The sequence below is a fragment of the Sapajus apella genome, unplaced genomic scaffold, assembly GCF_009761245.1.
Source record: "Sapajus apella isolate SASKATOON/1434 unplaced genomic scaffold, GSC_monkey_1.0 scaffold11, whole genome shotgun sequence".
NCBI classification, from domain to species: Eukaryota; Metazoa; Chordata; class Mammalia; order Primates; family Cebidae; genus Sapajus; species Sapajus apella.
The window spans coordinates 10,029,253-10,154,665 of record NW_022436951.1 but is presented as its reverse complement, the minus strand read 5'-3'; the positions used below and the strand labels follow the sequence as shown (position 1 = coordinate 10,154,665).

Below are 125,413 nucleotides of genomic sequence, written 5' to 3'. Positions count from 1 at the left end.
AATTTTTTTTCCTACCAATAGGATAAGAAGAGGATGCAACAAAGTTATTCTAACAGATGGCATGGCTATATACATAATAATTGTAATTACAATATCTTATTTTATTCAAAATCCCAGTAAAATTTTACCTTGGACCACTTAATAAATAAATAGGATGGTGGGATATAATTAACTCTCTTTCCCTCTCTTATGAAAGAGAAGGTTTAAATAAGTCAAAATGTCAAATAAGTAATAAATAACCTTAACTTGACATTGAATTGGGTTGGTTTTTTGAAGAGTTTCTTCTTGATTGGTTAAAAAAAACTTTGTTGTTTTTTGCATTTACTTTTGAAGGCAAGTATTTCTGGGTTTCAGGAAATTCATTTTTAACCAAACTATAGAAGATCTGACTGAAGAAAAGCTGGGAATGTAAGTTTCTCAGTCTTTCTATTTGCTCAAGTACCGAAGTGTTTGCTTAAATACTGAAGTACTCCAGATCAGATCCCATAACCAATTCTGTCTATGTCATCTCTCAAAACCATGGTATGGCACCTACTCTTTTAGAACCTTGCCACCATACCACCCACCACCATCACCACTCTGTGCCCAATCAAAAGGTAGAGACTATATCCCCTCCTTTTGAGCCTTAGCTGGCCTCGAGACTGTCTCAACAAATTGGGTATGGTGGAATTAACGTGAGCTAACTCCTGAGGCTAGGTCATAAAAATATCATGCATGTCTGCTTTGTTCTTCTGGGATGCTTGCTTTTGGAATCCAGCCACCATGTTGTGAGGAAGTCCAAGCATCCTGCGGAAAGGCCCACACAGAAAGAACTGAGGCCCCTGGCCCATAGCCCTGGCTCAGCTCCCAGTTGACAGTCAGCATCAATTTGCCAGGCATGTGAGTGAGGGATCTTGACAGTGACTCTTTCAGCTTCTAATTGCGTTAACCCAGCTGATGCCATATGAAGCAGATATGAGCCATTGACTCATAAGAAGTAGAAAACTGAAATAGTCATGAGAAATAGATACCTAAAACACAGGGTAAGAAGAGTTTACTTGGTTCAAGCTTCTCTAGAAGGGTCTGGTAATATTTAGGTTCAAAAGATTTCCCTCTTCTTGAAATACGTCAACCAAGTCAGTAATTAAGAAGAATTGTTGTTAATTGCCAGAGGGACTCTGAGCTCTTCATCAGCATCCTTCATCCAAACGAGTAATTTAGTGAGAGCTGACCCTATATTCATTTTACAGGCTGCAGACTTTATAATTTTTTAATTTTAATTTATTTATTTGTTGAGATGGTGTTTTGCTCTTGTTGCCCAGGCTGGAGTGTAGTGGTGTGATCTTGGCTCACTGCAACCTCCACCTCCTGGGTTCAAGCAATTCTCCTGCCTCAGCGTCCCAAGTAGCTTGAATTACAGGCACCCACCACCTTGCCCTGCTAATTTTTGTATTTGGGGCTCAGATGGGGTTTCGCCATGTTAGCTAGGTTGGTCTTGAACTCCTGGCCTGAAGCGATCTGCCCACCCAGCCTCCCAACGTGCTGGGATTATAGGCATGAGCCACCACACCCAGCCACAGGCTGCAGACTTTAGGAAAAATTAAGTCACTAATGGATACAAGGGCCAGGAGCAGTCTGGCTAAGAAAAATAATCAGGTGAACACAGCAGAAATGAAAAGGAGACAATATATCTGCTCTTAAGAGCCAGGGAAATAAAGAAAAGACAGAAAGAAAGAAAAAAAAAGAGCCAGGGAGAGAACCCTCCTATTGTTAAGTTAGGGGAAAAAAAAAAGTCAAACTAGTTAAGTGACCTGAGTGGGAATTTGAGGATTTGTCACGGAAATCATCTCTTCGTTTCTTAGCTCTTGAAGGAGGATGGGATGGAGTCAGATGCCAAGGAGCTATTCACACAAGGAGGTAAGCAAATCGTCGTAAATTCAGTTCTTGTCTTCAAGAGGGATTGAATGCATCAAATGATCTCTCAAAAACTACTCAAGTATACAACCACAGAGACTGAAGTAAATTTTAAAAATTACTCAGGTAACATGAGCACACTCTTATAAAAAGTTCAGACAAGAATCAATTCTAGGCCAGGCACAGTGGCTCACACCTGCAATCCCAGCACTTTGGGAGGCTGAGGTGGGTGGATCACCTGAGGTCAAGAGTTCAAGACCAGCCTGGCCAACATGGTGAAACGCTGTCTCTCATAAAAATACAAAAATTAGCCAGGCATGGTGGCACTTGCCTGTAATCCCAGCTACTTGGGAGGCTGAGGCAGGAGAATCACTTGAACTCAGGAGGCGGAAGTTGTACTGAGCCAAGATCATGTCACTGCAGTCCAGCCTGGGTAACAGAGTGAGCTTTCATCTCAAAAAATAAACAAATAAAAATAATGACTTCTGGAGAGGAAAATATATATCACCTTTATTCTCACTGCCCTGTTCACTCCTTCCACCAAAGTAACCAGGACTGGAGTTTGGCGCCCAGTCCTCCCACCTCTGTTCTGGACATTTCCATGCGTACGCCTGAACATACATCATACAGATTTTTAATGTAAAAGAATCGTGCCATATACATTGTTCTGGAAGTTGCTTTTTCCACTTAACTATGTGCTGGGGCTCTCCTCCTAGAGCAATTACAAAGAAGTTTAGGTTGGCCAGTCACCAGTTCATTTACCTCTACATCAGTCTTTTTTGGCATAAATTGAAGGAGTATAAATACCATTCTGTTACATGGATATATGGCATATACCTCATTCTTTTTAATGGCTGAAATGTACTCCACAGAAGAGATAATCAGTTCTGTAGCAATGGACATTTAACTTATGTCTGAATGTTCACTATTCCAATGGTGCTGTCATAAACTCCCTTTTACAAACAACTGCATGCCAAGTGTTTCTCTAAAACAGATTCCATGTCATTAATTAAATATGGATTGATGAACAAAGCAGCTTATGTTGTGTTTGTTGTTGTTGTTATTGTTTTTATTTGTTTTGAGGCAGGGTCTCACTCTGTTGCCCAGGCTGGAGTACAATGGTGTGATCTTGGCTCTCACAGCAACCTCCACCTCCTGGGCTCTAACGATCCTCTTGCTTCATCCTCCTGAGTAGGGAGGTATGCACCACCATGCCTGGCTCATCTTTGCATTTTTTTGTAGCAATGGAGTTTCACCATCTTGCCCAGGCTGGTCTCAAACTCCTGGACTCAAGCAATCCACCTGCCTTGGCCTCTTAAAGTGCTGGGATTACAGGTGTGAGCCACTGTGCTCAGCCACGGCTTATGTCTTGATTTCCCCAACTGACATGAAACACACTCTCTAACATCCCTTTTTCCTTTGCCTTTAACTGTTTTTGTTTGTTTGTTTGTTTTTGAGATGGATCTTCACTCGTGTCGCCCAGGCTGGAGTGCAATGGTGTGATCTCGGCTCACTGTGACCTTCACCTCCCAGGTTCAAGCAATTCTCTTGCTTCAGCTTCCCGAGTAGCTGGGATTACAGGCATGTGCCATTACGCTCAGCTAATTTTTGTATTTTTAGTAGAGACGGGGTTTCTCCATGTTTCTCCAGGTCCCAAACTCCTGACCTCACTTGATCTGCCCTCCTTGACCTCCCAAAGTGCTGGGATTATGGACATAAGCCACCGCACCCAGCCTTTAACTGTTTCTTTAGTGACTTCTCCCAAGGAACTTTAGAATGGCTACTCACTAAGGAAGCAGAATATCCTAGTGGCAGGAAAATTAAGATTCTGAAGCTGACGTTAACTAAGACCTAGAATTTGAGATGAGCAATTGGAAAGCAATTTCAGTCTCCCAAAGAGTTTCCTTTTTTTTTTTTTTGAGACAGAGTCTCGCTCTTGTTGCCCAGGCTGTAGTGGTGTGATCGCAGCTCACCACAACCTCCGCCTCCCGGGTTCAAGCCATTCTCCTGCCTCAGCCTCCCAAGTAGCTGGGATTACAGGCATGTGCCACCCTGCCTGGCTAATTTTGTATTTTTTGTAGAGATGGGGTTTCTCCGTGTTGGTCAGGCTGGTCTCAAACACCCAACCCCAGGTGATCCGCCTGCCTCAGCCTCCCAAAGTGCTGGGATTACAGGCAAGAGCCACCGTGCCCGGCCAAGAGTTTCTTAATGAAAAGTGGCATTGAAATAGGTTTACTATTCTTGGCAACTCTACAATTTTTAGTTCCTTGGGCAAAGTTAATACCTGGTTATATTACAGGCTTTTAAAATAAAAGAAGACCGGGTGCAGTGGCTCACACCTGTAACCCCAGCACTTTGGGAGGTTGAGGCGGGCAGATCACCTGAGGTCACGAGCTTGAGATCAGCCTGGACAACACAGCAAAACTCCACCTCTACTAAAAATACAAAAATTAGCCAGGTATCTTGGCAGGCACCTGTAATCCCAGCTGCTTGGAGGCTGAGGCAGGCTAATTGCTTGAACCTGCAAGGCAGAGGTTGCAGTGAACTGAGATCGTGCCACTGCACTCCAGCTTGGGTGACAGAGCAAGACTCCGTCTCAAAAAAATAAAAAATAAATTAAAAAAATGAAAGACAGGAAGGCTTATAACACAAATGTAGAAAGTTTCCATTAGATTAGTCATCTTCAGCTGGGCACGGTGGCTCACGCCTGTAATCCCAGCACTTTGGGAGACTGAGGTGAGCGGATCACCTGAGGTAGGGAGTTTGAGACGAGCCTGGCCAACACGGAGAAAACCCATCTCTGCTAAAAATACAAAAAATCAGCCGGGCGTGGTGCGCATGCCTGTAATCCCAGCTACTCCGGCGGCTGAGGCAGGAGAATAGCCTGAACCCGGGAGACGGAGGTTGCAGTGAGCCTAGACCACGCCGCTGCACTCTAGAGTGGGAGACAGAGTGAGACTCTGTCTCAAAAAAAATAAAAAGTCATCTTCTCCCACTGTAGACAGCCACCCTGGAGACAACAGCACTTACCTTTGGAAGCATCACTGATCCTTTTAATTGTCGTGGTTGCCAGGCTGGAGTGCAGTGACATGATCTCAGCTTACTGTAACCTCCGCCTCCCAGGTTCAAGTGATTTTCCTGCCTCAGCCTCCTGAGTAGCTGGCATTACAGGCACTGGCCACCACAACTGGCTAATTTTCATAATTTTTTTTTTTTTTGAGATGGAGTCTGGCTCTGTTGCCCAGGATTGAGTGCAATGGCATGATCTCAGCTCACTACAACCTCTGCCTCCCAGGTTCAAGCAATTCTCCTGCCTCAGCCTCCTGAGTAGTTGGGATTACAGGCGTGTGCCACCAGGCCTGGCTAATTTTTTGTAATTTTAGTAAAGATGGGGTTTCACCATGTCGACCAGGCTGGTCTCGAACTCCTGACCCCAGGTGATCCACCCGCCTTGGCATCCCAAAATGCTGGGATTGCAGGCATGAGCCACAGCCCCCCGGCTCATCAGTGATTCTTTTATCCTATTAGCCTCTTCTAATGTATTTGCCTGATTGTACTAATGGGTGCCTCATGACCTGGAAACTCTCTCCCAAGGGTCATTACCTATTTTGATTTGGCCTTAGCTAAGTCTGAAATCATAACTCTATTCAGCCTTCTGATCTGTCCTACCAGTTTTATTTTTATGTATTGATTTGTCTCAGTAAAAGGGGAGAGGGGAGAAATGAGTAGGTTTGCTTTCCGCAAAGGCCAGACCGCTGAGAGATTACAAAGGCCAAGAGAAACATGAATGAACCCTGTCAGACGGGCCTTACACGCTAAATTGTATCGCACCTGACATCTTAGTAAAACAATGGCAATTTTTCCAGCTACGTCAAAGACACAGCCACCATTCTGAGGTGTGCTCCTATCATTAACCAAGCTCCTAAGGGGCCGGGGTGGCAATCTTGTTGCAGTTGCCACTGACATTGCCCCCTTCTTCCTCATGAGAAAAGTTTCTTTTCAATGGGGGTTTGTTTGTTCATTGACAGGCATCTTTCAGATTGTCTCACTTCAAAAATAAAGGAATGTTTTTTGTTGACAATAGAAAAATAAGCCTATAAAGGTCATTAGAGTTTGAAGTAAGAGTTGAACCTTAAAATAGGAACTAATGATATGAAATTAAGATGTGGAAAGATGAGATTAAAGAGATTAGTTCTTTGGCTGATAGGATTCTTTTTTTTTTTTTGAGGCAGAGTTTCGCTCTTGTTGCCCAGGCTGGAGTGCAATGGTGTGATCTCAGCTCACCACAGCCTCTACCTCCTGGGTTCAAGCGATTCTCTTGCCTCAACCTCCCAAATAGCTGGAATTACAGGTATGTGTCACCATGCCTGGCTAATTTTGTATTTTTACTAAAGGTGGGGTTTCACCATGTTGGTCAGGCTGGTCTCCAACTCTTAATCTTAGGTGATCTGCCTGCCTTAGCCTCCCAAAGTGCTGGGATTACAGGCGTGAGCCATGTGCCCAGCCATGGTTGATGGGATTTAAATGACTGAAATAGATGATGAAGTACCAGTGTCCAGCCCCTGTGGACTCTCCACTGTGCTGACTACCTCATCAGGAGTAAAGTAGGGAGAGTAACAAAGTGGCGTGCTGGAAGCAAGGAGGTCCTGCCATCTTTCATTTCTGAAACGTATTATCGTCCTTCACTTCCTCCCTGTCCCCTTGCATGAAATATGCTCATAACACTCCACAATTATCACTTTTGTTTTTCTCCTACCCCAGGTAAATTATTCCATGGGAGTATCTCAGTTACGTGTGTGTGTGTGTGTGTGTGTGTGTGTGTGTGTGTGTGTGTTCCTGTGTTCCTGGCTAATCTTGGGCTTTTCCTGTCCCAGCCCCATATCCAGCCATTCTTCCAAGGAGTTCCAATTCTTTTTAAAGACGGAATAGGGCTTAGAAAGACATAGGGGCACTGCTTGATTTTAAATGAGAAACCCATTGACCCCAAAAATCAGTGCTCATGATTGAATTATTGGTATTCTGTCTGGTTGAGGTGGTATTTTTTGTTTGTTCCAAAATAAAATAGAAGTATCCCTTGCCATTTCTTCTGAATATAAAAGCAGTATATATGCACTGTGAAAAACTCAAAGTAAAAGCTAAGAACATATTAAAAATCAGCTGTTGTTCTATTACTTAGAGTTGACCACCACGAGATATCAATGATGGTGATTACTAGGCAACTATAATACTTCCCGGTATGAATGCACCAAAAATAACCTCTTTCACCAAAATACAATTGTTGGACCTTCCCAATTTCCATGTGTATGTGTGTGTGTGTTTTCCTGGTAAAGTTCTAAAAATGTAATTGCTGGGTTAAAAATGTTTGCATATTTATAAGCAAAGAAAACGTGTTCAACATTATTAATCATCAAGGAAATGCAAATTAAAACCACAATGAGATAGTAGCTTATAACTACCAAATATGTAAAACATACTAAGCCGACAGTACCAGTTGCTGGCAAGAATGGGGAACAACTAGAACTCTCTACGTCACTGGTAGAATTGTAAGTCGTAATAACCACTTTGGAAAACTGGCAGTATTAAGTAAAGCTGAACAACCACAAAGGCTGAGCCTTTCCTGTCACATTTAGAGAAGTCTCCCATCCCATGATTATCAAAATTCACTTGCGTTTTCTTCTAGTTCTTCTGTGATTTACATCTTCCATTAAATTCTTACACAGAAATTTAACTACAAGATAGAAATCTCACTTTTATTTTTCATAAATGGTTGGCCAGTAGCTCTAATTGTGTATATTGAACAATCAGTCACTACTGGCTGGTTATCAATCCATTGATTGGAAAGGCAAAGTAACGATATTCTAAATTCTTATATCTACTTGAATCCTTTTTTTTTTTCCCCCTTGAGAAGTAGTTTCACTCTGTCGCCCAGGCTGGAGTGCAATGGAGTGATCTCGGCTCACTGCAGCCTCCGCCTTCCAGGTTCCAGCAATTTTCCTGCCTCAGCCTCCCAGGTAGCTTGGCTTACAGGTACATGCCACCATTCCTGGCTGATTTTTGTGTTTTTAGTAGAGATGGGGTTTCACCATGTTGGCCAGGCTGGTCTAGAACTCCCAACCTCAGGTGATCCACCCGCCTCGGCCTCCCAAAGTGCTGGGATTACAGGCAAGAGCCACCGCACCTGGTCCAAGTCTTCTTTTATGTCTGATGGAATTTGTTTAGAGGCTTACTTGACTTAGAGTTCTTGAAGGCAATGTTCATGTTTTATTCATTTCTGGACCTCCAGTAGGGCATAGTGCCTAGACATAGTAGGTGCATTAAGTGTCAATTAGTTGTCTTGATGAAGGGCTGCTTTGAGCTCTCAAACTACCCCAAATAAAAACAACCCCCCTGCTCTGTCTCCAATGGAGCCCCTGTGCTGTATTTTAAGATCAATGAGGATACGGAAAGTGATGGTAGAGATAAAAATCGTCCTCAATTACTATGTAAAATAATTCTGCCATGAGGAGTAAAAATGAAATAACTCGTGCCTTAAGTAAAAACTTTATTTTATTTTGAGATGGAGTTTCACTCTTGTTGCCCAGACTAGAGTGCAATGGCGCAATCTCAGCTCACTGCAACCTCCACCTCTCGAGTTCAAGCAATTCTCCTCCCTCAGGCTCCCAAGTGGCTGGAATTATGGTCATGCACCACCACACCCTGCTAATTTTGTATTTTTAGTTGAGACGGGGTTTCACTATGTTGGTTAGGCTGGTCTCGAACTCCTGACCTCAGGTGATCTGCTTGCCTCGGCCTCCCAAAGTACTGTGATTACAGGCATGAGCCACTGCGCCTGGACTAAAATTTAATTTTTATTTGCACACAACCACTTGATTTTGCCCTCCAAGGAGCAGCTACACTTATGACTGAGACTTTTTGTTTTATTTCATGAATACAAATGTTAGTTCAAGAAAAATCATTCCAGTAGATGAGATCAGTTGTTGGGTGGAAACACGTGTTTAGAAATGCTGATGGTACTTCAGGGAAATATCCACCCAGCATTGCACCAACTCCACACATGGTTCAAATAGAACTAGTGAAGAAATGCTAAACTGAATTTTTTAACCTCTTATATAAGGAACATTTCATGGTATAATTTATGGTTTTTCCAACCATATTTCAACTTGTATGACTAAGGAAAGCCTTCCAGTTTATTATTCAGAATACAAAATAGGTGTGCAAAAACATAATCTTATCTGTCTATAACTAGACCTCATTTTTTTTTTTTTTTTGAGACAGAGTCTCACTCTGTCACCCAGTCTCCCAGGCTGGAATGCAGTGGCACTATCTTGTCTCATTGCAACCTCCACCTCCTGTGTCCATCATGCCTGGCTAAGTTTTGTATTTTTAGTAGAGATGGGGTTTCTCCATGTTGGCCAGGCTGATCTCAAACTCCTGACCTCAGGTGATCCACCTGTCTCCACCTCCCAAAACATCTGCGTTAGCTGAAAATGGAGGAAATCCATTTTTCCAAAACAATTATAGATATAGGCTCATAAGTTTTTTTGGGGGGGCAGAGTCGCACTCTGTCACCCTCACTGAGTTGCAGGGTGCGATCGTGGCTCACTGCAAACTCGACCTCCCTGGGCTGAAGCAATTGTCTCATTCAGCCTCCCAAGTAGCTAGAAATAGCTACAGGCATGTGGTAGCATTGCCCAGCTAATTATTTATTTTTTTGTACAGATGGGTCTCACTATGTTGCCTAGGCTGGTCTTGAACTCCTGGACTCAAATGTTCCTCCCGCCTCAGCCTCCCAAAGTGCTGGGATTATAGGTGGGAGCCTCTATGCCTAGTGACTCATAAATATTTTATTTAACAATTCTGTTAACAAAACAAAAATCATTTTCAATGCACAGCCATTCCTTAAAAAGAACCACGTTTCCAAAAGAATCATGAAAATAAAAATAAAAATACATAACATTTTTTATTAGGAAATCCTTGGTGATCTGCTCAGGACTGTAGCAAAATTACTTACCTCCAGATGTGCAGGCACAGCTCTGATAGATCTGTTGGCTCTTGCAAGATCTTTCCACTTTAAATTTCACTTTCAGCTTAGTCTCCAGCTCAGCAAGAAGTAACCTTCGCTCATGAAATTTATGACGTGTTCTCAACATGAGTTAGCTGCTGGCTGGGTGTTTTAGCCAACTGCTCTACATCACAAATTGGCCCCCAAATTTAGTAGTTTAAAACAACCAAACCATTTTGTCGTTGTTTTTTTAGGTGGAGTCTCACTTGTTGCCCAGGCTGGAGTGCGGTGGCGCGATCTCAGCTCACTGCAACCTCTGCTTCCCTGGTTCAAGTGATTCTCCTACCTCAGCCTTCTGAGTAGCCGGGATTACAGGTACCCACCACCACGCCTGGTTAATTTTTTGTATTTTTAGTAGAGACGGGGTTTCACTGTGTGAGCCATCACGGTCTTGATCTCCTGACCTCGTGATCTACCTGCGTGACCTCCCAAAGTGCTGGGATTACAGGGGTGAGCCATCGCGCCAGGCCACAACCAAACAATTTTTATGATCTCACAGTTTCTGAGGGGCAGGATCTAAGCATAGCTTAGCCAGATCCTCTGGCTCCAGGTCTCTTACAAAACAGCAATCAAGCTTTGGTGTGGAGCAGTAGACGACAAGGTTTCTGGCTCCCTGTTGAAATGGGGGAGGGGTCATTTCTGAGCTCAGGCGACCATTGGGAGGCCTGAGGTCCCCGATGGCTGTCAGCCGGAGACATCACTTTCATGCCACATTGACCGCTCCATAGGGCAACTCACAAAATGGCAGCTTCCCTTTCTCAAACCAAGGGCTCCACAAAAGGGAGACAGGTGTCACAGTCTTCTGTGATCTAATCACTTTTGCCATGTCCTATTGGTTAGAAGCAGGTGACTAGGTTCACCCATACACAAGGAGTGAAGATAAAGAAAATTATACAGGCATGAACCCTGGGAGCCATGTTAGAGGCTGTCTGCCCTACTGAGTAATTTTTTTTTTCTGTTTGTTAGTATTCTTACTATCCTGGTTTGTTTCTTCTTTGATACAGGGTCTTGCTCTGTCGCCCAGCTGGAGTACAGTGGCGTGATCACAGCTCAGTGCAGCCTTGATCTCCTGGGTGCAAGAAATCTTCCTACCTCAGCCTCCTAAGTAGCTGGTTCTTTTTTATTTTCTGTAGAGCTGGGTTCTCCCTATGTTGACCAGACTAATCTCAAACTCCTGGGTCAAGTGCCCCTTCATTGGCCTCTCAAAGTTCTGGGATTACAGATGTGAGCCACCACCATGTCTGACCTCCATCCTGTTGTAATAACATGGAGTATGTGTGCAGGCATTTGGACTCCCAGATGAACAATCTGTAATATTTGGAGGTAGGAGGCTCCCTTAGTTTGGAACAGGCCTACCCACCTCCAGTATATCTTTGCCTTGCCTCTGATCTGTGAGTTAGAGTTAATTATGCAGGCAAAGAGACCAAAGATACCCCAGTGGGAGTCCGGGTCTAGGAAATGCAGCTGAAGACAGCAGCAGTGCTTTGGGACCACCATGTCCACTGTGCTTCCAAGACTTTGGTCTGAAGAGTCTTGGGACCCAGGCTCAGTGTGGAGAGGGCGAATGAGGGATGAGTGGTTTGGGCAGGGAAGATGGACTGCACTAGGTGACAAAGCAGCTGAGGGGACATTCTGAGAATCCCTGAGGGACTTGGCAAGTCATTTCTGGGCTTGAGTTTATCCGCTCTAAAATGACACGGTCGAAGAAGATGCTCTCTACATTTTGTGACTAGTAAAGGGAATTTGTGAGACCACTAATTAATAACGTGTGTATTCCCCAAAACCTAAAATGCAACTAAAAAAAAAAAAAAGATTTTCATGCTGAAAACTACAAAACGTTGATGAGAGAAATGAAATAAAGCCTTAATTATGGAGAAAAAAAAAGATGAAAGTATTAGAAAGTAGGCCTTTTGGGAAAGTAATTCTCTTATGAGGTCAGATCCCTCATGAAAGGAATTAATACCCTTATGAAAGAGGCCCCAGAGAGCTAGCTGCCTCACCCCTTCTACCATGTGAGGACACAGCAAGAAGTCATGTTCTTTAAATGAGGAAGAGATTCCTAATCATCCCCTGTATCTGCTAGTGCCTTGATCTTGGACTTCCAGCCTCCAATATTATGAGAAATAAATTTCTGCTGTTTATTAGCCATCTAATCTATGGTGCTTTGTTATAGCAGCCTGAGTGGACTAAGATAGAAATATAACATAGAATTCCACTTATAAAAGGCTTAAAACCAGAAGGAACAAATTTATGGAGTTAAACATCAGGACAGTGGCTATTTTTGAAGAACGTGAATGGGTAGGAATCAGGAGGGGTTATGAAAGAACATCTGGATCCTTGTTATTTTATTTCTAGATGTGGGTGAGGTTATATGAATATGTTCATTTACTGATAATTCACCAAGCACATTTCTCTATAATAAAACGTGTTTAAAATAAAAAGTAAAAAAGAAAGAAAGAAAAAAAAAAGAATGTATATATTGCCCAGGGCGTATATTGCAGGTTCACACCTGTAATCCCAGTACTTTGGGAGGCCAAGGCGGGCAGATCAACTGAGGTCAGGAGTTCAAGACCAGCCTGGCCAACATGGTGAAAACTCATCTCTATTAAAAATACAAAAATTTGCCGGGCGTGGTGGTGCACACCAGTAATCCCAGCTCCTTGGGAGACTGAGGCACAAGAATTGCTTGAACCCAGGAGGCGGAGGTTGTGGTGAGCTGAGATTGAGCCATTGCACTCTAGCCTGGGTGACAGAGCGAGACTCCATCTCAAAAAAAAAAAAAAAAAAAAAAAAAAAGAGTATATCATCCATCCTGGCTAACATGGTAAACCCTCATCTCTTAAAAATAGAAAAATTAGCTGGGTGTGGTGGCACGCACCTGTAATCCCAGCTACTCAGGAGGCTGAGGCAAGAGGATTGCTTGAACCTGGGAGGTGGATGTTGCAGTGAGCTGAGATCAAGCCACTATACTCCAGCCTGGGTGACAGAGCAAGACTCTATATTAAAAAAAAAAAAAAAATGAGTTTAGGCGTTTGAATGTGAGAGGCAGAAATAAAAGCTGATTTACAATGTTACCATAAACAAATTACCAGATTTTTAAAATAACATATTTTTTTCTAATTTTAATAAAGTTTCATGTTGTTCTGAAGACTATTGCTTTGTAAATGGCATGAGGGGTACGTGTGTGTGTGAACAGTAGATGTATGTGTGTATACAGAAGAGTACACACACATGCACACACGTACACCACATTTGATCACCATGGAAAATGCCATGTCGATGAGCCATGATTCTGCCCATCCGCAGGTGACTGGCTCAGGGCGATGTGCTTGTCCCAGCTGAGACGCTCTCAATCCTTACTGCGGGGATTTAGATGGTAAAGTCCCAGGGTTATAAATTGTTAATTCAGGGGCTTTTGGACGCAAATGTTCCCTCACTTGGACCAGAGAAAACTGGTCCAGAGAGAAAGTGGGGAGGAAACAGAGTAAACCACCTGAGAGAAGCCCCCAAGATGAGAAAGAACTCAGCAGCATTTGCATTTCTGGTTCCAGTAACGGGAGGCCCTACTGCTTCCTGTCACTGAGTTTCTGAGCTAGAACAGGATCCTTATAACTTCTCCCTTTGGTTAAAGCATAATCAATTTGGGTTTCTCTCTTTTGCAACCAAAGGGGAAAAAACTGATAGGTAATTCACACTTTCATTGTAGGGGAAATGTTCAATTAAAAAATATATAGAGAGGCCAGGTGGCTCATACCTGTAATCCCAGCACTTTGGGAGGCTGAGGCAAGTGGATCACTTGAGGTCAGGAGTTCGAGACCATTTTGGACAACATGGTGAAACCCCGTCTCTACTAAAAATACAAAAAAATTAGCTGGGTGTGGTGGCACATGCCTGTAGTCCCAGCTACTTGGGAGGCAGAGGCAGAAGAATTGCTTGAACCTGGAGGCAGAGGTTGCAATGAGCCAAGATTGTGCCATTGCACTCCAGCCTGGGTAACACGAGTGAAACTCTATCTCAAAAAAAAAGAATAAAGTATTTGCATAATGTAATTTCCTTGGAAAACTGATCATTGGTAAAAGCCACTATTTCTTTCTTCTTCATCATTTACCCAAACACAAGGAAGTAGTTCTAGAAATAAAAATAGTTTTTAGAAAAAAAAAGTCAACATTTACTAAGCACTCCTTATGACCGGCATTGTACTATGCACTTTTCATGGTCTACTTTCTTAAATGCTCAAGTATTTATATGTACTACCTAGTCAACAAATGGGTATTTCAAATTCCCCTCTTGCTACTTACTAAGAGAAATGACATCAATATAAGTTTTGCTGGCCAGGGGCATAGCTAGCCTATTCCTATAGTCTTAGCTACTCAGGAGGCCAAGGTGGGAGGATTGCTTGAGCCCAGGACTTCAAGTCCAGCCTGGGCAACATGACAAGACCCTATCTCTAAAAATAAATAAACAGCCGAGCACAGTGACTCATGCCTGTAATCCCAGCACTTTGGGAGGCTGAGGCAGGTGGATCACGAGGTCAGGAGATTGAGACCATCCTGGCTAACATGGTGAAACTCCATCTCTACTAAAAATACAAAACATTAGTCAGGCATGGTGGCAGGCATCTGTAGTCCCAGCTACTCAGGAGGCCGAGGCAGGAGAATTGCTTGAACCTGGGAAGCGGAGGTTGCGGTGGGCCGAGATCATGCCTCTGCACTCCAGCTTGGGCAACAGAGTGAGACTCCATCTCAATAATAATAACAATAAATAATTTTAAAATAGTACTAATAAATAAATAAAATAGGGGTTCTTGCTCCGCCAGGCGCTGTGGCTCACACCTGTAATCCCAGCACTTTGGGAGGCCAAGGTGGGCGGATCACGAGGTCAGGAGATTGAGACCATCCTGGCCAGCATGGCGAAACCCGTTTCTACTAAAAATTAGCTGGGTGTGGTGGTGCGTGCCTGTAGTCCCAGCTACTCAGGAGACTGAGGCAGGAGAATTGCTTGAACCTCGGGAGGTAGAGGTTTCAGTGAGCTGAGATCGTGCCACTGCACTCCAGCCTGGCAACAGAGCAAGACTCCATCTCAAAAAAAAAGGGGGGGTTCTCAATTGATAAAAGATTATTTATTTATTTATTTGTTTTTGAGATGGAGTTTCACTCTTGTTACCCAGGCTGGAGTGCAATGGTGTAATCTTACCTCACTACAACCTCTGCCTCCCGGGTTCCAGCGATTCTCCTGCCTCCGCCTCCACAGTAGCTGGGATTGCAGGCACACGCCACCACACCCAGCTAATTTTTGTATTTTTAGTAGAGAGATGGGTTTTACCATGTTGGTCAGTCTGGTCTTGAACTCCCGACCTCAGGTGATCCGCCCACCTCGGCCTCCCAAAGTACTGGGATTTCAGGTGTGAGTCATTGTGCCCTGCCTATTTGTTTTTGAATGTTTTAATGATAATCATTGTTTTGCCATAGGGTAACTAGACATGCCAGGCAGTTTATATGAATAACCCATAATTAGTCCACTTCGGTACAAACCGAAGAATCAGTTTCTCACTTTTCTCTTTGTGAATTTTGCTGTGTCATATTGACAATTTTTCCTAATACTACACTCTGTTTCATCTTTGTCTTTTTCATGCATGTTTCATTGGCACATAAAAAATTAAATGTCTGCATCTTGAAGGTCCCAACAGTGAGTTCTTTGGTTCTCCAATTTTTATTTATTTATTTTTTTACTTTAAGTTCCGGGATACGTGTGCGGAACGTGCAGAACGTGCAGGTTTGTTATGTAGGTATACATGTGCCACGGTGGTTTGCTGCACTCATCAACCCGTCATCTAGGTTTTAAGCCCCGCATGCATTAGGTATTTGTCCTAATGCTCTCCTTCCCCTTTCCCCTGCCCCCTGACAGGCCCCAGTGTGTGATGCTCCCTTCCATGCATCTATGTTTTCTCATTGTTCAACTCCCACTTATGAGTGAGAACATGCGGTGTTTGGGTTTCTGTTCCTGTGTTAGTTTTCCAGGAATGATGGCTTCCAGCTCCATGCATGTCGTTGCAAAGGACATGATGTCATTCTGTTTTATTGCTGCATAGTATCCCATAGTGTTTATGTGCCATATTTTCTTTATGCAGTCCCTCATTGATGGGAATTTGGGTTAGTTCCAAATCTTTGCTATTGAAAATAGTGCTGCAATATGGTAGATAAAATCTTTATGCTAAAACTAGTATTATGTTAATATAAAAGTTGAGACGAAGTACAAGGTCAAAGCCAAAGTCCAATTACATTGCTTTACCATGAGACCCCCTTTACTTGCCTGAAAACTGATGCTGAACAATGCACCATAGCTTCTATCCTTGGGTCCTTTCTCAAGCTTTTTCTAATCATTGCTCTTATCATATGGAAGCAAGAAGGGGCCAAGAGATGAAGGGTCCTATCAGGCTGGGACCTGAGGGGCTGAGGATTCATATTTATCCTAAGGGCAACTAGAGGTCTTAAAGAATTATAAGTGTCATGACGTGGCTGGCATTTTAGAAAGATTCTGGCTGCAAAGTGGGGCTCAGATTGGAGAGAAACAGGAAGGATTTGATCAGAGAAGTTGATAGAGGATCCAGGTAGGGTACAGGGTGGTGACAGTGGCGTGGAGAGAGGTGGAAGGACCCAATACAGGCAGCAGCTGGACTCAGTAGACCTTGGGGTTACTTAGGGCTGGGGAGTGAGGGGAAACAAGACCTCTAGAGCAGTTCCCAGAGTTCTAGCTTGGGCAGCTGAGCGAACTGCACACACCTTTAATAAGACACAGGGTTCTGAAGGAGGAGCCAGTTTGGAGAGAATAAAATGAGTTTAGCTTTGGATGTGTTGAGTTTGCACTGCTTTTAGACATTCGAGTCTTGTGATATGGGTTGAAGCAGGAGATAAGATTTGTTGGTCATTTGTGCTTAGTCGGGAGGTAAGGATTTGGAAGTCATTTGTGCACACAAGGTAATGAAGGCCACCTCCCCCAGGAAGAGGGTTAAGAGTGAACAGAGGCCAGGCGCGGTGGCTCACGCCTATAATCCCAGCACTGTGGGAGGTTGAGGCGGGTGGATCACCTGAGATCAGGAGTTCAAGACCAGCCTGACCAACACGACGAAAGCCCATCTCTACTAAAAATACAAAATTAGGTGGGCGTGGTGTCGTGTGCCTGTAATCTCAGCTACTTGGGAGGCTGGGGCTGGAGAATCACCTAGCACCCAGGAGGCAGAGGTTGCGGTGAGCCGATATTGTGCCATTGTACTCCAGCCTGAGTGACAGGAGCAAAACTCCGTCTCAAAAAAAAAAAAAGTGAACAGAGACCGACGGAGGGCAGAGGAACGACCATTCACCCAGGGAGGCCAAGAAGGAGCAGCCAGAGGGACGGAAAGGAAACCAGGAAGTACAGATCATGGAGACCAGGAGAAGAGAGCCGTTCAAGAAGGCAGTGGCCCACAGACCTGGCCACAGGGAGCCGAGCCGGGTCGAACACATGTGGACAGGAGCCTTCCTGTGTCCATCCTCTTCCTGGTTTGTCACACTCAGTTCTAACTGATAGACAGGCTGGGAACTTGTCCTGAACACTGTCCTTTGGGTTTGGTGGCCTGGAGTGGACTGACAACTGAGTGTGACATGGGGCCGTGAAAACCCAAGTGAAGGTGAGTCTTTTTTTTTTTTTAAAGTTGGGGTCTTGCCCTGTCGCCCAGGCTGGAGTGCAATGGCACAATCTCCGCTCACTGCAAACTCCGCCTCCCGAGTTCAAGCGATTCTCCTGCCTCAGCCTCCCAAGTAGCTGAGACTACAGGCATGTGCCACCACGCCTGGCTAATTTTTGTATTTTTAGTACAGACGGGGTTTCATCACATAGGCCAGGCTGGTCTTGAACTCCTGACCTGGTGATCTGCCCACCTCAGCATCCCAAAGTTCTGGGACTTCAGGCATGAGCCCGAGCCTGGCATGAAGGTGACTCTTTGGGGGTCCCCAACCCCCAGGCCACAGACCAGTGCCTGTCGGTGGCCTGTTAGGGACCAGGCTGAGCAGCAGGAGGTGAGGCGTAGGCGATGGAGTATTACAGCCTGAGCTCTACCTCCTGTCAGATCAGTGGTGACATTAGATTTTCATAGGAGCAGGAACCCTATTGTGAACTGTGCGAGTGAGGGATCTAGGTTGCACACCCTTACGAGAATCTAACAAATGCCTGATGATCTGAGGTGGAATCCTTTCATCCCAGAACCAGCCAGTCCCATGCCCCTTCCTCCCTGGTCTGTGGAATTACTATCCTCTGTGAAATTGGTCCCCGGTGCCAAAGAGGCTGGGGACCGCTGCTTTAAGGAGTTTGCCTGGCTAGGCTTGGTGGTGCATGCTGTGTAGTCCCACGTACTCAGGAGGCTGAGGTGGGAGAATCCCTGGATCCCAGGAGTTCAAGTATACAGCCTGGGCAACATAGCAAGACCTCATCGCTAAAAATAAAATTTAGAAATATATATTCTGCCGGGCGCGGTGGCTCAAGCCTGTAATCCCAGCACTTTGGGAGGCCGAGGCGGGTGGATCACGAGGTCAAGAGATCAAGACCATCCTGGTCAACATGGTGAAACCCCGTCTCTACTAAAACTACAAAAAATTAGCTGGGCATGGTGGCCCGTGCCTGTAATCCCAGCTACACAGGAGGCTGAGGCAGGAGAATTGCCTGAACCCAGGAGGCGGAGGTGGGGCAGTGGTGCAATCTCGGCTCACTGTAACCTCAGCCTCCTAGGTTCAAGTGATTTTCCTGCCTCAGCCTCCCAAAGTAGCTGGGATTACAGGCGTGAGCCACCTCGCCTGGCCAGATTATTCATAAAAATAAGTAAATAAATAAAGAAGTTTGGCCGGCTGGTGAAGGACAGGGAGTGGGGGTGGGGAGCGTGGGGTGAAGAGGAAGGTGGGATCCAGGCATGCATTTTGTTTTGGGATAGGCTAGAGCAGGGCAGGGGTCTGGGTGGGGCCTGTGGAGACCAAGGGACTGGGAGGCAGAATATAATAGAGAGGAAAAGGCTCCTGAGGGGGAACAGGGGGTGGAGGCCGGGCACAGTACAGGGCCTGGGCCTGGGGAGAAGGTGGCCGAGACTTCCCCTGGGGAGGTGGGGCTGCAGAATGGTGTGCCGCCGGCCATGGAGCCGCGCTGATGCGGGAGAGAAGCCGGAGCCACAGCCTCCCTTGACAGTGCTCGGTGAGATCACAGCGCTCGGGAGGAGTTTCCTTCCTATCTTCTCTATTAATAAAACTGCCTTTTTGTCTGTTTTGTATTTGTTTTTATTTTGGGAGACAGGGTTTCACTTTGTCCCCGCCGGCTGGAGTGCAGTGGTGAGATCTCTGTGCACTGCAGCCTTGATCTCCCTTGATCTCCCGGCGTCAAGTACCCCCGCCTCACAGTCCCAGAAGGAGCTGGGACTACAGGCCTGTACCACCATGTCCAGCTAATTTTTTTTTTTTTTTTTTTTTTTTTTAGCAATGGGGTCTCACTATGTTGCCCAGGCTGGTCTTAAACTCTTGACCTTCATCAATCCTTCCACCTTGGAGTCTCAAAGTGCTGGAATTACAGGTATGAGCCACCATGCCTGGCCAAGACTGCCCTTTTTAATCTCTGGTAATAACTCTATACACAAATTTTTATTTTTATTTTTATTTTTTGAGACAGAGTTTCACACTTCTTGCCCAGGCTGGAGTGCAATGGAGCGATCGCTGCTCATTGCAACTTCTGCCTCTTGGGTTCAAGTGATTCTCCTGCCTCAGCCTCCCGAGTAGCTGGGATTACAGGCATGCGCCACCACGCCCTACTAATTTTGTAGTTTTAGTCGAGATAGGGTTTCTTCATGTTGGTCAGGCTGCTGTCGAGCTCCTGACCTTGGGTGATCTGCCCACCTCAGCCTCCCAAAGTGCTGGGATTACAGGTGTGAGCCATCATGCCGCACCCTATCCACAAATATTAAAGATGATTTTTTTTTTTTTTTGGGACGGAGTTTCGCTCTTGTTACCCAGGCTGGAGTGCAATGGCGCGATCTCGGCTCACCGCAACTTCCGCCTCCTGGGTTCAGGCAATTCTCCTGCCTCAGCCTCCTGAGTAGCTGGGATTATAGGCACGCGCCACCATGCCCAGCTAATGTTTTGTGTTTTTAGTAGAGACGGGGTTTCACCGTGTTGACCAGGATGGTCTCGATCTCTTGATCTCGTGATCCACCCGCCTCTGCCTCCCAAAGTGCTGGGATTACAGGCTTGAGCCACCGCGCCCGGCCCAAAGATGATTTTTTATAATGATATAATAAATCTCAAACCTAATGGCTTAAATTCACCTCCTCCTGAATCAGCTCCTTCAGCAGGTATTTGCTGAGTGGAAATTAGACAGCAGGGCTACGTGCCAGGCCATGTGTCCTAGGGTAGGCTCCTAGTTAAAATGAACCTCAGTGACCAGCAGCCAGAATGGAAAGCAAAGCCTCAAAGAAACTTGCAGCTGCGGACTACTTCCCTCTCCCCAGGCTGTTCCTTCTGAGAGCCACAAATACCTTCAACCACCTGATTTAAGCAGAGGAGTACCCACAAATGTGAGCCGCTGGGGTCTAATCACAGAACTGCGTCTCTGAACCGAGCAACCATGACTGGTGCGCTGGAATTCACGTGTCTAAGCTGCTCTTTGTCTTGACAGTTTGGTTCCTTTCTGCTTGAGTCAGTCCAGAATAAGTTCTCCTTGTGCCTAGAACACACTGCGCCCTTATTCCCTGGCATGTGCTGTGTTATTACGAAGAAACTCAGCAAACTTTGAATCTGCTTGCACAGTAGAGCTATACATCAAACTGGTTATGCAAAAGGCAGGGAATGGTACATGTTATGTTACGTTTTTCTTACCACCTACTATAAACAGAGCTCTTTAATTTCTTGGCTTTTCATTCTTTTTTTTTTTTTTTTTTTTTAATCTGGGAACATTTCTTTCTTGAATAGCGTTCTGCAGTGTGAACGATTTGGGGGGTGGTGTGGCACATTTGAGAATGTTATTGTGCTTCAAAGGCTTGGCAGGACTTCTTGAACTGGGATGAATGTAGAGGTGCTTTGTATATTCAAGGCAGTGTGCAGGGGTTTTTTTGTTTTATAAAAAATTCAACTCCACATTAAGGATTGAATCACATAATCACCTAGTTAGTTTTGCCATTTCCTGTGAAGCAAGGGGCAGTGTGGGTTAAATCTTCAGGAGTTCTGGGAAATCAGCCCCATGCCCAGAAACCCCAAGTCAGGATGAAACTCGACTCCCTGGTAGAAATAGGAAGGGCATTTTGGACAGGCCTCCAGGCTCTGGGAGTGTAAAAATAATGCCCTTCAAAAAGGGGAGGCACAGGCAGCCCCATGAGGGACTGGGGAGAAATCAGGCAGTTTCTATTGAGGTAGGAGGGAGCAGAAAGTGTGACTGAGGACAGGGCTTGAGAAGAGGCTGTCACAGTGCCCCACCAGTGCCCTCTGAGCAGCTATGGAAACATGCGCTAGAGGCTGGGCGTGGTGGCTCACGCCTGTGATCCCAGCACTTTGGAAGGCCGAGGAGTGGGTATTCCTTGAGCTCAAGAGTTCAAGACCAAGGCCGGGCGCGGTGGCTCAAGCCTGTAATCCCAGCACTTTGGGAGGCCGAGGCGGGTGGATCACGAGGTCAAGAGATCGAGACCATCCTGGTCAACATGGTGAAACCCCGTCTCTACTAAAAATACAAAAAATTAGCTGGGCATGGTGGTGCGTGCCTGTCATCCCAGCTACTCAGGAGGCTGAGGCAGGAGAATTGCCTGAACCCAGGAGGCGGAGGTTGTGGTGAGCCAAGTTCGCGCCATTACACTCCAGCCTGGGTAACATGAGTGAAACTCCGTCTCAAAAAAAAAAAAAAGAAAAGAAAAAAAAGAGTTCAAGACCAGCCTGGGCAACATGGTAAAATTGCATCTCTACCAAAAATATGAAAACGAGCCTGGCGCGTGCCTGTAGCCCCAGCTACTAGTGAGGCTGAGGTAGGAGGATCGCTGGAGCCTGGGAAGTTGAGGCTGCAGTGTGTCCTGATTGCACCACTGTACTCCAGCCTGCATGACAGAGCAAGACCCTGTCTCAATCAACCAATCAATCAATTAATGTATTCGAGTGCCACCTCAATTCAGAGCAATTTCCATGAGACCATGCAGACTGAAAAAGGCAAGATGAAGAGATGCGGCCTAAACAATACCCCTGCCCCACCTCTGGTCCATAGGTTTCATTTGAACCACATGAAGCTGTCATTTTTGTAGTAAAGGGCAGTAAAATGTTAGCAATGTCGTATTGGTTCAAAGTGGTTAAATGTTGGCAATCTAATATTTTATATATTTGGGTTTTTGTTTTTGTTTTGTTTTGAAATGGAGTCTTGTTTCGCTGTGTTGCCCAGGCTGGAGTGCAGCGGCCCAATCTCGGCTCACTGAAACCTCCACCTCCCAAGTTCAAGGGATTCTCCTGCCTCAGCCTCCTGAGTAGCTGGGACCATAGGCATGCACCACCATGCCTGGCTAATTTATGTATTTTTTAGTAGAGATGGAGTTTTGCCATGTTGGCCAGGCTGGTCTTGAACTCCTGACCTCAATTGATCCGCCTGCCTTGGCCTCCCAAAGTGCTGGGATTACAGGCATAAACCACTGTAATCCTTTAAAAATAAACAGGTAAGAAACTGTAGCTGCCTCAGAGGATAGGAGGAGGGAGACTATTACTTGGAATTTGTAGAAACAGAAAATTGTTAATCCCACATTTAAAAATTCTGCCTTGGCTAAAAAAATGATAATCTGTTGACACAACTGCTTTAAAAAGACAAAGCCTGAACTAGCCATTATACTTTTAAAATAAACAGGTAAGGAAAAACGTTAGATTCGCACACCAGTTATCATAAAATCTAGGCTAAATCTGTACTTATCATAAACAAGCCCCTGTGTAAGTCTGTTTACTACATAGGGGAAAGTGCTTTCCGTGACTCTTTAAAGTTTACAAGTTCCAAAGAGGGCTTGACTTGTAACCAACCTAGAGATCAAAAACGTCAGAATGAATAGAGCAAAGTTTCTCTCCCACAGCTCTGCAGACATTTTGGACCAGATATTTCTTTGCTTTTAGGGGGCTGTCCTGGGTATTGTGGGTTATTGAGTAGCATTCCCAGGCCTCTAGCCCTTAGATGCCAGTATCACCCCGCCCCCTCAACAAGTTGTGACAAACAAAAGTGCCTCCAGACATTGCCACGTATCCCCTGGAGTAGGGAGGGAGGGAGAACAACGCCCCTCCTCTCCCCACCCCCCAGAGAAGCCACTGGATTTGTTGAAAGTCATTTGTTAAAATGTTTGTTGTAGAAAACTGTTTAAAGTTATGTTTGTCATACTGGTTGATTTTACCAGCCAACTTTTAAACAATTAACTTACAATCTATGATCTCACTATTTTGTAATGTAACTAAATTACCTTCTTAGATAGCAGCAAGACCTAAGGTCTTAACTTTTTCTCTCTAAGACAGACAAAATTCTGGCTGGGCGCAGTGGCTCATGCCTATAATCCTAACACTTTGGGAGGCCAAGGTGGGCGGCTCACCTGAGGTCAGCAGTTCGAGACCAGCCTAGCCAACATGGTGAAATCCCGTCTCTACTAAAAATACAGAAATTAGCTGGACATGGTGGTAGTCCCAGCTACTCTGGAAGCTTAAGGTGGGAGGATCACTTGAGCCTGGGAGGTAGAGGCTGCAGTAAGCAGTGATTGCGACACCGCACTCCAGCTTGGGGGACAGAACAAGACCCTATCTCAAAAACAAACGAAAAATGAGACAAAACTTCAACACATTTAATTAAATATCTAATTTTTAGTGATTCATGATCAGGGAGCTCACCATCTATAGAAAACAGGCGCTCTGCTGGACAGGGCAGAACAGTAGGTTTTTATAAGGTAGCTTGAGCAGGAACAAGGGAACAGAGTTAACACAAAAGTCAGCTTGATTAACGTCAGGTTACTTCACGCTAGTTTCCTTGTAAAGGTTAAAAAATAGAGGGGACCTCCTTATAGCAGCTCAGGTTGACTGGGCCCTTTTAGACTGGTTGCTGTGAATCTCTCGTGTTTAGATTTTAAAAAAAAGGTCTATTTGGGGATTTTCGTGCTTCCTCGAAGCAAAAGTGACTCCATTTTGGTTAGTAACTCCATTTCTGCTGTGGTCTAGTGCAGGAGCTCAGTCTGAAATAGAGGGCTCCCATCCCTCCCGTAAATTTTATTTAACACTGGTAAGTCTTGTGACTCTAACGAAGTCTAAGAAGCCATAGAAGTGCTAGTTTTTTGCCACTGAGAGAAAAGAGGAGGCACCTGACTCACAGACGCCAGGTGGGTTCCCTGAGACTAGAAGCAGCAGCTCAATATTTTTGTTTGCTTGCTTTTCCTTTTTCTTTTTTTTGAGACGGAGTCTCACTCTGTCGCCCAGGCTGGAGTGCAGCGGCGCAATCTCACTGTAACCTCCGCTTCCTGGGTTGAAGCAATTCTCCGGCCTCAGCCTCCCAAATAGCTGGAATTACAGGTGCCCGCCACTGTGCCCAGCTAATTTTTGTATTTTTTGTGGGTACAGGGTTTCACCTTGTTGGCCAGGCTGGTCTCAAACGCCTGTCCTCAGGTGATGTGCCCGCCTTGGGCTCCCAAAGTGCTGGGATTGCAGGTGTGAGCCACTGAGCCCAGCTGTTTTCTTACTTTGATGTACCACACCACCTTGCTAAATATTTGGGCATCACCTTAAGTTGCAGAGGCCTGGCCCCAGGTCGGGGGTTGCTTCGCAGTGTGCTCGGCTAGGCTAGACCAAGCCAACCAGGGGCCCTGGCTTGGAGGCTTTGTCAGAGGTGCTGTCCCTAGACTTGCTGTGGAGGGAAGGCTGTCTCCCTCCCAGCGGCCCCTATGGACTGCGGTAGGCGGTCCCCTGCCCACATCTCTGGACACATCACCTGCACACACCAACAGATTCGCAGGAGCAGCCCATCCTCAGCCAGTGGGGAGAGGAGTTGCTGTGTCAGTGCCCCAGTTTCCTCACTCTCTCGGGGGACTATTCCAGACACGCTCCACATGGTCTCTCGGGGGACAGAGGGCCCAAGGGGGCTGGCCCCAGTTGCCCGCAGTAATCACTCGCTCCTTACTGTATTTGCTATTTGTTTTCCTTTCCCTGTCTCCCATCATTTCACAGTGGTACCTGGGAACACTGCCCAGATAAACTACTTGCACCCAAACCCTTGGTCCAGAGCCTGCTTCTAGAGGAATCCAAACTAAGACATATAGACCTCAGGCAAAGAACTCCTAGGCAGCAGCCATGGTGCACAGAAGGCCACGAGCAGAATTCATATGCCCTGGGGTAGCGTACAGCTCTCAGAAATGAGCAAAAAGGCCCCCAGATAGAACCGTGATTGAATATCCAGTCAATAAACTATAATGTAATTATGATAAAATTTCCAGTAAATCTGGTAGGGGTCATAGGCTGACCTAAGTCAACTTTGGCAATGGTGATGTCCTTCTGGTGTCAGTAGCTTCTGGCAAATCAAGGTAGGCAGGGCTACAGCTCCCTGCTTCCATCACTACCACTTCCCTGAGCAGTGGTGTTTTACAACGAAAGCAGGCACCGTGGACTTTTGTTAACAGCCCTAAATAATACTACTTCCTGTTCTCAGACTTTGTGGGGGATTCCTGCTCTCTGTCCTCAGGCCTCTACACAATACCTTGCATGAAAATTTTTTTTGGTTTGTTTGCTTTTCGAGATGGAGTCTCTGTCGGCCAGGTCGAGTGCAGTGGCGCGATCTTGGCTCACTGCAACCTCCGCCTCCTGGGTTCAAGCAGTTCTCCTGCCTCACCCTCCTGAGTAGTTGGGATTACAGGTGCATGCCACCACACCTGACTAATTTTTTAATTTTTAGTAGAGATGGAATTTCACCATGTTGATCAGGCTCGTCTTGAACTCCTGACCTCGTGTACCACCCGCCTTGGCCTCCCAAAGTGCTGGGACTATAGGCTGAAAGTTTTACTCTTAAGATAGTAAAGGCTGGGCGCGGCAGCTCATGCCTGTAATCCCAGCACTTTGGAAGGCTAAGGTGGGTGGATCGCTCAGCTCAGGAGTTAGAGACCAGCCTGGCAATATGGCAAAACCCTGTCTCTACTAAAAATACAAAAATTAGCTGGGCATGGTAGCACGCATTGGTAGTCCGAGCTACTAGGAAGGCTGAGGTGGGAGGATCACTTGAACCTGGGAGGCGGAGGATGCAGTGAGCCATTATTGTGCCACTCCACTCCAGCCTGGGTGACAGAGCAAGACTCTGTTTCAAAGCAAAAATGAAAACAAAAAGATGCAATGAGACCGCAGGACCAGCTAACCCTGCAATCTGTCTGGGTTCCCGGGGAGGGATTTTAGACCTCATTCTTGGCTCTGATGCATTTATGCCACTGAGCCTGATGGATTTGTATATCCTGTAGGTGTGACAGTGAGGACTCTGTGATATTTCTAGCCAATAGACCTCAAGTACCTCACATACCTCAAGTACTCACTCATTGCACCTTTGAAAGATGATTTTTAATATTCCCTCTGCTGCTTAAGAAACCTTCTGGGATAGATTTTGGAAACATTTGAAGTGCTTATGTAGCCACCTTTGGAACTTGGGTTCCTGTTTAGGATACTTCAAATGTTCTTTGTTCCTTGTGGAAATGAAGTTTAAACGCACAGACACTCACACACATATACACACACACACCCTCTGTTTACATGATGTATGTAAATGACCACACACATACACAATAACAGCTCCATTTATTGAATATTTACATTATTATAGACTATTATCCTCAACCCTCCAACTCTCCAGTGAGGTGGGTTCCAGGCATGGTGCCATGTTACGGGGTGTAAGCTGCAAAACAGGGGTTCAGACTCAGACAGTCTGGCTTCAGGGAGCCAGAACCCGGCGTGGTGGCTCACACCTCCAATTCCACCACTCTGGGAGGACAAGGCAGGAGAATGGCTTGAGCTCAGAAGTTCAAGACCAGCCTGGGCAACATAGTGAGACTCCATTTCTACAAAATGGAGGTCAAGGCTGTAGTGAGCTGTGGTCGCACCGCTGCACACCAGCCTGGGCAACAGAGTGAGATCCTGTCTCAAAAATATTTTTTTTAATTAAAAAATAGAAAGATTTGGCCGGGCATGATGTCCCATGCTTGTAATCCCAGCTCACTTGGGAGGCTGGGGCAGATAGATCACTTGAGGTCAGAAGTTTGAGACCAGCCTGGCCAACACAGTGAAACCCCATCTCTACTGAAAATACAAAAATTAGCTGGGTGTGGTGGTGGCTGCGTATAATCCCAGCTACTTGGGAGGCTGAGGTGGGAGAATTGCTTGAACCCAGGAGGCAGGGGTTGCAGTGAGCCAAGATCGAGCTACTGCATTCCAGCCCAGGTGACAGAGTGAGACTCTGTCTCAAAAAACAAACAAACAAACAAACAAAAAACCAAAGAAAGAAAAGAAAAAAAAAAGATATACAACGCTACCATCACTCCAGAATATTCACTTGTTCCCCTTCCTAGGAAGTTCACCCCTGCCCCACCCCCACCAATCTCTACTGTTTTCCCCCCACTCGAACCCCATCAGCTGGGGAGAGGAGAGAAGCGTTTTTTTGTTTTTGTTTTTTTTTTTGAGTTGGTGTGTCACTCTGTTGCCCAGGCTGGAGTGCAGCCTGGGTTCAAGCAATTCTCCTGCCTCAGCCTCCCGAATAGCTGGGACTACAAATGCACGCCACCACACCCGGCTAATTTTTGTATTTTTAGTAGAGACGGGGTTTCACCATATTGATCAGGCTGGTCTGGAACTCCTGACCTCAGGAGATCCACCTGTCGAAGCCTCCTAAAGTGTCGGCATGAGCTACGTGCCTTGATCCTCTCCTGGAGGCTACAGCAGTAGCATTCCAAGCAAAGTCCTCAGGGTCAGTCCAGGGATGGAATGTGGTCCGTCTGTATTCTTTTCCTTCCCAGGAATGGCATGCACTTGTGCCCTTTCAGTGCTGGGGAGGAGTAAGCATGACATTCATTAGGCCCCAGACTTCTGCAAGACAGTTTGGAAAGTCCTCCATTCAGGATTTCATAAAAACATTCAGGGCCTGACAGCCCTTTATGAAACTGGCTAGCAAAATGAAAGCTTTTGCAAAACAAGTCCTAAAAGTTTACTGTGTGTGAACCTACAGATTATATACTGAAAAAAGCTTACTCTGTGTATTTCCATATGATGACACATTTCGTATCCTTTAATTGCTAAGGGCAGACAGTGTAATAGGAGATTTAAAAATAAAAGAACCTGGGTCTGAACCACAAAACAGGCTAAGACATTTGCTTTTAGACATAAAATCACTCAAATTACTTTTCAATATATGATATTTAAAACATTGATTTTGCACTACCCACAGCTAGCCTGGTTATCAACAAAGTCAAGTGGAAGCACTTGGACACATCCCTGGTTATATTGGAACCTGCGGTACAGAGAGAATCCTGCCTCTCCCACTCCCATGCTAGTACTTTTCAGGGTGGGGTGTGTGTGTGTATGTGTGTGTGTGTGTGTGTGTGTGTGTGTGTGTGTGTGTGGTGTGGAAGGTGGACCCAATAAGGCCATGCATCTCTATAGATCTTGTCTCTGCAGCAGGGCAGGGGCATCCCGAATGTTCAGCCCCAAGTTGTCCTGCCCCAGGGACACCTTGGGCTGTGCTCACCAGGGCTGAGCATAAGTAATCTAGAGCCATGGTGGGACACAAGCCCAGTACACAGTCACAGGAGGGGCTCGGAAAACAGGCTTTAGTCAGGCGCCCTCAGGCCCCAACTGCCTTAAAGATAGGGGGCATGAAGACACAGGGTCTGGTTCTCCACAGGAGCCAACACCCCACCCTGTTTCACACTGGATGGAGAATGTTCCACTCTTTACACCCCGAGTCCCTCCATGCCCTCACCTGGACATCAAGGAACAAACAAAATCAGGCCGGGCTCAGTGGCTCACACCTGTAATCCCAGCACTTTGGGAGGCTGAGGCAGGTAGATCGTGAGGTCAGGAATTCACAACCAGCCTGGTCAACATGGTGAAACCCTATCTCTATTAAAAATACAAAAAAATTAGCCAAGCATGGTGGCGGGCACCTGTAATCCCAACTACTCGGGAGGCTGAGGCAGAGAATTGCTTGAACCCAGGAGGCGGAGGTTGCAGTGAGCTGATATCGCGCCACTGCACTCCAGCCTGGGTGACAGAGCAAGACTCCATCTCAGGGGTGGTGGGGGGGGGTGGTGGGGAAGGAACAAGCAAAATCCAGAGTGAGAGATAGCTGAGTCCACCCAAAGTACAAGAGCTAAACAAATGTAGAAAACAAGACGAGAAGCTGCTAAACTCTATGGTCATAACTACTACTTGGAAATTTAATACAAACACCAAAGAAGCAAAACATCTGAAAAGCACGTGTTATCAATGAGAGCTTATTAAATTCCAGGGATGTCTCAGAGCTGGCTTTCTGGACACAGTAGGGTGGGCCTGGCCAGACAGGAAAGGGAGATGGGGACAAGCAGCAGGATGAGAAGCCTCCTCTGTGTGTAGGAAAGGTCAGAGAAACATGAGCCTTCTGTCTCAGAACATACACAGGTACTATGTCTCAATCTAGTTAAGTATTAAACAAAACTAATTAGAAACAAATCCTACTCTCAGGAGCCATCTCACACTGTGCTCACTCGCTTATCCTCTCTGGAAACAAAAACAAAGCCTGTTTCTATCTTTCATGGTTTAAATGAAACCAGCAATGGTTTAAATGTACTCAGACCTCTTCCAGCAATTCTTATTCCAGAATAACAGAATTGACAGATCCTCACAAAAAGCAGAGAGGTAATATTTAATTTCAGGGGTTTTAAAAACTTTCTTTTAATCACCCTATCCCCACCCTAATTTTTCTTCAGCATCTTTTTTTTTTTTTTTTTTTTTTTGAGACAGAGTCTTGCTCTGTCGCCCAGGCTGGAGTGCAGTGACGTGATCTTGGCTCATGGAAACCTCCACCTCCAGGTTCAAGAGATTCTCCTGCCTCATCCTCCCAAGTAGCTGGGATCATAGGCATGCACCACCACGCCAGGCTAATTTTGTATTTTCAGAAGAGATGGGGTTTCACCATGTTGGCCAGGCTGGTCTTGAACTCCTGACCTCAGGTGATCTGCCTGCCTTGGCCTCCCAAAATGCTGGGATTATAGGCATGAGCCACCGTGCCTGGCTAGAATTTTTATTATTTTTAAATTTTACTTTAGATTCAGGGGGTACCTGTGCAGGTTTATTACATGGGCATATTTCGTGATGCTGAAGTTTGGGCTTCAAATGAACCCATCAATCAAATGGTGAACATAGTACCCAATAGGTAGTTTTTCAACCCTTCCCTACTCCTTCCCTGCTTTTTGAGTGTCCTGTGTCTATGGTCCGCATCTTTATGTCCAATACCCAATGTTTAGCTCGCATTTAGAAATGAGAACACGCAGTATTTGGTTTTCTGTTTCTGCATGAATTCACTTAGGATAATGGACTCCAGCTGCATCCATGTTGCTGCAAGGGACATGATTCCTGTTTTTTTTTTTTTTTTTGAATGGAGTCTCACTCTGTCACCCAGGCCAGAGTACGGTGGCGGGATCTCAGCTCACTGCAACCTCCACCTCCCGGGTTCAAGGGATTCTCCTGCCTCAGCCTCCCGAGTAGCTGGGACTACAGGCGCACGCCACTACGCCCAGCTAATTTTTGTACCTTTAGTAGGGACAGGATTTCACCATACTGGCCAGGCTGGTCTTGAACTCCTGACCTTGTGATCTGCCTGCCTCAGCCTTCCAAAGTGCTGAGATTACAGGCATGAGCCGCCGCAACTCGCTCCATTCTTTTTAATGGTTTTATAGTATCCCATGGTGTATATGTACCACATTTTCCTGATCCAGTCCATCACTATTGCACCTGGGTTGATTCCATGTCTTTGCTATTGTGAATAGTGCTGTGATATACCTGTGACTGCAAATCACCTGAGATTTTAAGTATTTGTTTGGTTATTTGTTCCCACCACCAAACCTCCCTTGTGCCCCACAAGAATGCAAACTCCACTCTTCACTGCCGTCCCCATTGGCCCTGCCAAGTACCCAGTACATGCTCAATATTTCCTGAATGAAAGGGATTACTCCACATGTTATACCCAACCACACCAAGTACAGAATTACTTGTAAATTGTGCTTTAATTTCTGCAATCAGATTTGATGCAGTGAGATACAAGTATAAACTTTCATTGTGTATCCAGAAAATAGCACATGTATACAGGTTTACCTCAACAGCTTATTCCCTTATAAAGAAAAAAACATTTTGAATTTAATTAAAGCTAGTTTATCTTCAGTGTAAAAACCTGGAGGTATAAACAACTCAAGATATTATATACAGTAAAGTAATGTACATTTCCAAACCTGCACAGTACAGCATTTTAAACAAAGTAAATGGCCTCATTTCAGTTTTCAATGTTAAGCATAATCCACGTCCCAATCTTGGATAAAAATTTCACAATATATAAACCCATTGAGAATTCTGTACACAAATACAAGTTATAGAAATCTGATTTCAAATATAAATACAAAAATTGTCATGACCTTACACGTTACAACAGTTTATTTTTCTATCGTAATTTTAAAAAAATCATAGAAAAATATTTAAATGCACATTCACTGCTATGACAAAGGCCATGACCTTGTGCCTTTAAACCATACTTCGTAGAGTGTAAAGCATCACACCGGGCATTTTTGGAATGAAAATTATGAAGCCTGAAGAGGCTACTGTATAAATATTCATGTTATAATGTGGTAAAAAAATAGCTCCATAGCATATTTGGGAGGCAGTGGGGCAAAGAAGGAAGTGGGGGTTAGTGCTAATTTAAGAAGGCCTATAGACTGTATGTGAAAGTAGCTAAGGAACTAGTTAGTGTATTTTAAAATCCCTATTGCAAGCCTAACACCGACCTTGCTACTAACTCTTAAGGCAATCAAGAGGAAACACGTGTTTGGCCTCCAGATGCATGAATCCTGCCCTCCCCTCAACCTTTGTTCATCTTAATAGACCAGTCTGGCTCCTGCATTCATACGGAGTGGGGAGCACAGCAAAACAATTCATTGTATGTACAAAAGACAATTCAGTGCAAACCTGGAAACTCCTCTTAGTCAACAGTTTCAAATTTCTTTTTTTGAGACAAGTTCTTGCTCTAACACCCAGGCTGGAGTGCGGTGGCATGATCTTGGCTCACTGCAACCTCCACCTCCCAGGCTCAAGGGATCCTCCCACTTCAGCCTCCTGAGTAGCTGGGACTACAGGCATGCATCACCACACCTGGCTAATTTTTGTATTTTTAGTAGAGACAGGGTTTTGCCATCTTGCCCATGCTGGTCTCGAACTCCTGGGCTTAAGTAATTCACCCGCCTCAGTCTCCCCAAGTGCTGGGATTACAGGCATGAGCCACCACACCCAGCCTCGCATTTTCTTATTGCCCTTGAACAAGTGGAAGTTTCTCTATACACATAACATTCAAATTGGGATCCATACTGAAGAGCAAATGCATGTAAAAGGCAAACATTTGATTTAAAACATTCTAACGAGTTTTGTTTTTTTCCTCTCTTTTATGGGATTTGACAGGGTTCCACTGAGAACAAAAAAAACTGCTCCTTACAAAGTATACTTTCCTGCATTAAAATATATATGTATCTCATTTCAACAGCAGATCCAAGAAGGTGACCAGGCATAGTCAAGTTTCTTCTATGGCTTTTAAATCACTGAGGTATCATATGATCATCGCCACTTCTGATATTTATGTTTAAACTGCTTTCCTATGAAAGCCACATTCAAAAGTGACCCAATCCCATCAGTCTGTAAAGGTAAAAGAATGTGAGGAACTCGGCTCAGAGGTTGCTGCAGAAAACCGCAATCACAAGTGCTCAAAGCCTCAGCAGGCAAGTAGAAAAAGGCGAAAAGGCAAAGCAACTTGATCCAAACACCAGGAGACTCCAGAGGAACGGAAGCTCCTCAAGCAAAGAAAGAGATCCCCCAGCGTAACCAACAGGCTTAGCAGTGAGACACTGGGACTACACGCACCAAGGCAGGGAGTGCAGAGGGACAGTGGCGAGTGGCTTGGAGCAGGTGAAGGAAGACCTGGGGCTGGCAGCACAGAGTCGGGGGGGGTGGGTGTCTAGCCCCACCCATAGGCAAAGTGACACAGTCTATGAAGGAGGGAGGACGGCCTGAAGCATCAGGATGGATGATACCAGTGGAACTTCCCAGCTGTTTCACAGGCAAGGGGGCATAGAAAGGAAAAATGTGATGGTCTAAGTAAATGCCACACATCTTAATACCTCTATCTGAATCTTCAATCACCATACAAATACGTAAAGCTGAACTTGCTTCTATAATTGAGATGGGTTACACAGAAACTTACTATTCCCAATGACTGGATAAATTATCTTGGCACAAAGAGGGTCCGAAGAAAGTATCAAGTCCAGGAATATCTTACTGAAGCCCTTTCTGGTAGTAAACTGGCCATTGCGGGCCCTGTATAATACTCAGGCGTCAGAAAACGGCCACAACCTTATTGCAGGTCAAGTAATAATTCCCTCCAATTAATAATACTACAGATGCAGTTTTAATTGCATAGTCTTTTAGAACCATTAAAAATAATGAGAGCCACCCTTTTTCCCGAAGGCCCAGGTTTATTCCAATGGAGTGCCAGGCTAAGGACCCAGCCAGCATTAGCTGCAGCATGACACAAATCCAGGGATCCGCTGTCCCAGTCTCTCACAATCACTCAACAAGTAGGTCATACATCCCCTAGGTCCACGAACTCATCTTCTTGTTTGGCCAAATCGTCTTCATCTCCCAAAGCCTTCCAGCCACTGGTGGGTAAGACTGGCTTAGAGGAATGTCGCTGGAGCAGAGCGAAAGGAAACAAAGAGGACAGGCGGGCAGAGTTCCTCAGCAGGCAGGGGGCCTCGGCCTGGGGGGCCTGCTGGCTGTGGTGTCTCTCGTCGATCTTCTCTTGTAAACTCTGGACTTCCTCCATCATTTCCAAGAGTTTGCTCATAGTGGCCACTCGGCCACCACCTAGGATTTGGGCTTCTGGAATCCAGCGCAGGTAGCGCTGGGCCCAGACTTTGATTTCAGGTCCCTCGATATGCGGTAACAACAAACCATGGTAGTCAGTGGGCTTGCTGTGCCAGGTGTCATAAAACTCCCGAAAGTTGTCTTGGAGCTCATCAGACGAATTAATAAGTTTGCTAATTCTCTTGCCCAGAAGGTTCTTAATTAAATGATCTGTTTCTTCCCTGAAAAATCCTCTTTTGGGAGATGACTTAGATTGTGTAAGTGGCAAGGAAAGTTGTCGCTGATGCTTTGAGACAAAACACAAAAATCACTGGTTAACGTAACAGGCACAGTTAACAGTTGCTGCCATCAAAAAAAGAGCATAACCCTGCTTTAACAAGTTCCAAGAGACATCAGCGTTGCCATGTGAATGCACACTCATTAACATGCCGTAACACCCAGAGGTGGGGGGGTTCCTGTTTAGTCTCATGGTGCACCCTGTACCAGAAACAAATGGGAAACCAGGTGCACATGGTGGCTGTGCAGAAAGGCATGCTGGGACACAGAGAAAGGAACTTCAGCGTTCTCCTCTGTCACAGGGGCACCACGGGACACAAAGTACTTCTGAAAAAGCTGTTTAACTTAAGACAGTTTAATAACTTAGGGGAACTTGTGAGTGAGGCCTATTCATGTTCTGAAGGGAAAAAGGTTTCTTCTTTGAGAACTTTAAGGCTGTTAACCACTAGTCTTCTGAACGCCTGCGCGGAGGCACTGACTACTGGAAGATACTATTGCATGGGTGAAATAGCAGCTTATCAGGCATCCAGCAGGAGTTTAAGCCTAAGTCATAAAGATTCTTTTGGACAAAGGAAAACAGGCAGGTGAGAGCAAAGAAATTTGATGAACCAGCTAAGTTGACCAGGCTTGTCTGACAACCTGCATGAAGTAGAAAATGTGAGAACATTTTCACTTTTTCATTTTTTCCCCCTTGGTAATTCCCTCTGTGGCTAGAGTATCATATTTGGGGGTGCACTGTGAAAGGGTTGTAAGGCTGGGTGCAGTGGCTCACACCTGTAATTCCAGCACTTTGGGAGACCGAGGTGAGCAGGTCACCTGAGGCCAGGAGTTCAAGACCAGCCTGGCCAAAATGGCGAAACCCCATCTCTACTAAAAATATAAGAGATTAGCCAGGTGTGGTGGCGTGTGCCTGTAATTTCAGCTACTCAGGAGGCTGAGGCAGGAGAATCGCTTGAACCTGGGAGGCAGAGGCTGCAGTGAGCCAAGATCGCGCTGTTGCATTCCAGCCTGGGCAACAAGAGCGAAACTCTGTCTCAAAAAAAAAAGAAAGGGTTGTGAAAGATGGATGTGGTCAGAAGGTCATGGGGGTCCCCAGTGCTCAGAGGAGAAGTAAAAAAACATGGGGAGAAGCTGTTTGTTCAGCTCTTTTGCTACTGTTCATTTGAAGTAAGAAGAGATAACTTAATTTTCGGGCTTACTCTAAAACTCTCTAACATATTTCTATCAGTGGTTCTTCCTTGTAAAAAGATATTCTTTATTGTAAAGAAAATTATTTCCATATTATGAAATATGGAATAACAATAAAAATATTAAAAAGAAAGCAAGACCATCCATAAGACCACAACTTGGAAGTGACTAGGATTTCTGACTTTCCATCAGGGACAGAAGAGATGAAGGCGAGGAGTCAGTGGCCTCTCTTTTCTCCATTGTGAAGCTGTGCCAGGCAGGGCAGAGACTAAACTGAACCATCACCCAGTGCTTCCTCCTGCTCGGTTCTGTGCTTAGTACTCACATTCACTGAGCACCTCATTCTCAAAGTCACTATTATTGCCCCATTTTTCAAACGAGGAAACTAAGGCACAGAGGGAAGCAATCTGCCGAAGGCACTCTGCTCAGTGCCAAAGGTGGTTCAAACAGTCTGGCTCCAGAGCCTGAGCTCTCTACTGAGCTCTCCTTGGTACTGGAAGCCCTCTTCTCTCTATCTCCCAAGCGAAGAGAGCACTCAAGACCAGCTGACATGCAAGCAGCTCTACAGGCCAAAGCCTGGCCCGAGCCTGCGGCTGACACTGAGGCTGCACACTGGAGCAGGTCCCTCCCGTGTGGGATTCGCATGGCAGTGCCACATGCTGCTCAGCCCCTGCTTCCTCGGACTCTCGGCAGAACTTCCCCAGGCCACTAGGCCATTCAACACGTCACCCCACCTGATATCTGGTCTTCTTACCCAAGGCTTCAAAGCTTCTTGTTGCCCCGTCCCAACTGTGATTTAGCTAGTGCGACCTGCAATTCTCCACCCCTTCAGCTCAGTGCTTTCCCACCCACCAACTCTTGTTGCTCAGGCTGGCTTTCCCTATCTCCAAGGAAAAGGGACGACTAGAAAAGCTGCGTCTGAGGGCCGCGCACAGTGGCTCACGCCTGTAATCCCAGCACTTTGGGAGGCCGAGGCGGGTGGATCACCAGGTCAGGAGATCAAGACCATGCTGGCCAACATGGTGAAACCCCGTCTCTACTAAAATACAAAAAATTAGCTGGGCATGTTGGCGCACGCCTGTAGTCCCAGCTACTCGGGAGGCTGAGGCAGGGGAACAACTCGAACCTGGAAGTGGAGGTTGCACTGTGCCACTGCACTCCAGCCTGGCAACAGAGTGAGACTTTGTCTCAACAGCAACAAAAAAAGAAAAGCTGAGGAGAGAAATGAAATCCATTATTGGAATGGGGAGCCTAAGGCTCTCCCCTGTAAAACAAGGGGTCGTCCTCGCCATCTCTGAGGTCCCCTGCCACTCTGGCACAGCACAGTTTCAGTGGTCCTAATCCGGCGCTCATGAGAATGTGCATGCAGCCACCAGGGGGCACAACACACTGAAGAAAAACTGATTTCTGGCCAAGCTGTTCTGGGGCTCGGGGAATTCTGGTCAAACTGGCAGGAGACGCTCAACTAGAAAGGGGAAACTCCACCCTGGGCCTATGGTCCCTAAAAGGGCAGAGTGGCCATTCTGAGTGGCTCACCAGCCAACATCGCCAACATGCTGGCTGTGGCTCACCTAGGTCCCCAGTCTCGTTTAGAATGGAACCAAATCTGACACCAGAAAGGGCCAGGCTTTCTGGAGCACCTCCAGATCACGCAGGATGAGGATGGCATGGAGAAAGCAGTGACACACATCGACTTGGACTTACCATCACTGCTCTCTCCTTTGCGGACTCTGTGGGGGAGAAATTCTGGGCCTGGAGACAGAGCTAGGAAATGTCAGTTAAATAATTCATCAATTAGGGAACTTTGGGATTATCAACTAAAATGAGTTTTTGACATTTGTGGTTCATAGCATAGGTCAGCAAACTGGCCACCCCTCAGGCCAAATCTGGCCTGGTACCTGTTCTCATGAACACTGGAACACAGCTATGCCTACTGTTCACCTACTAACTAAGGCTCCTTTTTTTTTTTTAAGTAAAGGAATAAAGAACGGCCATTCCACAGGCAGAGCAGCCTAAGGCTTCTTTTGTACTACAACAGTGGAGAGGTAGTTGTGACAGACTTTGTGGCCCTTGACAGAAAGAGTTTTGTAACCTGTGGTTTACAGGCACAGCTCATTAGGAAAGTCTTACTATTTATTATAATAAATGAACTGGTATCAGCCGAGTAAAACCCATGCAATCAATGTGCCTTTTACTCACACACACACAGGCGGGACGAGAGGAACGATTCCATGGAGTATGACTAGGGTAGCAGCATCCTCAGTGACATTTGGCAAATGGCCCTGTCACACCAGGGTAAAGGTGATTTGCTGAAAGCAAAGGATTCTAATGGGCCTCGACAATTTGACTGTCACAAATCTCGACTCTGCATACTGCTTCGAGGGGTAGGACGTGCTGGCAGACAGCATCCATATGTATCTTGCATCATTACATGCATGGGATCTGGGCAGATGAAGGGAATTTAGACATGTGGACATCTTACTTTGAAGCGCATTCCTTTCCGCTGGCCTTTGTCCAGTTTTGGCTTTTCCACATAAAGAGGGTTTTTGAGCAATGTCTGGGCTTTGGGTTCAAACTGCACAGACCAATCCCACACGGTGAGCAGATTCAAAGGCTTGCTTTGTGTCTCCTGGCCTTCTCTACCCTGCCAAAACAAGCACAGGTCACAACGGCTTCCCGGGAGGGCTGAGGAAGGCAAACACATACTTCTGGAAACAGGCACCAGGAAGTGTGCTCCCACCCTGCCCTGAGAATGAATAATCATGGGCACTTTATTTTTAAAGGCTGAGGCTACCTGCTTTTGGTAGGGGAGGAGGGCAAGAAGGAGGACACTTACTTTCAGGCAGTCTACACGCCAGCTGCTGTGCTGGGTGCTTCCACAGCCTCGCGAGGTAACTGTTGTTTTTCCAATTTTACATCTGAGGAAACCAAGGCTCAGAAAACTGAACTGCCCAAGGTCACAGAAGTGGAAAGTCACTAGGCTGGGCTCTGAAAGCAGGGCTGTTGCTCCTATTGCCCTGGGAGATTTGGTAATCTCCCAGCTCAAGCAAACCCTGCACCCCTCAGGAGGCTGCTCAGAAGCACTGAGATTAGCTGGGAAAGCTATGCCTGTGGACACAGCCTCAGGAGGGACCAAAGGGGATAAGATGAAACGAAAAGCCTAGCTTCCCTGCTCTGCTTGCTCTCCATTCTCTTCACAGAGGAATTCCAGGCATTAAGCAGACGAAAGGGAGGACATCTGGTCTGACTGTCTTTGAAACGGACAGCTTTGAATTCTGCTTAATTTCCCAGCTTCAACACTTGCTTCCAATTCCAATTATTTACCATGTGACCACCGGTGAGTTACTTATCCTTTTTAAGCCTTAGCTTTCTCTGGGATAATAAAAAGCATAAGCCACAGGGTGCTGTGAGGATTAAATATTAATACCTAAAAAGCTCTTAGAACAATGCTTGGTATATAGTGTTAAATATCTTTTTAAAAATGCGGAGTGTCTCATGAGTTTGCATGTCATCCTTGTGCAGGGGCCATGCTAATCTTCTCTATATCATTCCAACTTTTTTTAGTGTATGTGCTGCCAAGGGAGCACCATTTTTAGCTTCAGTATTACTGCATACTTGTGAGAGGGAGCCTCTTCAATACACAGGTTCCTAAGAGGGACTCTTACCATGTTAGTATCTTTTTGATGAGGCGAATTGAAGAAGAAGGTGCTAAAAATAGGTATGTATAGGCTATCTGACAGAACAGTCAGATAAGTCTCTGTGAATTCAAATGCCGGGGGATGCTGATGCACCAGCTGCCAGACACAATCTAGGAAAAGCAGGAACACGGGAACCTGCATGAAAACAAGATACGTTACTTGGTGGGCAGAGCCCAAAGCAAGCCATCCTGAGTTCAGGGGCAGCCACCTCCACAGCTGTGGAATAACCACTTCTGAGGACTTTGTTCTCTGGGAAACTCAGGATTCTCCATTCCATCCCAAGTGAGAAATATGCTAAACTGAAATCACATGCTTGTGGAATCACGTACCTATCTGTGTCAGACATTTCAAAGATGAAGTATGTAAAAATCTCATTATGGATCAGAGTTACAGTGAGCATCTGCAACTGATTCTGATAAAGGAAAACATTAACATAGAACCCCAATTAAGCAAAATTTTACCTCCTCCAAAAAAAAATTCCATTCTTCTCATCAGCAGTACTACACTACCAAAAAATGTACTTAATTATGATTGCTACTTTGAACTTTGTCAATAAAAAGTAATGGGCAGGGGGGAAACTTCCATTCTCTACCTGGCCACACACTGACTAACAGGGTTTGATCCTGGAGACCGACCTGGAAAGAGAGGCCTCCTCTCCACCCCTGCAGTGAGGGCCCAGAAGACAATGGGGATGGGAGACAAGGCAGAAGCAGTGAAAGTGAGTTTCAAAATGTATGTTTACAAATCCACAAGCCTCCTTTATTAGCTCCCAGGGGGGAGCTCTTGATGAGCAGGGAGAGTGGTTTCTAGTGTACTCTGTCATTTATAAAGCGCTTATCCTCCCTGATTCACCAGTGATCCTGCCAGGGGCTAAGATAAGCTATGTTACAGTCTCTCCCTTACAGAGGAGGAAATGGGGAAGATTTGAGATGCTGGAAGGCTGGCCCCAGGGTCTCACACAGGGCTCCTGAGAGAGAAGAGTCGGGATGCAGCTCCTAAAGCCGCTTCAATCAGATCACAAATGTCACCACCCACCTTTCCTTCAAAACTCCAATATGTCCATGTTGAGATGCAAAGAAATATTTGTACAGCAGCTTTATTTCACTTCATTTTATGCATAGTATCATTAAATAGAGTGGAAAATATCCGAACTGCACTGTATAGGCACGGCAATAGGCTCAGAAAATATGAGTGACTTCTCCAAGGGCTGGGTAAACAGCAGATCGGGTCTCTTCTTAGACCTCAGACTCTTTCGCCATTAGACATGGTGCCTGCCAGTCCCCCTTTTCTCAAGATATACAAAAACATACGGCTAGGCATGGTGGCTCATGCCTGTAATTCCAGCATTTTGGGAGGCTGAGGCAGGTGGATCGCCTGAGCCCAGAAGTTTGAGACCAACCTGGGCAACATGGCAAAATCCATCTCTACAAAAAACACAAAAATTAACTAGACATGATAGTACGAGCCTATAGTCCCAGCTACTCAGGAGGCTGAGTCAGGAGGATTGCTTGAGCCCAGGGGGTTGAAACTGCACCAAGCCATGACGGCACAACTGTATTCCAGCCTGGGCAACACAGCAAGACCATGTCTCAAAAACAAAACAAGGCCGGGTGGCGTGGCTCACACCTGTAATCCCAGCACTTTGGGAGGCCGAGGTAGGTGGATCACCTGAGGTCAGGAGTTCGAGACCAGCCTGACCAACATGGAGAAATCCTGTCTCTATTAAAAATACAAAATTAGCCGGGCATGGTAGCATATGCCTGAAATCCCAGCTACTTGGGAGGCTGAGGCAGGAGAATCTCTTGAACCCGGGAGACAGAGGTTGCAGTGAGCCAAGATTGCACCACTGCACTCCAGCCTGGGCAACAAGAGTGAAACTCTAGCTCAAAAAAAAACCCAAAACAACAACAACAACAAAGCTCTTCTCCACACAGTATTGGCTCTCTGCCTACCATGTTATGTAAATGCCATCAACCTTTCAAATTAGTTCCTTAAAGTCCCTTGGACTGAAAGATGTGATTTCTATTCAGCTCAATAGGACACAGACGAGTCCAAGCCAGGCCTGAAAGAAACCATCTAGCTCAGTGAGAGAGACCTGGATCACCCCAGGAACCCACCAAGCCCATGACATCAGGAGCCATGGCTCTGCCCACAGCATTCTGTGTCAAACTGTTCTGCACCACAGAGAGACATGCTGACTACCTGGAGTATGAAAACCACAAGTCACGCTGCTTGGCAGGTGATTTGATTAAAGAAAGTTTGTCTGCTTTCAGTTTTCTTTCTACCAATCATCAAGAAGGCAGCCAAGGGAGTGTGTACAGCTGTCACCTGGACATGTATACCACAATCTGGGGGACTCATTTTCACCAAGTGACCTCAAATGCTAACTCTCCTGTGCCTGAACTTGGAGGCCCAGGCCTGGAGTGATTCATCCAGACAGAAGCAGAAGAGGCTGTGGGCATAGTCCCACACAGGCTACCACTAAGGCCCTGGTAACAGATAGCATTAACATAACCATGTGCTTTATTTCCTTTTTTTTTTTTTTGAGACAGAGTCTCACTCTGTCGCCCAGGCTGGAGTGCAGTACTGTGATCTTGGCTCACTGCAACCTCTGCCTCCTGGGTTCAAGCAATTCTCCTGCCTCAGCCTCCCGAGTAGCTGAGACTACAGGTGTGTGCCCCCACACCCGGCTAAATTTTTGTAATTTTAGTAGAGATGGGGTTTCACCGTGTAAGTCAGGATGGTCTCGATCTCCTGACCTCACAATCCACCCGCCTCGACCTTCCAAAGCGCTGAGATTACAGGCGTGAGCCACCGCACCTGGCCCTTGTGCTTTATTAAAAAAAAAAATTATGTGCAAGGAAAATTTACTAAATGTCTGGGCGTGGTGGCTCACGCCTGTAATCCCAGTACTTTGGGAGGCTGAGGTGGGTGGGACACCTGGTCAGGAGTTCAAGACCAGCCTGGCCAAACATGGTGAAACCCCATCTCTACTAAAAATACAAAAAACTAGCCGGGCATGGTGGCACACACCTGTAATGCCAATTACTCTGGAGGCTGAGGCAGGAGAATAGCTTGAACCCAGGAGGTGGAGGCTGCAGTGAGCTGAGATTGCACCACTGCACTCTAGCCTGTGCAACTGAACAAGACTCTGCCTCAAATAAAACAAAACAAAACAAAAAAATTGACTCTGAAAATCTAAAATCATTCAGCTCCAAAATTCAAAACTTACAAAAAAAAGAACTTCATTTATTTTGAGACAAGGTCTCACTGTCACTCAGGCTGGAATGCAGTGGCACAATTATGGCTCACTGCAGCCTTGACCTCCCAGGCTAAAGCAATCCTCTCACCTCACCCTCCCTAGTAGCCAGGACTGTAGTCAGGCACGACCATGGCCAGTTTATTTTATTTTTTGGTAGAGATGGGGTCTCTCTATGTTGCCTAGGCTGGTTTCAAACTCCTGTTCTCCCAAACTGCTAGGATTACAGGTGCAAACCACCATGTCTGGCCTCTAATTTTTGGATTAAGGATGCTCAACCAGTAATGGAGTGGAAACATTCCAAAATCCAAAACAATTTGAAATCTGAAACACTTCTGGTCCCACGACTTTCAGATAAGGGATATTCAACCTGTATTTTCGGTAGAAAACCTGCACCTTGAATATCTATTCATTGCAAAGACGAATTTAGTAGAAAAGGTAGAAGTCTTCTTCACTGAGTTACTTTATATTTGTTTTATTAGTAAGTATTATTCCCACTATAAAATATGTATACACTTTGGTGTACACAATTTAGAAAACTCTGAACATACTTATTAATATCTCTTTCCTCTGAGAAAGTTTTCACTATTATTTAAAGTATTCAAAGTCATCACAAAATGAAATGATCCCAGTTTTCTTAACAAACCTGTTTGGCTTACATTTTGCAAGCAGTAACCCTACATCTGAAGGCAGGTATTAAGAGACTGCGTAGTTCTCTCCATGACAGAAACAGTCTGCAGTGAGGAAACTTACCTCTTCTTTGTCATTCTGGCGGAGATGGTTGCAGCGATCCAAGAAACAGTGGCCACCCATGACCCACTCCTTTTGGATGAGGCTCTGGAAACCAGTTCTGGTTCTGCAGTGGGGGTCCATCATCAGTTGCACCAGAGAGGAAATGAGACAGCAGAGGTCGGACGCATTCTCCTCTAGGAAGGGCCCCAGCAGCAGTGCAAAGAGGAAGGAGGGCATAAAATGTTAGACAGTTTCAGAATGCTCTCATTTGTACAGTTAAAAGTAGGATTCCCAACACCAAGGTCTACTATTAATGGTCATGCTCTTATTCCCTAAATGCAAAGGCCAATGACAAAGGGTTAGGTTTTCAGACTGAGATGAACTGCTCTAGCATGTCTAGTACAGGTGTCGGCATACACTGGGACTAAGTATGTATTTGCATACTGAATACATAAATGCAGCACTGCAAAGCTATTTTCAGCATGTAGGGGTCTACATGTGCCACACCTACAGAGACAGTAGAATCATTTACATAATGATGACCTGCCAGCTTCCGCAGGCCAAGACTAAAGCCCTTCCTTCCTGGGGTGTGGAAGCCTCCGTCACTGAACTCACTGCTTCACGGCTCAGCTGCTTCTCAAACTCACCTCAGACCTCCCTTCCTCCACTCCGAAGTCCTCCACTAACTCTACTTTGGAGAAGGTTGAATATTTCTTGACTGTAGCAAATTTATTTCTATTTTCAGCTCTAAGGCTCTGTCCTCTTCTGTTTGAGGAGCACAGAGGTGCCTGCTTCTCTGCCTAGCCTAGGAAACTCTAAGGTTCTATCCTTTCCTGTTTGAGGAGCACAGAGGTACCTGTATCTCCGGCCTAGGAAGCTCTAAGGCTCTGTCCTTTCCTGTTTGAGGAGCACAGAGGTGCCTGCTTCTCTGCCTAGCGTAGGAGACAAATTCTCCATGGTCTACTTCCACATGCCCACTTTTCATGCACTTTCCAAACCCATCTGATGAAAAGTCCACTCACATACTTGTTTAACATTCATGAGCTAGAGCAAAGGAACCACACGTCTTTATCTCTTAAGAGTTTTAAGATCCTAAAAGTCAGAGTCTACATCCCCAGTTTCCCTTTTACAAAAGTAGGTGTGACTCAAGTTGTTTTTTTAAAAAATGCCCATGAGGAGGATGGTGCTAGTTATCACTGGCATTAGAGAAACTTAAGAATGAATTGTAACTAAGAGGTGCTCATACTGTGATAACTCTCTCATTTTGACTCCTATAATCACAGAGCACTTTGGGTCCAAGCTTACACTTCTACCTCCAGGAAACAAGCCTCAGCTATGGGATGACATGGGTTACAGACAAATAGATTTTTATTTTTGTCACCTAGTGTTATCAGTTTTCAAAATGAGGTTTTCTTTTTTTTTTGAGACAGAGTCCCACTCTGTCACCCAGGCTGGAGTGTAGTGTCACAATCTCGACTCACTGCAACCTCTGCCTCCCAGGTTAAAGCAATTCTTGTGCCTCAGCCTCCCGAGAAGCCAGGACTATAGGCACACAGCACCACGCCTGGCTAATTTAGTAGAGATGGGGTTTTGTCATGTTGGCTAGGCTGGTCTCGAACTCCTGGCCCCAAGTGATCTGCATGCCTCGGCCTCCCAAAGTTTTGGGATTACAGGCATGAGCCACTGTGCCCAGCCACAAGTTTCATTTTTAAGAAACATTTTCTTCTTGGATCTGAAGGGTGTTAATGATACTCCTAAGGGTAATGGGATGAGGGGCTAAAAGAGATTTCAGAGGTGAGACAATTCAGTAGTTCATCTAGGAGTGAAGGACGTCTCAGTTCCATCAGTCAAACATTCAGGTTTCACTTTATACAACTCTGTGATTAATGCGTTCTGGCCCCGAGTCCTTCTATCCCTTAGACCTCCAATCTTTATCCCTCCTCCTTTTCACAAGTTGCTCAATACTCAAATAATGCTCTGTTCTGTCATTGCTGGTTAGATCTTTTTCAATAGCATACTTAAGGCAACTCTCTCATTAGGTTGTAAATGACTAGAAGGCAGAAGAACAGAGCCCAGCACAAGGCAGGGGCTCAATAAATGTATTCAAATCTAAGTCGGTCAGCCAGTATCAGATGGACAGAAGCCACAGAAAGACACATGTTCCAGGCTGCCCTTAGAACCTAGGGCCAACAGAGAGTTTCAGAGAATGAGAAAAGCTTGGGGGTATCAAGCATAAGACAATCAATACTTAATTTACAGTGTGGGGCCATACGAAACAAAATTATTTCTAAACAGCAGGTAAGGTTTTAGCTTAGATCTAACTAGTTACAGCACCAATCTTCGTTGCGTGGTGGTTTACACTTGCTCTCGCCTGATCTGAATGTTTGCATCATGTACGGCAAGTTAAGCCCACTGAGGAAAAGGAAATCACAGGCCACCAAGTTTCTATGGTAACTGTATAAAGTGGTTAAACACAAAGATATAAAAATAACAAAGTCATCCATGGAGCTCTTTATATAAGAAGGATTATGAAAAGATTTTAACTTTAACCAAGCTCAGTTAATACAAAACAAAATCCAAAACATTAAGAAATGTGAGCTTTGGTAAAGATACCAAACAATTCCTTCTTGGACTGTGAATAGGTCTGCCAAGTTTGAAGTGAAAGAATTTTGTTTTAAACTCTAATACTGAAATCCAAGGCAAATAATTCCAAGGTTAGGGAGAAAGGAATGGGATTTCTACACTATCTCACTCCTTTCGTTTCCAAATACATAAAGCTACATATACAAAAATTGAATCTCAAGTGAAGAAAAGTAGAAATCATCCTTTATGTTTTACATATATTACCTAAAAGAAGAACGTTCATGTTTTGTGCTTCCATACATTCTGTAATCTCTATTGCTTTCTTCAGGCAACGTCTAAATAGGAAAGAGACAAGAAAAAGGGGCATTAGTTCATAGGCTTGGTAACATAAACAGTAAGTAGTTTAGAGATAGTCTGACTTGATCTTCAATCTTCTCTCTTATTTTTTTTTCCCCACAATAAAATCCTCCAGAAAAGAAACTAATTACCATTTACATTATTTAGATACTGGGATAAACTCCTGCCCATTAGAAATTGAAAATTTTCAGAAGGGAATCCTAAACTTGATGTGAAAATACTCCTAGTTGATTTCCTTTTTTTTGAGATGAAGTTTTGCTCTTGTTGCCCAGATTGGAGTGCAATGGTGTGATCTTGGCTCACCTCAACCTCTGCTTCCTGGGTTCAAGCTATTCTCCTGCCTCAGCCTCCCAAGTAGCTGGGATTACAGGCATGTGCCACCACGCCTGGCTAATTTTTTGTATTTTTAGTAGAGACAGAGTTTCACCGTGTTAGCCAAGATGGTCTCGATCTCCCAGGCTCAGGTGATCTGCCCGCCTTGGCCTCCCAAAGTGCTGGGATTAGAGGTGTGGCCACCGCACCTGGCACTAGGTGATTTCTAAACTAGACATTCTTATTAAAAACTCATGCCTGAGTCTGCTGGTGAGCAAGACTCATAAAAATCCATATCTGGAGAATGCGAGACATATCCAGATTGCTTTATTTAAGGTGACCTGCTGAAGGTATCACTGTGGCTAAAAAGCTCCAATATGCTCAGAAATCCTTTTTGTCTCTCTCCACACGTTATTCCCTTTGTGACTGTGCCGCTACTTCCAGCTTTGATTTGTCACTCATGTATAACTGGGAGCCTTCACATACGGTGTCCTCTGCCTCAGAGGTGTCTTCTCCTGCCGCCCAGCCACTCTCCCTTCCCACACCCCGACTCTTCATCTGGCTAGATATGCTCACTCTTCTCTGCCCACCCCACACAAAGAAGGGTTCTTTGCTTTTATAACATTTATCACTGTCTGCCGTTATAAATTCAAATTATGAGACGTGTAGCATGATATCTGAAGCAGTTAAGTGTCTGGAGGACCATGGCTCCTTTCCACAATACTCACTGCAGAATGGAGAGAGAATGCATGTGAGGCAGTAGGAAGCACTGCTCTTCCTCCTGAAATGTAGCCTAGCATGAGTTGTTCTCTCACCCTGATCATCATTTCTGTTTTGTACCTTTCTCTGTTATCTCCTCTATTTAACGGGAACAGAGAAGAGCTACTCAATATAGAAATTAGGAAAGGCAATATATAGCTCTGTTGTCTGGAACTTTCAACCTAACTCCCAAACCAAAAATAACTAACTGACTTTAATCATGTTTTTTTTTTGCTTTTGTTTTTGTTTCTGTTTTGAGATGGAGTCTTGCTCTGTCACCCAGGCTGGAGTGCAGTGGCGCAATCTCAGCTCACTGCAACCTCTGCCTCCCGGGTTCAAGTGATTCTCCTGCCTCAGCCCCCCGAGTAGCTGTGACTACAGGCATGTGCCACGACACCCAGCTAATTTTTTGTATTTTTAGTAGAGACGGGGTTTCACTGTGTTAGCCAGGATGGTCTCGATCTCCTGACTTCGTGATCCACCCGCCTCGGCCTCCCAAAGTGCTGGGATTACAGGCATGAGCCACCACGCCCTGCCTAATCGTGGTTTTTTGTTTTGTTTTTGATATGGAGTTTCACTCTTGTTGCCCAGGCTGGAGTGCAGTGGTGTGATCTTGGCTCACCGCAACCTCCACCTCCCTTAAGCGATTCTCCTGCCTCAGCCTCCTGAGTAGCTGGGATTACAGGCATGCACCTCCATGCCCAGCTAATTTTTTGTATTTTTAATAGAGATGAGGTTTCTCCATGTTAGTCAGGCTGGTCTCGAACTCCCGACCTCAGGTGATCTGCCTGCCTCAGCCACCCAAAGTGCTGGGATTACAGGTGTGTGCCACTGCGCCTGGCCTAATCATCGTTTTTAAAAACACAGGTAATATATGTATAAGACACAAGATTCAAAAAGGTATTCAGCGAAAAGTCAGTATCACTCCTGCTCTCACCCCCGATTTCCTCCCTGGAGGCCAGCACTGCTGCCTCAGAGATAATTCTGGGTTGTCACACTCTTTCTGTGGTATTTCAATGCCTTGTCTGTAGGGTACATCTCCTTGTAACCAGGTGGCATGTTCATAAATTCCTATCAAATGTGCATAGATATAAGTAGCAAATGTAAAATCTAGCTGAGCCCTGAAGAGAACATGTATCTAAGAATATTTAACTGTGAAACATCAAACAATTACATTATTTGTCAGTTTGATCTACTACCCTGAGTTAGACAACTGTAAAATTCATGAGTAAAACAATGGTTTGAAATACCTGATTATGTCAAGCCAGCTGCTACTTTCCAACAGAGAAAACCATTTTATATCTGTGTCCCAAAATTCAGTACTGTTATCTGAAAAAAGAAAAAGGAGTAAAGACATCAGGTCATTGTTCACTGAAATACTTGCCACAGAAATCCTGTGTTACTCAACTGTATCATTCAGATTAACAGTCCAGACTCAAACTGCAGAATGCAGGCACAGGACTTTAGGGCCATTTCAAAACTTTAGCTGAAATGGTTTTTGTGCTGTAGGTCTCTAGAAGGTTGTAGTAATCAAAAAGAGATCTTTATTGCTGAAATAAGAAATTCCTACAATGCATACACAAAGCCATGGTTCATCCTACAAGGCGACAGAGAGTAACATGCTTTAGGGCAGAAATAGTTGACATCCAGGCTGCTATATCCTGATGCCATGAAAGCCTAAGGGTCAGACTTGATTTTCATTAGAATCTCAATGCACAAGTTCCTACACCCAGTATACCATGACATGGCTCCCCGCTACATGCCTTATAAAACAGAGAACCTTAAATCTTACAGAAATCCAACGTATTTAAAAGTTGCAAACTCATGCTGGGTGCTGTGGCTCATGTCTATAATCCCAACACTTGGGGAGGCTGAGGCAGGAAGATCACTTGAGGCCAGGAGTTTGAGGTTGCAGTGAGCAATGATGGTGCCACTGCACCCCATCCTTGGCAACAGAGAAAGACCCTGTTTCTAAAAAATGAAAAAAAAGTTGCAAACTCAAATTAAGAAAAGGCAGATATCCCTGGAAGTCCTGAGTGATTGAAATAAAACTAGAATGAGTGTCCTTTATTAAACAGTAAACATGTATTGTAATGTTTTAGTTTGAGTTAGAGTCATACATTGCTGTTTCCCCTGCAAGGGTATAAGCCCTTGGTGTTACATTCCTCTTTATCACCAATGCCAGCATAGTTAGTATATACAAGGGACTTTAAAAGTATGTGAAAACATGGAATCAAAAGATGAAAATAAAAAATATAAACTTTATTTCTCAACATAAGCTCCATCAAGTTTAAGACACTCTCATAAGAGATGATACCAGCCATTTAGTTCACCCCTAAAGAACTGAGGGTCCTGGGAATTTAACCATGTCATTGCAGTCTATTTTACATTATTAACTGGAAAAAAAAAAAGGGTTCCCTTTAAGGATACACACACACACACACACACACACACACACACACACACACATTTTATTTATTTTTTGAGATGGAGTCTCACTCTTGTCACCCAGGCTGGAGTGCAATGGCATGATCTTGGCTGACTGTAACCCCTGATTCACTGTCCTGCCTCAGCCCCCTGGAGTAGCTGCGATTACAGGCACCTGCCACCATGCCCGGCTAACTTTTGTATTTTTAGTAGAGATAAGGTTTCACCATGTTGGCCAGGCTGGTCTCAAACTCCTGAACTCAAGTGATCCGCCTGTCTCAGCCTACCAAAGTGCTGGAATTGCAGGCATGAGCCACTGTGCCCGGCGAGTAGGTTTGCTCAACTTTAACTCTTCAGTCAGAATTGTGTAAGCTGAACCATCTGAGATGTCTATGGAGTTGACGATTGTTTCTTCTGCTGTCGGTCCTCTTCAATTAAGGCAGAAAAAAGATAAATTTTTTCCTTGCGAACTGATGTGGACAGTTTGCCGCTGCAGGCTTCATCTTTGACATCATCTGCTCCTTCTTAAAAATGAGTTGTCCATTTGTAAACTGCTGATTTCTTTGGGGCATTATCCCCATAAACTCTTGTGAAGCATCAATAATTTCACCATTCCTCCATCCAAGCTTCACCGTAAATTCAATATTTGTTTTTGCTTCAATTTTAGCAGAATTTGTGTTGCTCTGATAGGAACTGTTTTCAAACTAATATCTTACCCTTCTTAGCTCTTTAGACCAGATCCTGCTCAGGCATGTTATAAGTTAATATGAATTATTTTGGGTAAAAAAGTTTTGAAATTCATGCATAGTTTTTGTATAATATACATTTTCCATGAACTTTCTGAAGACCCCTTGTACAATGGAAGCTCAATAAATGTCACTGAACGAATCCTAAAATAGTTAAGAATTTGCTAGGCTAAAAAGTCCAAGTTAGTTCAGGCAGTGACTCACGCCTATAATCCCAGCACTTTGCGAGGCCAAAGTGGGAGGATCGCTTGAGCCTTAGAATTCAAGATCAGTCTGGGCAACATTATGGGACTCTGTCGCTACAAAAAAATACAAAAATTAGCCGGGTGAGGGGGCGTATGCCTGTAATCCCAGCTACTTGGGAGGCAGAGGTGGGAGGATCACTTAAGCCTGCGAGTTTTAAGATTGCATTGAGTTGTGATCATGCCACTGCACTCCAGTCTGGATGACAGAGGTGAGACCCTGTCTCAAAAAAAAAAAAAAAAAAATGTCCAAGTGAGGAAAAGTTACCTACAGGCATGACAAATCTCGGAGCATAAAGACTCATTCCAGAATGAAGAGAATCAATGAGTGACTGGGCAGAGTTAAACATGAACCACCAGTAGGCAGCCTGGGCAGGAACACTGGGGTAGCCGGGACTGGCATGTTTCATTTTCTGCCTTACACATTTCTGATAAAACTTTTAATATTGTTAGAAACTGTATATTCCCAATCATGGGAAAAACAAAGTATTTCCACTTTGGGAAAAAGTCTACTGAAGAAAACGAACATCATTCATGTTATAAATCACTGTAAGTCAACAAATATAAATACTACATAGTTCAAAAACTTTTAAAGGAAGAAATCAAAATGCTCACCACTGGACAACTGGTATGTTGAGGAAAGGGGAGAAGAGAAGGGTGGCTGTGTGATCACTGCCACAATAAGGAGGCGGGGGGAAGCCTGGAGAGAGATGGAGAGGGAAGTGTAGTGATGGCAGCCAGACCCCCGGCTCCATGACATCACAGCCCTGGGCTCTGCGTGCTATGGTAAGGAAGCCAGAAAAAAAGGCAACGACTGTCACCTGATCTGTACGGCATGACTTTCCCCATCTGACACAAAGTTTTTGCTCAGTGTTCTTCTCACCTATCAGAAACAGCTGTTTAAACTTAGAGTATGCAGTCTGGATTTCCTGCAGGGATAGGAAGTTGCTTGACAGGTCTTCAGTTTTAACAATTTCATAGGGTGGCCTGTGGATGGTCTTGTAAATTCTAGGTACCAAAAAGGAATAGAGATTAGAAGAGCAAACACTAATTTTGCCTGAAGATTTACAATTTGCCATGATCTGTGTTAAGGGCTCGGTAGGCATTCTCCAATTTAAACTTCACCTACCAGGCAATTGTCTGGGACTCCTGTTCCCGGTCAACAGGGGTGGAAATGGAGGTGCACAGAGTAAAACTGCCTGACCCAATATCATACAATTTATAAACTGAGAGAGCCATGATTTGGACCAAGGCAATGTGACTCTGAGTCTATTCCTTTTTTTTTTAATTTTAAATTCATCTACTTTTTAAAAAAAATTTGAAACATGCAGAAAGTAGAATAGTACAGTGACATGTACCATGACCTAAATTTGACAACTGTTAACATTACAGACATCATGTCACCTCCCTGCTGAAGACTTTAGCATGCACCTCTAAAAACAATGCAGGTGACATCCATGCAGGTGTTATACTGACTCCTTTCAAATTAACTCAAAACAATCACTATAAATTACATTTCCCTAGCACTAAGCTAAGAGTAGGTAAACAGAAATACACATACTACTAAGAGCTGTTCCCTGCTTCTTGGAAAAAAAAACTGAATAAGAACAAAATATAGAACTACTAGTACTGACCTATCTAAGAAGCTCTTTTGGATTTGTAAAATGCCATCATCCTGTTCTTTGGGTAGTGCTGACATTTTCAAAAGGGCACTTCCATTGTGGCAGGACCAACACCATATCTGCAGAAAGAAATAAAGATTTACCAGATATAATAAACACAACCCAACAGGGGACACACACGCTTAGCATTTAAATGCATACATGGAAATTTGTAACTTCAGTATGAAATGGCTGGACATACTCAACTTTATTAAGCCTGGGAGTATTTAGTCACAATGGAAAAACATGATTTAGTTTTAAAAAATAAACAGGTCTAGGTAGTCAGACACAGACTTACGGTCTAACATATACCTTTTGACTTATCATCTGCATTTGATAACCAGATGATAACAATAGTATTATTTTATTATTATTTATTTATTTATTTGAGACAGAGTCTCACTCTTTCACCCAGGCTGGAGTGCAGTGGTGTGATCTCTGCTGACTGCAACCTCTGCTTCCTGGGTTCAAGCAATTCTCCTGCCTCAGCCTCCTGAGCAGCTGCAACTACAGGCACATGCTGCCATGCCCAGCTAATTTTTTGCATTTTAGTAGAGATAGGGTTTCACCGTGTTGCCCAGGCTGGTTGCAAACTCCTGAACTCAGGCAATCCGCCCACCATGGCCTCCCAAAGTGCTGGGATTACAGGCGTGAGCCACTGTGCCCAGCCAACAACATTATTATTATTAGGATAGTAGCTATCATTCAAGTGCAGTGTATTACATGTCAGGAATTAACTCATTTAATTGTTATGGTAACTCCCTGTGATAGGTATGATTCTTTATTCCCCTTAACAGCAAGAAACTGAGGCTTGAAGAGACTGAAGGACTTTCCCAAGTTGTACAGAAAGTAGCAGCAGTGTGACTCTAAAGGCTGTGTTGTATATGGATGGCAAAAAGTGGGCAAGTCTCATGAGAGAAAATCCACACTCGGAAGAAAGGTATGTCACCTATTTGACATAACTGAATGCAAGGCTTGTGACATGGAACGTACCTCGTTAGGTTGTGAGAGGGCAAAAAGATACTAAGATACTGTGTCTACCTTCAGAGGTTCAAGTTTCAAAAGGGAAATAAGCTTAGGAATATAAAAGAAGGTAGAATGTATTATATAACAGAAGAAAGAAATTTCAAGGAACAACAAAAAAAGGGGAAGCAGAAAGAAGTCACATGAGTGACATAAGTGGCGAGCCAGGCTGTTTATGCTTTTTTCTGCCTTGGCAACAGGTTAAGGAGTTCAGGCTTTTTTTGGGATACGGTGGGGGGTTTTGTTTATTTGTTTTTCAGGAACAAAGGTAGATTAGAACTGACCTTGGGGCCAAGTAACCTGCCAGTGGAGCCTAGAATGGAGGAGAGAGACAGACTGGTTGGACGGTGAGTACAGCTGTGGACTTTGAGCCCTGCATAAGTGCTTGAGGCTGGCTAAGGTCCAGACCTTGCTGTGCTGGCCAAGCCATTGGCCTGGGATCAAAGATAAACCTGGAGGAAAGAAAGACCTTTTATACTTCAGCTGCCGAGAGGGGGCACCTTTTTGACACTCATCTGCCAGGTGTAAACCATACATTGGATATGCTAGCAGTAGCCTAGACCGAGAGTCAGAGATCAGCACGACAATCCAGGTGATATTGTGCATTGCACTTAGAAAATCACACGGGGAACTGGTTTGGGATTTCTGGGGAAGATAACGGAATCAGCACTGGGTATATTGGGTGTCTAGTACCAACAGGACATCCACGTGGAGATATTCAGGAGGCCCCTCAAATGAGAGGAAAGCAGGTCTGGAGCTCTAGACATGGGAGTTGATGGCCTGCTGCAGTGGGGGAGATGAGCCCACACAGAGAGGAAGGACAGAGCAACACAGAATTGCGTTAGAACTGCTGAAAACAGCAACAACTCCTCTCTTGGGGCCAAGCCATACTTTAAGATTCATGATGAGGCGGAAGTGTTAAACACTGAGATAATCAAAGGGCCCTATGCTGTTCTTGTATTCCCTTTTCAATGCCATGCTAAGTGGTGTGCAGTAACCACCACGTAGTTTTCAGCTCTCTGCCAAAGGTGGTAAAATTTTGGTGCCCAGGAAATTGTGCCCCCTTAGTTGGCACAGCTCACTTGGATAAGGGGGGAGATACTCTTAGCCATGACTGGATGGTGAGTTCTAAGAAACTAAGCGTTCTTAGCCCTTTTTATCTCCTCTTCTGGAGCAGAAGGGGCAGAAGGCATAGTCCCTTGGTGATATCCAACCATAACTCATTTTCCATCTGGGGCACATGTAGTAACTTCCAATCATAACTGTCTCACCTCACCTGAGGCGTGAAGGGCCAACTCCCTTACAATTCTCTGTGTGAAACAGTAAACAGAAACAAGCAAAGTTCCTGGTCAGAGAGCCTTCTCACAGAAAGTGAGCAAAAAGTCTTCTACTGCTGCAATTGCTCTCTGGGAACTATGAGGGCCAGAATTCTTAGTATGACTTCATAGGCAAGAATCACAGTTTGTTAATTTTTTTTTTTAAAAAAAGGATTACTCATTATTTGGTACATTTTAAGGTCCCTCTCTTAATAGAGTCAAAAACAGCTTTAAGAGAACATCTACAATCTGGGGCAGAAGGCAGTGTAAGGAAGCAGGAAAGGACCGTGAAGGAGGTCAGCAGGCCAAGGGAGTATAGTGTTTCCAAAGCCAGGACAGGAACTTAAAAGACAATGTAATCACAGTCAAAAACTGCAGTGCTGTGTGCTAATGGTATGGCTGGTATAAAAAAACAAAAAACAAAAAATAAAAACTGCAGTGATGTGGGGAAGTGGGGCTGCACAGGGCTTAAGGACTTCTGCGTGGGAAATGTCCACAGTATGTGGGGAGTAGAAGTCATGCTGCAACAAGAAATGAGTAGAGAAAATAAGTATAGACTCTTTAAATATGCTTGGCAGTACAAGGCAGAACAAGATAGCTGCTTGACAACTAAGCAAGTGCCTCAGGTTAAGGGAGACATAAGGATGCCTTCAAGAACAGACAGAGCAGAATAGACTTGGGAAAGGCAGCCATGGAAGAGGGAAGGCCCATGGAACTGGGCTCCAAACAAGGCAATCAAGAGCCCAGACAGAGATCCAGATTATGTATGAAAGAAACGGGAGCCCAGAGAGAAACAACAGGAGGCTGAGAAGAGGGAAGCTGAGGGAGTTCTTGTCGCTGTTCTGGATCCTGCGGGACTAGGGGAAAGGTCGTCACTGAGAGTTAAGAATGATACAAAAAACTTGTAGGATGAAAACCTGTTCACCCAGAGAACAATGTCATAGGAACCAAAAGGAATACGTTAAATAGAATACGGCTGGGTGGGAGGAAGGCCCAGCTGAGGCAAGGCACCGACGGTTTTCATGGGTCCCGTTAAGTACAGTTTGCTGTTTAGTTTCAATAATCCATAGCAATGTTCATTTGCCCCGGAGGAAAAAGAAAAAGATACTCAGGGTTGAAGAACAGCAGCCAAAGCCTTCAGAATAGTGGCAAGGACATGTATGAACTGACCGATTACACAGGTCTTCCCTGAAAATAAGTGAAGGCAGGAGAGAAAAGACTGGGTGAAAAGCCAGCGTAAACAGCATGGAGACATGGAAATGTTCTGGAACAGACTGTGGTAATGGTTGCACAACATTGTGAATGTGCTAAATGTCACTAACGGGAAATTTTATGTTATGTGTATTTTACCACAATTTTTAAAGATTGACATGAAACGAATGAAATGAAAGAACAATTATTCATAATCTAGCCCCCAATTATCTCTTTAATCTTAGCTTCCTATGCGCCTACTGCAAATTACCTGTTACTATTGATTTGGGTGCTTCTATGCCAGGTCCTAGAGAAAATGCATGTACATGCAATCTGGAAGATCAGCGGGCCTCAAACTTTTTGGTCTTAGACTCTTTAATGTTCTTAAAAATTATTGAGGACCCTGAAGAACTTGCATCCATATGAGCTATAGCTATTGATATTTACCACATTAGAAATTAAAACTGAAAAACTTTTAAAATATTAATTCATTTTAAACAGTAATTACCAATTACCTATTACTGTAAATATTTTCCACCCAAAAACATACAGGAAGATAAATGGCATTGTTTCATATTTTTGCAAATCTCTTAAATATCTGGTTTAAGAGAAAATAGTTTGATGTTCTTACCGGCTTAACAACGAAAATAAGCATGGAGAATAAGTGTAAACATGAGTAGGTTCAATAGGAATGACAGAAAGAAGGACAAGGCAAAGATGTGGCCAGAGACGGGCTTATGGACACTTTATGTCGCCTAGTTGTCACATTTTCTGTCAGTCTCTTAAGAGTCAGAGGACACATATGCTAAACAGAAAACAGTCCAGATCACCTAAAGCAGGGGTTTTCGACCTGCATTTTGTGCCTGGCACCCCACCCACGAGAGGATATTTGGCAATGTCTTGACATATTTGTTGGTTGTCACAACTCACGGGATAGGGGTGTTACTGGCACCTCAGGGAGTGCTACTGGCATTGCTGATGTTACATATTCTACCATAACAGCCTCTACAACAAAGAATTATCTGGCCTAAAATGTCCATAGTGTCTAGGTTGAGAAACCCTGTCTTAAACAAAACTAAAAACAAGAGGCTATAGTGGTACTGGGTACATTTAAAAGGATTGGGTACTCTAGGTTAAGGTACATAATTTCACCAATTCCAAATATAAAATAAATTACCTTTTAATTTACTTAAGACCATTTCTGGTGATCTTAATGTTCCAGTCAAATGAAAATTTTATGTTAAAAGAAAAGAGAGGGAGAAAGAGAGAAAAAGATTGAGGGCTCTATGTTTCCTGGGGTGATGTATAATTCCATCTTGTGTAATACTTTTTTGCTGTCCATTCACACAAACTCCACTGTAACTTTTAGGACTTATAAATACAGGAAGATCTAATGAAGTGAGAACACCTTCTCACAGCTTTCTTTTCTCTTCGAGGCGGACTTACTCTGTTGCTCAGGCTAGAGTGCAGTGGCGCGATCCCAGTTCACTGCAGCTTCCAACTCCTGGCTCAAGGGATCCTCCCACCTCAGCCTCCAGAGTAGCTGGGACTATGGGCATGCACCACCATACCAGGCTAATTTTTAAAATTTTTTTAGTGGAAATGGAGTTTCACCATGTTGGCCATGCTGGTCTGAAACTCCTGGGTTCAAGCGATCTGCCTGTCTCAGCCTCCCAAAGTGCTGGCATGATAGGCATGAGCCACTACGCCCTGCATTTTCCACAGCTTCTATCAAAGTAATGCCTCAGGCTCCTCACTCAAATCTTACTACAGCATCTGCTAGTTCTCAGGCCCAAGGCCTGGCTAGAATACAGAGTATCTACATTTCATACACTGCATGGATACGGAAGTAGCCTGTTCCTACATATGTGAACAGTTCATCTCTGTTTCTTCCCACAGAGCATACCCTCTTTTCTAGATCCCTCTATGAAAGACTGAGAGACCTTCATTTTCATTCCTCTAAAGCATCCGTTTTCAAAGTGTAGTATACACTACCCTGGGAAGTCTCAAGATCCTTTCAGGTAGCTGGAGAGGCCACAGCTATTTTCATAATAATCCCAAGACAGATGGAACAAAAGCAGTGCTGGTAAAACTGCTGGTGACAGTACCAATCAGGGCAGGACCACTCAGCTGTACTGATGCTCACTGTATTCTTCACTGCTACACCAGCAGAAAAAAAAAAATGTTTCACTTGAGAATGTGCTTAATAAAGAACTAAAAATTATGGATTTTGTTCATTGTGTCCAACTCTGGCCCAAAAACATGCTTTTAAACATCTGAAACAGTGACATATATTTAGAAATCAGGAAAACTCACATAAAAGTATGTATCTAGGCCAGGTGTAGTGGCTCATGCCTGTAATCCCAATACTTTGGTAGGTCAAGGTGGGCAGATCACCTGAGGCCAGGAGTTTGAGACCAGCCTGGCTAACATGGTGAAACTCCCATCTCTGCTAAAAACACAAACAATTAGGCCTGGGCACAGTGGCTCACGCCAGTAATCCCAGCACTTTGGGAGGCTGAGGAAGGCAGGTCACGAGGCGAGGAGTTCAAGACCAGCCTACACAACAGGGTAAAACCTCGTCTCTATTAAAAATATAAAAATTAGCCAGGTGTGGTGGTGAACACCTGTAATCCCAGCTACTCAGGAAGCTGAGGCAGGAGAATCGCTTGAACCCAGGAGGTGGAGAATGCAGTGAGCTGAGATTGCGCCACTGCACTTTAGCCTGGGCAACAAGGGCAAAACTCTGTCTTGGAAAAAAAAGTTAGCCAGGCCTGGTGGTGGGCGCCTGTAATCCCAGCTACTTGGGAGGCTGAGGTAGGATTATTGCTTGAACTCGGGAGACAGAGGCTGCAGCGAGCAGAGACTGAGCCATTGCACTCCAGCCTGGGCAACAAGAGCAAAACTCCATCTAAAAAAAAAAAAAAAACCAAAGTCAAAACAATTAAAATCTGTATCTATGGCTTCTCCTGAAAAATCAGGACATCTGCAACACTTGGCTCGTACTCCCATGTGGCACATACTGGCTAGCACTGAAGAGATGTTCCCGTAGACCAGGCTAAGGGTCTCTCGTTCACTGTAAGGTCATACTCATTACCTGCTTGGCCTCCATGGGCTTCTGGGCATTTGACCCCTGCTTAACCACACCTCCACCCATATGGGAGTGACCCTTTCAGTGAACCAGCTGTGCATGCAGCATAGCACTTATTTATAATTCTCATTCCTTACTAAATACCCTGCAGGCCTGGCAATTCCCAACCACCAATTAGAAACTGGAGTAACTGCCAGTCTTGCTTTCTTTGATCAGTGACATATTAAATATGGCTCCAATCCCACTCTATTCTGTGAAAACTAAGAAGCACTCCATGTTGTCTCTGGGAGAAAACAGCACCATGCCCATACAAAGATTAATAGTGTAGGCCAAAAAGCAGCTTAAAACCTACTACCCTTGGCATGGTTTAGCTCAGGTTCAAAATGATTTAGGTGTTAAAGCAGGCTTGCTTTCAACACCAGACAGATCTATGATCCTCTTAAAGCTCTGTTAATGTCTCTGCTAAAAAACTCAAGTGCATTTGTGAAAACTTTAGATCTCTGTCCCAATCACATTTAAGAGACTCCTCTAGGGAGTCCCTAAGATATTTTCGGATTGCTCTTAGATTGAAAACAAACTCTAGAACCAAAGCCAATGGCTTTCAGTAGGATCCTCTTGCCAGGATAGACCAATGCATGACCGACACCTCTTAGGGTTCCCAGATGCACTTACTGGTATGCCGTGACCCTGAAAACGCTGTACATTCTCTTCAGGAAGAGGGGTGGGGACAACAAAGTATGCTGGCAATCTAGAAGAAAGAAATGTCATCTGTTAATTCACAAAATACAAAAGCTCAACTTCAATGAATACAAGTAGAGTGTTAAGCAGAAGGGACCATATTTCCCTGTTGAGAATCAGCTCAGAGGAACTGCTGCTCTCCGTGTGATAAATCATCTGGGAATCTAAGTTCAAACTGTAGCTATGCCCATGATTCTGTACAACCCTACGTAAGTTATTCTACCTCTCTGGGTCTGTTTCCTCTTTCAGAAATGAGGGGATAGGAAAATATGATACCTAAAAGCATAGAACTCTGAAATTGGGAGTATTGTTCTCACCATTTAGTAACCATATAAGCATCTGTGTTGTTTTCAGTTAAACTAACAGGAAAAACATTAATTATGATGACTGCTGCCCAGATATTTTATCAAGTGCTCTGACAAGAACATTTAAGTGTTACTGTGTGACAACCACTGTTCTAATTACTTAACATTTCTTATTTAATATACTTGTTAATAAGTACTTAACCTTATTTATCCATATAATCCTCCCAAGAATTCTATGAGATACGTAATATTATTTCCATCTTACAGATAAAGAAACTGAGACACAATGCTGCTAAGACTCTTCCCTGGGTATACAACTAGTTAGCATACAGTACAGCTGGGACCTGAACCCAAGCAGTGGGACTTCAATGTCTACAGAGAAAATTTAGTCTCTAAAAAGAACAAACTTGTTAAGTAGTAGGACATGGTAGAATTGGGTTTCAGAGTCTCAGAGATCAAAGTTACAAGGGGACATCATCTCTTAGGTAGCAGATGTAGGTTTCTGTTAATAAGAAAATTGCCTAAGTTTCCATCACTGTGAATCTATAAGCATCTGTAAATATCTTTCCCTCAAAGAGGGAAAGAAATAAAGAAAGAGGCTTGAAATAAAGCCTCACAAGCAATAAGGTGCTTATGGTGTTAAGTTACAATGGAAAATTTGTATTTGCATGGCGTTTGAATGCATGATGCATGAGTGATGTAATAAATTCATAGGAGATGGAGCAACAAATAAATATCACCATGGGGGTGTGATCATTAAAACCCAGACTGTGGAAAACTATCAGTCAAGTTTCTGCAACACATTGCAAGAAAAATATGTTGGCTTGAGAATCTACAGATGAAGCAATTTAAGAAACCTATCAATCTCACTGAATCTTGACTACTTAAAAAAAACAGATTAAAAAGATGACAGAGAAAACGGTTTAAAAATTCATAAGATACTGGGGAAAATCTGAACTGTAACTGGATTTTCTTTTTTTTTTTTTTTTTTTGAGATGGAGTCTTGCTCTTTCGCCCAGGCTGGAGTGCAGTGGCATGATCTTGGCTCACTGCAACCCCTGCCTCCTAGATTCAAGTGATTCTCCTGCCTCAGCCTCCTGAGCAGCTGGGACTATAGGTATGTACCACCACATCCGGCTAATTTTTGTATTTTTAGTAGAAATGTGGTTTCACCATATTGGCCAGGCTGGTCTCGAACTCTTGATCTTGTGATCCACTTGCCTTGGCCTCCCAAAGTGCTGGGATTACAGGCATGAGCCACCACACCCAGCCTGTAACTGGATATTAAAGAATTAATAAGAAATTTGAAAGGTGTGATAATGGTCTTATGGTTATATTTATAAAGAGTCCTTAATTCTTTTTTTGAGATGGAGTTTCACTCTTGTTACCCAGGCTGGAGTGCAATGGCACGATCTTGGTTCACCACAGCCTCCGCCTCCTGGGTTCAGGCAATTCTCCTGCCTCAGCCTCCTGAGTAGCTGAGATTACAGGCACACTCCACCACGCCCAGCTAATTTTTTATATTTTTAGTAGGGACAGGGTTTCACCATGTTGACCAGGATGGTCTCGATCTCTTGACCTCGTGATCCACCCGCCTCGGCCTCCCAAAGTGCTGGGATTACAGGCTTGAGCCACCTGAAACATTTGTGAATGAAATGTCACAAACTCTAGAATTTATTGCAAAATAATCCTGGCTGGGCATGGTGGCCTATAATTCCAACACTTTGCAGGGTCAAGGTGGGAGGACTGCTTGAGTCCAGGAGCTTTAGACTAGCCTTGGCAACATAGTGAGACCCCATCGCCACAAAAAATAAAAATAAAAAAATAAAATAGCTGGGTGTGGTGGCACACACCTGTAGTCCCAGCTACTCGGGAGGATCACTTGAGCTTCTAGGAGTTCAAGGCTGCAATGAGCCATCACAGTGCCACTGCACTTAAGCTTGGGTGACCCTGTCTTTAAAAAATTAAAATTAAAACAAGATAATCCAAGAGAGGGTGAAGTAGGTGGGGGTACAGAGAAAACAGAATTGGCCATCAGTTGATAACTGTTGAGTCTGGGTAATTTAAGGTAATAGGAATTCATCGTATCTTCTTTCCTTTTATACTGCTTAAAATTTTTCATTAAAAAAAAAAACAACTTGGGCCAGGCATGGTGGCTCACACCTGTAATCCCAGCACTTTGGGAGGCCAAGGTGGGTGGATCATGAGGTCAGGAATTCGAGACCAGCCAGGCCAAGATGGTGAAACCCCATTTCTATTAAAAATACAAAAATTAGCCAGGCACATTGGCAGGCACCTGTAATCCCAGCTACTCAGAAGGCTGAGGCAGGAGAATCATTTGAACTCGGGAGGCAGAGGTTACAGTGAGCCAAGATTGCGCCACTGCACTCTAGCCTGGACGACAGAGCAAGAATCCATCTCAAGAAATAAACAAACAGAAAACAAGCTGGGCATGGTAGCTCACATTGTAATCCCAGCAGGATGAGGCCCAGGCAGGTGGATTGCCTGAGTTCAGGAGTTCAAGACCAGCCTGGGCAACATGGCAAAACCCTCTCACTATGAAAAATACAACAAATTGAGCTGAGCATAGTGGTTCGCACCTATGGTCCCAGCTACTCAGGAGACTGAGGCAACAGAATCACTTGGGCCTAGTGGGCTGAGGTTGCAGTGAACAGAGATTGTGCCACTGCACTCCAGCCTGGGTGACAGAGTGAGACCCTGTCTCAAAAAAAAAAAAAAAAAAATCCAAAAGCAAAAAAATCTTAAAAGTAATTCATGAAGAAAAGAGTTCCAGTAAGATTGTGATGGAAAGCCAGGTCTGGGAACTACTGGTCACAAAGATACTTCAAACCATCAAAACTGTGAAGAGTGTTTGCCTTTTGAAGTTTTGAAGTACTTGAAATATTTTCTTCTAAGTCTGCCTGAATGGGTAACTGGTAAGGCATCCCTTTTTCAGGTACAGTTGCTGAAGTAAAAACCTCTCCACAGATCAACTGCTCTCTTAAACTCAGGCTGCTCATTCAAATAAAGTGTAAAGATTAAAAGATTACCAGTGCCAGGCTCCATCCAAGAACTATTAAATCAAGAACTATTAAAAAGCTCTCTAGGTAAGCAGTTGGAATGAACACTGTTGTTCCAGAAGATCCTGCTACACAGAGTGTGCAGCAGCATGACCTGGAAGCTGTTGACTGCAGACGCTCCAGCCTCCCCCAACCTACTGAGCCAAATTCTGATTATTAGACAAGAGCCCCCAGTGATCAGACACACATTAAACAGAGATCCACTGCTCTAGATGGTAACTTAAAACAGGTCACTGTTTCTCAACCTTTTTAGGACAGTCATCTGTGGAGTTGTTTAAATCAGATCCTGAGCTCCTTCCTCAGTGGCACATGCTACAAAGCTGGACTGGGGCCTTGTGGTTTTAAAAAATTTCCATGTCTGCCGGGCGCGGTGGCTCAAGCCTGTAATCCCAGCACTTTGGGAGGCCGAGGCGGGTGGATCACGAGGTCAAGAGATCAAGACCATCCTGGTCAACATGGTGAAACCCCGTCTCTACTAAAAATACAAAAAAATTAGCTGGGCATGGTGGCGCGTGCCTGTAATCCCAGCTACTCAGGAGGCTGAGGCAGGAGAATTGCCTGAACCTAGGAGGCGGAGGTTGCAGTGAGCCGAGATCGCGCCATTGCACTCCAGCCTGGGTAACATGAGTGAAACTCCGTCTCAAAAAAAAAAAAAAAAAAAAAAAAAAAAAATTTCCATGTCTTCCCCAACTAGTGAGGTTGAATATTTTACACTGTTAGTTGACTGGTTAATTACTTTTCTTATAGATAAGTCTTTCACCAAAAAAAAAAAAAAAAAGTCAAATGTATTGGCAAATATCCCATCCATCACCCAGCAGAGAAGGTTGTACAGAGACCAACACTGAAGTCAGTGAGGGGTGTGGAGGGTGTCCTCTCCTGACCACTTAATTCTAGGTGGATTCCATGGAGTTCCCGCTATGAGATTCCCATTGGATACAAGCAATTAATCCTCTTTCCTTGGGAAGCAGTCATTTTAGTTGATGAGTTTAGAATACAAAGTAAACAGCCCCTGCAAAAACAGGTTGACTTTACTCATGAAACTTGTATATCTACTGAGGCACAACCCCCTGGAACAGCAATGTCTTCCTGTGCCAGCATCAGCAACTAGGTCCCTCTGTGTGGTACACTCTACGGGGCCACATACCATCCTATGTGTTTACAGGAAAGTGGAATGAGAGAAAGGTTTTTTAGGAGAATGAAAAAGAGAAAGAAGAGACCTGTAGTACCAGAATAGCCAGCTCTGACTTTGTGGGAAGGTGTTCCTTATTCTTACCCAAACTGACTATAGGCCTCCCTCTAAATACAAATGGGGCTTTTCCTTCTTTCTCCTATTTATTGAGCACCTCTTAGAAGCCAGCCACCATGCTTGGTACTGAGGATATAACAATGGGTAAAAACAGCATCCTTTAACTTCACAGAGCTGTAGGTTGTGGAAACTCACATTAGCCAAATGATGATACAAATAACAACGAACTTGGCATTGCAGGAAGTGCTACGAAGAGGAGCAAACAGTGCAATGAAAAATCTCACAATGACACTTGACTTAGTCTTGGAAAGCTTCCAAAGAAAGCAGTATCTGGGGCCGGGTGTGGTGGCTCACACCTGTAATCCCAGCACTTTGGGAGGCTGAGACAGGCGGATCACGAGGTCAGGAGTTCAAGACCAGCCTGGCTAACATGGTGAAGCCCCATCTCTACTAAAAATACAAAAATTAGCCATATGTGGTGGCACACACCTGTAATCCTAGCTCCTCGGGGGGCCAAGGCAGGAGAATCACTTGAACCCGGGAGGTGGAGGTTGCAGTGAGCCAAGATTGCACCACCACACTCCAGCCTGGGTGACAGAATGAGATTCTGTCTCAAAAAAATAAATAAATAAAAGAAAGAAAGAAAGGAGGCGGTACCTGGGGTAAGATCTGACTGACGAAGTAGAGTTAATTATACTTGTGCAGCTAGAAGCAAAAAGTACTTCCAGACAGGAGCCTGCAGGCAAGGCTTGTGGCAGGGAGGTCAGTATGGCCAGAGGCGTGGGATACAAAGTTGCAGTCAAACCGTGAAGGGCCTTGGGAGTGCCTGTTGAGGGCTCTGTTCTATACCAAGAACAGTGAAAGCCACTGAAGCTGGGGACAAGTACTATCAGATGCATGTAGAGAAGCCTGCTTGGCATGCTACATGGAGAATGGATGCTGGGGCACCAGAGTGGACGGAGGAGACCATGGAGCAGATACCACAGTGGTCTGAGGGTAAACAAAGCACAGATTTTCCTGTATGTTTCTGACATGCTAACACCTATGCAAATACCAACTAATTAGTATACGGCAGGATTTAAAAAAAAAAAACAATTCTGGGAACTTATGTATCAACATCTTATTACAAACTATCATTTCCTAGGAGCAGGGGTTTCTAACTTCTTTCTGAGCAAGAGCAACCTTTATCCTTTCAAGCTTTAAAACCAGGAAAGAGGGAAGAACAGGGTGGGGTAGACAATGAGGTCCTCAGTTGGGGTCAGGACACTGGCAGGTCACTCCCCACTGTCACCACAGCTCACACTGTGAAGGGGCTGCAGGGCGGAGGCAGGGTGAGGGGGGCGGCAGTAACCCTGTAAATATTGAGAGTGATCAAAATCAAAACTGATTACTGAAGAGGCCTATTAGAACTATGATACAAAGAGCTCTACAAAAATACAAAGTTTAATGAATCTGTTAGCAGGGTGTTTGGGAGTATGTTCCAAAATGATAAGATTCAAGTTTCTGTAAACAGATTATGCAGAGTCATGCCTTAAAAATGTAGGTCAGGCCGGGCGCGGTGGCTCACGCCTGTAATACCACTTTAAGAGGCCAATGTGGGCAGATCATTTGAGGTCAGGGGTTCAAGACCAGCCTGGCCAACACAGTGAATCCCCATCTCTACTAAAAATATAAAAACTAGCCAGGCATGGTGACATGTGCCTGTAGTCCCAGCTACTCAAGAGGCTGAGGCAGGAGAATCACTTGAACCCAGGAGACAGAGGTTGCAGTGAGCCGAGATCACGCCACTTGTACTCCAGCCTGGGTGACAAAGTGCGACTCAGTTAAAAAAATAAAATAAAATAAAAAGGTTAGATCACATCCGCCTCTGCTCAGCCTCCCTCTCACTGTCCTCCCATCAAAGCCTCCAGGCCCATCATCTCCCACTTCTCTCCCTGGCTTGCTTCTCCCCTTTCCCTGGGTGCCTTGCTGTTCCTCACACAGGCCTTTGCCCTTACTCCTCCCTCCACCAAGAATGTTCCTTCCTCGGGTATCCTCCAACTCAATCTTTCACTTCCTTTACGACGATGCTCACAAGCCACTTACTTCCACCACGCAAAACCTTCCTGACCAACACCCCACCATCACCTCCAGCACTCCCAAACCCCGTGCTGGATCCGTTTTTCTCCAGAGCACTTATCTTTTAACATGTTATAATTTACTTATTTATTTTACTATCATCTTCCTCCCTCCAGAATGAAAGCTCCAGGAGGGCAGAGGTTTTTAGGTACTCTGTTGACTGCTGCCGTCTCTAATAGCTAGAACACTGCCAAGCACATGGTAACCACTCAAAAATTTTTGTTCAATGAATAAATGAAGTGGTCAATGAAAGAGGGAAGAAAATATTGGTTTTTAAAGTTTTACACTTACAGATACAATAATGCAACAACAATAAAAAGATACAGGTCGGGCGCGGTGGCTCACGCCTGTAATCCCAGCGCTTTGGGAGGCCAAGGCGGGTGGATCACGAGGTCAAGAGATCAAGACCATCCTGGTCAACAAGGTGAAACCCCGTCTCTACTAAAAATACAAAAAATTAGCTGGGCATGGTGGCGCATGCCTGTAATCCCACCTACTCAGGAGGCTGAGGCAGGAGAATTGCCTGAACCCAGGAGGCGGAGGTTGCGGTGAGCTGAGATCGCGCCATTGCACCCCAGCCTGGGTAACAAGAGTGAAACTCCATCTCAAATAAATAAATAAATAAATAAATACAAATTCATTTTTGAATATTTAAGAGACACTTTAGGAATTTCTTTAAAAACCTAGTATGGCCAGGCATAGTGGCTCATGCCGTAATCCCAGCACTTTGGGAGCCTGAGGTGGGAGGATGATTTAAGTCCAGGAGTTTGAGACCAGCCTGGGCAACAAAGCAAGATCCCAGTGTCTGCAAAAAAATACAAAAATTAGCCAGGTGTGGTAGTGCACACCTGTAGTCACAGATACTCGGGAGGCTGAAGCTCAAGGATCACGTGATCCCAGTGGAGGTTGCAGAGAAAGACCCTTAAAATGAATAAACAAATAAATAAGTACGTAAGAACTCATTTTAAGGGCAACCCCAGGCTGGTTTTGAACTTTTGTAGAGATGGTAATCCCATCTCTACAAAAAGTAGAAAAATTAGGCAGGCATGGTGGTGCACGCCTGTAGTCCCAGCTACTCAGGAGGCTGAGGCAGGAGAATCACTTGAGCCAAGGCGGAGGTTGCAGTGAGCCGAGATGGCACCACTGCACTACAGCAGGATGCAGCATGGGTGTCAGAGTGAGACCCTGTCTCAAACAAAAATAAAAGCAAAAAGCCAAAAAAATTATTCAAAGAGGCAAAAAGTGAAAATAACCCAACTGTCCATTAACTAATAGATGGATAAATCAAATGTGCTATATATAACAAATAATGAAATTCTGATACAGCTGCAAAATAAATGAACTTTGAAAACATGATGCTAAGTGAAAGAAGCAAGTCATAAAAGATCACATATTATATGATTCCATTTATATGAAATGTTCACAACAGGTACAACTATAGAGATAGAAAGTAGATTAGTGGTTGTCTAGGGCTGGGGAGGAACAGAGAGGTATTCAGGGAAAATGGGGAGTGACAGCCAATGGGTATGGAATTTCTTTCTGGAATGATGAAAATGTTCGAAATTGACTATGGTAATGACTGCACAACCCTGTGAAAAACACTGTACACTTCCAATGGGTGAACTGTACGGTACATGCCAGCATGGACAGCTTACCTCTCACAGACTTCATAGTCTTCGTTGACACTCACTGCTTTGTACTTCATGTTGCCTTTGGTCCGTTCCAGTTCCCAACACCAGTCTTTAAGTGAGTCAAACATTACAGTATGGTTCTTGGGATCAGTGACTAAGAGAACAAAATGTAAAAGACAATAAAATCTTTTCATGAAGCACTGGTATTTTCATTATGTGAAAGTCCCTCCTTAGGTTCGTTTCCTCTCCACTAAGCCCATTTTTATCCAAGTAGAATTAATTAACTGCTTAATCCTAACCTTGTTTCACTTTTTGTCATTAATCCAAAATTATGACTGAAGCTCTGTTTTTTTTTTTTTTTTTTTTTTTTTTTTTTTTTTTTAACAGAGTCTCACTCTGTCACCCAGGCTGGAGTGCAGCGGTGTCATCTTGGCTCCCGCAACCTCTGCCTCCCAGGTTAAAGTGATTCTCCTGCCTTAGCCTCCTGAGTAGCTGGGACAATAGGCATGTGCCACCACATATGGCTTTTTTGTATTTTTAGTAGAGATGGGGTTTCACCATGTTGGCCAGGTTGGTCTCAAACTCCTGACCTCAAGTGATCCACTTGTCTCAGCCTCCCAAAGTGCTGGGTTTACAGGAGTGAGCCATTGCACCTGGCCGGCTCTGTTTTTTTATAAGAACTGAGTTCCATTCCTCGGAAAAGTAATTTATAGCTCCATTTTTAGTCATCTGGCCATGAGATAATTTATATAACACAAAAAGATCATGTGAAGCACTAAAAGACAGGCTTGGCACAAATGCTAAAGTGATGAAATATTTTTAGCTCTGCCAATGTGTGCATAAAACGGCCAACTAATTTGAATAGCATTTCAGGATCTTCACTGTAAATCCTCCTTCAGTTTGAAGATGCACTGCTTGTAAGAGGATTTGTCTAGTGTGACAACTGGTTCCTGAAGGCCATAAACAGATCTGACAGCCATGGTGAGGATCAGAGGGCTGCTATCCAAGGCTAGCCAAGGGCTGAATCATGGTGATGGGCACGTACTTCTATCCCCAACCCAGCTCCGCCACTACCTGCTAGGACAAATGCCCAGGAGCACTGCTCTTGCAGCCTCACAGATGTGTCCCTGATCTTCTCCCAAGCCACAGCACTGCTTGCTGGGTATTTACACATGTACCATAATAATCTTGAGTATTTACACAAATTCTATCACAAATAGTTCACGTCTTTGCACATCTACAAAAAAACCAAGCCTTCTGGGAAAAACAATATGTTTACTAAAACTACCCCAGCTACTCCTTTTAATAAAACCAGATTATAGCAAAAATAAAAATAATGATGATGATAATAGTCAGTGCTTATACAACACTTACTAGGTACTTGGTGCTGTTCTGAGCATATTACATTTTGTTAACTCAATCCTCACAACCCTATAAAATAGTTAATATGATAGGTAAGATCATTTCCTCTATTTAACGGATATATTGCAGAAAGGTCAAGTAACTTGCCTATGTTACAAAGCTAGGCAATGACAGAACTGGGATACAAACCCAGGAAACTATAAAAGAAATTTCCATAAAGTTCTAATCCTGCCCTTCCAAACCTCACTAAAAAAAAGAAAAAATTTTCCATGGATATAAGTAGTAACAACATTCCCATTCACCGCAGTAGGCCATCTTCCTGGCCATACAGGCAAGTCCGTCCCTAAAATACCATATCATAAGCATTTGGGAACTTCTAACCAAAACACATATATGAATTATAAGGGAATAATTAAAGGTATTCAAATTGCAAAGCACCCACCTCTACAAACCCCTACTCAATGAAAAAGCTAATTGATCAATTAGCATCTACGAGTTATAATCTTTACTTCTCAAAAAAAATGGGGGCTGGAAGGAAGTAAAAAAGTGGAATTAAATCAGAATAAAAGATGCTATTAATACATATCCTGGGCCTCTGGTACAAAAAGCCACCAGAAAGTAATGAAACTACCAAGGTCAATCAAGGTAAGGGTTTTGGCATGCTGATCCACATTTGTTGGCAGGCTGAGAAAGTGTCCTATGCTGGGTACAGAACAAAAATCAGAATACAAGGAAACGACAGAATTCCTGAAAATAGAATACGATTTTGCAAATGGGCACTCAATAAATGTTTATATAAATTATAGTAATCAACAAGTCATATTTGTCTATCTCATATTGCCACAAGCTCTAAGTCAGCACCCAGTTAATCAGCACTTGTATACATAGCTACAGTAAAAATCTGCCATTCACAAAGACGAACTTAATTAATTAAAGGAACAAATTTTACGTTCAACCTAATATTACTGGCAAGTGTATTTTATGTCAGTGTGATTCTCTGAGCATAATCTGTCCTCAATAATATGCAGTTTTACTCTCAACTCCCAATTAATGACTGCACCTTATGTGCCATCCATTAACAACTTATAACCCTCACAAGACTTATGCTGCTGTTTTTAAAATAAGAAAACAGAGGTCTCAAGTTAAGTGTCATCTCCAGGATCACACAGCTAGAAAGCAGTGAGGCCAGGATTTGAACACAGGTCAAATAGATACCAATTACCTTTTCTAAGAACTCACCATAGCTCCCCAAATGCAGCATGGTCTCTGAGATAGCTGCATCTCTGTACATGCCAATCCCTCTGACTAAAATACTCCTCTAAGCCTACTAGATGCTCCACTATCTGCTAAGGCTCAGCCTTCTCCCTCTGATAGTCTACCCTCCCCCAGAGGTTGGGTGCCTCCATCAGAGGACACATCACTCAGCTTCCTCTCCTATATAACTTTACGCTTCTTGAGGGCAGGGATTTAGTTCTGTTTATCTCCGTATCTCCACAGAGCCTGGCTCACAGCAAGCAACATGTTTACTAAATGAATGGACAGTGACAAAGCAACTCTTCCTTCCAGAAAGCCTTATGACAAAGCCCTGTGTACTTTTAAAAGAAACTGCCAGGCTGGGCATGGTGGCTCATGCCTGTAATCCCAGCACTTTGGGAGGCCTGGACAGGCAGATCACTTGAGGTCGGGAGATCAAGACGAGCCTGGCTAACATGGTGAAACCCCCTCTTTACTAAAAATATAAAAATTAGCCGGGTTGGTGGCATGCACCTGTAATCCTACCTACTAGGAAGGCTGAGGCAGGAGAATTGCTTGAACCCAGGAGGCACAGGTTGCAGAGATGAGATCCCGCCACTGCACTCTAGCCTGGGCGACAGAGTGAGACTCCATCTCAAAAAAAAAAACAAAAAAAAAACAACTGCCACTTCCCTGACAAAAAGTACATAGGACTCAGGATCACTAAACATCAACTTCATATGAAGAGTAATGGGGGCTGGGCGCGGTGGCTCACGCCTGTAATCCCAACACTTTGGGAGGCTAAGGTGGGTGGATCACAAGGTCAGTAGTTCGAGACCATCCTGGCCAACATGGTGAAACCCTGTCTCTACTAAAAATATAAAAAAATTAGCTGGGCATAGTGGCGCACACCTGTAAATCCCAGCTACTCAGGAGGCTGAGGCAGGAGAATTGCTTGAACCTAGGATGTGGAGGTTGCAGTGAGCCGAGATTTGCACCACTGCACTCCAGCCTGGGCAACAGAGCAAGAGTCTTTCTTGAAGAAAAAAAAAAAGAGTAATGGATGGGCCCTCCAGCCTGTAAACCCATCACTTTGGGAGGCTGAGGTGGGCGGATCACCTGAGGTCAGGAGTTCAAGATCAGTTTGGCCAACATGGTGAAACCCCATCTCTGTTAAAAACACAAAAATTAGCTGGGCGTGGTGGTACGAACCTGTAATCCCAGTTCCTCAGGAGGGTGAGGTGGGAGAACTGCTTGAGCCTGGAAGGTGCAGGTTGCAGTGAGCTGAGATGGTGCCAATGCACTCCAGCCTAGGCGACAGAATGAGACTCCATCTCAGAAAAAAATTAAAAAATAATAATTGACAGAACAAGTGAAAAGACTGAGGCAACGGAATGAGAAGATAAACAGACGTCTGTGAAAAAAAGTCCAATGGTAGGCATTGCTAATGGCTAATTCAGATGACCAGAGTTTTGTTCTTAAGATTGCTCTTTTTCAGCAAACTGAATGAAAAACATTTAGAACTTTAAGTTTTATCTTACTAAATTAGTTGTTGGATGTGCTTTTCTTATGTATAACTGTCCCCTTTCCCCTAAAATATTTTCTATAAAGCATGCTCTGGTTGTTTAAAAACTTTCTAGAATGCAAGAAATTCTCTACGATCTTATGACATTAAATCAATTATATTTAAGTGGAAGAAAACCCAGGGACAAACATGGTTATTTTAAACTTTTCTCAATTTTGTTTCCCTATAGTCTCATATTCCTAGTTATAATATATTGATCTTATCTTTCTTTCTTTTTTTCTTTTTTTTTGAGATACAGTCTTGCTTTGTTGCCAGGCTGTTGTGCAGTGGTGTGAACTTGGCTCATTCTAACCTCCACCTCCAGGGTTCAAGCAATTCTCCTGCCTCAGCCTCTGAAATAGCTGGGATTACAAGCAGGCGCCACCACACTCAGCTACTTTTTGTATTTTTAGTAGATACTGGGTTTCACCATGTTGGCCAGGATGGTCTCAATCTCCTGGCCTCATGATCTGCCCACCTCGGCCTCCCAAAGTACTAAGATTATAAGCAGGAGCCACTGCATCTGGCCTTGATCTTATCTTTCATAAGATGCAACCAATTAAACAATGCCTTGCAAAAAGCAAGCAAACAAAACCAAAAGAAGGTAAATAAAGATCACAGGAGGCCTGGCCCAATGGCTCATGCCTGTAATCCCAACACTTTGGGAGGTAGGCAGATCACTTTGAGGTCAGGAGTTTGAAACCAGCCTGGCCAACATGGAGAAACCCCATCTCTACTAAAAATACAAAAATTAGTTGGGCATGGTGATGGGCACCAGTAATCCCAGCTACTTGGGAGGATGAGGCATGAGAAATGACTGAACCGGGAGGCGTAGGTTGCAGTGAGCCGAGATCGTGCTATTGCACTCCAGCCTGGGCTACAAAGTGAGACTCCACCTTTAAAAAAAAAAAAAAAGATCACAGGAAAAAGAAAATGTAGATATCTGAATGAATCACTCAAGCAAGGGGTGACCAATTCGTAGAGGAGACAGGGAAAAAAAAAAAAAAGCCCATGGATGGGCTTTCCCCCATTGGTTTCAGGTGGGAATTGGAAGGCTTCTGCTTACCAAATTAAAACCCAGAAGACACTTACCTGTATTGTTTTGTGCAGCAGTCGCATAGGAAAACAGAAACAATCGTTTAAGCAGTTTAGGAGCCTGGGTATGATGAATTATGCCACTGACAATCTAAAAAAGAATTGACCAATGGATATAGTTATACTTTTGACAGATAAACACCAAGAGAGACAAGAGTCAAGGTATCTTGGTTCTTAGTCATGCCAAAGGGGTTTCAATGGACAACATATTCTCATTTGAGATCTGTATCTATGACGTTAGCTTTTGGAATAATGCCAAATCAACAGGATGCTAACCACTTTGTCAGGTTTTCTTTCTTTTAAAAGAAAATTTTACTAATTTTATTTATTTAAATCTTTATTTTTTCTGATACAGACTTGCTCTGTTGCCCAGGCTGGAGTACAGTGGCACGATCTTGCCTCACTGCAACCTCCGCCTCATGGGTTCAAGCGGTTCTCCTGCTTAAGCCTCTAGAATACCTGGGATTACAGGCATGCACCATCATGCCTGACTAATCTTTGTATTTTTAGTAGAGACAGGGTTTCGCCATATTGGTCAGGCTGGTCTCGAACTACTGACCTCAAGTGATCTGCCTGCCTCAGCCTCCCAAAGTGCTGGAATTACAGGTATAAGCCACCGTACCCGGCCCATTTTTTTTTTTTTTTAAAGACAGAGTTTTGCTCTTGTTGCCCACACTGGAGTGCAACGGCGAGATCTCGGCTCACTACAACTTTTGCCTCCCAGGTTCAAGCAATTCTTCTACCTCAGCCTCCTGAGTAGCTGGGATTACAGGCATGTGCCACCATGCCCAGCTAATTTTTTGTATTTTTAGTAGAGACAGGGTTTCTCCATGTTGGTCAAGCTGGTCTTGAACTCCTGACCTCAGGTGATCCACCCGCCTTGGCCTCTCAAAGTACTTGGACTACAGGCACGAGCCACTGTGCCCAGCCTAATCTGTCAGGTTTTCTAAGAACGCTGTTTCTGGGGAAAATTTTAAAACATAGTCTAATTTCTCAAAAACAAAGTTCTAAAAAATGTTAGTGCCATATTAAGTCAGATAGTACAAAACTCTGACATGTCAAACACTTAAAGCTGATATCAGATGATAACCAAGACCCAGCTGTTCTGATCCATTGTTGAGGCCTTCAGGACCTTCTTATAGAAGATAAGGGAAATCAATCAATCTATCATGCTTTCCGTTTGTCTACTGTGTCAAACAAAAGTATATTTGATAAAGTGACTAAAACCATTGTTCAAATTGAAGTTTCTGCCTTCTCAGGAAATTTTCTATATCTATACTATTCTTTTCTTGCTCAAAATAGATACAAGTCACATTTATTATTCTAACTGAACTACCACACTATATTAAAGAAAATTAAAGAGTTACCGCTAAGTGTGCAAACTCACTGTAATCAAGAGAATATACATGAATAGGCCTCCTGCTAGGTCTTCTCTGATGTATTTACCAGCAGAGGGAAAAGTCTGAGATCAATATCTTAATAAGAGAAATCTTGGATACAACTGCACTTCAGCCTGGGTGACAGAGCGAGACATGGTCTCAAAAAAAAAAAAAATATTGGAAATTACAACAAACATCAAATTGATACAACCACTTTCTGAGTTTACTCAGTTGCATATCTCAACCTGCTGTGGCAACCAGGCGATTAGGTTTATTTAGTCTCCAAAAGCACATCTGATGATTTGGCTTTCATTTTCCTCTACTGCTTCCTGACCTGGTTTACCACCTCCCACCATCTAGTGGCTCCGGGAATAAAAACATTATGAACTGAAGTATTAAAGGTAGCATGTGCCAAGATGATACACAGGCATACTTTATCAAATTACCTCTCACATTCTAATCAAAGAATATGGGATTACAACCAATTTCAAGTTCACAGAGTGAAAGCCTCCCCTCAACCTTCATGCAACGTAAGCAAAAACCAGAGCTAGCAGGGAAAACCTGATGGGAAATAAAACCTAAAAACACATGCAACTAGTTACCCTTTTGACTTCCTCTTCCTTTGTGTACCTCAAACAAAACTGGAACACTCGAAGGTCTTTACAGTGGATGATGAGCTTCTCAGGGTATTTCTTCAGTTGTCCAAAGAGAGTTTTCTTTTTCTCATCAAACACTATAGATCAGCAATTAAAACAGAAATTCTGTTACACAGCAATAAGTGAATGCTAAAGAAACAAAGTAGATGCTCAACTTCTAGGGATACCTCCCAATGAGAGGAAAGGTGCTGCCTGTCTTTTAAGTGACTGTCAAAGGAAGCCCAATCTCTTCAGTAGGGGCCCTGGTTCTCCGAGAGCAGTTCTTCACTCCTCTGGAGTAAGCACAAGAACAAACAGGCTGGCCACTGTTGGCAGAACTGACTCCAGTGGCCTAAAGAAAACTCACTCTGAAAGCTGAGCTTACAAAAGATGAAAGGGAAATGACTAGATACATGCTTTCATGACAGTCAACTCCTGGGTTTACAGCTAGGACCCCTCTTGATACCCCCTCACTGTCCCAGAATTTGGACACACTCAACACCTTGTAGTCTTGAGAACATCATAAATGATCACTGAACGATTTCTGAAGATGCCCGAATGCAAAAATAGAGAAGTGGAACAGAGAGAGGCTTCGTAGGAGAGGCTTGTTTAGTCAGAAGAAAAGATATCCTAATGCAACACAACAGATCTTTTTATCAGAGCAGCTTATAAAGTAAAACCTACACAGCGAACTCTGATATCAAAAAGTCTCATCAACATCTAGCATATAATGGCATTGTGTGAAGTATTAGAACAGGTTCCAAGTTCAACTCCAAGCTCCTCTAGCTAATTAACCCCATATAAACCACTTTACATCTCAATTTTAGCACCTATAAAACAGATTTAAACAAGATTGATGTATGTAAGAAAATTTTAGAAAATCATAAATGGTCATAAAAATATTATCAGTATCAGCTAGACTCTCAAAGGTTGGCAACATCCCAAGGAAAAACAGGTACTTACCTCCATAAATCTGATCAACACAGTGGAGCGTAATGTCATTTTCTCCTATAACCTTATTCTTAAATTGAGTTTCCTAAAAAATTCAAAAGGAAACAACTGTGACTTCTCTGCGCACTGTTAGACATTTATAGACAGAGTAATCACCATTCTCTATTTAGATATTAAGAAAAATGGGGGGCGGGTATGGTGGCTCACGCCTGTAATCCTAGCACTTTGGGAGGGCGAGGTGGGTGGATCATGGGGTCAGGAGAGCGAGACCATCCTGGCTAACACAGTGAAACCCTGTCTTTACTAAAAAATACAAAAAAAAAATTAGCCAGGTATGGCGGCAGGCGCCTGTAGTCCAGATACTTAGGAGGCTGAGGCAGGAAAATTGCTTGAACATGGGAGTCGGGGGTTGCAGTGAGCCAAGATCGTGCCACGGCACTCCAGCCTGGGCAACAGAGTAAGACTGTCTCAAAAGGAAAAAAAAAGAAAAAAAAATGGGAAAATGCAGTGACATCCCTAAAAAGGCACAATGAAGTATGTGAGAAAAGCTCCAGATTCATTTTGAGAGAGGGTTTAGTACTGTCACTCAAGCTAGGCTAGAGGGCAGTAGGGTGATCTTGGCTCAAGGCAACTTCCACCTCTCAGGCTCAAACCAACTTTGCACCTCAGCCTCCTAAGTAGCTGAGACTACAGGCACACCTGGCTAATTTTTGTGTTTTTTTGTAGACACATGATTTCACCATGTTGTCCAGGCTGGTCTCGAACTCCTGAGCTCAATCAATCCACCAGCCTCAGCCTCCCAAAGTGCTGGGCTACCAGCAAGAGCTACCGCACCTGGCCCAGAACATACCATTTCTGAGCTCCTCCTAGGCAAACTCACCATGCCACACACAATCACTTTGAGAAGTGTGGGGAAGTGATGTACAGGTTAACATTTCTCCACACAAATGTGAATAGGGGATTGACAGAGCAACCTGAAGTCAGCTTCAGGAAGAACAAGAGATTCAAGTTTCTGGTACATGCTCTCTTTGTACAGGACTATGAACCAAGCCCAAGGCCAGATGGAAGAGACAGCACTGGTGCTATTTAAAAAGCAAGGGTGGTCTGGGACGGTTGGCACACTGGGGCCAGGAAGTGCCTTGGCTGGGTTTCCACTAACATATGGTGCTCTCCTAGTGGTATGGGCAGTTCTCTCCTTACTTGATTGCTCATTCTTCATGAGTAGGAACAAATTTCACAAGGATACTGCTACTAGTTTCAGGTTAAATATAAGGTGGGCTGGGTGAGGTGGCTTATGCCTGTAATCCCAGCACTTTGGAAGACCAAGGCAGGTGGATTTCTTGAGCTCAGGACTTTGAGACCAGCATGGGCAACATGGCAAAACCCTGCCTCTCTAAAAATAACAAAAGTAGCCAGGCATGATGGCACATGCCTACGGTCCTAGCTACTCGGGAGGCTTAAGTGGGAAGATTACTAGAGCCACGAATGTGCCACTGCACTCCAACCTGGGTGACAGAGTAAGAACCTGTCTCAAAAAAAATTATTAAAAATAAAACGAAAACATAGTAAACCCAAATTCAAAGGCTGCATTCACCATCAGTTTCATTACTGAACTCTGTTCCTGGGTTTAAGGAAGAGCTTAGTATAGAGAAAACATGGGGAACTAGTATATTTGGAAGATGTTATTCCAGTGAGTGATATATATATATATATATATACATATATATATATCACTAAAATACAGAAGAAAATTAAAAGCTGACAGTGTCAATACGAGGTCAAAACAAGCCAGTATGACACACTGAGAAATTTCTAAATGGTCCTGCCACTGAAAGGAGACCTTGAAGGACAGAGAGTAGGCCAGTGATGAGAAGGACTCTGTCTTTTGTGTGTATTTATATGGGGCAGCGGGGACGGTGGGGATGGTGGGAAGAGGAGTAACTGAGCAGCTGGGGGAAAAAAGACACCAGAGCCACAACTGTACTATTCCCCTCAAACTTCACCAAATGCAGCTCGTACATACAGGATTTCTGTCCCTTGTGTTTATGGGTGTTGGGGGGTAGAGTAATTGAGAAACTGGGGTGGGGGGAAGACAATGGAATCACAAGTGCACTACTCCCTGAAAACTCTGCCAAATGCAGCCCAGACATACATCATTATCCAATGCAGATTCGTCATCGCCCAAGAAGGCAATCTTGAAGTCTGTGCAGACAAGCCTCCCGTAGACCCCATGCTGACTGGAATCTTCCTGGACATACTTCAGTACTGTGCTGGCTTCACAAAGCACCTGTTCACCTGTTGGAAACAAAAAGAAGTCTTCCTTAGAGTTCTCAGGGAACATACAATATGCAAATCCTAAAGGCTTTCGAGCCCTATTTACATAAGGACAAACATACAGTACAACTCAGAGCTTCAGAACTTCACACTTTTCAGCATGGCAGGAGCTGCAAAAACGTAGGAGAGAAGATGAGGCAGAGTGGGAACCACCAAGCAGTGAAACTCAAATGGCTCAGATACACCTCCATGCTGGACATTTCTCTATCTTCTCACTGGGAATAATGGAAATTTCCGAATAGGTACTAATGATCTGAGTTGCACTTTCATGCAGAGATCTTAGTGTTTTCATTACTTTGACCCAAGCAGATGTTTCATAGAAGCAATTATAGATGGGCTTGCCCCAGTCTGCCCTAAAAGATGCAGATCTCAAGCCCACTTTTCTGTGAGAGGGGGTAGTTTCTAATACTGGAAGTGCCGAGAGAGAGAGCGGTGGTGTCTCCCTGGCCATGGGGCTTCCAGGCAGCTTCCACAGACCAAGAAGTACTGCAGCCTTCCACAGCATGACCACTCTTGTTCTGGCTCCACACTGGGAGGAAAACAGAGGTCAGAGGTTTGTGGGGGAAAAGCGTGTTTCCTCTCATTCTTAGTTAAGCATATTTCCTTTCAATGCGTCACCTCTCCTGCTCGATCTGCAGCACCCAGCCCATGTGAAAGCTGCAGCCCCTGGAGACAGAAAGTATCCTTCCTTGCAGTCAGAAAGATGAGAACTGGGGAACAGGTAAGTATTCTCTGCCTTCTGGAAGCAGAGGAGCTCATGGGGGCATGAAAAACAGAAGACTGTGGCAGAAATGAAAAACTAAGTATAAATGTTTTGCAACAACAAAAAAAACTAAGGGATTTTTCTTCTCATGCAACAGATAACCATCTTCTCCTTGGAATCTCCCTCTCAACAGCTCCTTCAAGGTCTTTAAATTTACTTTTTGGCTTAAAATTTATTTAGTCTAGCTTTCAATATGAAATCAAAGAAGAGTTTCAGACACTCAGAAGGGACACGTATCATGGTGTTTTTCCCTCATTTTCAAAAGGTTAATTACCTCTGGCTGAAAAACTAAGGAAATAGCAGAAGATGGCTCAGTCACTAGGTCAGCCTCTCAAGAGATCAGTTCAAAGGAAATAATGAAGACAGAGCCTCATTAGGATTTAAAATAGTCCCAGAAAAAGTGTCTCTACTAAGTCCATGGTGGAAGACATGTGAGCAAGGCTCCCTGTGCTTTCAACTCTCAACGTGAAACACCTTTTAACGGTGAGGCTCTCCCTAAGACCAGGTCAGCCCCCTCCCATGCTCATGTACTAGAGACCAGAAATTAGCATGCACTAGCTAATACAACATTCCTGGTGAGACCCTCAGCAAACATGGCATGCTGCCCCATAGTAATCAGCTGGTTTATATCAGATCACAGTCTAGAATCACAAGAGTTGGGAGCTAAAAATGATCTTTGTCTAGTTTATGGAACTAGGCTCAGAGAAGTTAACTGTGAACTCACCACTGCACACCTACACCTAGATGAAACTGCGAAGTAATTCAGGAGAGGGGAGAATATGCATAATGCTGAGCTAAAAATAAAATTTCCAAATCTATAACCCCAAGAAGAGGAAAAACAAGAGGAGACAGAAAGTAACGTTTAAGTCATCATTATAGGAAAAAAAGCCTTTGATATTTAAAAACATCAAAAAAAGTTATAGGATTCTTTTACCAAATAAGGTGGATCAGTCAGAAACTTGCACAGATTTATATCCCCTCAATAAACTGAAATAAAATAAAAAGTGGCAGAATGAAGCCTGTATTGTTTTGGGAAAATGTACGTAAAAAAACTTATTTAAAAAAAGCTATTTGGAATTAGGAAAAAGAAAGTGAAAAAAGAATTAAATACACGGATCACAGAATATCCCATATATGGAGAGGATACGCCACCAAGTAGTTTCTATTCCTGAACACAGAAATGATTAAAACTTAAGTTAAAGTCACTGTCTTCTATCTCAAAAATACTCAACTAATCCAGGCTCCTTGGCAATGACCACAGGGCGAAGTGCGGGCAGCCCCCGGGTTGGTAAATCCCAGTATCCCCAATATACATGCTCACATGCACAAGTGGATATAGACCAACAGGTGAGGCCACCCACCACTGGTTGCCTTGGGAGACCATGGTGGCTGCATTGTTCACAGGCAGCTACAGACTTGGACAGCAGGAAGAGTGTATAGGGTGTAGAGTTCTGTAGGGAATTGAGGTTTTCCTGATTGGGGGTCAGCATACTGGAAGAGGCCATGTAGAATGGCCTGAAAAAGGCCTCATATGCTTGTAAAAGCAGTGAGAATATCTCAGGTTTATTTTCACCAGCTTGAGGGAAAAGGAAACAAGAAAAATTCTTTCTAGATGTTGTAATACTCAGACCCAGGTGCGTAGTTATTGAACTAAAAACCTTGATATTTTTGTCTAATTCATTACTGTTATATGTGAGAGGATGAAAACAAAGGAGTTTAAATATAGCAAGGCTAGGGATGATGTAATTTATCACTGGCTTTGCCTTGCATAGGAGTTACTATGCTAACATGACAGTTACCTGGCAACAAGTGAAGAGTTACTTCCTTCTCTGTTACTTCCTTTTCATTTGTGTGAATTTCCTAAAAGAGAAGAGCAAAGGATATTTTTCTTTGTTTAAGGGTTTAAAATGAATAACATTAAGCCATGCTTTCAGAATACACACTAAAATATCACATACACCCAGGAGCTTTTCGTTTATTTTACAAGTTAGATACTTTTTAAAAACGTTTTTAACTAAAGGAAGACAGAAAATTCCAACAAGTTAAGGATATTCAATGTATTAAACTAATTATTTAGGACTGATAACTACTAGCTGTCCCAAGAGGGGGAGGGGTGTGCACTCCTTATCTAAGAAACAACTTGAAGTGTTGCACAGCAAAGCAGGGCTGCTCAAGCACAGAATCAGAAAGAAAAGAGATGGCCCGGCCCGGTGGCTCACACCTGTAATCCCAGAACTTTGGGAGGCTGAGGTGGGCAGATCACTTGAGGTCAGGAGTTCGAAACCAGCCTGGCTAACACGGCGAAACTCCGTCACTACTAAAAATACAAAAATTAGCTGGCTGTAGTGGTGTGCACCTGTAATCCCAGCTACTTGGGAGGCTGGGGCAGGAGAATTGCTTGAATCCCAGAGGTGGAGGTTGCAGTGAGCCGAGATCCTGCCACTGCACTCTGGCCTGGGTAAGAGTGAGATTCTGTCTCAAAAAAAAAAAAAAGAAAGAAAGAAAAGAGACGACATGCCACAGCATGATCCCCTCTCCTTCCAGTGAGGACCAAGGGTTAAAAGCAAAAGATGTGTTATTCAGAGAATATGGACATATATATAAGGCCCAGAGATAAGCATAGGAAAACATGAATGTATCAAGTCAGTATTGATCCAGCTGATCTATAGCACACCAGGGCTTATAAAGAGAGCTGGAACATTCTTTGTCCATTCTAAGTTACCTAAAACCACAAGACAGTGCCAAGAGGTACAATCATTTGTAAAGGAGAATCAAGGCCAGGTTCTGGGTCACTGCTTCTCAGTAAAAATATATTCAAGGGCCTCTATTTGGGGCTCAGTATTTATTGGATACTCAAAGATAATTAATTACAAACATTAGTGAATAGACCAAAGTGATGATCACCTCTGGCTGTTAAAAAAGACATGGCTGTTAACATAACAAAGAGACACACCATGGGCCTCCTAATAAAGTGTACCACACCATCCATGAAGTGTTCTTGCCAAAATCTCTAACCTCCATCTGCTTGAACTTCCATGGCAATCAGCCAATTTATCAGAAACACTGGGACAGAGAAACATGTCAAATAATACAATGGGGATGCAATCAGTCAAATTCTGACTGTGGAACATTCTATACTACACAACCAGTTTTATCAACAAATAAAATTAGATTTTTTTTTTTCCTTTTTTGGTAGAAGGCCCTGGGTAGGAAGTTTTCTAAATTTGTTAATTCAGACTAAAATATGGCATTAGAAGAAACTTGGGTACAGCCCATCTTGAGGCTGAAGAAAAATGTTATGGCTTTTCCTGGGAACTCATTTTTGAACATGGTGTATTTTGGAGGTAACTAAGATGCCAATAAACCAAGTCCCTCTGAGGCAGTGCTTCTCATATTTGGGGCGGTCAGATTACATGGGGAGCTTATTATCTAAACAGATTCTCAGGCACCCATAAGCCTGCAGACTTATAGTGCAGGGATGCAGGCTGATGCCCTGGTTTTGTAAAAAGCTGCCCAAATGATTCTGATGTAATGGTCTGGGCTTAAGCAAGAGGAACTATTCCTGCATGTTAAAAGCTATGAGTGTTTTGGTAATTTAAAAATTCTTGGCTGAGTGCGGTGGCTCACACTTGTAATCCCAGCACTTTAGGAGGCTGAGGCAGGCAAATCACCTGAGGTCAGGAGTTCGAGACCAATATGGCCAACATGGCAAAACCCTCCATCTCTACTAAAAATACAAAAAATTAGCCAGCTGTGGTGGCAGGCACCTGCAATAACAGCTGCTCGGGAGGCTGAGGCAGGAGAATCGCTTGAAGCCAGGAGGCAGAGGTTGCAGTGAGCCAAGATTGCGCCATTGCACTCCAGCCTGGGCAACGAAAGCAAGACTTCATCTCAAAACAAAACAAAAAAATTATCACTGAGAGTTTTCCCCATTTATAATTGACAAAAAACAAAATTAAACATAATTTTTTTTTTTTTTTTTTTTTTTTGAGACGGAGTCTTGTTCTCTTACCTAGGCTGGAGTGCAGTGGCATGATCTTGGCCTGGCTAATTTTTGTATTGTTAGTAGAGATGGGGTTTCACCATGTTGGTCAGGCTGGTCTCAAACTCCTGACCTCGTGATCCACCTGCCTTGGGCTCCCTAAGTGCTGGGATTACAGGAGTGAGCCACTGCGCCCAGAAAGCACAATTATTTTTGACAGGTTCTATCATCTTTCTCTGAGGAGAGAGTAGAGCTACTCATTAAATTCAATTGGCTGTTAGAACACTAGAGAGGTCATCTTGACTAAAAATTAGACTTCAGCCCAAACACTGGTGCAAACTTGGAGAAGACTAGCCTAATGTTATATCAGCAGAAAGAATTTATAAGATTCCAAACTACCTATATTAATTCTTGAAATGGTTAGTGAGATTCCTTAATTTTTTGTAGAGATGAGGTCTTGCTATGCTGCCCAAGGTGGTCTCAAACTCCTGGCCTCAAGCAATCATCTCACCTTGGCCTCCCAAAACATGAGGATTACAGCCATGAGCCATTCCGCCTGGCCAGATTCTTTCTTTACATTCCAGAAACAAAATATTCAGGGTACACCATTTAGGATTCTGTCCTACCAATACTCCCTTTCCTCAGACTACTGCTGCCTGCTCCCATAACCCTGTGGAGCATACCACCTCCCCACAAGTCAACTGCATGGGGAAATGAATAAGCACAATGGCCCCACATACACTGGGCTAATCATTTCCTTTCTCCTTTATCTTTGGCTCCCACAAATGTCTTTCAGGAAGGACTAAGAGATACTAACGAAGCTAGCTACCTGAACTATAGAGTTGTACATTTGGCCACAAATATGGGGAAACATAGAAGGCCGTTCTACAGAAAACAGACACATGAGGAGGATCTGGCCTGGACTCCCATGGCTTTCCAGGCTTTTGTGAGGCCTGAACACACCTTGGGCCACAGTTCCATAATTCACATCTGTGTCTGTATCTTTATAATAAATTTCATTGTTGGGGCCGGGTGTGGTGGCTCATGCCTGTAATCCTAGCACTTTGGAAGGTTGAGGTGGGCAGATCATTTGAGGTCGGGAGTTCAAGACCAGACTGGCCAACATGGTGAAACCTCATCTCTACTAAAAATGCAAAAATTAGCCAGGTGTGGTGGTGCACACCTGTAATCCACTGCACTTCAGCCTAGGTGACAGAGTGAGACACGATCTCCAAAAAAACAACAACAAAAAATTCTGTTGTTGGCATGTATTAGCCAGAGTGGGTTTCTATTAATTGTCACCAAAGACACTGACTTAGGTCAATAGCATTAATAACAGAGAAACCACACACGTCACCCAACATATCAATGTACAATATATATAGTGCCAGAGGATTAGGAACTAATGTTACAGCCACCGCCTCACAGGTAAGACTGGTAGAGGAAAGTCAGATGCCAGAAATAGCACTACTGCCTCAAGTGCCTCAAGTGTGTGGGTTTTAGATGGGGTAAGGATGTATGAGGTTTCCAAACAGTAAGGCCCTCAAAGAATTTTGCCACTATTCAGCTGATAGAAACACCCCCTGAATGGCTTTCCTTGGCTGCTACCACCACATTCCCTGTATGACTTCTCTGGGTGTAGTGGCACACACCCCACCCCACCCCCCTAAACACACATTGGATAAAGCAGAAAGTGACTTTAAAAACTTAAAACAACAATAACAACAACAAACCCACATCATTCCTGGCCTTGCCATTTCTAAACTAAGTTATACGTATATACATACATAAATACATATATACACAGACACATACATTCTTTTTTAAAGTGGAAGATGCTATGCCTCTACAGATAGCTGAAGTTTGTACAAGGACAGGGAGAAGGTCATTTATAAGAGACAGGGATAATTAAAATGAATTATTACCAAGTGCTAGGTACTGGGCCCTGAAGGGTTAACAGTAGCTTGCAGTTCAGGAGAGATACTAGATAATCCCAACATGCAACATGATGGATGCCATAATAAAGGTGTTGATATACAGACATGAGAGCACAAAACAGGGGCACCTAACTGTAGGAAGACTAACAGAGGGAGAGAAGATGGGGAGACTGTCCACAGCAGTCCTTCTAGGGAAGTGGCTCATATGAAAAGTGCCAGAGTTCAGTAAGTAGACAAGCAGAAAGGAGAAGAAGAAAGACAAGAGAAAAGAAAGAAAAGAAGATGTAACCCAGGGAGTTAAGTCATGTGAGAGAGGTGAGAAATATGGCTGGAGGTGGGTCACAGCCTAAAGGAATGTGCATGCCATATTGAATTTGGTCTTTATCCAGTGGGCAGTGCCAGGGAGCAACTGAAATATTTTACGGAGAGTGAATTAAGCACATAGTATTTACCATTTCCAATAAATGTCTTTCAGGAAAAAGCCCAGGACTAAACCAGGATCCTGGGTGGGTTCCAGCCTACAAAGACTTCAGGAGGACCGTAGGCAAGTTCCCTGGTCTCGGTGTCCTCATCCAAAAGAATGGATAGAAGCGTATTGCCCACTTTATGAGAATGCATGAGAGCCTACGCAAGGGTAAAAATTATGATATAGAAGTGAGTCTGAGCGTCTGTGTCCAGAAAGAGGCAGTGCCCTTGGTGGCTTTCCCTCACTAAAAACTGGAAAGGAATATTCTTGTAAACCCACTCCCTCAATTCCAAATTACTTGGTCAGAGCATATAATCGTATTTTCAGGAATGAATACTAATCTACTACAGCATTTCCTAGAAGAAAAAAAGTGGCTGGGGACCTTTTCCCACACACCCTCTTTATCAAGTGCCCCAAAAGCGATAGTACACATTTTTCATTTTAAAAGCACTGACGACTCTTCTTCCCTTTAATAATGTTAAGTATGTTTTAATGTTGGTCCCAGACTGCTGGCCAAAAATTGATCTGACAGAGAAAAGGGAAACCTCAAAAAGCAATTAAGTCATCCAGGAGCCACATATTTGCCACTTATTTTGTGAAGCAAGTGGTGATTTCAACATCGGAAGGGGATGACAGAAAAGCCACCAAGATTCCTAACAGCACTCAACTTTCTACAAAAACTGCTACTATTCATCAGATTTCCTTCAGCATTGCAGACGGGGAAAGGAGAGGTCAAAATAACATAACAAGGTGCACACTGGTGCTGAATAGCCAGCATCTAAAAAAGGTAATCTAATCATCAAATATATGTGAGTCCCTGCCTCAAATGCCAATAAATAAATAACAAATGATATTCCTCCAAAGCCTGGAACATATTGCAAACTCACCTATTTGGAATATTGCCAAAAATCAAAAGTCAAAAAGGCTCCTGTAGTAACAGATGCATCTAAGGTTGTGCTTAGTGGTCAAAGCCCCCTACAATCTGTCTTCTAGCTCAACTGCATGCTTTTAGTAATGACTGACAGCCAGCTACCATGTGCCAGGTGAGTACTCTTCATTAGAATCTCATTAATCCTCACAATAACTCTAGGACAGGCATGCATTGCTTTATTGCACCTCACTTCACTGTGCTTCACAGATATTGCACTTTTCGCAATGGAAGTTATGTGGCAACCTGGTGTGGAACAAGGCTATCAGTGCCGTTTTTCCTACCGCGCATGCTGACTTCTTATCTCCGTGTCACATTTTGACAATTACTGTAATATTTCAAACTTTTTCATTATTATATCTGTTATGATGATCCGTGATCAGTGATCATTAATGTTACTATGCTAATTGCTTTGGGGCATCATGAATCATGTCCACGTATGATGGCAAACGTAATCAATAAATGTTACATGTGTTCTGACTGCTTCACCACCCAGCTGTTTACCATGTCTCTTCTCCTTGGGCTTCCATATTTCTGAGACACAACACAACAACATTGAAATTAGGATAACTGATAACTCTACAATGGCCTCTAAGTGTTTAGGTGAAAGGAAGAATAGCTTGTCTCCCATTTTGAATCAAAAGCTAGATAAGATTAAGCTGAGTGAGGAAGGCCAAAAGTGAGGCCTCTTGTGCCAGTTAGCCAAGTTGTGAATGCAAAGGAAAAACTCTTGAAGGAAATTAAAAGTGCTACTCCAGTGAACATATGAAGGCTAAAAAAGTAAAACGTCTTACTACTGATATGGAGAAAGTTTGAGTGGTCCCTTAAGCTAAAGCCTAATCCATAGCAAGGCTCTAGCTCTCTTCAATTCTGTGAAGGCTGAGAGAGGTGACGAAGCTCCAGAGGAAATGTCTGAAGCTAGCAGAGGTTGGTTCATGAGGTTTAGGAAAGGAAACTATTAACAAAAAAATGCAAGGTGAAGCAGCCACTGCTGATGTAGAAGCTGCAGGAAGTTAGTCAGAAGATCTAGCTAAGATCATTGATAAAGGTCGCTACAGTAAACAGATTTTCAGTGGAGACAAAACAGCCTTTTATTGAAGACAGATGTCATCTAGGACTTTTATAGTTAGAAAGGAGAGGCCAATGAAATGATTCAAAGTTTCAAAGGATAACTGACTGTTAGGAGCTAATGCAGCTGGTGACTTGCTGTTGAAGCCAATGCTCATTTACCATTCAAAATAAATATGCTACATCTCATCTGTCTGTGCTCTATAAATGAAACAACAAAGTCTGGATGACAGAACATCTGTTTACAGCATTGTTTACTGAATATTTTACAACCACTGTTGAGATCTACTGATCAGAAAAATTAATTCCTTTCAAAATACTACTGCTCAAAATATTACTGCTCATTGACAATGCACCTGGTTGCCCAAGAACTCTGATGAAAATGTACAAGGAGATTTATGTTGTTTTCATGCCTACTAACCCAACATCAATTCTGCAGACCCATGATCAAGGAGTAATCTTGATTTTCCAGTCTTACTGTTTAAGAAATAGATTTTGTAAGGCTATAGGTGCCGTAGATAGTGATTCCTCTGATTCATCTCAGCAGAGTCAATTGGAAATCTTCTGGAAAGGATTTACTATTCTAGATGCCATTAAAAACATTCACAATTCATGAGAGGAGGTCATAATAGCAACATTAACAGGAGTTAAGAAGTTGATTCCAACTCTCATAGATTGGCTTTGAGGGGTTCATCAGTGGAGGAAGTAACTGCAAATGTGGTAAAAACAGCAAGAGAATTAAAATTACTGATAAAAGTTGAGCTTGAAGATGGACATGAACTGCTTCAATCTCATGACACTGAAAAAGTGAGAAATAACCCAGAGTACTTGAAAAAACAGGTGAAAGTTGCTTCTTATGGATGCACAGAGAAAGTAGTTTCTTTCTAACTGGCCAGGCGCAGTGACTTTTGTCTGTAATTCCAGCATTGCTGGAGGTCAAGGTGGGCATATCATTTGAGCTCAGGAGTTCAAGACCAGCTTGGGCAACACAGCAAAACTCCATCTCTACAAAAAGTACAAAAACTTAGCTAGGCATGGTGGCATACACCGGTAGTCCCAGCTACTTGGGAGGCTAAGATGGGAAGATGACTTGAGCCTGGGACAGGGAAGTTACAGTGAGCTGAGACAGAGCCACTGCACTCCAGCCTGGGCAACAGAGTGAGGCCCTGTCTCAAAGAAGAAGAAAAAAAAAAAAAGGAAGTGGTTTCTTGAGATGGAATCTATTCTTGATGAAGATGCTGTGAACGTTGTAGAAATGACAACAAAGAATTCAGAAATATATATAAATTTGGTTGACAAAGCAGCAGCAGTGTTTGAGAAGACTGATTCCAATTTTGATAGAAGTTCTACTGTAGATAAAATGCTATCAAACATCATCACATACTACAGAGAAATCTTTCATGAAAGGAAGAGTCAATCAATGCAGCAAATTTCATTGCTGTCGTATCTTAAGAAATTGCCACAGCCACTCCATCCTTCAGCAACCACCACCTTGATCAGTTGACAGCCATCAACATCAAAGCAGGATCCTCCACCAGCAAAGATTATGACTTCCTGAAGGCTCAGATAACTGTTAGCACTTTTTGGCAATAAGATACTTTTAAATTAAGGTAATGTACATTTTTTTTTTTTTTGAGACAGAGTTTCACACTTGTTGCCCAGGCTGGAGTGCAATGGTGCAATCTTGGCTCACTGCAACCTCCGCCTCCCAGGTTCAAGCGATTCTCCTGCCTCAGCCTCTCAAGTAGCTGCGATGATAGACATGCCACCGCACCCTACTAATTTTGTATTTTTAGTAGAGACAGGGTTTCTCCATGTTGGTCAGGCTGGTCTTGAACTCCCAACCTCAGGTGATCCACCCACCTCAGCCTCCCAAAGTGCTAGAATTACAGGTGTGAGACACCGTGCCTGGCCCTGTACATTTTTTTAATACATAACGCTCTTGCACACTTAATGCACTAAAACATATGCACTGGGAAAGAAAAAATTTGTGAGACTCACTTTTCTTTTCTTTTTTTTTTTTTGAGATGGAGTCTCACTCTGTCACCCAGGCTGAGTGCAGTGGCGTGATCTGGGCTCACTGTACCTCCATCTCCTGGGTTCAAGTAATTCTCCTGCCTCAGCCTCCTGAGTAGCTGGGATTACAGGCGTGCATCACCATGCCTGGCAGACTCACTTGTTTTTTTATTGTTATTATTTTTTGAGATGGAGTCTTGCTTTGTCACCCAGGCTGGAGTGCAGTGGTGTGATCTCAGCTCACTGCAATCTTTGCCTCCCAGGTTCAAGTGATTCTCCTGCCTCAGCCTCCCAAGTAGCTGGGACTACAGGTGTGCGCCACCACATCAGGACAATTTTTATATTTTTAGTAGAGATGGGGTTTCGCCATGTTGGCCACGCTGGTCTCGAACTTCTGACCTCAGGTGATCGCCTGCCTCAGCCTCCCAAAGTGCTGGGATTACAGACATGAACCACTGCGACTAGCCTCTCACTTTATATTTATATTCACTTTATTGTGGTGGTCTGGAACTAAACTCAAAACATCTCCAATGTGTGCCTCTACTAGTATTATCTACATTTTACATATGTGGAGACTGAGGCTTAAATAGCATCAAGAGGTTCAGTAACTTGTTTGAGGTATTATTTTTAAAAAGTAAGTTATGGCTGGGCGTGGCAACTCACACCTATAATCTTAACACTTTGGGTGGCCGGGGTGGGAGGACTGCTTGAGCTCAGGAGTTTGAGACAGGCGTAGGAAACAGTGAGACTCATCTCTACAAAACAAACAATTAAAAAATCATTCAGGCATGGTAGTATACACCCGAAGTCCCAGGTACCTGGAGGGCTGAGGTGAGATGATCACTTGAGGCCAGGAGGTCAAGGCTGCAGTGAGCCATGACTGCACCACTGCATTCCAGCCTGGAAAACAGAGTAAGACCCTGTCTCAAAAAAAAAAAAAAAGTTACTAACCAAGGAGCTCCAAGCCCCACTGAACTCAGAGCCTATATTCCTCACTGTTATGTACCAATTCTGCCAAACAAGGTCTCCAGTTTCCCATTGTAAAAGAGAAAATCACTGTAGCATCCATTGCTTGTAAAGGAAACTCTTACTACAAAACTGATCAGAACAAATAAGAAAAATTCCATTAGGAGAACTGTACTTCACGTTCAAGGATCTGTCAAGCACACCAGCAGTTCCCAATCTTTTTGGAGCCAGGGTTTGGTTTCACAGAAGACAATTTTTCCATGGACCTGGGGGTGCCTGCAGGGGGGCAGGGGATGATTTTGGGATGAAGCTGTTCCACCTCAGATCATTAGATATTAGTTAGATTCTCATACGGAGTGTATAACCTGGATCCTTTGCATGTGCAGTTCACAACAGGGCTCGCGCTCCTACGAGAATCTAATGCCGCCACTGATCTGACAGGAGACGGAGCTCAGGAGGTAATGCTTGTGGCCCCTACTCCTACATTCACCTCTTGCTATGCCGCCAAGGACTAGTACCAGTATGCGGTCTAGGTGTTGGAGACTCCTGACATACAGGACAAAAGCACATGATGTTAAAGTCAACCACCACTCCTGAGGACCTGCTGAGAGCTAGCCTGGTGGTTTTTACTTCACTGGTTCTCGAAAAGTCAATTATTTGGATTCTTACCAAGTTCACATACAGAGTACACATCATCTCAAATGTGTAATGATCTTGGGGCTCCTTAGGAGAGGCATGAAAAGGGCAAGGCTCTGCCAGAAAGATCTTAAAAAGAACTGTGGTGGGGGTGTGTGTGGGTACAATGAAGCTCTCACAGATCAAAATGCTTATAAATGCTCCTATCACCAGCTTTGAATCAAAAACTGAAATCCTTGTTCTCCGATTAATTTCCTCCAGCTGGAGGGGCAAATTCCAAGATGCAACATCCCTAAAGGTTCCAAAGCAATTTCTTTCCATTGCATTTGATACCAAAGTGCTAAAAGGACACAACGCAGACATTTCATTTCCTAAAAGTTGCCCTACTTTTCTAGAATGAACACTTAATACTCATTTTTTCAACTAAATAGAAAATCTGAGGGAGAAAAATGTATTTGCATCTACATATTAGGTGGGTATCCATGTATAACTTAAAACAAAAATTTTTAAAATAGAAAGTTGTATTTTTTATACAGCATAGCACTAATAATTTAAGTTTTTGTCTTTCTCCATATCTCTCCAATCTTTTCTCTGTATATATACCAAAAAGAGAAAGAATACAGATCTGGGGGCCACAGTCCAAATACGGCTCTGGCATCCACAGACATGACCTTGCTCATGTCATTTAAACCGACTGAGCTTCAGTTTCCTCCAGTATAAAATGGAAAAAATACTACCTAGTATGAGGACTTTATGTACTTGGTAATGTAATTTGTTATAACTGTTGGGGGTAGCACAACCTGTGCTGCTTCTTGATTTCCTTTCATGAGTAAACAAAAAGTAAAGGAATTATTCAAGAATCTGTCAGCAGGGCGTGGTGGTTCATACTGCTAATCACAGCACTTTGGAAGGCCGAGGTGGGTGGATCACATGAGGCCAGGAGTTTGAGAACAGTCTGGCCAACATGGTAAAACCACATCTCTACCAAAAATACAAAAACTAGCCTGCTATGGTGGCATGTGCCTGCAATCCCAGCTACTCAGGAGGCTGACGCACAAAAATAGCTTGAACCCGGGAGGCGGAGGTTGCAGTGAGTTGAGATTGCTCCACTGCACTCCAGCCTGATCTCGTTACATGAGACCAATAACGTCTACTTTTCGTCCAATCCTGTTTCCCATATTAAACTAAATTGACTCTACTCAGCAGGTCTCACAACTCTTTTTTCTGTGGATCAGGAATTCCTGAAATTAGCAACACTCTAGTTGGCCCTAATTCCATAAGACTTTAACTACATTAGGAATATCTGAAGCCGTGGAAAAAGAAGTGGCACTTTTCTACTAATAGGATTTATCTTCTAGCAGCCCACTATGATTTAGGTCTGGTCATTACGCATCTTATCTTTTGCAACAGAAAGCACTTTGAACCTTCTACAAGACCGAAAGAGTAGACCAACGGCTTTCTTAAGAGACCACATCCGAGGAAGGGCCTGCTTGGGCATGCACACACACAAAAACACTTTCTCAGCTACTAATTTTGTTGACAGTAGATCAAACTGCTGAAAGGTGGTAACAAATTGAGAATAGAAACATATATGCACTGGAGCACTGGAATTTAAGGTGCCACACTGTACTCAATCATCACTAGTATCTAATCCTTCTCTGGTTAATACTTCAAAAAAATTAGAAATATACACTATGCAATTCTTACAGATAATCAACCCAGGAAAAAACAAATACCATCATCACTACTATCCTTGCATCCCCCCTCAAATAAAAATAAACACCAGTCCCAAGAAGAGAAATAACCTAGAGGACCCCAAAACATCAGGGTATACAAATAAGAATCATAAAGAAATCCTACCCTCAAAAATATATTTAATTGGAGTTTTTCTTTGAATTTGGTTTTCAGAAGTTACCTGTCTGGATGGGTAGGAAGGACAGAATGGAGAGTATTCACTGGCAATGTCTGTAGTCTCTTCATCCCTATATTTCACAATCGCTTTTTGAATTCCACAAAGAAAACAAAGAACTGACAAATAAGGAGCTAATATATTTCAATATTCTTAAAAGAAAACAGACGTACCATTATTTGCTTGTTGATCCCAGGAGAATGAACTTAGCTGAATGATGGGGAGGCGCGGTGGATACCAACAAGGGTACACAGAGGAGCACCTGTGTCTGGATGTGCTGAGTCCTACTGACATCTGGATCTTAGAGTGAGTGTACCTAAAATTCCCATATGTGCATCCTACTCCTAACCATGCTGTATTCTGAATGTGTATAAGCTGTTGTCTTCGTTGGCAAATTTGCTGGACAAGTGATTAAAGGCTGTCTAACTTTTACAACTGAATGAGTAAATATAATCTCTTCCTTAGTGGCATTACAAATTACTACACTGTGACCAAGAGTCACTTGTGGACTGTAGAAATCACAAATGTCCAATCTGTGAATGCCAAAGTCTACTGCTCCTTTTTCCAAAGTACGTACAGGGCCAGCCCTTACTGAGGTTGAGAAGTGAATAACAACAAACATTTCTTGGGCTGTAAGTGCCAGCTACTGTTTAAAAAGCTTTATATTTATTTACTAACTCATTTATATTTATTAACTCATTTAATCCTCACAGCAAACCTTTGCAATAGAGTTATTATACCCATGATTGTCTCCATTTTACAAAGGAGGATACCCTGCTAGTATGTGGCACAGGTGAAAGTCAAACCCAGGTATCCTGGCCCAGTCTGCGTTCTTATTCAATGCCACACTGTCATGTGGAAAGAAGAAATGAAAGGAAAAAGGATAAACAAGGCAGAATGATCAGTGAAGGGCCTGCTAGACCCACCCGAAACCAGGTCAAAGTAAGCAACACAAAGTGACCAGGGAAAGTGGAATGAAAGTTATAGAGAGGCCAAAGGAAGCTAAAGGGAAACAACAACAAAAGACACCTACACCCACCCTAAATGACACTGGTCAGCTGCATGGAGAAGAACCTCAAGGCTCCTTAACGCCTGCTGAAAGAGTTACTCTTATAAGACTCACTCCACTGGGTCCTCTGAGGTAAGAGTTTCTAATTTTCATCCCAACCAACTCTTGAGAGTTCAGTGAGACTCCAGGAAAGGCTCTAACCATGAATAACACTGGTATGTATGACTGAGCAATTCTTGCTTCCTCTCAAGTATAGTCTTGGCCAGGTGCAGTGGCTTGTGCCTGTAATCCCAGCACCGTTGGAGGCCAAGGTAGATGGATTGGATCACTTGAGCTTGGGAGTTCGAGACAAGCTTGGGCAACATGGCCAAACTTCATTTCCACAATTTTTTTTTTTTTTTGAAACGGAGTTTCGCTCTTGTTACACAGGCTGGAGTGCAATGGCGCGCTCACCGCAACCTCCGCCTCCTGGGTTCAGGCAATTCTCCTGCCTCAGCCTCCTGAGTAGCTGGGATTACAGGCATGTGCCACCATGCCCAGCTAATTTTTTGTATTTTTAGTAGAGACGGGGTTTCACCATGTTGACCAGGATGGTCTCGATCTCTTGACCTCGGGATCCACCTGCCTCGGCCTCCCAAAGTGCTGGGATTACAGGCGTGAGCCACTGCGCCCGGCCCCCACAATTTTTTTTTTTAATTAGCCAGGCATGGTGGCATGTGCCTATAGTCCCAGCTACTCAGAAGGGTGGGGCAGGAGAATCACTTCAGCCTGGGAGGTCAAGGCTGCAGTGAGCCATGACTGTCCCACTATACTCCAGCCTGGGTGACAGGGCAAGACCCTGTCCCCCCACCCGCCAAAAATAAAGAATAGAAAAGAAACAATAGCTAGGCTTAGCAACTAATATGGATAGCATCACCAAATGCTCTACTCATATTGCAATATATTGGAGAAAGAGAGGACTCCTCTAAAGCTTAATGGAAAGACTATCACTTGTGAAGCCTGTTCAGAGAGAGCAGTGGATGGGTGCAGCACATTCCAGGATCTAGAAGCCAATTCAACCAGCATCCAGTGAGAGCTGCCTCTGTACTATCCCTGTTCTTTGGGGCGGTGGGAGCTTCTTAAACCATAAACTGGTTTTAGAGAAAAGCCTAGAGTTGCCCGTAAGCCTCTGTGCTTTCAACTCTGACATTCCCTAACAACTGCCTACTTGGCAGATGTTGACAACCTTACTTCTGCAGCTGTGAAACATGAGACAACATTCCTCACTGATTCCATTAACTACCATGTTCAATGTGCAGCAAAAAGGCAGAAAAGGTATAGTTCTTTAATAATCAGGCAGAACTGGTTCTACTGGTTAGGCTGACAGGCTTTTCTTAAAAAACTAACTCTGAAACTTATGCAAATTTTCAACAAATGCATCAGTTAAAAATGGTCTATGTGCTTTGTATAGCATCTCTTGCTACTCTATTTGAGTTTGAACAAAGCTTGCCATTATGGCACAAAGGAAAGGCAAAAGCTGCTGGCACGGGGATCATAGCACACCAAGGTTTTTGAAACTAGAATATCTCAGTGGGGCTTAAATTCAACTAGAACAGAAGCATGACAGCCTCAAGTGATCCTTCTGCCTTGGCCTCCCAAAGTGCTGGGATTATAGGTGTGAGGCACCCTGCCCAGCCAAGGTTAATTCCTTATTTCAATATTTATCCCAATGTTATGGCTACTTTTTATTTGTTTAGTTTATTTATTTTCTTTTTTTTTTTTTTTGAGACAGAGTCTTGCTCTGTCACCCAGGCTGGAGTGCAGTGGTGTGATCTCGGCTCACTGCAACCTCCACCTCCTGGGTTCAAGCAATTCTCCTGCCTTAGACCCCTGAGTAGCTGGGATTACAGGTGTGTGCCACCAAGCCCAGCTAATTTTTGTATTTTTAGTGGAGATAGGGTTTTACCATGTTGGTCAGGCTTGTCTTTGACCCCTGACCTCATGATCCACCCACCTCGGCCTCCCAAGTGCTGGGATTATAGGCGTGAGCCACTGCACCCAGCCTATTTTAATTTTAAAAAAAGATGAAAACATGAAAAATAAGTCGTCCAGTTTCCACAAGTCTTCCCCCACAGATCAAAAGAAAATAGCTACATCTGTTCTGGATCCCACCGAGAGTATCAGCAATTCCCAGAACCCACAGCTGCGACTACCCCCACATCATCTAAAAACCTCGCCCATGCTGAGCCAGAAAGCATTCCCATTCTGGCAATGTCTAGGCCAGACAAGAGATGAGAATTTGAGAACTACCACCCATTCCTTAGCAAGTTTATGGCCCAAAGGAGACACAACTACTGGAACCCGTATCTCACAGCTGGTCCAGCATCAAAAAAGTTGCCAACCTGATCTCTTCTCAGAACTATGTTTCTAAGGAGTGGGCCAAAATCACAGGGCTCCAATGGGTCTGAGTCAGTACTCAAGTTGTATATCTGGTTACTCAGAGTTGCAAAATGACCCATCTCTAATATATACCAATTCCTTCCAAGAAACAGCTCCTGAATATGTTAAGTACCAAATGCTGAGGATAAAATGAGGAATAAGGCCAGGCATAGTGGCTCATGTCTACAACCCTAGCACTTTGGGAGGCCTAAGGCAAGTGGGTCACTTGAGCCCAGGAGTTCAAGACCAGCTTGGGCAACATGGTGAAGGCTCGTCTCTACAAAAAATATAAAAATTAGTAGGGCATGGTGGTGCACACCTGTAATCCCAGCTACACCTGAGCCTGAGGAGGTGGAGACTGCAGTGAGCTGTGATTGTGCCACTATACTCCAGTCTGAGTGACAGAGTAAGACCCAGTCTCCAAAAAATAAATAAATAAAATGATGAAAAAGAATTGACTTTTATTAGTCAGCCATGGTGGCATGCACTTATCCCAGCTACTCAGGAAGCTGACATAGAAGGATTGGTTGAAAGTTGAGGCTGCAGGAAGCAGGGATTGTGCCACTGTACTCCAACCCAGGTGACAAAGTGAGAACCTGTATCAAAAAAAAAAAGCATCAACTTTTGCCCTCATGAAATTCAGACAGACAAAAACTAACTAGAATACTGAGTAATGGGTGTCGTAAGTACCAGAAGCCTATAAAAGATTCTATCTCTACACTTCATCTCATTTATTTCTCAGAGCTTAGTTAACTACCATTATTGTTTCACTTTAGAGATGCGGAAAATGAGACTAAGCCAGGTTAAGAAGAGTGGGTCTCAAGCCTTTACCCGAAAGGCTTTACCTGACAAGGGTTTATCTGACGAGGGTTGTACTCTCTCAACCCATATACAACCTGCCTCCCCCTGCCGACCATGCCGCCGCCTCCTCGGCACTGCTCCTCCCCTGGACTTCACATGCTCTTTTATATACTGAATGATCATCTCTTATGCACATGCTCTCTTCCAGGCACAGCAAACACAGGAGTAAACACAACACACCGCACCTAAGTCCCCAGAGAACACAGGGGTCTGACAGCACTGCTAGCACTGGTAGAAACATGCTATGTTAGTGGAAATGCAGGGTACAATGGGAACACTCAGAAACGCTGAACTACATTCAGAACAGGTCAAAGAAGACTGCTGCACTCAGGAAATGTCATTTATACTGAGACCTGAAAAAGAGCAGAAATTAGTTCCAGGCAGAGTGGCCATGTGATGGTTAATACTGAGTGTCAACTTGATTAACGGATGCAAAATATTGATCTTGGGTATGGCTGTGAGGGTGCTGCCAAAGGAGATTAACATTTGAGTCAGTGGCCTGGGTAAGGCAGACCCACCCTTAATCTGGTGGGCACAATCTAATCAACTGCCAGTGAATATAAAGCAGGTAGAAAAACGTGAAAAGGCAAAACTGGCCTAGCCTTCCAGCCTACATCTTTCTCCCATACTAGATGCTTTCTGCCCTCAGACATCAGACTCCAATCTCTTCAGTTTTGAGACTTTGACTAGCTCTCCTTCCTCTTCAAGCTTGCAAATAGCCTGTTGTGGGACCTTGTGTTCATGTAATTTAATACTTAATAAACTCCCCTTTATTCATATATTCATACACGCACACACACACATACATACATATATACATACATACATCCTATCCTGTTAGTTCTGTCCATCTAGGGAACCCTAACACAGATTTTGGTACCAGGAGAGGTTCTAGAGGAACAGAATATTAAGGATGGGGTTTTTTCATTCATTGTGGGGTTTCTGGAGTTGGCTGCTTAGTATTAAACCCAAAAATGCTAAGGACTCTACTTCTAATGGTAGGGAGAACACTGATAGTCCTTGGCCTGAACTGTTTAGAAAGTTATGCAAAATTAATGCACTTGACACTCCTGATTCATTGCTCATGACAGGCAAGGAGTTTGGTGACTCTGTACATAATACCTTTGACCGTATGTGAAGAACCAAGGGACATAATGAAGCTGGTTGGTTGCTCCTAAGTTCAGTGGACAAAATGATGAAAGAAAATGATGAACTCAGGGATTCTATCTCCCAGCTTCAGAAGCAGATACTGAGCCTCAAATCTGCTAAGACTGCCCTGAGTGAGAGTCTTATCTCCTGCAGAGAAAGAGCTGGAACTGTGGAAAAGCAGACACAAGTTTGTATCATGTGAGTGGCTGACCCGCAACGAAAGGTGCCTGCACAGCCTCACCAGATGTCTACTGTTAAAGTGAGGGCAGCCAGGCGCGGTGACTCACGCCTGGCTCCCTCCCAGCACTTTGGGAGGCTGAGGCTGGCAGATCACGAGGTCAAGAGATCAAGACCATCCTGGCCAACATGGTGAAACCCCATCTTTACTAAAAAATACAAAAATTAGCTGGGCGTGGTGGCGCGTGCCTGTAGTGCCAGCTGCTTGGGAGACTGAGGCAGGAGCATTGCTTGAACCCAGGAAGCAGAGGTTGCAGTGAGCTGAGTTTGTGCCACTACACTCCAGCCTGGCGCCTGGCGACAAAGCAAGACTCTGTCTCAAAAAAAAAAAAAAAGGTGAGGGCATTGATTGGAAAAGAATGACACCTTGCTATTTGTAATGGGACGTGTGGGAGGACCCTGATGAAGCTGGGGACACTGAGTTTGTAAAACCTGATGAACCGTTTCTGCCAGAAGAAGCATCCCCAGTAGTGGAAACAACCCATCCCTGACCCATCCTGCCATCACCCTTTCCATCTTTGTGTGAAACAAACTCTAAGCTGCCTGAGGCAACACTGATGGCCTCCCCTGAGGCAGCTGCCAGGCAAGATCATGTTGATTCTCCTCAGGAGCCACCCTCCACACCCCTGTTTGCTTCCAGACCTATAACTAAAGTCCCAGCAGGTGAGGTGAGGTTGAGAGTGTGACCCATGATGAGGTGTGCTATACTCAAAAAGAACTGTTTGAGTTATCTAATTTATATAAACAGAAATCTAGAGAATAGACATGGGATGGATATTAAGGGTATGGGATGATGGTGGAAGAAACAGAGTTGGATCAGCCTGATTTTATTGATTTGGGCCCTCTAAGTAGGGACTCTGCATTTAAAGTTGCAGCTCGGGGAGTTAAAAAAGGTTCGAACACCGCATGTTCTCATTCATAGGCGGGTGTTGAACAATGAGAACACATGACACAGGGAGGGGAACATCACACACTGGTGTCTGTTGGGGGGAAATAGGGAAGGGACAGCGGGGGGTGGGGAGCTGGGGAGAGGAAAAAAAAAAGGTTCTAATAGTTTATATGCTTGGTTAGCTGAAATATGGATTAAAAGATGGCCCACTGTGAAGAAGCTGGAAATGCCTGATCTTTGGTTTAATGTAGAGGAAGAGATCCAAAGGCTTAGGGAGATTGGGATGGTGGAATGGATTAGTCACTTTAGACGTACTGATCCGAGCTGGGAGGGTCCAGAAGATATATCCTTAACCAACGCCTAGCAAAATTAATTTGTGAGGGCAGCACCTGCATCTTTGAAGAGCCCTATAATTGCTCTTCTCTGTATGTCAGATCTAACAGTGGGAACTGCAGTCGCTCAACTACAAAATTTAAATACAATGGGAATAACTGGATCCCGAGGTGGCAGGGGCCAAGTGTCGGCACTGAACTGTCAAAGGCAAGGTGGGCATAGCTACCGTAATGGACAGCAGAGGCAAAGCAGCAATAAGAATAGTCTGACTCGTGTAGAGCTCTGGCCTTCGCTAATTAATCATGCTGTTCCTAGAAGTGAAACTGACTACTTCATTCCTACTTAATTTATATAAACAGAAAAATTCCAGGTTGTATGGACAAAAGACTAGTTCAAATTATAAAAACAGAGAATCACGGCCTCTCAACCAATTTCCAGACTTGAGCTAGTTTACAGACCCAGCACCCCTTGAAGGAAGAGGAGGTCAGTTCCCCTTGAGGAAAGACCACGCTACATTACCGACAATTTATGCAGTGAATCTTTCTCTCATCCTTCCCCAAGGAGACCCCCAGCCTTTTACCAGGGTAAGTGTGCACTGAGTAAAAAAGAAATGATCAAACATTTTGGGTACTACTGGACACTGGTTCTGAGCTGACGTTGATTCCAGGGTACCCCAAGTGTCATTGTGGTCCTCCAGTTAAAGTAGGGGCTTATGGAGGTCAGGTAATTAGTGGAGTTTTAACTCAGGTCTGACTTACAGTGGGTCCAGTGGGTCCCCGGACTCATCTGGTTATTTTCCCAGTGCCAGAATGCATAATTGGCATAGACACACTTAGCAGCTGGCAGAACCCCCACATTGGCTGCCTGACTGGTAGAGTGAGGGCTATTATGGTGGGAAAGGTCAAATGGAAGCCGTCAGAGCTGCCTCTACCTAGAAAAATAGTAAATCGAAAACAGTATCGCATCCCTGGAGGGACTACAGAGATGAGTGCCACCATCAAGGACTTGAAAGATGCAAGGGTGGTGATTCCCACCACATCCCTGTTCAACTCTTCCATTTGGCCTGTGCAGAAGACAGACGGGTCTTAGAGAATGTCAGTGGATTATCGTAAGCTTAACCAAGTGGTGACTCCGATTACAGCTGCTGTACCAGATGTGGTTTCATTGCTTTAGCAAATTGGCAAATCTCCTGGTACCTGGTATCAGCCACTGACTTGGCAAATGCCTTTTTCTCCATTCCTGTCCATAAGGCCCACCAGAAGCAATTTGCCTTCAGCTGGCAAGACCGGCAATATACCTTTACTGTCCTACCTCAGGGATATATCAACTCTCCGGCTTTGTGTCATAATCTTATTCAGAGAGACTTTGATTGCGTTTCGCTTCCCTGAGATATCACACTGGTCCATTACATTGATGACATTATGCAAGACATAGCAAACACATTGGACTTATTGGTGACACATTTTCATGCCAGAGGATGGAAAATAAATCCGACTGAAATTCAGGGACCTTCTACCTCAGTAAAATTTTTAGGGGTCCAGTGGTGTGGGGCCTGTTGAGATAGTCCTTCTAAGGTAAAGGAAAATTTCCTGCACTTGGCCGCTGAGAGGCACAATGCCTAGCGGGCCTATCTGGATTTTGGAGGCAACACATTCCTCATTTGAGTGTGTTACTCTGGGTCATTTATCAAATGACCCGAAAGGCTGACAGTTTTGAGTGGGGTCCAGAAAAGGAGATGGCTCTGTAATAGGTCCAGGCTGCTGTGCAAGCTGCTCTGCCAGTTGGGCCATAAAACCCAGCGGATCCAATGGTGCTTGAAGTGTCAGTGGCAGATAGGGATGCTATTTGGAGCTTTTGGCAGGCCCCCATAGGTGAATCACTGCAGAGGCCTCTAGGATTTTGGAGCAAGGCCCTTCCATCTTCTGCAGATAACTACTCTCCTTTTGAGAGATAGCTCTTGGCCCATTATTGGGCTTTGGTAGAAACTGAACTTTTGACTATGGGTCACGTCACCATGCGACCTGAACTGCCCATTATGAATTGGTGCTTTCTGACCCATCTAGCCATAAAGTGGGATGTGCACAGCAGCATTTCATCATCAAATGGAAGTGGTATATATGTGATTGGGTTTGGGCAGGCCCTGAAGGCACAGTAAGTTACATGAAAAAGTGGCTCAAACTCCCATGGTCTCCACTCTTGCTACCCTGCCTTCTCTTCCCCAGCCTGCACCGACGGCCTCGTGGGGAGTTCCCTATGATCAGCTGACAGAGAAGAGAAGACTAGGGCCTGGTTCACAGACGGTTCTGCACGATATGTAGGCATCATCTCAAAGTGGACAGCTGTAGTACTACAGCCCCTTTCTAGGACATCCCTGGAGGACAATGGTGAAGCGAAACCTTCCCAATGGGCAGAACTTTGAAATTTGGGGAAGAGGTATGTGGATAAAACTCTGAGTGGTCAAAAACTGTGAAGGTATCTGTATCCCACATGAGTGCTCACCAACAGGTGACCTCAGCAGAGGAGGATTTTAATAATCAAGTGGATAGAATGACCCATTCTGTGGACACCACTCAGCCTCTTTCCCAGCCAACCCTGTCATCGCCCAATGGGCCCATAAACAAAGTGACCATGGTGGCAGGGATGAAGGTTACATATGGGCTCAGCAACATGGGCTTCCACTCTCCAAGACTGACCTGGCTACGGCCACTGCAGAGTGCCCAGTTTGCTAGCAGCAGAGACCAACACTGAGCCCTCATATGGCACCATTCCTTGGAGCAATCAGCCAGCTACCTGGTGGGAGGCTGATTATACTGAACCTCTTCTATCATGAAAGAGCAGAGGTTTGTCCTCACTGGAACACACACTTACTCTGGATATGAGTTTGCTCTTCTATACAGAATGCTTTTGCCAAGATTACCATCTGTGAACTCACAGAATGCCTTATCTACCATCATGGTATTTCACACGGCATTGCCTCTGAACAAGGCATTCACTTTGCAGCTAAAGAAGTGCAGCGGTGGGCTCATACTCATGGAATTCACTGGTCTTACCATGTTCCCCAGCATCTAGAAGCAGCTGGAGTGACAGAACGGTGTAATGGCTTTTTGAAGTCACAATTACAACCCTAACTAGGTGACAATACTCTGCAGGGCTGGGAAAAAGTTCTCCAGAAGACCATGTATGCTCTGAATCAGCATTCAATATATGGTACCGTTTCTCCCATAGCCAGAATTCACGGGTCTAGGAATTAAGAGGTAGAAGTGGAAGTGGCACCACTTACCATCATCCCTAGTGATCCACTAGCAAAATTTTTGCTTCCTATCCCTGTGACATTATGTTCTACTGGTCTAGAGGTCTTGGTTCCAGAGGGAGAAATGCTGCCACCAGGAGACACAACGATTCCATTAAGATGGAAGTTAAGATTGCCACCTGGACACTCTGGGCTCCTCCTACCTTTAAGTCAACAGTGTTGGCTGGGGTGATTAACCGTGAATATCAAGATGAAATCAGTCTACTCTCCATAATGGAGGTAAGGAAGAGTATGCATGGAATACAGGAGTCCGTTAGGATGTCTCTTAGTATTACCAAGCCCTGTGATTAAGGTCAATGGAAAACTACAACAGCTCATTCCAAGCAGGACTACAAATGATCCATACCCCTCAGGAATAAAGGTTTGGGTCACTCCACTAGAGAAAAAAAAAATAAAAAACACGACCTGCTGAGATGTTTGCTGAAGGCAAAGGGAATAAAGAATGGGTAGTAGAAGAAGGTAGTCATTAATACCAGCTATGACCATGTGACCAGCTGCAGAAACGAGAACTGTAACTGTCATGAGTATTTCCTTCTTCTTTTGTTAAAAACATGTTTACACATGTAAATACTTCTTTTATTTCCTTTATCATGTGACATAAGATTTATGACTTCATATCAGCATTTAAGTATTGTTAACTTTATGTAATGGTATTTGGGGTTGGGGATTGGTGAGTTTCTGGTTGTATGAAGGGTAGTTGTATTATGACCTTATTATTGTCTTTATTTGAAGATTATGTATAATCTCAGGAGATGTGTATGGGTTCAAGCTGACAAGGGGTGGACCTGTGATGGTTAATACTGAAGGTCAACTTGATTGAATCTATATATGGAGTTTATTAATCTCCAACCCAAATACAATTACATAATACATACATACATACATACATATATATATATATATCTCTCCTATTAGTTCTGTCCCTCTAGAGAGCCCTGACTAATATACGCCAACACTCTCTCAGGCTCCTCTTGGTCAAGTCTCCTTTCTGGGCAGGGTCCTCTTCCCTCCTCACAAACCCTGTGTCCCCTGGATGAGCTCTCCCACTCAAAAGTGTTTCAACAATGTAGGCCGATGATCCCTAAGAGGTACCTCACTCCAGATCTGCCTTCAGAGCTCCAGGCCTGGACACCTCAACAGCCTCCTGGCCACCTGCACCAGAATGTCCCTCAGATCCTTCAAATTTACATTTCAAAATCAGCTCATTACCACCCCTTGCCAAACCTGCTCCTTTGAGCTCTGGTTCGGGGCCAGCCACCCAGCTGGCCAAACCAGAAACCTGGGAGTCACTCTTACCTACTCCCTGCCTCTCACATCCTGTGCTCCACTGTCTTAACAGCTCCAAATTGCCCATGTCTATCCATCCCTGTCGTCACTCTGACTCCGGGCCACCATCATCTCCTACCTTGCATACTCCTGAATGCCAGTTGCACTGCCTCCAACTGGCCCCCACTGCGTCCACTGGGACCACCCAACCCACTATCTCCACTCCTGTCCATCCAACTCACTGTCCAAACCACTGTCCACACAGTTCAGGTCCTGTGAGGGCTTCTCTGATTAAAGCTCCTTCTATCAGAACGCTGAGGTGCCCCTTTGCTAGACACCCAAACCACACTCTGTACATGCCTCCAGAACAGCACTTTTTTGGAGACAGAGTCTCCCCGTTACCTATGCAGGAGTGCAGTGGCACAATCTCAGCTTACTGCAACTTCTGTCTCCCAGGTTCAAGAGATTTTCATGCCTCAGCCTCCTTAGCAGCTGGGATTATAGGCACCCACCACCACACCTGGCCAATATATATATATATATATATATATATATAAGCAGGTAAGAGACTTTTTTTAGTAAAGACGAGGTTTCACCATGTTGTCCAGGCTGGTCTCCAACTTTTGACCTCAAGTAATCTGCCCACCTCAGCCTCCCAAAGTTCTGGGATTACAGGTGTGAGCCACCACGCCCGGCCAAGCACAACACTTTTCACACTGAATTGCAAGAGTCTCTTACCTTGTCTGTCTTGCCAACTAATGATACAAACTGAGGGCTAAGGCTGAACCCTTATGGATTTTTAGCCTCAACTCCCAGCACATAATTCCTGACACAGAGTAAATTGTCAGTAAGTCTGCTGAAAGAATGGACACATGAAAACATACAAGGAGACAAATAATTCTTGATCCTGGTAATATTCTTCAATCCTACGCATAGCTCTTAAGAAATTAAAGAAATTGCTCTATTAAAAATTCCTAAGTGTATCATTAGTGCCAAGTATTACTGAACTATTGTCACATCCTTACCTTAGGTGGCTTTCTGAAATAATATTCTGGTCTGATAGAGTAGGGGCATATTCAAGGTCAGACTTGAAATTTGGAGCCTTCTCTCTGAGAATATAGACTAAAGATTGAATGAATTCATCCACTATCTAGCTGTAGGAAGCTAAAAACCAAAACAGGATTTGTTTCCTGAAGCTGATTCCCAGGGCTGCTGGTCCCTCACTCCTGGCCAGAGGGCGTGGCTCTCTAGAGCAGGCCTAACTAGCAGGCTCATTCTCCAAGCTTCTGAAAACATGACAGGAGGCAGCTTTGGTGCTGACCACAGCTCTATTCCACTAACTACTTACTGCCTTTGGCAGCTATAAGCAACAATTACTCTGACAACAAACCAAGAGAACAAACAGCATCTGAAGCCAGGGAGGCGGACGTGTAGTAAGAAGCTAACTGACAATGTCTGGTCTCAAGGGAACAAACCACATACACAAACCCAACCTGGTACCTGGTCTTCCAGTATTCTGCTGTTTATGTGTTATGCAAATCAGTTCTCAACCCTAAAATGTACAAGTTGAATATTTTTAATCCAAACATGACACTCCAAAGGAAGGGATTTTGGATTTTCAGATTAGAAATACTCAATGTGTATTCATTTCAGAGGGCTACCTGGAAACTCTGCAGAGCATTTCAGACTAAGCATCTATTATCCACAATGATACATGCCTAACTTAAATAAATAAAAATATGTCATTGGAGTTTACTATGTCCACTTTCAATGTCCTATGTCACTTAACTTGAAAACAATCTGTACGGCATTTTCATCCCCACTTTAGATAAGGCCAAAGAAGCGTTAAGGGTTTAAATAATAAACCCAGGTCCACAAAACTAAATAGATGGTAAAGCCAGAACTTAGTACCAGTTCCGACACCAGGCTTAGTGCTTTTGATCTTTAAACTCTGTCTTTGTAAAAGCTTTATTAAGGCCGGGCATGATGGCTCATGCCTATAATCCCAGTACTTTGAGAGGCCAAGGCTGGCAGATCACTTGAGGTCAGGAGTTCGAGACCAGCCTGGCCAACAGAATGAAACCCTGTCTCTACTAAAAAAAAAAAAAATTAGCCGGTCATGGTGGCACATGCCTGTAATCCCAGCTACTGGGGGCGCTGAGGCAGGAGAATTGCTTGAACCCAGGAGGTGAAGGTTGCAGTGAGCAGAGATCATGCCATTGCACTTCAGCCTGGATGACAGAGTAAAACTCTGTCTCAAAAAAAAAAAAAAAAAAAAAAAGCTTTATTAAGACATAATTGGGGTCAGTCGCAGTAGCTAACATCTGTAATCCCAACACTTTGGGAGACTGAGGGCGGGAGGATCTCTTGAGCCCAGGAGTTCGAGATCAGCCTGGGCAACATAGTGAGACCTTGTTTCTACAAAAAATGAATAAAATTACCTGGGCATGTTGTGTGTATCTATAATTCCAGCTACTTGGGAGGCTAAGGTAGGAAGATTGCAGTGAGCTGAGATCACACCACTGCGTTCCAGCTTGGGCAACAGAGCAAGTACCTTGTCTCAAAAAAAAAAAAAAAAAGGTATAATTGGCTGGGCATGGCAATTTACATTTGTCTGTAATCCCAGTATTTTGGAAGGCTGAGGTGGTGGGGGAGTAGGGATTGCTTGAGGCCAGGAGTTTGAGACTAGCCTGGGAAACATAGTGAAACCCTGTCCCTACCAAAAAAAAAAGTTACAGTCAGTGACATGTGCCTATTGTCTCAGCTACTCAGGAGGCTGAGGTGGGAAGATCCCTTGATTCCAGGAATTGGAGGCTGCAGTGAGCTATGATCATGTCACTGCACTCCAGCCTGACAGGGGGAAACACTGTCTCTTTAAAAAAAAAAAAAAAGATATAATTTACCAACCATACAATTCACCAAAGTATTTAATATAATGTTTAATAATATAAAGCGTTGAAATGGTATTCAGTATATTCACAGAGTTGTACAATCATCACTACAATCAATTTTAGATCATTTTCATCACCCCAAAAGGAATATTTTAAGGCAAAGTACCTCATACCAAAGCTGACCCATTATTCCCCATTTAATCCCTGTTTACATTGTCCCCCTAACCTTAGGCAACCACCAATCTTCAACTTTTTTCCTATTACAGAGTAATACCTTCAAATGTCCTTTCGGTTGTAACAAGTCTCCAGGGCAGGGAAACAGGCAATGACCTTGGACAATTCACCACCCCCAACAGCTAAGCAATACTTATTCACTGGGCCATTCTAAATCCTTTTTTCACATTTTTTTCACACTGCTTTTTTCCTGGCCTCACATTTTTTTTTTTTGAAGGAAGAGAGTATCTGCTCATTAAGATGCAAACTAAATTCCTCACTCTGTTTTGACAGCTCATCATTTCTCGAAGTGCAGTGAAAGCATTACTCATTTATGATTCTTAGCAAGGATCACTCTCACCAGGCATTTGCTAGGCCTTTAAACAATCCAAACACCTCATTCAACTCTCCCAAACAAACAAATAAATAAATAAATAAATCTCATATTAGAAAAGAAATGGTAGGACCCAAATACCAGTATAAGTCTCAGATCCCACAGACTTGATCTCACCAAACAGTTAACTGGCTTGGTCTTCTTATTATCTGTGAACCATACCCAAAGAGGGTCGGCAGGCTTGATGCGATAAGGACCTGTCTCAGGAAGCAAAAGGTCACACAGAAAAGAAATGGCTAGAGCCAAATCCAAGCTAACACTCCTTCAACAGAACCAGAAGCAGGCAGGATCGTGGGTGTGCCTTGAAATCTGGTTAGCATTTGGATCAGTGGAAGGGGCACAGAGCGTGGAGGGCTTACTCTTAAATGGGAAGATGACACCATGAAGGCCACATTCAGAAGGCTGGCCATGGTATGTGGGCATCTGGGTGTGGTACAGACAGGGAACAGTGGGAGGTAGAGAGGCCAGCCAAGCTCTTGTGGTAGGTGGTCGCAGGCACCAGGAGATGCTAAACAGAGGGTGGCCATGGAAATACAGATACATCACCACAGAGGGCTCCACAAAGGCATAGTAGGGGCTGTGACTGGTCTGGCATGAGTGATTAGGGAAAGAAGGGTGCTGTTGGCAGAAGGCTGACTTGAAAGGAGAGGGAAGCCAAACTGAATTGAAGGTATCAAGCTCTGGACTTAACATACTGCCCAAACCCCAAGGAAGATAATGTTACAGGACAGAAAGAAAATCCATGAAGCGACTCACTGAAAAAGAAAACTGTGCAAGAAGGGAGGCTCTCTACGTACACTCATGGTGGGTATGGCACAGTCCTATAAGAGGTTCAGCATGCCTGGCTTCAGACACACACACAGAATGCCAGGGAGGAACAATGCTGGAAGGAAATGAGATCAAGTCTTGCCACATTCAGGACCTGCACTGGTGGCCCAAAGAACACACATATGAATGTGAACACACACACACATACACATAGCTGCAGCTTCTGGAGTGGTGAGGAATAATAGCAACTAAATAACATTTAATAAATGTTCACTACATGCCCGGTACTGTGTAAACAGCTTTCCACAGATTGCATCACTTAAGACTAACAGCAACCTTATGGGCTAGATACTTTTATTATTATTCCCATTTCACAGATCAGAAAACTGAGGCTCAGAGAAGTTAAATACCCAGCCCAAATTCACCATTAGCAAGTAGAAAAGCTCTGTGTGACACCAAAGCCATGCTCGTAACTACCACATTATACTGAAAGTAAAGATTGTTCTGTTGGGATATGTACAAGTGCCAGAAAAAAGGTGTCAGGTGGCAGTTATGGGGCTGTCACTGCTTTATAATTCAAGCTAACGGATGTGACTGACAGCAGCTGCAGAGACACATGGCATTGCCGTCTGTGCCTCCCCCCTCCCCCCACCTCTAAAACTGCTCTATAAGCATTAAGTTAGGGGAAGGGCTGGGAGGAGTTAAAAGAACAGAGAGAAGGCAAGAGGAACCAGGAGACAGATGAGAGGTGCCCACTGGCTCATTAAAGGCCAGACTGATCTATGGTACAGCAGCATGTCACAGAAAGAAGGAATCCTCAAAGAATCTGAGAGATACGCCTGCATGTCCTAGCAGCGCCCCTTGGATTCTATTCCTCAAGACTTCTCTCTCACCATCACAGATGTGTGTACACATCTTACATAAGGGATGGGGAAAGATGCTACCCGGTCCTAACACAGCTATGAGCCTCTCACACCCTTCTTGCCTCCCTCCTCCCCACACCAAATCCTGCTTTAATATTGACCTTTCCAAGTCCTACACAGCTTCTGCATCAGACTGGATGCTGCGTCAGGTTCTGCAGTGGGTCCTGTTGTGTGTCCCCAGAGCACCTGGACATGCCTCCCTCATAAGTAAGCAGCTCGGACCTCTGTGCAGAGAACTCTGGTAACTGGCCATCTCTCCAACAGAATGTGAGGCTTCTTCCTGAGTACACAGACTGTTTCTTTGGATTCCTAATTTTAACAGTGCTCAGCAAATGGAGATACATAAAAATGTTGCTCAAATAAAAAATCTTCCACTTCATTATTAATAAATCTTCCAGTTTATTATTAATAACTTACTATTAAGTTATTAATAATAAAAGCATCTAGCAATTGTTGAGTATCTGCCATGTGTCAGGTCCTTAGCTGGGTATATATGGTTTATTTCTTCTCATCCTCAAAATAAGCCTACAGAGAAGATACCTATTCATGTTACAGGTAAGAAGAGGAAGTCTCAGAGAGGTGAAGTTACATATCTAAGGTCACCATCAAGTGGCTGAGCCTGGATCGGAACTTTCCAAAATCAAAGTCTCTTCCACAATGCTATGACACCTTGTTCCAATCCCCAAACTCCTACTGCGGTTGGTTTATTCCTCAGCTGTTCCTCTGTAACAGGACCAGCCACAGAGACAGCCACACACACAACACATTGAGGGCCTCTCTCATGCACCCCAGAGCTCCCGTACCACTTCTCTATCTGCCACCCAGATTACATCTGCCACATTTACTGCATTCCTCAGGCACTACTTACAGGTACACCAGGTTCCTCCTGTTACCCTTTTAGCATGGACCATCTTCTATACTCAGCAGGTAGCAGAAAGTGATCATTAAAACAAAAAGAGAAAAAGCAACCACTTCTCTTCTCCAGAACGTAAAGCTGCATAAAGAGATTTGTAGGGGCCAGGCACAGTGGCTCACACCTGTAATCCCAGCACTTTGGGAGGCTGAGGCAGGTGGATCACCTGAGGTCAGAAGTTCAAGATTAGCCTGGCCAACATGGTGAAACCCTGTCTCTACTAAAAACACAAAAATTAACTTGTCATGGTGGTGTGCACCTGTAGTCCCAGATACTCAGGAGGCTGAAGCAGGAGAATTGCTTGAGTTTGGGAGGCGGGGGATGATGCAGTGAGCACTGCAATGCAGCCTGGGCAATAGAACAAGACTCCATCTCAAAAGAAAAAAAAAAGAAAGAAAGAAAAAGAGAGATATGTAGGGCAAGTGAACTTGAAGCTAAACTAGGCAAGCTGGGGTGGGGCTGGGGGCTGCAGACAGATGACAGGTATGAAGGAAGGAAGGAAGGAAGGAAGGAAGGAACGTAGGTAGGTAAAGAGTGAGAAAAAGAGGGGCCAAGAGAATACATTTGGGCATCAAAGGAGAAGGCACACAGTATAAACACTGAGGCTAGCCCAGGAGTCCCTCAGAGATAAAACAGAAGTACCTACTGATGCCAAACAACTCATCCCTGGGATCTGAGCCACAGATTCCCTTCTTTAACTAACAAGACACCCAATACCACAGACTGACTGACTCCCTAGGGAAAGTGCTATTCCCAGTGGTTTGCATAGACAGCAGGCACATATTTCTGGGGAGACCACGAGTAAAAGGGAATCATTACTTCTCCCAAGTACAGGGACACTTTGGGAAGTTGATCTTAAAGGATTCAACTTTATGTTTGGAGGAATAGTAGATAATAGTAGATTTTTTATTTGAAAAACTGGGCTCATTCACTTCAAGTATTCTCAAGTATTTTAAAACTCTTAGCAAAAGCAAATATGGGAAACAACAACAACAAATTGTCTGAAAAAGGAGCTGGCAATCTGTCACAAGAGAAAGGTCATCTTCAACATATTTCATCATTGTGGCCAGGGCTTCCCTTGCCCCCACACATACTAAGCCCCATCTTATGGCTGAAATCCCTCCCTTACCAATAAGCAAACAACTGAGGTTTGGCATGCCATCTCTGAAAGCCTGTCCACCAGCCAGGTCTACAGGAAATGAAGAATGACAGGGCATGAGACGGAAAAAACTATGGCTATTATTTTAGGAAAGGCATTTAAATGTAAAATCAAAATAGCATGGTTTTATAACTGCCTTTGAAATACACAGAGTAATTACTTCCAGAAATAATTTGATTTTATTTATACTATTTATGATTTTACTTAATTTGATTTACTCATATCTTAAGTGAACCACTGTAATAAATGGACAAAATTTAACCTTTGAAGAGAAACCATTTGAAATTAAGGAAGAGGCACCGGGTGCAGTGGCTCACACCTATAATCCCAGTACTTTGGGAGGCCGAGTCAAGTGGATCACGAGGTCAGGAGTTCAAGACCAGCCTGGCCAATACAGTGAAACCCCATCTCTACTAAAAACACAAAAATTAGCCAGGCGTGGTGGCACATGTCTGTAATCCCAGCTACTCAGGAAGCTGAGGCAGGAGAATCACTCGAACCTGGAGGTAGAGGTTGCAGTGAGCCAAGATCACGCCACTGCACTCCAGCCTGGGCGAAAGAGCAAGACTCTGTCTCAAAAAAAAAAAAAAAAGAAAGAAAGAAATTAGGGAAGAGGGAAGAAAAATAAGTCCACACAATGAAACTAGCAAAATGTCAAAGGCCAAATGTTAATAATGAAAAAAGTCAACAACTAAGTGCTCTCATTAGGCTGGAATTTTAAATATAATCAGGTTATTCGTAAATGTATAAAGGAACAAGGAAAAGAAACTTTTAGAGATAATGAAAACTATTCTAAGAAAGAGTTACCACACAGCAAACTTTCCTGGCATGACAGCACTGCAACAATCACAACAACAAAATACTCCCCTTTTATTAATACCTTAGCTGGGCAAGATTTCTGCCATCAAGATTAATGATTAAGCACTTTCTGAAACCATCCAAGTGACTCTCATGAAACTTCTGAATAACAATAATGGCCCACATCTATTAAAGGTTAACTATGTGCTAAGTATCCTGTACTAAGGCTTCACATACATAATGGTATTTGATATTCATAAATGTTCACACATATCTATTATATAACATGGGCATACCATAATTCCCATTATTGATGTAGAAATATAAGTGAAGCTTAAAGGAACTGGAATTATAACTAGTATGAAGGGCTACTGACAAGCTCTTGCTTTTCTTAGAGTTTTGATACCGGAGGTAAGCAAAGGAAAATAAAGGAAGGGTGAGGCCCTGGGGCTCTCCATCTCTCCCACCGCTGTACACCCTCCTAGAATCCCCATTTCCACTTCCCCTGTTCTTTCTCCCAAAGCAACAGAAGATAAGAGGTTAAAAGAATTATTCCAGTTCAATCCTGCCTCCCAATCTCAATAAGTTTATTTTAAATGATTCATTTTGAAAGCTCAGAAGACATTTTTACATAGCACTCATCTACCGTAAACTTGACTCAGTGAGAGCAAACTCAGGGTGCTAGGCTGAGACAACTTCGGCTTACCAGTGTTGCTGAATTTGTAGTTGATCAAAACTCCTTCTACCAGAGATGTCTACCTCTGCTCTTTGTTAAGCCGCACGTAGGCCCCACAGATAGCTGTTGTGGGCATAATCCTAACAAAGCCAAGATCTCAGCTTGAGCCCTTTTCAGAGCCTGCATGTTCTCTTGTCAATGCCTGCAAACCCACTGCCCTCTTTGTCATCTTAAAAAAAAAAGAAAAAACCACATGAGAAGTCACAAGCACAACTTGATGTGAAACTGAGGGTGAATATTTACTGGAAAAACAATTTAACCTATATACTCTATCAGTATGGATCAAGCATAAAATCTTCAACATGACAACCACATGTATAGGCTATAAATTTTTACACAATTACAAATGCAACCATATAAGATACACACTCATGAACAAAGCAAAGACATTCTTAAAAATGGAATCATTGCTTTGGTTATAAGCTACCATCATTGGCAGCTTTCTTTTTCTAACTTTCAAACTCTGCAACTTTACTATGTTGTCTTTATCATAATAAGGTATACTTTTTTTGGTAGCGATAAGAAGTTATTTGGCCCCTATAATAATAGAATTTTCTCTAAAGCACACCATCACATAGGGTGGTTTAATGTGGAAGAACATCCAACATCCTGTTGAGGATGTTTAGAGAAAGACCCAGAACTTTAAACTTCTAAGTATGGGGTCCCCAAGGCCTAAAATTCTGATGGTAGCCCTAATTTTAACATTTCTGCTGGAAGTAGGGTACAGAAGAATATCTGCTCTAAGACAGTGGCTGTCCATGTGGCAGCTGTTTGATCAGGATGCAGGAAGCGCTGCTTGACGCTGCAGGAAGTGCTGCTTGACAGAGCCTCATGATGCTTTCTGAGGCTCCATCTGCAGACGTTGTGTTGGATAAGACCCAGGGAGATGCCGCAGAAAGCACAGGCAGGAGAGAAAAAGCAGAAGCTTTGGACAGATCATCAGGCTAAAGCCACAGCTAAGAAAGTGACCATTTCAGGAAGGACTTTTAATGTCTTCTCCTGGCCTACCAATGACCTTCAAGCTCAAGGAGAAAATAATGCTATTAAGAAATCAGCTGGGTGAGTTCTGGGAGATTTTAAAAATGAGCTGAAAATGGAGAAAAGGTTATGAATTCCTTTTTTTGTTGTTGTTTGTTTGTTTGTTCATTGTTTGAGACTGAGTGTTGCTCTGTCACCCGGTCTAGAGTGCAGTGGCATGATTTTGGCTCACTGCAACCTCCACCCAAGTGATTCTCCTGCCTTAGCCTCCCGAGTAGCTGGGATTACAGGACACTGTGCCCTGCTAATTTTTGTATTTTTAGTAGACATGGGGTTTCACCATATTGGCCAGGCTGGTCTCGAACTCTTGACCTCGTGATCCACCCACCTCGGCCTCCTAAAATGCTGGGATTACAGGCGTGAGCCACCGTGCCTGGCCAGGTTATGAATTCTTAAAAAAATAAGGCAAAGGATCTAGATTTTGTTCTTAAAGGTACTTTTACTGCTAGGACCAAGGCGGAAGTTTTTTTTAAGACAAGGCAATCTCTTCTTGGTATCATCTATCCACCAAAGACATCAAAGTTAGTAGTCCAACAAAAATCATCCTAATAATTTTATCTGTTCTGTAAATGGATGTATCCCCACTCAATACCTAGAATAATATCTGGGATATAGCAGGTGCTGAGTAACTATCTGTTCAACTAATTAATTCTATTTTTCAAAAACACCAGCTCTAGAGACCTAAAACAACCAAGAGATCCCTATATCTGTTCAGCAGTTACCTGGCTGACAATCTAACAAAAGCCAAGAAAGAAAGTGCTGCCAGAACACTAATAAGGAAGCATTCTATTGTGCAAAGGCTACTCATGATATAAGCATGTTTCACTAATAATATTCCTTACATTCATAAATACAAGGATAAGAGAATGGGTCCCGAGGTCAGACTGCTCTAGTTTAAACACTGGCACAAACCCCATGACCTTAAATAAGGTACTCAACTTCTCTGAGTCTGTTTCCACAACTAAAACCAAAAAAGACAGGTAGTAACAGTATTCCCTTCTTGAAATTGTTGAAAGGGGGAAATGAGATATACATAGTTCCTGGAACACAGAAGTGCCTAATAAATACTAGTAATTATTCATTTTTGTTTTGTATATATCCACAGTCATAACTGAGGGAAGAATACAGGATCATATATTCACTTCTCCTGACCAAAAGAAATGGCCTTAAATAAGAACTAGGCAACAAAATGCATTCTTTCTCCTGAGGGATAAATGAAAAAATAAAAAACAGCTATTAACACCTTTTTTTTTTTTTTTTGAGACAGAGTCTCGCTCTTCACCCAGGCTGGAGTACAGTGGCACAATCTTGGCTCATTGCAACCTCCGCCTCCCAGGTTCAAGTGATTCTCCTGCCTCAATACCCCCAAGTAGCTGGGACTACAGGTGCACGCCACCACACACAGCTAATTTTTGTATTTTTAGTAGAGATAGGGTTTCACCATATTGGCCAGGCTGGTCTTGAACTCCTGACCTCATGATAAGCCCACCTCGCTTCCCAAATTGCTGGGACTACAGGTGTGAGCCACTGCATCTGGCCACACCACATTTTTTTTACTCTTCTCAATCTTTATCTCTCTTGGCTTTTCTTCCCACATCTATATAAAACCTTTCCTGAGCTCCTGTGATCCTGGTTTAACATGGCACTGCTGGCTATTAGGAGACAGTTTTTATCTCTGTTCTGCAATAACACTGTGTCCACACGCAAGACATTAAACTTTACAGGGCCTCAGTTTCCACATCTGTGTAATGGAGGAAAAGTATAATGGAGGCAGAGTATATTATCTTTAAATTCTCTTCCAAAGCTAAAAATTCACAAGCAAGTACTCATTAACTATTATTAGTTCATTCAGGTCAAACACTGATCTAAACTCTTAGAAAGTACATTTTCACCCTATTTGGAATGCCCACAAAATGGGTACAAGTATAGCTACCCTCTGAAAGCTAAATTTTGCCTGGTCAGAGGTCTAATTTAAAATGACATTGTGGGATAACGACTGACATGGAAAGATGTTTACAATATATATTTTTGGTGAAAAAAGGCAGATTACAAAATATGATCAACAATATTAATCCCAATTTGGTTAAAAAAAATGCATATATACCTACACATATATCTCCTTGAGGTGTATAGAATACACTCCAAGTTGTTTATGTTTATAATTTTTCTTTAAAAAATGTTTTTGTTAGCAGGGTACGGTGGCTAATGACTGTAATCCCAGCACTGTGGGAGGCCGAGGTGGGTGGATCACAAGGTCAGGAGTTCGAGACCAGCCTGGCCAATATGGTGAAACCCTGTCTCTACTAAAAACACAAAAATTAGCTGGGCATGGTGGCAGGTGCCTGTAGTCCCAGTTACTTAGGAGGCTGAGGCAGAAGAATTACTTGAACCTGAGCGGCGGAGGTTGCAGTGAGCCAAGATTGTGCCACTGCACTTCAGTCTGGGCGACAGAGCGAGACTCGGCCTCCAAATAAAAAGAAAGAAAAAAAGAAAAGTTTTTGTTTATCTGTACCTTATTTTTCTACAAAGAATGCTTATGGCTTCTGGAATAATAACTCAAACAGATGTTTTATTTAACAAGAAAGATGGATTTGGTACCTAAACTGTAACCACATCCCTCCCTAGAGCAGAGCTCAGCACCCAGCAGGTCCCCTCACAGAGGCACCAACATCCTTTGCACCCTGTGTCTGGGGCTGGGCTGGGGTTGGGGGTGCTGTGATGTTTTTAGGTACCAGCCATCAGGAACCATCAAGATAGCCCCAGATCCCTCCCTCCTGTTCATCTCAACTTTCAGAGCCATCAGCTGCCCGCTTAACTAGCTTTACCAATTTGTATCCCTCTGAGTAGAGTTTTCAAAGCGTGATCAAAGCTCCTAAATTATGGTTCAAGGTTTTAACTGTCACATTCACTGATTTAGAATAGTCAAGGATAGAAGAAGCCATTTTACTCTGGCAGCAATCCAATTTTAAAAGTCAGAGTTAACTACTAGTCCTCATTTTATGCTGTCTGATGCCAGTCCTTTCTGATCACAAGGAAAGAAAGTAAGGTCATCATGTTTAAAAGCATGATCTTAAAATATCTTATCCAGTTAAGCACTTTTGTTTCTAACACAAAGTGCTGACTCTTGACAGATTCTCTGGCATACTGAAAGCCACCACTGCTGAAGCTATCTGATCAACCAAGAACAAGCTTATCACCAGATACAGGTATCATTACATCATAAGGTGTAAAGGTTGTTCTGGCAGCTCAGTCATCCACCAACAAACAGGTGTCTAAGAAACTGAGATTTCCCAATTACCAAAACCCATACAAAGAAATAAGCAACAGCATGACATACACCAGGGCACTTCAGAGAAATGCAACATAAGGGAAAACAGGGTAGAAACAGGAGAGGACAACTCAGAAAAGTGTCCTGAGGAACTCCTCCCACTGGGTAAGCCAAGAATAGGTTACCAGACCCAGGGATCTCAGAAGCACGTAAGTTATGCCTCAATGCTGCTCATCTGCCTTTTACATAGCATGATTACTTGGTAAAACCTACATACTTAAAAATACATTGCTTTCTCACCCTTTCCTACTCTTACCTTTTTTAATTTTTTTTTTGAGACAGAGTCTTGCCCAGGCTAGAGTGCAGTGGCACGATCTTGGCTCACTGCAACCTTCACCTCCCACTGCAAGCAATTCTCCTGCCTCAGCCTCCTGGGTAGCTGGGACTACAGGCTCTTGTCACCACACCCTGCTAACTTTGGTATTTTTGTATTTTTAGTAGAGACAGGGTTTCTCTAGGATGGTCTCAATTTCTGCACCTTGTTATCCACCCGCCTCGGACTCCCAAAGTGCTAGGATAACAGGCATGAGCCACCATGCGCAGCCTTATCTTTATCTTTTAAAAAACCATCCACAATTTAGGTCAGAGCCTTATCCTCTGTTACAAAACATGTTTAGAGTCAGACTACAACAAAGAGGCATAGTGTCTGCACAGCATTATTTTAATGCAAGAAAACAAAACTGCCAACTATAAGGATCTGAAAAATGTGACTACTTCAGGATTATTTTGGGGATGAACCACACCCCTTCCCTAATTATCCCTCAAAGGAAATATATCAGGCACTGTGGGCAAAGAGAGAAACATGTCTAATTACAACATGTGCATTTGGTGGATGAAGAATTTGAACATTCTTGAACTCTGGCCACATTTCAGAAGACTTTCCACTTGCAGTTTAATTTCACTGAAGAGAAAAGTTTAAAGATCAGTTGCACTTCAGCCAGGGCTCTATCAAAAAAAGACACAAAGAATACCCGACAAGCACAGGCAACCAAAGCAAAAATGGACAAATGGGATCACATCAAGTTAAAAAGCTTCTGCACAGCAAAGGAAACTATCAACAAAATGAAGAGACAATCCATTAAATGGGAGAAAATATTTACAAATTATCTATCTGACAGGAGATTAATAAGAATGTGTAAGAAGCTCAAACAACTCAATAGGAAAAAAATCTAATAATTCAATTAAAAATGGACAAAAGATATGAATACACATTTCTCAAAAGAAAATATACAAATGGCAAAAAAAAAATAAAGTATATGAAAACGTGCTTAACATCACTGATCACCAGAGAAACACAAATCAAAACTACAGTGGGTGCTCGCTTCAGCATCACATATACTAAAATTGGAACAATATAGAGATTAGCACGGCCCCTATGCAAAGATGACATACAAATTCATGAAGCATTTCACATTTTTAAAAAATCTTTAAATATTAAAAAAATTATGAGATATCATTTCATCCTAGTTAAAATGGCTTATATCCAAAAGATAAGCAATAACAAATACTGGTAAGGATGTGGACAAAAGGGAACCCTCATACACTGTTAGTGGGAATGTAAATCAGTACAACCACTGTGGAGAACAGCATGGCGGTTCCTCAAAAACTAAATATAGAGCTACCATATGATCCAGCAAGCCCACTGCTAGGTATATACCTAAAAGAAAGGAAATCAGGGCCAGGTGCAGTGGCTTACGCCACAATCTCAGCACTTTGGGAGTCTGACGCTGGTGGACTGCTTGAGCCCAGGAATTTGAGAGCACCCTAGGGAACACAAGACATCATCTCTACTAAAAATTTTAAAATTAGCCAGGTGCTCTGGCATGCACCTGTAGTCCAGCTACTTGGGAAAATCGCTTGAGTACAGGAAGTGGAGCCTACAGCAAGCTGTGATCATGCCACTGTACTTCAACCTGAGCAACAAAGCAAGATTCTGTCTCTAAAAAAGGAAGAAAGAAAGAAAATCAGTATATCGAAGAGAAATCTTCACTCCCATGTTTATTACAACACTACTCACCATAAATAGATTTGGAAACAACCTAAGTGTCCATCGTTGACAGATGAATGGATAAAGAAAATGTGGTACATAGACACAAGGGAGTACTATTCAGCCATAAAAAGGAATAAGATCCTGTCATTTGCAACAGTGAATAGAACTGGAGGTCATTATGTTAAGTGAACTATGCCAGGCATGGAAGGACAAACTTTGCATGTCCTCATTTATTTGTGGAAGCTAGAAATTAAAACAATTGGTCAGGCACAGTGGCTCACAGCTGTAATCCCAGCACTTTGGGAGGCTGAGGTGGGTGGATCACCTAAGGTACGGAGTTCAAGACCAGCCTGACCAATATGGAGAAACCCCATCTCTACTAAAAATAAAAAATTAGCTGGGCACAGTGGTGCAGGCCTATAATCTCATCCCAGCTACTAGGGAGGCTGAGGCAGGAGAATCCCTTGAACCCGGGAAGTGGAGGTTGTGGTGAGCCGAGATCACGCCATTGCACTCCAGCTTGAGCAATAAGACCAAAACGCCATACTCGTCTATAAAAAAAAAAAAAAATTGAACTCATGGAGATAGAGAATAGAATGATGATTACCAAAAGCTGGGAAGAGTAGCAGGAGAAAGGGAAGTGGGGATGTTTAATAGGTACAAAAATACAGTTAGACAGAGTAAGATCTAGTATGTGATAGCACAACAGGACGACTACAGTCAATAATAAGAGTATAATTGGATAGTGTGCAACACAAAGGAAGGATAAATGTTTGTGGTGATGGATATCCCATTCATGTTTGTATGCCTGTATCCAAATATTTCTTTTTTCATTTTTTGAGATGGAGTCTCGCTCTGTCACTCAAGCTGGAGTGCGGTGGCCCAATTTCGGCTCACTGCAGCCTCCACCTCCTGGGTTGAAGCGCTCCTCCTGCCTCAGCCTCCCTAGTAGCTGTGATTATAGGTGTACACCACTACGCCTGACTAATTTTGGGGTTTTGCCATGTTGGCCAGGCTGGTCTGGAAACTCCTGACCTCAGGTGATCCACCTACCTCAGCCTCCCAAAATGCTAGGATTACAGGTGTCAGCCACCACATCCATCCCAAATATTTCATGTATTCCATTAAATATATACACCTATTATACCCCCAAAATTGTTTTTAAATTTTTAAATGTTTTAAAAAGGCACAAAGAGAAACTGACTGTATTACTTACACATGATACTACAAGGGAAGCCTGCTGAAAATTTAAGACTACCCTGACTCCACATCAAGTGCTAACAGGAAATGGTTTGTATTTTAATACTAGGACTAAAAATAAGACCGATTTTAAGAGCACTCTCCCCTGGAGAAAACACACTTATCTTGAATTTAAAGATACATATGCAAATGCTTCAGGCCCCAGGTGGTCTCATAGAAGCATTCCCTGATCAGATCTCTCATCCACAGCCCACGTGCTTCTGCACGACAGAGGTGGGAAGACATCTGCAACAAATTTGGTCCTGCTTCTGCACTTCTGCTGGAGAGAAGGGCAGAAATGAACCTTCACAAATCCAAAATGAGAAGGCATCTCAGTAGGCATTTGGATTAAGAACTATTGCTCAAGAAGCCCTGAGCAAGGCCTACAAGTTCTGATCTCTCTAACCTCCTCTCCTTGTCCATGGGGCCGGTGCCATGCTGGCTTCCTTGATGCTCCACCAACCCTTCAGACATACTCCCACCTCACGACCTTCCCTGGGGGGCTGTTCCCTCTACCTGGACGCTCTTCTCTCAGACTCCTCATATCTTCAAATCTCGGCTCAAATGCCACCTTTGCGAAGAGGAAAAAGATGCCTTTTCTTTCCCATGATATTTATCACCTCCTACTACACCGTATAATTTACTTAAATATCTATAATTCACCATTTTCTCCTCTCCCCCTCAAGCTCCAGGAGAGCCGAGTTCTCTGTCCTATTCACTGATGTCTATCACAAGCATTTAGAACAGTGCCTGACACACACAGTAGAAGCTCAAGAAGTATTTTCTGAATGAATGAACAAACTTCTTGACATGAAGATTCAGAACAGTAAGTGGGTGGAAAGGACGATGGTGAGGGGATGAGGAGAAAGAAGCGACGGAGGAGAATTTCCAAGGGAGAGCCAGAGACTGGCGGAGGCCGGGCCGACCCCCGTTTCTCCCCTCAGCGCTGATGGGAGGCGGACTGACGTAGGTGCAGGGCATCCCGCCAGTGGCATCCGAAGCACTCACAGGCAGGGAGCGGTGGCTGGCCGGCTCCTGGGCTCACTGAGAAAGTTCAGCGGCAGGACAGACCCAAGCGGGTTCCGGTCAGGCCCCCTTCGGAGCCCCGACCCCCGGTTCTTCCCGTCCCAGCAGTGCCCACAATCCCAGTTCCTCTCCAGAATCCCCATGGGAGTCCCGGGCCGCAATCCCTTCTCGGCTCGGGCACCTCCACCAGTCGCCAGCGACCGGGCCCTGCGCTCGGGCACCTGCCTGGCGGTGCCGGGGTCCCCACCCCGGCCGGCGAGGAGGCCCAAGCGCGCCCCTGCGGCCTCAGCCCGCTTGGCCGCCCAGTCGCCCTGCACAAGGGCAGGAAGCGATCCGCGGCACTCCCCACCGCCGGGAAGGGGCTCCAGGCGCCCCATGCCCGGGCCGCCCCAGCCCGACGCCCCGCCCGTGCGGCGCCCCCTCACCTCAGGGCGTACGTACGACACGAAGGAGGGCTTGGGCGCCTTGGTGCCGCCGCCACCGCCGACTACCCCTTTCCCCAGCATACCGCCGCCGTGGGAAGCAGCGACGCGCGGGTGCAGAGGCGGCGGCTCAGGCTCTGGCTGGGGCAGCAGCGGCGGCCACCAGCACTAGCGGCTGGGGCTCCGCCCATCCCCAGGGCCGCTGCCGCCGCCGTGCCGCCCGCATCCGGCTCCGCGGCTGACACCGCTCGCCCCGCCCAGGCTCGTGGGCCCCGCCCACCCCGCGCGCGGCCCAGCGAGCCTGGAGCCCGCAAGCGGAGGCCACGCCCCCCCATCACGGCAGGAGGGTCTGACCCGCCGAGATCCACCACCTTCCTGCGCCACAGCCCGCCCTCATGCTTTCTCTGATTGGCCAGAGGCGTTGCCGGCTGACCCCCTTCTTGAACGAACCTGGAGAGATGTTTCCTCTAACCAATCCAGACAGCGTTCTCTCCGGACTTTCCGACGATTGGATGGGTGTCACCGTCGTCCAATGATCCTGCAGTCACCAAGTTGTCGTGAGCTGTGGTTCACCGCAGGCGTTTTCTTCCTTTTGCTTGTGTCTTTGGAATAAAACGTCCAAAAGCGGGATGTATGGAATCTCGCTATAGCAGTTCCAAATTTACATCGATGACGTTCAAGGTATTTTATTTTATTTTATTATGTACTTTTGAGACGGAGTTTTGCTCTTGTCGTCCAGGCTGGAGTGCAATGGCGCGATATCGGTTCACAGCAACCTCCGCCTCCCATGTTCAGCGATTCTCCTGCCTCAGCCTCCCGAGTAGCTGGTATTACAGGTGCCGTCCAGCTAATTTTTTTTTTTTTTTTTTGACAGAGTCTCACTCTGTCGCCCAGGCTGGAGTGCAATGGCACAGGCTAGGCTCACTGCAGCCTCCGCCTCCTGGATTCAAGCGATTCTCCTGCCTCAGCCTTCCGAATAGCTGAGACTACAGGCGCGTGCCAGCACACATGGCTAATATTTTTTATTTTTAGTAGAGACGAGGTTTTCAGCATGTTGTCCAGGCTGGTCTCGAACTCCTGGCCTCAGGAGATCCACCCGCCTCGGCCTCCCAAAGTGTTAAGATTACAGGCGTGAGCCACCGCGCTCAACCTCAAGGTTTATTATTTTAAATGTAAACAAAAGTGAGAAAAACGGATGACTCATGCCTCTAATCCCAGCACTTTGGGAGGCCGAGGCAGGTGGATCTCTTGAGGCCAGGAGTTGGAGACCAGCCTAGCCGACATGGAGAAATTCTGTCTGTACTAAAAATACAAAAATTAGCCGGGCGTGTTGGCAGGCGCCTTTAACTACTTGGGAGGCTGAGGCACGAGAATCGCTTGAACTGAGGTTGCAGGGAGCCAGGATCGGGCCACTGCACTCCAGCCTGGGCGACAACGAAAACCTGTCTCAAAAAGAAAAAAACAAAAAAGGGAAGACAAATCAAGTGTTAACAAGGCAGTAAGGAATAAGTTTGAGTGTTTGATAATAAAAGATTTGTCAACTTCATTTTTCCAAACTTTTTCCGCTTCTTTGTGTTTCTAACAGGAAGAATATCAAGAGCCCGTAAGAGACTTATTTTTAACTCTACAAAGTTATTGATAAAACCCTCATTTTTTAGCCAAGATTGCAAAGAAGAAAATTCATTTCAATTCTACATTTGGTGCCAAGCATTGTTAGATTCAGATAAATAAGAACAAATCCAGATCTTAAGAAATTCAATGTAGTGGAAAAAAACTGATAAATATATGCAGTTAATTTTTTAGGTGTTAGGCACCATGCTAAGTACTCTCAGTGACCTTGATTTTTACCCTCTTAATCTCTATTTGCTTCCCATTCCCAAATACACTGCAAGTAAATATAAAATCTTAGTGAAAAGAAATGTGCTTGCTTTTGCAAACAAAGTTTCAACACAAGTCCTGCAGCACGATTTCCAGCCAGATTGCCAATTATAAGCCTATTTGGTATATCTGTGCTTCAGCCGCCACTGAGTTTCCTTATCTCTGTTTCCAGGTGACAAAACAGACATGCAAGTAATTTGGCCAGGTCTCAAACTAATCACTGAGAGAGCTGGGATTCCAATCCAGGTTAGTCTCATTTGAAATTCCAAGTTCTTAACATTATGATTATACAAATTAGGAGCACAATGAAAGTGTGGTCCATTCTATTGGGAAGTCCAAGTTGAAGCCATCCTTACAAGGTTGAGAAGAATTCTACACAGAAATAAAGTTATAACCAAGCATTAATCAGACTGCAGTTTGACCTGCTTCTTTGTATTAATAACTCAACGTCAGGTAACACTAGGTGCTGACCACTTGCATCTCTGTTGTTTCGATAGGTAGGATTTCTGGCTCTGGAATTATAAGGGTTTTGTTTAAGAACTGCTTAGGCAGATCCTAAGTTCCAGCAGAACAGCCAACATCAACCAGTTTAAAGACCACTCTCCCTAACACACACACACACACACACACACGAACTGAATCAGCATGAGAATACAATTTCTTCATCTTTCTGTCTCATGACTTCACCCTGCACTTTTCAACCAATCAATGATCTCCAACTTTGGTCCACTTAAAAACCCTAGCCCCAGGCAGGGTGCAGTAGCTCACACCTGTAATCCTAGCACTTTTAGAGGCTAAAGTAGGAAACTCACTTGAGTTCAAGAGTTCAAGACCAGCCCAGACAACATAATGAGGCCCTCTCTACAAAACATTAAAAAATGAGCCAGGCATAATGGTGTAAGCCTGTAG

The 125,413-nt window shown here is 44.0% G+C and overlaps 1 protein-coding gene, 1 long non-coding RNA gene and 2 other non-coding genes across 6 annotated transcripts; 1 reads left to right on the top strand and 3 right to left on the bottom strand.

The window, feature by feature from the left end:
* Positions 1 to 31,204: 31,204 nt before the first annotated feature.
* On the bottom strand, positions 31,205 to 122,881 carry MTMR12 (myotubularin related protein 12). 3 transcript variants are annotated; one of them, XM_032279021.1, is made up of 17 exons: positions 122,630 to 122,881; positions 81,208 to 81,268; positions 78,464 to 78,606; positions 76,324 to 76,396; positions 75,328 to 75,458; positions 73,344 to 73,437; positions 68,117 to 68,246; positions 59,647 to 59,722; positions 52,327 to 52,433; positions 51,576 to 51,700; positions 48,528 to 48,606; positions 46,114 to 46,184; positions 43,288 to 43,460; positions 39,243 to 39,410; positions 38,060 to 38,221; positions 37,282 to 37,341; positions 31,205 to 34,399 (listed from the first exon to the last, which is right to left on the bottom strand). In XM_032279021.1, the coding sequence occupies exons 1-17, from the start codon at positions 122,708 to 122,710 to the stop codon at positions 33,830 to 33,832; spliced, it is 2,304 nt and encodes a 767-aa protein (XP_032134912.1). In that variant the 5' UTR covers positions 122,711 to 122,881; the 3' UTR covers positions 31,205 to 33,829. The 3 variants fall into 3 exon arrangements, with proteins under 3 accessions (XP_032134912.1, XP_032134913.1, XP_032134914.1); XM_032279022.1 differs by having other exon boundaries at positions 37,282 to 37,329; positions 122,630 to 122,710; XM_032279023.1 differs by lacking the exon at positions 37,282 to 37,341 and having other exon boundaries at positions 122,630 to 122,817.
* Positions 39,055 to 39,164, bottom strand: LOC116552474. Its single transcript, XR_004269404.1, has one exon. It is a non-coding gene; the product is annotated as a U6 spliceosomal RNA (small nuclear RNA).
* LOC116552312 lies at positions 96,720 to 101,421 on the bottom strand. Its single transcript, XR_004269323.1, has 3 exons — positions 101,144 to 101,421; positions 97,640 to 97,643; positions 96,720 to 96,731 (listed from the first exon to the last, which is right to left on the bottom strand). It is a non-coding gene; the product is annotated as an uncharacterized LOC116552312 (long non-coding RNA).
* Positions 119,264 to 119,367, top strand: LOC116552479. Its single transcript, XR_004269409.1, has one exon. It is a non-coding gene; the product is annotated as a U6 spliceosomal RNA (small nuclear RNA).
* Positions 122,882 to 125,413: the final 2,532 nt, after the last annotated feature.

Excerpts from the sequence above, each read along its gene's own strand:
- MTMR12 (XM_032279021.1), bottom strand. The coding sequence starts at position 122,710 with ATGCTGGGGAAAGGGGTAGTCGGCGGTGGCGGCGGCACCAAGGCGCCC. Across the intron at positions 59,723-68,116 it reads GACTATGAAGTCTGTGAGAG|ATTGCCAGCATACTTTGTTG; the intron begins GTAAGCTGTCCA and ends TCTTTCTTCTAG. Across the intron at positions 34,400-37,281 it reads CAAAGGAGAGAGCAGTGATG|CATCAGCGACAACTTTCCTT; the intron begins GTAAGTCCAAGT and ends TTTGTCTCAAAG.